This window comes from Phlebotomus papatasi, chromosome 2, assembly GCF_024763615.1.
Source record: "Phlebotomus papatasi isolate M1 chromosome 2, Ppap_2.1, whole genome shotgun sequence".
In the NCBI taxonomy this organism is placed as follows: domain Eukaryota; kingdom Metazoa; phylum Arthropoda; class Insecta; order Diptera; family Psychodidae; genus Phlebotomus; species Phlebotomus papatasi.
The window spans coordinates 17,115,056-17,236,951 of NC_077223.1; the positions used below are offsets into that span (position 1 = coordinate 17,115,056).

General features: G+C 32.7%; 1 protein-coding gene and 1 long non-coding RNA gene across 2 annotated transcripts; both read right to left on the minus strand.

The window, feature by feature from the left end:
* Nucleotides 1–47,543: 47,543 nt before the first annotated feature.
* On the minus strand, nt 47,544–121,539 carry LOC129802828 (serine/threonine-protein phosphatase rdgC). Its single transcript, XM_055848935.1, has 11 exons — nt 121,125–121,539; nt 110,394–110,705; nt 88,862–88,989; nt 82,121–82,214; nt 81,732–82,054; nt 70,171–70,374; nt 69,883–70,113; nt 63,327–63,512; nt 59,161–59,413; nt 51,626–51,789; nt 47,544–49,078 (listed from the first exon to the last, which is right to left on the minus strand). Exons 2-11 carry the CDS (start codon nt 110,596–110,598, stop codon nt 48,503–48,505), a joined length of 2,364 nt encoding a protein of 787 aa, XP_055704910.1. The 5' UTR covers nt 110,599–110,705; nt 121,125–121,539; the 3' UTR covers nt 47,544–48,502.
* On the minus strand, nt 104,793–106,053 carry LOC129802836 (uncharacterized). The gene is made up of 2 exons (XR_008751824.1): nt 105,825–106,053; nt 104,793–105,617 (listed from the first exon to the last, which is right to left on the minus strand). It is a non-coding gene; the product is annotated as an uncharacterized LOC129802836 (long non-coding RNA).
* Nucleotides 121,540–121,896: the final 357 nt, after the last annotated feature.

The following is a 121,896-nucleotide window of genomic DNA, read 5'->3' on the forward strand; positions in this document are numbered from 1 at the left end:
TCTCAAAAATGCTGGGGCAAATAGTATCAGGCATTTGAGTAAAATACCTAGATTACATATTTTCATAGGAAATTTATTCTTCTACACCTTTATAAAACACCGTTTTCTCTATCTGAGCGAGAAAAGTGCATTTTAAGCTATTTTATAAAAAAACACACAAAAGACTGCAAATCGTTTGACCAATGCAAACAACAAGCGGCGACACATAGCATTGACGTTTCTTTTCATCGTAGGACATCAGAAATTGTTTCGGTTTTTGTTACTTTTTGCTCAATAGTTTTTGTTACTTTTTACCCCAAGTGGCCATTTTTAATAAAAAGGATTTCTGGAGAAAAGAACCTTTGTGAAATTCTAAAATAGATAGCGGATTCGTATTCAAAGAATATCTAGATAGTTTGGGAAATATTCACCAGTGCATCAAATTTAATATAAGTAACTAATAAATTGATATCTTCTGCACGGAAAATATTTTAAAAATTGGGCTAAAAATTTCGATATTTTTTATTTTCTAAATTCCTTGTTCAAATTCTAACAAACTTACGACATTGAAGAAGGTCTATGGAGGCTATCTATGGAAAAAATTTTAAGACGCTATCTTATTTATTTTGGAAGATATTGAATTTTAATATTTTTGATTTGTGACTTTTTGCCCCAGTCTCCCCTATCTATCAAAATTCTACATAATTCTGAATTATCATAAAAATTTTTAATGAAAATAAATCAAATTTCTTTAAGCAATCAAGGTAGAACGCATCAACAAGTAACTATCATAAATATCAATATTTTTATTTATTTATTTTTTAATTTTAAAGCAAGATAGCAAATAAAAAAATAAAAAAAAACATGTTCAAATTCAAACAGGCACGTTTTTTTTTAAATTTTGTAATGCAAGCTTTTAATTTTAGCCTTATTTTAGTTAATAGCTTTTAATATTAAATTTACAAAAACTTACCGTTTAATCTTCAAAGTTACACATTTAACTATATTCTTGAAATAAATTCACTAACACATTTGGAATATAAGAGATTATAAAGAAAGAAATTACAGTCAAGTGTGCTAATCCACTTAAAATAATATTTTTGTTTTTTTTTCCGTAATAAATATAGTCACTAAAGTAATATTATAGAACTATTCAAGTTTGAGAAAAGGCAAAAATAATATTTTTATCCATTAAATAAGTTAAGTAGGTTCGCGAAAAGACGACCCAGTTAGTGCATGTTGACTTATTTCAGTATTAGAGCAAAATCACATTGACAGTAAAATGCTCACCGTCACCGTCAAAGCCCTAACTGTATTTCGTTGATTTACGCATTTTCATTACAATTCTTACACAAATTTTCCATTACGATATTACCTTGTCTCATACTCGGTGGCACTAGGTGAAAATAGTATAAGAAAATTGAATAAATAAAGCGAAAATGCGATAAACGGTAAGCAAAAAAAAAAACTGTAGGATTTTTTTGCTACAGTGTTTCGTACAGTTTTTTTGCTCACCGTTTATCGTATTTTCGTTTTATTTCTTCAGTTTTCTTATATTATTTTCACCTAGTGCCACCGAGTATGAGATAATGTAACACGCTAATTGAGAATTTGCGTAAAAATTACAATGAAAATGCGTAAATCAACGAAATACGGTGAGGGCTTTGACGGTGACGGTGAGCATTTTACTGTCAATGTGATTCTGCCCTTATCATTATTTTATAAATTTTCATTAATATTTTAGATATTTTGTTTTTATATTTTGTTTCTGAATGAAACAATGAATAATTCTATGGATTTAGAAGAAGTAAAAAAGAATTTCATCAGTTCAAAAACAAGCGTTTAAGTAACACTCTTCGGAAAACGATCCAATTACCCCACCTTACTATATAAGGAATCTAAAATGAATAAATGAGATGAAATTACAAAAACTGTAAGTGAATTTCATTTATTAAATAAAATTTTACAAGTTTGTTTATTTTTTTTATAATCTTTCAATCTATCACCTCAAAATATCTGATAGATTAGCCCAAAAATGCAAAATTGTTTAAGTATTTTGTCAAAAATAAATTAAAGAAAAAATATAAAGTGGTTATACATAGTCTTGAAAACTAAAAAACAACAGCATACATGTTTTCTCTATTTTTTTTAACAATAAAAAAATAGTTCAAGCTTCTAATAATATAAAATGCAATATTCAAGCAATGTTTTCTAAAATAATTATTTAAAATTTTCAAAAACTCAGCTGTTGGGATGGGACTTGGTTTTCGGAGAGATTAAAAAAAAAACTGACTTTGCGGTAGTCAAGATTCTTTAGAGTAGGTTCATCAGGAGTTAAAAATCTAAATATTTCTTAAGTAGTATAATATTCGTTACTATTCCAAAGTAAGGTAAAAAACAAAAAGTATCCAAAAATCAGGTCCTATCGGTTGAGTTTGTTAAATTTTGCAATGAAAATTTCAGATAATATTGCTCAAATAATGTATCGAAAAAGCAATTTTTGTCGAAAATGCAATGCAATGTGTAGAAACCATAAGAGCTGTAATATTTTTATTTTGTTAAATAAAATATGCCGATTCTTAAACTTCTTGACGCACTTAATCCCTTAACCCTTTAAGGACGAGTGTAGCAAAAATTGGGGGTCAGAATGTATAGGTTTCTCTGACTTTTTAGAGCAATACATACCTTTCGAAGGTCGTAGGATTTTTTTGGGACCCCAGTGTTCCAATCATTCTTAAAGACTAATACATTCACTGAGAAAAAATGGGGATGCGATTTTTTTTTCCTCATAATGTTAACACTCTTTAGGTGTAAAAATATATCAACATTTTTTATGGTTAATTTTACAACTTTTTAAGGGTGAAATTAACATGAAAAAGGGTAAATTTAATCCCTAATACACCTAAAAAGCATAATATTTACACCGATTTCGGATCAATACTACAGGGTAAAATAAACACTTCCGGAATGTAATTTTAACTTTTTCGGATTTCTCTCAGTGTTCGACAGTGATAGTATAGATTAGACCGATTAGACAGTCAATGTTTCTCTACTCTGAATTGTAAATATAGCGGCGATAATTTAGGTTTTTAGAATATTTCTAGTCCGAATTAGATTAGTATGAATGAGACTTAGTAGGTAACCGTTAGGATTTTACGGTTAATATCATTCTACCCTTACTCTTTTCATTGAATCAAGGATAACTAACCCATACTAAATATGTAAGTTGACGGAATTCAATTATTTTTGCGTGTTAACACACCTTAATACATTCATTTTTCCAAAATATCTCATTATAATAAAAACCTGCCTAATTACAAAAACTGCTCCGTAACTAAACTTGATTTAGAATTCGCTTCTAATTGCCAATTTTTTTCCCTTTGGGCTTGTGAAAGAGTGAATTAGTGGAAATTGGGAAAAATTCTTCCGAGTCACTCCTTAGAGTCGCCATGAAGGTCGATGACGAGGAGTTCTGAATATCCATTCACCTACACGATGAATTAGAAAATGAGGCACAAAAATGGAGTATCAGCATGGAAAAGAGTTTGTAGCTGGTGGAATATTGGGGGAAAAAAATTGCTTCCCTCCGGCAACGGGAAGGAAAGCGCGAAATGCGCCAGTGTCGACCATTGGCTGGGCCGAGGAAGGAAATTGAGCTACTCCGGAGGGTCAGTCCATATCCGCGTCCAATAAAACATGAGGAGGGTGGCAGCAAATGCTTGCGACTCAAAATTTACTTGGCTAATTCATTAGTATGAGCAGGGGTGCCATCGAGGGGTTGATAAATTCTGTTGTAGGTAATTCTGGCTGTGTCCAAAAATCAGAAGTTGTTCTTACTCTTGTGGCTCTCGATGAAATTGACCAATTTGCTCTTAAGGGCGAAGGGAAAAAAACTACTTAAAGAAGCAGGAAAGTGGTTTCCACCTCAGAGGCAAATTTGTGGATATTTCAATGAGGAAGAAAATTAAGTCAATTAAATCTCTTCAGTGATTCCCATGTGGAATAATGAGAAAAAGCCCATTGGAGACTTTCATGTTTGAAGAAATTGCTCTGGGAAATTTTTGTGCTGTTGGCTCATGCTAACAAAAGCAATTTCTTATTCTTTCCCGTTTATTTTGGGAGTATCTCTCCCCAAAAAAGGCAAAAAGACGCGAGATATACCACAAAGGATAACTGATTTTCTCAGTAATTTGGGCACGCAATAACTCTGGTAAATGCCTTGCATGATCTTCATGGGCCTTCCTAAAAGCAACTCACCTTGTTTCTTTCTTTTTCAGCCGTGGTTACCTTTTTTTTCCTCCACATTCTCGAGGGAACCAGTGCGTCTTCCTCAACTGAGAAACTTTTCTAAAACACCCAAGGTATCAATTATTTTTTGACAGGAACCCCAGAAAGAACCTCATCTGCAACGGAATCGTCGGAGGTTGAGGGACAATTGTGAGACAATGTTTGTGTAAGAAGTGGCAGTTTTATTCCTCACCACAAAAGGCTATAATTTGATAATTGATCCAATTTCTATTTGCCAGGTGAAAAATAATATCCAGCGACAATCGATATCATCCTCTTTGGACAGTTTCATTTTTATTTCGAGGGATTGGAAAATTACAGAGTAAAAACGTTTCCCAAAAAAACGACCATTTGCACGGTGAATTTCTCCACCAATTAATTAAGTATGTGCTAATACGGGCCACTTTTGAGGTCCAACATACCTTATCGGACCCTTGCAATCTCTGACGGGCAAAATGATTGCTCCCGGTCACCTTCCAGATGGTCAGAAGGCGCATCGTACATAAATATTCATCAGAAGAGCTCCTCGCGAGCTTTCGGCCTCCGCGCAAATCTCTTCCGGCCGCCAACGTGTTTCCGGCCCAGAGACACCATAAATCATGTACAAGACCACAAACAGATCACTCTTGCATGAGATTTACTCCCAAGACCCACCGGAGGCCAGCAATTAAAAGGTAATTTATTAGGCAATGCACAGTCACCTTCTGACCAACACTCCACACAAGACGTCCTCCTCAGACTTGAACTTCAAAATAAGGATAAGACTAAGAAAAATTGCAACTTAAATACAAGTAAAGAAAAAATGCAAAATTAATTAATTAACTATTTTTTTTTTAATTTAATAAGCGGAAAATAATGTAATAAGGGTTCGGCAAACCTAAAGCTTATGTATTTTTATTATTTTGAATTTGTATATTGTATAGCTAGTAATTTTTGAAATATTTGTCTGATTAAAAGGCATTTTTTGTAAAAGTATGATTTAAAACAATATCTCTCCGAAAATTTTTATAAATTTAATATAAGAAATGTAATTTTAATAATTAGGTACGTTTCAGTACATTTTGCCACTTGATTTATTTACAGTGAATTTTAATTAAAACTAAACCTACCAAGGCCGGTCAAATGGACCGGTTTAAAAACTTTTTAAAATTAACACACATTTAAAGGGTACAATGTCGCTATCGAACTTTATTAACTTCTTAAAATATGCTTGTAATATATTATTGTACAAGGGGGAGATATTAGTGTCGGAAGTGGTGTACAGCTGAAAATGAAGTGCTTGGAAGTCTTTGGAAGTAGCAGTGCCTGAAAACAATCTGTCTAATTCGGAATTTTGCAAACTATACGATACTTTTAGCTCAGATTTTAAATTCAGGCGGCATAATAATTCGAAAAAGTTTGTTGAAAAGTTCGGTTATGATAATAAAATGGAGTAAATAACCTTAAAATGTAGTATCTTAATTTATAATTTACTTAATATTCAGTTAAAGGTTATAAATTTATTCCCAAAATTCATTATTTATGAAAATTTTGTCTTTGCCATTACAACATAATTTTCTTTACTTTTGACAGGAGTTTGAAATACATATAATTGCTCGGAAATAATGATATAGCTATTTTAGTTGACTTTGAATCAATTTGATATATCATTTTTTTTCTTTTAACGTAAAAGTGTATGTCTTGTATGATTTGCTTAAGTTCGTAGGGCTTAAGGAATGTCGTTAAGGAGTATCCCGTAGGTTACCTCCACAATTCATGTTTAGTTTTTTGCTTTTACTGGTATGAATAAATTTTCTTACATCCGTTTAATGCTAGTATCCTTCAAATAAATCGATATATCCTTTGAAGAACTCTTACAAAATACGTAAGGAACGAAAAGGTGCCTTTGTGCTATTTAATGTTAGTCGAATTTTGGAAAGGTGTAAATAATAGACTTCCGCAAAAAGTATTTTGGGAGTTTATTTAGATCGTACTTAAATCAATGAGTGACTTGGAAAATTAAGATATAAGGATTTATTCTTGAAAGGATCAACTTTATTTTAAACGGTCTCTAACATCGGTGGTATTATTGTAAGTATTCAAGTGGAAGAAAATTTATGGGTAATAATTGAAGAGATTATTAAGATTTTAGAATACAATAATTCGATCGTATTTCGCTATTTAGAAAAGCTTGGATGTGCTTAAAAGCTCGATACATCGTAGCCACATCTTTTCACTGAAAGGAGTAAGGGGAACTGTTGGAACTTTATGAACCGTATTACTGAAAATTATGGTACTTTTTGCTGGTGATCTTTTAACCCAAAGACATCTCTATCCAATTCCGGAGTACAGGATTTGCCGGATCTTGTGCTGTGGTTAAACGGATATGAAGTCTTTCGGATTAATGGCAATTAAGTAAGAGCGTGTTGGAGCATGGAGTTTTGAGAGTAAGCTTAAAAAACATCTCAGTGATCTGACCACTGTCCTGTCGGATGATCTATTTTTCAGAGTAACTTAAGAAACTTTTTCACATGTGACAAGAAAATTTTAACCGATGAAAAGTGATCAACTTTTGGAAAACAATTCTTTCTGTGGATATTATCAAGAAATTTTTGGCCGATAATGTACTTCTGAAGTGCTAGATTATTTGTTGCACTCGTACTTTTGGTCTCTTACAGACTTTCCAAAACAGTTTCAATAAATTAGAAACGACAATACATTTTTTTAGAGAGTGTCTTTTCCAAAAGTAGCTTCGCTGGTCTCTTAAAAAATCCATAAAATGAATTCTTTTGGTAGACCTTGGTAAAGCCTTCTCAAAATTTTCATAGTTATTAAATAAATTAATAATTCCTAAGTGATGAGAAGTGCATAGGAGTGCAAGAAGTGCTGGAAGTATTGCAGCATTTTTGGTGAATCTTCCAAAATTCTGGAAGTGTAAAGGGCTTTTCCATACAAATTGTGGAAGTGTCTGGAAGTGGTGTACACATTTTCACCCTAATATCTCCCCCTTGATTTTGCAGTGTTTAAATTTTAATTCTTTCCTCCTTTCGAAGGAAAATTTGTGGAGTATCGCGGTCTGTCATTTGACCGAGAGCGCTAGAAAAACGACCAAAAACGGTTAGTAGATTTAGTATTAAGTACAAGATGGAATAACTAGTTAAAGTATTAGATCATAGCATTAAGGAAACCAGGCACAATTATCCAGGGTAGAATTAAACAGTATGGGACAGTTTACCTTACTAAGAACAATGAGCAAATCACTATTTATTTAGAGTAAACTCCTCCCTCCCTAAATAAAAAAAATGAAATAAAATATAAAAACTAAAAAAATAATAATCTCTCCATAAAAAAAAATAAAAAAAAACATATACTTGTGTTATAAAAACTTTAATTGTCCGCTTTACTTTATTTTCATTTAATATTTAAGAAAATGTGAGAAACATGCTTACTATGTAAATTTTATATTTAGCAGAAATATAAATTTGAAGATTTAAGAAAAGATTTATTTAAAATTTATAAGAAAAGACATTAAGCTTAGGGGCTTCGGATGTAAGGCTTAGCTATATGGTTTAAGTGCTCTAATTTCTTATCAATCACGTTTTTTTGCAGAAAGTTTACTTAGAATTGGATGACCTAGGGGAAACTGGGGCACCATCAAACACTGGGTAGCACCAAACACTAATTTTTATTTCTAAACTACTTGGATAATCTCGACCATTTCTTCAATGTACAAGCATCCCTATAGTGCCTATAAATTCCCATAGGCCTTGTCTTCAGAAGCCGACTATCTGATTAAAAAATCACAGTGTTTGGTGCTACCCCGTGTTTGGTGGTGCCCCAGTTTCCCCTATAGGCTTTCAAAAAACAATAAAATTGCTCGCTATTTAGGATTTTGAAACCTTCGGGAACTAGGCTAAACCTCTAGTCTGAAGACCACTTTAGTTAATATTAGGCTTCTAAATAATCGGTTTAACCCTTTTTTACAAAAAAGACTAACTAAAAACATGAAACCACTAAGGAAGACAGGATAGGTGTCGAAAGCTCTGTTGCATTAACGTGTTTTATTTTTAGATTTCATTCAAAAATCAGGACATCCTGTCCTAAAATAAATTAAGACTTCTTATCTATATATCTATCATTTACTGACAATCAAAAGGAATATGAAAAGTAATCTAAAGTGTTCCAAACCAGAGTATATGCAAAGCCTGAAAGATTTCCCCTACTTTACATAATGCGTGCCTGAAACTCCTCCACTTTCCCTTATATGTATAAGAATATTATTTAGAAGCAACTTTACAAAAAAAAAAGTGAACGTTAAATTAATTCTTTAATACTTTTGAGCTATTCTAATTCGACTTAATTAATTCATTCATTCTGTTTTATTTTTATTCTTGATAAATTACGCATCTTAAAGTAATTACATAAGTGTTGAACTTATGTAATTAAATTATTGTGTACAGTTTCAAGTATTATTGTACAGATGCCATATATTTTATTTAAGGTTATATATATTTATATATATATACAATAAACCTGGAATTTTATTTAATTGAGACAAGAAAACTCATTAAATTCAGTGAGCTTTATGACCTACAATCTTTGCTTTTATTAATAAACATTGTTGCACAAAATACACGAAATTGTTCGTCGAAAAAATGAGCATTTTGGTAGAAAGTGAGGTGACTTAATTGGTTACTGATTGTAATTTCTCAGAAATGTTAAAATCCCTTTTTTTCTGATCAGTTTGCAATTTGTTTCACAGCCACGCAATATCTTGCGATTGAGCTTTCAGTGCGATTGCAGAAGTGCAAGATGGAACAATTTTGCTTGGCTTCTGGGTAATTGACCATCATTAAATTGTGGCAAATTCGCGCGTGATGTTTCAGGGATGATGTGCACTCCTTCCGGGACATTCATTCGCCTTGGCGTGTTAATTAATTCAGGAATGCTGCGCGATGTCGTAAAAGATCATCACGATGTGAATGATGACGGTCAGTGTCCAAATAAAATGCGTTATTTATGGTCAGTTAAAAATTGCCCCCAAATGATTTTGATCTGGAAAGAATCATCTCTCTTGGGGCCACCAGAAAGATTGCCAAGAAGCAGGCACAGAACCCCATGAAGAATCCTCGTAGCATTTGGCATCGTAAAAGTGTTTCTGAATATTCTGCAATAGCAACATTGTATTATTTTCATGAAAATGGCCATGAAAAAGGGAAGAGAGAATCCATAAGGTGTCTATAATCAAGACTTTGGCAACATTGTTGAATCTCACCACTTTAATTTACGATTAGTCCCCGAAGACTAACAATAAACTGCACTTTGTGATTGGAATTGGATGGTTTGTATTATATTGTGCTGGAAAATTGCATCTGCCAATTAAAAAATTTGTCGTAACTTCATCTTCTTGAGTATGATCACCAGTGCGATTTTGTGTATTTTGTCCATCAACATTGTTGCCCAGGTGAAGGGGATTGCGCCCATAAATCTCTGTGCATCTCTGTGCAGAGTTAACAAAATTGATTATGGACATAAAATATCCCATAAATGCTAACTATTAAAATGCATTCTACCAGACACGATATACCAGTGACTTTGGAAAGCCCATGAGATCTCTTTGCCAAGCAAATTGATTTCCCATTCATCTGAACATACTCTGTCTTGGCTAAATATTTGCCGTGTGCTGACTGGGCCATAAAAGGTCTCAAACAGAGGATATCCCCGCCAAACATTAAAAATAAACCTCACCGGATGATTTTTATTGATCACGAAAGTATTATCTGTTACAATCTTTCTGTGCATATCATAAAATGCAAATAAATTGCAACGTCAACATATTTAATTGAAAAATGTTGCATTAACCATTCTGTTGATTCTATTAAATGTCCTTTGCCTATAACATGAAATAAGTTACAGGTAGAGACTATTAACACAAAATTCTTTCAAAATATTCCATACAATCAATAAATGTTAGGTAACGATCTTGAAATACCCTACTGCCTACTCCATGAAAGTTACGTAAATCAATTAGCAGTTCAAAAAATTAATTTCATTCAGATATAATAATTTGTTCTGGAAGTCTGTACGAACATAGAGCGGTCTTCAGGCTTGAGGTTTAGCCCAGTTCCCGAAGGTCTCAAAATCCTAAACAGTAACAAATTTTATTGGTTTTTCAAAATCTAATAGAACATTTGCCCTTAAAATTCAATCCAAAGAAAAATTTTTTTCAAAAAATCTTAACTGATAAGAAATTATAGCAGTTAAGCCATATGACTAAGCCTTAGGTCTGAAGCCTGTATAAGACGCCGGCAGGCGCACGCTAAAAATTGTATGAAAAACAATTATGTAGCAATATATTTCATATTTAAAAATAGTTTTAAAAAATCAGACAAGATAATTGTGATATAAGAATGATGCTTTCAAGCTTGAAGAATCAATTATAGAAAACATTAATTTAAATTTCTAAACAGATTGATCCAGTTTTACAAATAGAATTTTCACTGCAATACAAAATTATCTTAAAAAAAAACTGTAAATCCTTAAAACTTTTCAACGGGTACAATTATTTGAAGGATCTCTTACTTAATGTAAAAGATTTTGTTAAAAATATTGAGACTTCTTTTAATTTATATAAAATTTTAATTCAAGTTTATTAATACTAACTTCTAAATTAAGAGAAAATTTTGATCTTTGAGTCTAATAAATCGTTAGGACTCAATACAAAAAATAAAATTCATTTTAAAGGAATGACGGCGGATTCTGTTAATTCTAAATTTTACAGAGATTACCTAAGCGAACATTCGCCCATATCCGAAAATACCATTGTATCAGTTCTAATAACGGTTTCTCAAAGTGAGAGGTTAAAAAGGCTCCATCAGAGAGCGTATTTTTAAATCAAATGGGGTCAGTTTTAAGCTCGTTGGAAAAGTCTTATAATTCCTGAAAGACTAAACCAGAATGAACCGATGTCAATCGGTTATGAACCGATAATAAACTAATTCATAACCGATAAGTAATTTTTACCAGAAAATCAATTGTATTACTCCTAAGCTATTTTGAGCAATATTTTGAATAATTCAATTTGTTTAATAAATCGATTAGGGTAAGTGTGCCAAATTTCGGCATAGTTGCTTGCAAGCGCCAAAGTCTCAAGTTTGAAATGTTATATCTTTAATAGAAATTGATTTTTTCATTCCTTCTACTTTAACCCTCTAACGGTGTTTTCTTTAATATGCGAAAAAAAAGTTCTAAAACAATGTTTTCTAGGATAATTATGATCCAATAAAGTCGAAAAAACCATCCATTCTTCATTATCTTTTTTAGTTTAGGCACTAGGTGAGAAAATATAAAAAATTTTTGAAACTATTTTTGCTTCTAAAATTCACATTTTTATTTTTTTCAAATTTTTTTAATAAAATATACAAAGTAGAATGACATATCTTTCAGTAAAAAATAAATTTATTTTAGTCAGATAACTTTAAATCGGTATTTTTATGGAAATTGGAAATGCGTTTTTTTGCACAAATATTTTTTGTTGCTTTTTCTCTGGCCTGTTACACAAAACTGGGAATAGCAACAAAACGAAGAGTCAAAATGAGTTCAAACTTTCAAGAAATGTTTATAAGACTATTACCGAGGACACTATAGCACTTTTAAATAAATAAAACCTTTATTGTCGCTGTAAATGTCATTTTTGTGAAGACGGCCTGGAGGCGGTCTTACCCGTTAGAGGGTTAAGAGTGTTGCTTAGAACCTTGTAGACAGTTTATCGTCTCTATTTACTTTAAAATCGTTCTTAATATATTTTAAAATGAATAAAAATGTAGACATAGCTTTGGTGCCCTATTTCGGCCACCTTTATTCTCACAGTTCCATGCCCTTCGGGAATTCTTCCAATATCTTTTTCATGTCATCTCATTTGTCAAAGCTATATTTTTTGTTATTCTTTTGCATTGTATAATCTCTAGAGTATGTAAAAACTAAAAAATCATGGAAATTCGAGGAACAAAAAATGTGGCCGGAATTTCAAGCTGGCCGGAATTTGGCATACTTAGCCTATAAACCGGTAAACGGTAAATGATGCGGAAGTAGGTACTTTTGAGGTATAGCATCTAAGTCACGAGTTCGAGCACATCGCAAAGCATTGGATGGTTTGTTACCCCATATTTGTTGTAAAGTGTTCATGTTCACATATTTATGATGAAGGTTGTGTGGGATATCGATAAAACAAACTTTTCAAAGAAATTAGATCACAAATTAAAGCGTTAAAAATTTCATTTTCAAAATCTTATCTTCGAATTAATTAGTAATGTTTATGATACATAAAATTAGAATTCAGTCCTTAAGATACTTAAAGTATAGTTCAAGAGAAAATTTCCCCTCTATCATTCTAGGCAGAAAAGTCAGTTTTTTTAAAGAAAATTTTTGAAGAAAATTGCTTCTAGTGATTGAGAAAGAATTAAGTAGCAAATCATTTTCTTAATTTTTTGAAATGAAAATTTTAAAATTTAAAAATTCCGTGATATCTTTTGTATTTGTCTACAACAAACAATAAGGTTCAATCTGATTACATTCTCAACGTGAAGGCAGTATAATATATACTATAATCTCTTAAGTACCTTTCTTCAAATTCAAGAGTTGTTTAGAATTTCGATATCAAATACTGAGTCGATTATACATTTTTTACTATCACACTATTTTTGCATTTGTCCGTCCGTTTGGCCGTTACCAGAACTGGAAACCAAACGTTTGGAGACAGAAACTTAGGGCTTGCGAGGAAACCCCCATAAGTCGACTCAAAGGATGATAAGCATGACGTTTATCTTCCTACACACCAGAGCAATGTTTTTGGGGATTTTATAAACGTGTCGTGCGATTTTACTTTCATTATTCAATAGGGGAAACTGGGGTACCACCAAACACTTTTGAAAGATGCGATTTTGACTGAATTTCCTACGAAAACTGTGAATTTTAGAAAAATGTTGCTTACCCCATGTTATAGTCTTAGGTATAGGCTGCATATTAATGTATACAAGGATTACGTGAAGCACTTGAATTCTCCGTAAAAAGGAAAATTGTATCACCATGCATTTTTCGCTTTTTTCCAACCACCCGGGGTACCAATAAACACTTTCTGGGGCACCAAAAAACACCTGTTTTTCTCACCCATTGAAGTTATTTTGGGCATTCACCACAACTCTTAATTATAAAGAAGGTATTGAAAATGTAAGTAATTCTCAAAAAAGCACTGCAAAATTTAGAATGAGTGACCAAAATAACAAAAAACTAAACCACTGCACACCGAACATATTTTTCAATGGATTTTTCATCATTTTGACAACATTCGACTTCTGACTGGAAAGCAGCGCCACTAAAATCGTGGCAAACACTATACCTAAAGTTCAAATTTTGCGCGCTCTTCTGATTATTTGTAATAAAATCGAGAAATCAATTGTCAATCCTTGATTAAAATCATTTAAGAATCATTAAGAATCATTTAATGCAAAATTGGATTCCTGAAACTATATTTCTCCTGAGTCTTGAATGAAAATCCCATGAATGTATATAAATTTCTGAAATCGAACAAAGAGGGAGATGAAGAGTAAGAAAGATAAGAGGAAAAATTTTGCCATTCAAGCTACGCTCGCGGCATCTGCAATTGTGAGAAATTTTCCTGTTTGTTGGTGCCCTAGACTCTGTTTTGTGATGGATTTTATATTCTTTTAAAAAATGTGAACATTCATTTCTTTAGTAGATACATAAATATTATCCCAAAACATGTAGGAAAGTACTGGTGTAGTGAAATATGATGTAACTTATTTCAGTTTTATTTTCCAGGTAGATATATAAATGACTAAAATTATCAAAATCTCACAATTTTGCGAAAAAAGATTCTTATTTCTAAACTACTTGAACTATGTGGATCATTCTTTCTCTGAACAAGCATCCCTATAGTATCTATGATTTCATGTAAGTCTCATTCTCTGAAATCTTATACCTATTTAAAAAATCGCAGTGTTTGGTGGTACCCCTGTTTGGTGGTGCCCCAGTTTCCCCTATGTTTCAGAGGTCGCCTAGGCTGATATTTCGTCCATAAATAGCGTTTAGTCATTCCTAATAATAATTATTCCAATGTCAAATGTTAAGAAGGCTCCAGAGAGCGTGTTCCTTTACCAAATAAGATCATGTTTGGACTCGTTTGAAAGTCTTGGACTTTCTAACAAATTTGAACCAAATATGAGGTGGATATGAACCGGTTATGAACCGATATCTCATAAATTCAACTGCTTCACACTTAAGGTATTTTAAGTGATTAAATCGGTTCAAATCAGGTGCGAACCGGTAAACAGCACATGATGCGAGTCTTTTTGTGATATAGTTTCAAAGCCTGAAGTTAAAGCATTTCGCAAAACACAGGAAGCTTTCCCATCCGTGTTTAACTTTTAAAAATCTATAAATGAAGCAAGTACGTGTTTCTTTATTTGAACTTCTTAGGTACTAAAATATTTTAATCATAACTAAAATCTCATTTGTTATAAAATTGTAATATTTTCTCATTTTATGACATCATTTAAGACACCGTAGGATTTCCTTATGAAAGTGGCATCGTAAAACTTATTTTTATACACATATTTACTTATCAATTTAGCTTCTAAATGAATCTAATTATAGATTTATCGTATTTTAAGATCACAAATATCCAGCCTTTGAGTGTTGCATTAACAAAAGACAGATTGAAGGTACCTAATTATTTTTGTCTTGGTACAATTTTCTTACCACAACGACTTTTCCTTTTGTCATAAAATTCGAAAGCATCCGTTTGGTCTTTCATTGAGGATGTTTGCATACGTCAATCTCAAACAATAAACTTATTTTGATTGCTTTGAGAATATTCACGCAATATTCTTTCACTTTTTAAGTGAATACCTTCAACATCTCTTGACACATTCAAAACAATCAACTTGATCATCCATCAAAAAGACTCCTGAAGACGTCCACTAAAATTGAACAGTGCTTCTGAGGTGGCAGTAAAAGTAGCTGTACAAGTGTAGATTTTGGCGGGAAAATAAGTAATTTCCTGAGATTGCATAAGACACATTCACCAAAGAAGAAGTCTCAAAGAGGCCTTCAAGAGCCCAAGAGAGTGTGACAAAATGGTGACAACTTAAACGTAGGCATCTATATCTGTGCAGAAACGTGTCATTTTATCATGCAATACATCACTTCGGTCATTAATTAAGCATCGCGGCAGCTTCTGTTTGCACGCCATTTTTTCTTGGTCACAAAAGAATCTGCGATGCTCGAGGGCGATGGCTGGGAAAGGGCTCATCGCCATTATTTCACCAATTGATGGTCTTCTTTGGGCACACAATAGTCTGTCTTGAGGTTCCTTTTGTTAGTGATAGAAGTGGGTCAAATCGCCACAAAAAAAAACCACTCCCGAAAACTTCAAGTCCAGTAGCCATAATATTCACCCTGAATTGGGGGCCTTCGTGATGAAAATCTTTGAGTAATTGGACCCTTGGATCCTTCTCAGAAGATGTGAATTTGCCAAAAAGATTGAATTCATTAGCGTTGGCGCCATTTTTCAAGGCAAAACCCATCCATTTCCACAGAATGGTCATTATTGGTCAGAAAAATGACAAAAATCTACAATTTCGTAAGATCTGCGATGCCTTTTCAATCATTTAATTAGGAATTCATTGTGCTTCTTAGCACGCAAGAAATAGAGGGAATTTGGAGGTCTTTTTTTCCTCAAAGACAATTGCAGAGAAAGTGCGGAATAATTTAAATTTGCCATCGTAAGTTGAGCAACAAAAGAGCAAAAGGCAGATTTTGGAAAGTTTCATTGAACTAAACTCTAAATACCACCAATTAGATGAAAGTTTGACAAAAATTTTTGAGAATGGAATTTTAATAATATACCTAAAAAATTGAGGAATTTTTTAAATACTTGGGAAAAAAATTTGGGAGACTTCAGTTGGTCTTAAAAGAGCATTTTATGTTCATTGCTATTCTAGCAATTTTACTGATATTTGAGGTTTGACCCTCTTGCTATTTTGGAGGAAGAGGAGGTTGGGGCAGTTTCATGCAGCTCAAATTTGATTCCACTACTGTTTTAATAAACAAATGAGCTTTCAATATAACTAACATGTCTCTTTCGTACAGGACTCTTTAGTTTCTATGGCATTATGTGTTTGACACAATTACGACTTAAGCCGAGAGACAGCTTAATGTATGTTGCGGCCACAAAAATGATGGCCGGACTTTCCGGTTACTTGTGGCCCGGTGACCTTTAAGTGGTATTGATGGCTGGGGGGGGCGGCTGTGGCCTTTATTTAGTGCCTTCAGTGAGACATATGGACTATTTGCCAATCCCCCTTCGCCGAAATTAAAAAACCCAGATATGCTGGGTATCCCCCTTATCTTTGTCCTCCCGGGGGTTGGAGCGGTCAGCTGATTTCCAGTGTGTCACTGGCTGTCTTTGAGTAAAATTAAAATAATTAATAAATAAATAAGTTAAAAATAAATAAATAATGATTAGATTACATTTCCATCAGTTTCTGTCTAAGCCAAGGGGAAGATATTAGGGTGAAAATGTTTACACCACTTCCAGGCACTTCCACGATTTGTATGGAAGAGGCCTTCGCACTTCCAAAACTTCGCAACACTCTCGAAAATGTGGCAATACTTCCAACACTTCTTATGCTTAAAAAATAAATAGTTTGTGTAATATGATGAAAAATCTAATAATAAAAATTCTCAAAAAATCTCAAGAAATTTATTTTTATACATATTTTTATTAAATTTTTTTTTATAATTTTGAATTTCGAGCGCCAGATATTCTTGCATACTTTCAATATTTTAATATTATCTGCGTTTTACGAAAGGGTAACAACATATTTTGAATTTTCCTAAGAGAACAGTGAAGCTACTTTTGGAAAAATATATACGTATTGTCGTTTGTAATTATTGAAACTGTGCTGGAAAGTCTGTAAGAGTTCAAAAGTACGAGTTCAACAACTAATTCAGCACATCAGACGTATCTTCACCTTTTATTGAGCTTGATTTTCTCTCTGGTTTCAAAATCCTCTAAAATTATAACATTTTGTATTCTTGGGAAAAGTTTTAGATGATTGCTAACCAACTTTTGCAACAAGCTTGGCTACTTTTTCCAGGATCTTTTTCAGTATTGTTGTATAAGACCAATCATCTGTCACCAATCGATCCGCAGAAAAGATTATTTTATCGCAACATCAGGAGAAAAATGGCCACAATAATAAAGTTACCCTATTTTTGAGTGAAAGAATGTGGAACCCACGTGCCGAGCTTTTAAACACATCCAAGCTTTTCTACATAGCGAAATACGATCTAATTATTGTTTTACAAATTTTGTTCCGCTAGGATACTCACAATATTGGCATCAATATTAGAGACCTTTTAAAATGGAATTGATATTTCGAAGAATAAATCCCTATTTATAAATTTTCAAAGTCACTTTTCAATCATTCTTAGATCAAGGCGATCTAAATAAACCCCCAAAATGTTTCTTTAATGGAAGTTCATTACTTAGACCTTTCTAAAATTAGTCTAACATTAAATATTACAAATTGTTTTTGAGATTTTCCACCCATAGCAAAATAGAGCCCGGCTGGTGGATTCCCTTCCCTTTTTGCGGGAAATTCATAAATATTTCCCGCCTCTTGCTCCAAGCAAGGCCTTTTACTGGCGGTATAGTTCTGTTGCCCGCCGTGTGGGAAATTGGCTGACAGGAGACACTGTCAGTCAGTCGGTAACATGGCCCGGAGGAGTTCGGATGGGGCACAGAGCAGGGTCGCTGCAGGGCAATTGACCGCGATAAGCCTTGATCTCCATGAGGAATCTTTCAGGACAAAAGCCCGGCTACAAAATGCACCTACTCGTTCCTCATTTTCTAATATTCCTCAAAAACACAAATTTACTTTTATCAAGAATACTTTTGGCATTGAAGAGATATAATACACTAAAACCTTTCCAGTATATGCAAAAAAGGAAACAAAAAATGGTGGAGGTAACCTATGGGATACCGCTTAATGACATTCGCGAAAAAGTTAAACGAATACTATAAATAAGAAAAAAAATATATCAAATTGATTAAAAGTCAACTGCAATGCTATGTCATTATTTGTGATCCATTACATGAATTTGAAATTTCTGCACAAATTAAGGAAAATTATTGTTCAACTGAATATTTTCCTCGGAAAAATTACGACGCAAATTAAGATATTGTAATAACTTTAAGCGTATTTGCACCATTTCAGTGTAATAGCCGAATTTGAAAATTTTAACAAACCTTTTCAAATTATACTGCCAATTGGATTAAAAATCTCAACTAAAACTAAACTATATCTCCCCCTTGGTCTAAGCCGTCTCTCGGCTTAAGTCGTAAGTGTGTTCAGCATCAGCATATAATGCTATAGAAACTAAACAGCGAGTCCTGTGCGAAAGAGATTCTGTAGAAAAATTCTTGGAAGAATTTGAGAACAGAAAATGACCTTGAGTAACTGAGTGTCCGATATTTCACACAAAACAATATCTATATTTTATTCCTTTTGAAATAAATTAAGAATAACTTAAGAAACACAAGATACAAAAAAATAAATTTGTATTAAAATTAAATCTTTCAGAACTTTGAGGCTTATTTAGGGTGTCCGAAATTTGGCACATTTCCCCTATGACTACTATTTTTTAAACCCTTCTGAAACATCAAATTAAACACTGGGAATTCTTTTAATTATCCTCAAGATTTCCCATATCCCTTCAGATTATGCTTAAGGAGGATTTAGCGACATGTCCTTCCTTACAACTTTATAATAAAATAAGATCCTAGTAATTAAATAAATCCAGTATAATGCATTGGAAATTACATTTCTTTTCAATAATTCTCACTTTTCCATCCACTTTGATCTATTCAACAAATCCCCTCCAATTAGTTATGTCTTGTTACAGAGATACTAAAACCAAAAGCTAAATGATGATCTCATGTTTCTTAAATCGTTCCACAATCCAGTTAATTAATCATGGTCAATTAGTTGGTGGATTTTGATCACTTGGCGGTCTACAAAACAAACTAGAAATAGAGGTAAATTGAATTAGTTGGGTAAAAAATTGTCAGATGACATTCCTTCATTCGGTTAATTTATGTTAATCACCTCCGTCGTAATTGAATGTTTGCGCGATCGCAGAGGGGACAAGTCTTGGAAGATTTTGTGGGGTAAAAGTGGAGACACCTGGTTTTCGTTGGCATCGCGTGAAAATAATATGCAGAGTTAATTGCAGACCACTCTTACTCGAAACAAAGTCGAATGGGTCAAGAATGCATTTAGAAATTCCACCCCAACACCCCCCCCCCGCCTTTAGACCGCCCTTTTCTAAGCTGAATAGGATTTTCCTAAAATTAAAATGCAAGATAATGAATGGAAATTACGTACGCTTAGTCCTTTTTTAGTTGCAACTGAACACTTTTCCAGAGTGGGTTGGTCCTTCGAACCGGATAATTATCTTTCACGTGAAAGTTAATTGGAAGGGCACCTTTTGTGGGAGTTTTCTTGGAAAAGCCAGTAAGAGTTGCAAAAAAAGAATCAAAAAGAAATTTAAGAAGTACATTATTAAGAGACTCTGACAGCAGAAACATGTGCAAATTAAACAAATATTCTGCATTTTTTTAATTCCACAATATGTATGATTCTCGTTTTGGTACAAAATTTCTTAAGAAATCTGTTGAATCGTCTGTAATTTCAACCGACTATTCATCGTGTGGGATTTCTGTGGCCACATGAGATCCATATTCGCCAATAATTGGCTATATAGGTGCGATAATATTTCGCAGAAGAAGAAATTACTAACACGAAATACAATGTACTCAATATTTTCATATCACGAATTCATCATTCGAATATTCTTTTCAATTTTGTTAAAATTCTGGTGCAATTGATCAATTTCTCCCAACAATTTAAACTGTCAATAAGTGTTAAGGACAACTGATCACGAAAGAGGATCTTTCCATCTCACATTTCTTGGTTTAGGTAACAAAAGACATTTTTATAATGAGCATATTGCAGTATTTTTGCTGAAGAAATATAAATGGATGTCAGATATGTTTTATAAAATAAAGAACATCATTATTTGACTTGAAATTTTGTGGCATCTGCTATTATCTTACGTTCAATTACTTTTAAATTTGTCTTCTTTCGTAAATACTCAAGAAACGCCTAATGTAAACATGTAAGGCTTTCATTGTGGTATTACAAATACGCAATTTGAAACAATTTAAAAAATAAAATCGTTGTTTTACAGAACTTAAGCTTTTAAAAGCCCCATAAAACCGGCCATTAAAACACATGTAACGAGAATTCTTACGAGTATCAAAATGAAGAAAATAGACTGATATAATATGTTACTCCTTGTCAATTGCTCAAAAAATATTTCGCGAAACTTGTTAAACTAGAAACCCTTATTAGTAAAAATGGGATTGAGTGACGTGAGACACTTCTTAATTGAAATACTTTGTAGAGGTAACGTGAGTCCTTTGTAAATAAACCAGTTGTGATTCTTTAGAATCTCTCCAATATTTTCGAAGATGTTTTTAAGACAGAATGGAGAAAAATATTTTCGGCAAATTGTCTGTTATAGAGTAACTGTACCAAAGTTCGGCCAAATTGTAATTTCGGCCATTTCTCTTGTTGCTCAAATTTTCATGATTTTTTAGTTTTTAGACTCCAGAAATTATACAATGCTTAAAAAAATGTTACTTTTACGAAAAAGACTTTAACCCTATAAGGACGATAGGGTCACCGGTGACCCAAAAATGAAATTATTCCTACGGCCGTCTAAAGGTATGTTTTGCTCTAAAAAGTTATAATAAGTGATTTTTTGCTTCCCACGATTTTTGACCTTCTCGTTCTTAAAGGGTTAAAAGAATTCCGAATGGGCAAGAAACTATAAAAATTAAGGTGTCTGGAATATTACCCAAAACTAAACCCAAATTTTCATTGAAGTAAAGAACGATTTTAGAGAAAACAAAGACGATGAAATATCTGCAAAGTTTTAAAAGACGTCCTTAAAAAGAAGTAGGGGAAAGTACTCTCCCTTCGAACGTTCATGCCTTCGAATAATACGAATTTTCTTTTATTTTTCCTGCGAGATTTTACTTATTCATAATTAATAATATTGATAATAAGCTAACTAATATTTAATAGAAATGTGTAAATCTGCTACGAAAAGTAAAAGAAAATTCACATTATTCGAAGGCATGAACGTTCGAACGGAGAGTACTTTCCCCTAATAGAAAATTCAATTTGTATTAAAAATATAAGGGGAAAGCACGGTATCTTCGGACGGCTCAAGCCTCGGACAACTCAATTTTTTTCTACGTTCCTAATGGATTTCATCCATCGACCTTTTTGGAATTTTGAAATAGCATTGGACTAACTATTAAAATATAATATTAGGGGAAGTGTGCCAAATTTCGGTCTGCTTCTAATTTTGGCAACTTTGAGTGTAATTTCGGCCATGGAAATAAATTAATTAAAATTATGTATGTTATCTTCAAACAGTCAATGAATTCATTTTGCTTTTAAATATTTATTCATTTTGGAATGTATTAACACAAAGACCGTTAAATTTTATGTGTAATTTGAATTTAAATTGCGTTGTAAAAACTCAGTGTGGAAAGAGTCTTACAAAAAATATGACAGATCGATTATGTTTCTAGCAGTCTTCTGATTTGTGGTGAAGTGCAAAAGATTTTTCTTCGGTATTTTTCATGAAAATTGATTAGTTTTCATTAAAGATTGTTTCTGTTTATGTTAATAATGAATCAATCTTTAAATTTCGGGTAAAATCTCCCAGCTGGATCCTGTGTTTCGCGTAAAAAAGTATATACTTTATGAGCGTCGCTCCGGTGAGGTAGTGTTGCCTATTCCGGCAACATCTTTTACTTTCCTAAATTTCTTATTAATTTTATGTTTTTTTTTCAATTTCTGAGTTCTACAATGTCCAGAGAAAAAAACCATCGCTTCTATGAAAAAGATGATGTGGAAAAGGCATTGGAAGAGTTCAGGAAGGGCAAATTGCTACGGGAATATGCGCATAAATTTGAGATGCTACTCTTCAGGTCTTCAGGACAAATTACACGGAAGATCTCAGGGTTTGTGGGTCATATAAACGTATTAAACTAAATATTATACTCGTTCCGTTTGACGTTTTGAAATTTTCTATCCGTTGCGTCACAAAAGGTGGTCAGAAAAAAGGTGGCCGGTATTTCACTCAAAGTGACCGGAATACTACCCAAAGCAATGTCCATATTATTATTAATTTTTCAATATTTTAGGAAGTGATTTAAAGAAAACAACGATGATAAACTAGTTTTCAAGGTTCCACACAACCTTCCCGAAAAGGAAGTAACAAAAAATATCAATATGAATTAAAAATATTAGGACTTCGTTTGAATCGTCCGAAGGTAGCTCGCTTTCCCCTATATTTCAAATTTAAAAATTTTATTTTATGAATTCATACCAGAAATTATTATAACTAGGGGAGACTGGGGCACATGTAACCATTTTCGATACATGCGAATTTGAGGTGATTTTCCAAGGACACCGTGATTTTTTGGAAAATATTTCTTAGCTCATGTTTTACCCTTGGGTATAGGCAATTCGTCGAGGGTAATGCGGATGCTGGAAAACAATTGAGTTTTCCATAAAAATAAAATTTGTGTCACTGTGCATTTTTCTCTTTTCACAAAATACCTGGGGTAGAAGTAACCACTTTCTGGGGAGGATGTAAACACCTTTTTTCCCACCCTTGAAATTAACTTTGTACCACTCTCGATTATTTTAATTACTTAAGAGATATATAAAGACTGTATATTTTTCAAAAAATCACGACACTTTTTACAAAGGATAATTAAAATAGCAAAAAAACTAAAAGCATGCATATCAAAGACATTTTTCAATAGATTTTCCCCATATTTTGACATCATGTGACTTTTTATTGAACACAGCGCCACCAATTTTTTTCGTAATCTATGAATTATAGATATTTCGCATGAAGGTCAATTTCCCGCTCTTTTACCTACTCATTTTGTGAAATTGAAATTGCCTGTTTACATCTACCCCAAATGCTGTTTTCTGACCAATTATTAATTCTTTTAAAGTAATGAGTATCTCAATTTCTCTAGTAAATGCATTAATATAATCCTAAAAGATGTAGGAAAGAACTGGTATTGCTACATTTCGATTATTTTACACAATTTTTAATTTCCAGGTGGAAATCCAAATGATCAAAATAATCGAAATATCAACATTTTCAGGAAAATGATTTTTATTTTTAAAGTATATTAGGATTTTATTGACCAATTTATCTGTGGACATACATCCCCATGGTATCTATGAATGCTTATGGGTTTTATCCTCTGGAGTCTTAAAATTAATGAAAAAAATCACAGTGTTTACAACTACCCCAGATTACTACTGCCCCAGTTCCCCCTACGTCCTATTAGGTGAGATTCTTAACAATCTCACCTACTATAATCCTAACAAAATTTCATGTCGTCCGATCGAGCTCAAACTTGGCCAAAATGTGTTTCAGCACTTCCTGATCACGAATATATATGTGGCTAATTTACGTTCCCGGCCGGCCGGCCGGCCGGCCGCTCTTTGGAGCTTAATAGCTCCTAAACTAAAAAAGATATCGACTTGCGGTTTTCGGCAAAGGTTATATATCGGGTGAAAATTGCAACTTGGTGCATTGACCCCCCACCCCCCACCCCTCCTTCCGCCATTTTGAAGACCCCCTTTTTTTGTTTTCTCAATAGCTCCGCCCCTATGGCATCGAGCGGGCTCAAATTTTAGTATGTTATAGCTGGGCCTTAGAGCTTTCCATCAATACCAAACTTAAGGTCCCCCGACCCCCCTGACCCGAGCTATAAGGGTCCAAATAAAATTTCTTAAAATGGCCATAACTCCGGTTCTCATTGTCAGAATTTAAAAAGTGAGGGCTTTTTGGAAAGCTCTCGTGAAATGCCACTTCCGCTTCTAACATCGCAAGTTCATAAAACCACCGCTAGGGGCGCTATTATTAAAAAGAAGATTTTTAAATCTTAAAAGTTAAATAACTCAAAAATTCCATTGTGCATCGGGCTGAAATTTTAGTATGTTGTAGCCGCTGATTATACCTATCAAACAAAAAAAACCTTAAGTCGATCTAAAACCCCTGACCCGAGCTATAAGGGGTCAAATTTCGAACATTGACCGGCCTCTATCTCCGGTTCTAATTAACATAGCGACCTAAATTTTACCTTTTTGGTTTCGTCTCGATGAGCACTTTCAGATGGAAGTTCAAAAAGTCACCACAGGTGGCGCTGTGATAGCACCAAAATTCATCGAAATTCAAAGTCACTTTTCTCAAAAACGGCATTGTGCAAGTTAATCAAATTTTAGTATGTTGTAGTCCAGTCTAGGACGTTTCCAAAATGGTGCAAATGTGCGCTGTGGTTAAAACAGAACCGGAGATATGAGGGGTCAAAGTTCACAAAATTCAAAAAATCATATCTCCGGTTCTATGTGACCGATTTTGATGAATGAGGGCTTAAACGAAAGATCTCACCAAATGCTACAACTTTCTAGAATATTTGAACTTCGTGGGATCAACACCAGGGGCGCCACAGTCGAAAAACCAATTTCAATATGACATAACCTCAATTATCTCGACTGTCGCTGAACCGATTTTGATGATTACTTCGACATAATTGTAGAGCACATTTGTCTCTACATTTCGTCCATACATCATTTTCCGCTCAGACTACGCTATCACTCCGATTTTGCCGTTTAAGTGTCAAAAAATTGATTTTTCCCATAATAACGCTTTGAAATCACTCAGATGCCAATTTGACTGCCTCTACTCCACCAAGACACTTAAAATATGGTTTTAAATGGAAAGTCCCACAAAATACAACAATTCTTTAATATAGTTGAAGTTCAACAAATGACTACTTGGGGAACTCTGGATGAAAAAACGAGTTAAGAAACAAAAAACTTCGCTTATCTTGGCTTCTGAGTAATCGATGAGATCATGTTCTATAGGAAAATTATAGAGTACATTCTGGTCTACATTTCACCCATATATCACTTTTCTGTCAGTTCATCCAAATCCTTGATATTTTGGTGTTAATACAAAATTTGTATAATTTCACGAATTTGATTCAAGATAACTGAATGGCGTCTCCCAACTTCAGCTCTAAATCGAATTTGCATGCACTCCGAGTTAGCTCACGTTAAGAATCTCACCTACATAAGCCGGTTAGGATTATCTGTCCCTTTCATTTTCAGAAGAATATTCAGATTTTAGGAATCTTGATTTTTTTAGCTCTCTCCATAAATTAACACAATAAATTGTCCATTGGATTTATTAATTTCACTAAATTTCATCTTCAATTTGTGCAATTTTCTTTTTAGCAAAAAGAATATTGTTTTTACACAATATCTGATAAATTCTTTATATTCATTTTTCAATAACAATGTTGCCTGAGAGTGCAATAATAAATTATTGAATGATGATTTATTCAGCGCGAATTTAGCCCTAATGGGTATTTAATTACAAATATATTACACAAAATCCTTGTGTTTTATCCACAAACTCTTAGTTTGATTTCAAACTTTGCAGAAGAAGCACTTTGTACCCATTCCGTTAATTCTAGAATAAATAGCAAGGTAAAGAATTCATAGGAAACCACTCCCTGATCTAAAAGCCACAGAATAGCCACCTAATTAGATGCCATTAGCGCCATTGGAGCTCTGAAATTATCCTGTATTAATACCAGGGCAGAAGATATTAATCAATAATTATTTCCAATCGGAGCTTTGGTCTTTCCCTCCCACCAAAGGTATACCAGGGAAAAGGGTTGAAAGTTGAAACTCTATAAAGGAATCCCAACACTAATCATCTTGTTCAAAACTTTTGTGATCTTTGCGTAAGGAATAATGCTAGAGGAGCAACATAATCGTCTCAAGGGAATCATCTTCACTTACTATCGGATTTGGCAATGTGAATTTATTCCTGATTTTGGGTGGAATGCCATTAAGAAAATTAAGAGATCGATTTATCCAGTTAATCTTACTTTTGGAATGTTTTGCGTCGTATGGCATTTTATTGTTCAAATGGAAGATTATGGTTATGATCTGGCACTTACTATTGTATACTTCTTTGCCATATATCAGTGTTTTATGGTATACTTTGAGATCATGGTTATCCATCGTAAGAGAATCTTTGGAATGTTGAAATTCTTCGACAGCTGGGTGAAGTCAACTACACCGGGAATTTCGGATATCAGAAGAAAGTATCTGTTGATTAATATAAAATTGGGAATAAAGTGGACCAAGTAAGTTTTGGATATAATGCCCTAGACACACTTACGACTTAAGTCGAGAGACGGCTTAGTGGAAAATTATGGAAATGTAGTTTAATCATTATTTCGAATATAATTACGGTAAGACCGTCTTCAAACTAGAGGTTTAGCCCAGTTCCCGAGGGTCTCAAAACCTTAAACAGCAACCGATTTTATTGATTTTTCAAAATGTAATAGGTCGTTTTCCCTTAACAAACCAATCCTATGTCAAATTTTTCCAAAAAATCTTGACTGATAAGATATTAGAGAAGTTAAGCCATATGGCTAAGCCTTAGGTCTGAAGCTCGTATAAGTCGTCTCTCGGCTAATCCTCAGGTCTGTCGAGGCCATAAGCCTCATTGACCCATCCTTGCAATTTTTTCTATATTTTCAGGATCTTCCTGATCTTCATCACATTTGTAGGAGTTAGTGTAAACTCCTTTCATCTCTACATCTCGAAATTTACAGCCCCAATGCTTTTCACTATTCCTGGACTCACAGAAAGTAGCTTTTTCTACTACCCGACCAATGTGATCTACGGAACGGTCCTATACTTTTCCATTCTCTTAAACATAATGATAGCCGATGCTGTGGTCATGATAACGATCCTGTACTTTAGGTCTGAGTTCTACACCCTAGCTGAATATATTACTCAGCTCAACGATCCTGCCGTAGCAAGGGATAAGGCTGCGAGTATTCTTAAGATGACCCATGAAACCCATAAGATGGCCTTGTTGAAAGTTAAGGAACTAACCCAAGCATACTGGCATCTGTATTTCCACAAACTCTTCGCCATAATGATCTACCTCTGCTGCACTCTGTACATATTTCAATCGCTCAATTCATCCCTCTTCATAGCGGTGCTGATTGTTGGAGCCATGACCTCTCAGATCTTCATTCTCTGTTTCTTCGGTCAGGTCATTGAGAACAGTTCAGAGCTACTCTTTCATAACTTTTTCGCAGCAAAGTGGTACGAAATGAAGTTGTCTGATCAAAAGGACTACCTAATGATGATGATAAGTATCCAGAAAGCTGTGAGGATTGATACTTTTGGCTTTGGGAACATTTCGATCTATACGTTTGTCCAAGTAAGGATAGGGGAAGTACTCTCTCTTCGAATGTTCATGCCTTCGAATAATGTGACTTAGGGCCTCGACAGACCTGATGATTAGCCGAGAGACGGCTTAGCGTAATTATATTCGAAATAATGATTAAACCACATTTCCATCATTTTTCACAAAGTCGTCTCTCGGCTTAAGTCGTAAGTATGTCTAGGGCATTACACAGTTCTATTAAATATTAGTTACCTTATCATCAATTATTGAAAATTACGTGAAAAGTATATGAAATAGGAAAAATAGAATAAATTCACATTATTCAAAGGCATGAACATCCGAAGAGAGAGTATTTTCCCCTCTATACATAGCCTAAAATTACTTTAAAAATTATTTTCAGACCTGAGATTCACACCAGTTTTAATTCTGTTTTATTTTAATTTAATCATTAACTAAGTCTCAAGCATAAGGGCCCAAGCACACAGAAAAAAAACATTTTGTAAAATTGTTCGTAAATGTTTCTGAAATCCCATGGAGGACTTATGAAATGCTCGTGAATTGTATAACCCGCAAACAAGTTCGTAAAATTTTATACTTTTTTTACAATCATCGTTCGTAAAATGATCATTTGCCGAACATTTTTTGTACTTTTACAAACATTTGTTCTTAAATGTTTGTAAACATACAAAAAAAATGTTCGTAGAATTTTGTCATTTGTTCGTATTTGTTTGTAAATTTTTGTTTGGCAAAAATTTACGAACAAATACGAACAAATGACAAAATTTTCGAACATTTACGAACAAATGTTTGTAAAAGTACAAAAAATGTTCGTCAAATGATCATTTTATGAACAATGTTTGTGAAAAAAGTACAAAATTTTACGAACTTGTTTGTAGGTTATACGATTCACGAGCATTTCGTAAGTCTGCCATAGGATTTCACAAACATTTACGAACATTTTTACAAAATATTTTTTTTCTGTGTAGACTCCGGCTAATTCTCGAAAATATTTATCTTGTAAAATTTAGCAGCAATCGATTAGGTAAAGGAAATTTTATTCGATGGTCCTAAGGGTCCTAAGTCCGCAGTGAATAATGGCTTAGGGTGAAACTGTGATGCCAAATTTTAAAGCCTAAATATTCTCAAGGATCAGGCTGAGCCTATTTGGGTCCTAATGCCCTAGCCACCTATACAGACTTAAGACTCGACCCGAGAAACTGCTTTGTGGGAAACTGATTGCAATATGTAGTATAATCATTATTTTGATTATAATAACGTTAAGCCGTCTCTCGGCTTAAGTCGTAAGTGTGTCTAGGGTCTTAGATACTGAGTTTTTAGGATTTCTGAATACATTTTTAGATTTTTATACGACATTGTGCGGATTAGACCCATTCATTTGAATCGCATTTTAATTTAATCCGTAATATCAAACATTTATTTTAAGATCTGCAAAGCGGCTGGTACTTATGCAGCTATTCTCTACACTGTCCTCAACTAATTTCAACGTAAAATAGACTCAAAGATTGGATCTCGACGGCGCTTTCATAACTCAAATAATCTTATTTGGAGCGAGAGAAGTAAAACGGCAGAGACATGATGAGAACAATGGATATGTTCATGGGAAGTGAGATATAATCCAATTTTGAGACTTTTTCAGGTCACTTAACAAGTTGTTGGTGGAAAACTTATAAGAAAATTGCCCAGCACCGTAGTTGTCTCAATAAACTGTACTTCTATTCACAAAAGCTTAAGATATGGTCCAGTTCACATTTGAATTTAGAAAAATTCGTTATAAATAAAGGGTCTAGATGAAGTCTGAATTTTATATTGCTTCAAGAGCTCTCATGTACATATCCTCTCCAACCTCCCGGAGTGTTCTCGCGAAAAATTGCCGGTGAGTGGCAGATAATCGTGTGAATTCGATATAAGGTGGAAAAGTGGTGCTGGAAGATCGCTCATAGTCAATTTATCATGTGCGAGACATGATTTTTAAAGATGCACCCGCCACCCCACTAAATGCCACACATCAATCACTATTATCCGTCTCTCCCTTGACTTCCACACCCTTCTGGCTCAGCCTCATTCTGCGCTGTATCCACGAATGTACCTCTTGGGCGCTGATTTATTGCTGCCCCAGAGACTCAACTCCCGTGCATGATTAATCGATGGACATTAGTTATTATGACACAACCAGCGAGTCATTTAATTCAATTAATTGTGATCATCTTGGAGGAAAAAGAATCCACCAAATAGCCCTCATTCACAGCCATGTCTTCGGCATCTTTAGTGGAACTATCTGAGCTCATCAATGCCTTCGACAAAGAAGACATCAAGATCAGAGGTTTCAGGTGGCTTCTTTTCTCATGATTATGCTTGGATTATAATCATTAGTTCAGCCCTATTAAATAATGATATTCACTATTCGTTCTGATGCTGAAGAATGTCTCCAAAGAATTCACTGAAATTTCAGTGATTTATGTAGAAATCTTAGAAGAAATTTTTCAATCTCAGTAATGACACCGCTACTGGTCCTAAGGAAAAGATGGGGATGCATGAGATTTGCTTAATATCTAGTTAAGGCACTTTTTACGAAAATAAGTTGATAATGAGTAGGGTACATTAAGGTAATTCTGAACAGAATCTAATTATGAATTTTCAGATTTTCTTCAAATTGTCAAATAAACAAGAAAGATCACAAAAAAATGCAAGACCTACATTCATACTATACTTCGTAATGGTACAGGGAGTTTCGGCTTAAGTAAAAACGGATTGAAAGAATTTGATATGAATTGCCTATTATTGGGTGCTCATTATAAAATAATTTTTGACATACCCCAAACTGTATGCAAATATTTTTTAACGCGGTAAACTTGAAATACATTTCTTATAAACCATTGGCGTTGAAAATAGGCTAAAAAATTGGGGCCGAAAATGTTTTGCATACATAACGGCGGTTCCGTAACTTATTCCAAATACCTCTCCTGTGCGTATGCAATTTATCTATGTGACTGGAGTGAATTTGCGAGCTTTTTTTCGGTCCATAAAGGGTAAGGGCTCATAATTTTGGACAGTCTGCTTATAAGCATCGATGTTCCAAGTTTGAAAAGTGCGATATTTTCAATACTAATTGACCTTTTTTGTTACTCTCTTTTCAGAAGGGTTGTTTAGAAACTTGGCAATGGTTTATTGTCTTTGTTTTTACTACAATTAGTCTTAATACGTTTATAAATGAATTGATATGTAGACGTTAATTTGACTCGAATTTTGGACAACTTGGTTATTAATTTGGACAACTTGGCTGTAAATTTGGACAGCTAATCCGCCTCAACAGGATGCCCATTGTTCTTCATTTTATGGACCAATCTTACCAAGTCCACTTCCTATTCATGTAAGGGAAACGTAGAATGTCACAAGAAGCCCGGAAACTTTCCATATCATTCATTAAAGTGAGTTGACTTCGGTACTTCAAATACGTGCGGATTCGCTCAGTCCCTGGCCTTTCCGGGAGCATTTGAAGGCTTTTCTCGCTACATCTCTTTCGTAGATATGATGCTCCTTTGTTTCTCCAGGCATTTGTCCAACCTAGTCATCACAAGAGCTAAAACTTCACGAAATTTCGTGAGAAAAACACCTGTCCAAAATAAGGAGTATCACCTCACTGGTGAATTTCTTAGAAAATTTCCCATTTTTCACACAAAAATCTAATTCACAACGCAAATCTCACTTCAAGTCAAATGTGCAAATCACTATTAACGTGAATCAACACAATTTTCAATGAATATTCAATAATATCACTCAAAAAAAGCGAAGAAACATTGTTATTACTTCACCACGGCTAAATAAGACTAAAGTGAACACAAAGTTCTGTCATATTTCTCGTAAGCAATTGCTCAACAAAGCAATTTCAACTCAAATCATATTCAAATTTTAACGTATTTAGTGTTAAAATCTTCCAAAAAGAACAAATATTTAGATAGAATTCATTATTCATCAAATATTGGAATAAAAATCAATCATTTTAATCAATTTATTTTTAGTGTTCAATATTAAACGTAAAGTGTCCAAAATAAGAAACTGGACAAAATTATGAGCCTTTCCCCTAATTCCTTTGAAAGCGGAACTCTCTGATTTTGATGATTCTCAAGTGATCGTTTAAAGAACAATGTTTGTGAAAAATAATGATAAATTGTAATTAACAGTAAAAGTATTAAATATATTTTAAAATATCTCAAAATAACCTCTTATTTATTCGCCGAATTAAAAATTTAATTAAACAACCAGTCCCCAGTTTGTTTAGTTACGCTACTGAGAGTCTCTAAAAATAATCCCAGTTATGATGAATCTGTCTGACCTTATCATCATTCTCCTTGGTCAGGAAAAGATAACTTGACTCTGAGTAGGAATTCTCTGAAATATAGCCAATAAGCCTAGACAAGTGCACGCAAAATCTCAACTGAAGATTCGTGGATAGGCGCTCCAAAAGGGCGGGAAGGCTAGTCTTCTTTTTTATACACTGTGTAGACAAACATCCACACAGCAAAATCTCATTAATCACACGGGCATAACCAATATTTAGCCTCGTGAGCGACTTCTCTTGAACGATTAATTGCACCGTCCCTCACTTCTTGGATTCATGATGCAATTGCACGGCAATTTTCGGTCTTGATGAATTGCTGGAATACGTGGGTATCGGTTGGGGTAATCGGGCGCCTAGAATTTTCGCCAAATATTGATCTTTGGCTCATGGAATAAATCACACACGGGGCACTGGTGAAGAGATTGAGATGTTTTACCTGGGCAGCAAAGAGGCACCTCAATAAATCAGGCAGTACGATGAAATTTCCTGCCGTGAAATGTTATATCTTGAGACTTGAGATCAATTGATGATCTCAGAATCGTCACCTCGCTTTTTGGGCAGCAGCAGAAGCATCAATAGACGAGGTAATTTGTCCATGTCGGAGGTGGATAGAGAAACAGAAGCCGCAGAAGATTCTCTGGCAGAAAATAGTTGAAAAGGTACACAGAGAAAAATTTTGAGTTAGAAAAAATTAAGAAACGTGGTTTTGAATCAAGAGTACAAGAATTTCAAACTATTTTCCCCTATAATTGAGATATTTTGCGCTTGAATTTCTCTAAAAGAGTACGATAGTTTAAAAAATAGAATAAATTGTGCTTAATAATAGGAGAATAGTGGGTTTGATTTTAGAGAATCGTAGTTTTGAACACTGATAGAGCATACAGAAGTTTTAAAGTTAGAAGGTCATGGTTTTGATTTTAGAGTATAGAGGTTTCGAATTAAGACTATTTTGGTTTTGATCTTAGCGAAATCATCGTTTCGAAATAAGAGTATAGTGGTTTTGAATTCTATTATACTATTATGGTCTTGATTTTAGAGTATTGTGGTTTTGATTTTAGAAACTTATGGGTTTGATTTTAGAGTATCGTGGTTTTTATTTTAGAGTATCGTGGTTTTGATTTTAGAGCATTGTGGTTTTGATTTTAGAAACTTATGGTTTTGATTTTAGAAACTTTTGGTTTTGATTTTAGAGTATGATGGTTTTGATTTTAGAAACTTATGGTTTTGATTTTAGAGTATCAGGGTTTTGATTTTAGAGTATCAGTGTTTTGATTTTAGAGTCTCATGGTTTTGTTTTTAGAAACTTATGGGTTTGATTTTAGAAACTTATGGTTTCGATTTTAGAGTATCATGGTTTTGATTTTAGAAACTTATGGGTTTGATTTTAGAGTATCAGGGTTTTGATTTTAGAGCCTCATGGTTTTGATTTTAGAGTATCGTGGTTTTGATTTTAGAGCATTGTGGTTTTGATTTTAGAGTATCGTGGTTTTGATTTTAGAGTATTGTGGTTTTGATTTTAGAAACTTATGGGTTTGATTTTAGAGTATCAGTGTTTTGATTTTAGAGTCTCATGATTTTGTTTTTAGAAACTTATGGGTTTGATTTTAGAAACTTATGGGTTTGATTTTAGAAACTTATGGGTTTGATTTTAGAAACTTATGGGTTTGATTTTAGAAACTTATGGGTTTGATTTTAGAGTATTACGGTTTTGATTTTAGAGTCTCATGGTTTTGATTTTAGAGTATCGTGGTTTTGATTTTAGAGCATTGTGGTTTTGATTTTAGAAACTTATGGTTTTGTTTCTAGAAACTTATGGGTTTGATTTTAGAGTGTCATGGTTTTGATTTTAGAAACTTATGGTTTTGATTTTAGAAACTTATGGTTTTGATTTTAGAAACTTATGGGTTTGATTTTAGAAACTTATGGGTTTGATTCTAAAAACTTATGGTTTTGATTTTAGAGTATCATGGTTTTGATTTTAGAAACTTATGGTTTTGATTTTAGAAACTTATGGGTTTGATTTTAGAGTCTCATGGTTTTGATTTTAGAGTATCGTGGTTTTGATTTTAGAGCATTGTGGTTTTGATTTTAGAGTATCGTGGTTTTGATTTTAGAGCATGGTGGTTTTGATTTTAGGGTATCATGGTTTTGATTTTAGAAACTTATGGGTTTGATTTTAGAAACTCATGGGTTTGATTTTAGAGTATTATGGTTTTGATTTTAGAGTATCGTGGTTTTGATTTTAGAGCATTGTGGTTTTGATTTTAGAAACTTGTGGTTTTGATTTTAGAAACTTATGGGTTTGATTTTAGAAACTTATGGTTTTGATTTTAGAGTCTCATGGTTTTGATTTTAGAGTCTCATGGTTTTGATTTTAGAGTATCAGGGTTTTGATTTTAGAGTCTCATGTTTTTGATTTTAGAGTATCGTGGTTTTGATTTTAGAGCATTGTAGTTTTGATTTCAGAAACTTATGGTTTTGACTTTAGAAACCCATGGGTTTGATTTTAGAAACTTACGGTTTTGATTTTAGAAACTTATGGGTTTGATTTTAGAAACTTATGGTTTTGATTTTAGAGTATTATGGTTTTGATTTTAGAGTATCATAGTTTTGATTTTAGAGTCTCATGGTTTTGATTTTAGAGTATCAGGGTTTTGATTTTAGAGTATTATGGTTTTGATTTTAGAGCATTGTGGTTTTGATTTTAGAAACTAATGGTTCTGATTTTAGAAACTTATGGGTTTGATTTTAGAAACTTATGGGTTTGATTTTAGAAACTTATGGTTTTAATTTTAGAGTCTCATGGCTTTGATTTGAAAATATTATGGTTTTGATTTTAGAGTCTCATGGTTTTGATTTTAGAGTCTCATGGTTTTGATTTTAGAGTATTGTGGTTTTGATTTTAGAGTATCGTGGTTTTGATTTTAGAAACTTATGAGTTTGATTTTAGAAACTTATGGTTTTGATTTTAGAGTATCGTGGTTTTGATTTTAGAAACTTATGGGTTTGATTTTAGAGTATTAGGGTTTTGATTTTAGAAAAACCATAATACTCTAAAATCAAAACCATAAGTTTCTAAAATCAAAACCTTGATACTCTAAAATAGAAACCATAAGTTTCTAAAATCAAAACCATCATACTATAAAATCAAAACCATAATACTCTAAAATCAAAACCTTGATACTCTAAAATCAAAACCATAAGTTTCTAAAATCAAAACCATCATACTCTAAAATCAAAACCATAAGTTCCTAAAATCAAAACCATGATACTCTAAAATCAAAACCATAAGTTTCTAAAATCAAAACCACAATACTCTAAAATCAAAACCACAATACTCTAAAATCAAAACCATGATACTCTAAAATCAAAACTATGATACTCTAAAATCAAAACCATGATACTCTAAAATCAAAACCATGATACTCTAAAATCAAAACCATAATACTCTAAAATCAAAACCATGATACTCTAAAATCAAAACCATGATACTCTAAAATCAAAACCATAATACTCTAAAATCAAAACCATGAGTTTCTAAAATCAAAACCATGATACTCTAAAATCAAAACCACAATACTCTAAAATCAAAACCACAATAGTCTAAAATCAAAACCACAATACTCTAAAATCAAAACCATAATACTCTAAAATCAAAACCATGATACTCTAAAATCAAAACCATGATACTCTAAAATCAAAACCATGAGACTCTAAAATCAAAACCATGAGACTCTAAAATCAAAACCATGATACTCTAAAATCAAAACCATGATACTCTAAAATCAAAACCATAATACTCTAAAATCAAAACCATGAGTTTCTAAAATCAAAACCATGATAATCTAAAATCAAAACCACAATACTCTAAAATCAAAACCACAATACTCTAAAATCAAAACCACAATACTCTAAAATCAAAACCATAATACTCTAAAATCAAAACCATGATACTCTAAAATCAAAACCATGATACTCTAAAATCAAAACCATGATACTCTAAAATCAAAACCATGATACTCTAAAATCAAAACCATAATACTCTAAAATCAAAACCATGATACTCTAAAATCAAAACCATGATACTCTAAAATCAAAACCATAATACTCTAAAATCAAAACCATGAGTTTCTAAAATCAAAACCATGATACTCTAAAATCAAAACCACAATACTCTAAAATCAAAACCACAATACTCTAAAATCAAAACCATAATACTCTAAAATCAAAACCATGATACTCTAAAATCAAAACCATAATACTCTAAAATCAAAACCATGATACTCTAAAATCAAAACCATGATACTCTAAAATCAAAACCATAATACTCTAAAATCAAAACCATGAGTTTCTAAAATCAAAACCATGATACTCTAAAATCAAAACCACAATACTCTAAAATCAAAACCATAATACTCTAAAATCAAAACCACAATACTCTAAAATCAAAACCATGATACTCTAAAATCAAAACCATGATACTCTAAAATCAAAACCATGATACTCTAAAATCAAAACCATAATACTCTAAAATCAAAACCATAATACTCTAAAATCAAAACCATGAGTTTCTAAAATCAAAACCATGATACTCTAAAATCAAAACCACAATACTCTAAAATCAAAACCACAATACTCTAAAATCAAAACCACAATACTCTAAAATCAAAACCACAATACTCTAAAATCAAAACCACAATACTCTAAAATCAAAACCATAATACTCTAAAATCAAAACCATGATACTCTAAAATCAAAATCATGATACTCTAAAATCAAAACCATGATACTCTAAAATCAAAACCATGATACTCTAAAATCAAAACCATAATACTCTAAAATCAAAACCATGATACTCTAAAATCAAAACCATGATACTCTAAAATCAAAACCATGATACTCTAAAATCAAAACCATAATACTCTAAAATCAAAACCATGATACTCTAAAATCAAAACCATGATACTCTAAAATCAAAACCATAATACTCTAAAATCAAAACCATGAGTTTCTAAAATCAAAACCATGATACTCTAAAATCAAAACCACAATACTCTAAAATCAAAACCATAATACTCTAAAATCAAAACCACAATACTCTAAAATCAAAACCATGATACTCTAAAATCAAAACCATGATACTCTAAAATCAAAACCATGATACTCTAAAATCAAAACCATAATACTCTAAAATCAAAACCATGATACTCTAAAATCAAAACCATGATACTCTAAAATCAAAACCATAATACTCTAAAATCAAAACCATGAGTTTCTAAAATCAAAACCATGATACTCTAAAATCAAAACCACAATACTCTAAAATCAAAACCACAATACTCTAAAATCAAAACCACAATACTCTAAAATCAAAACCATAATACTCTAAAATCAAAACCATGATACTCTAAAATCAAAACCATGATACTCTAAAATCAAAACCATGATACTCTAAAATCAAAACCATGATACTCTAAAATCAAAACCATAATACTCTAAAATCAAAACCATGATACTCTAAAATCAAAACCATGATACTCTAAAATCAAAACCACAATACTCTAAAATCAAAACCATGATACTCTAAAATCAAAACCACAATACTCTAAAATCAAAACCATGATACTCTAAAATCAAAACCATAATACTCTAAAATCAAAACCATGATACTCTAAAATCAAAACCATGATACTCTAAAATCAAAACCATGATACTCTAAAATCAAAACCATGATACTCTAAAATCAAAACCACAATACTCTAAAATCAAAACCACAATACTCTAAAATCAAAACCACAATACTCTAAAATCAAAACCATAATACTCTAAAATCAAAACCATGATACTCTAAAATCAAAACCATGATACTCTAAAATCAAAACCATGATACTCTAAAATCAAAACCATGATACTCTAAAATCAAAACCATAATACTCTAAAATCAAAACCATGAGTTTCTAAAATCAAAACCATGAGTTTCTAAAATCAAAACCATAATACTCTAAAATCAAAACCATAAGTTTCTAAAATCAAAACCACAATACTCTAAAATCAAAACCACAGTACTCTAAAATCAAAACCATGATACTCTAAAATCAAAACCATGATACTCTAAAATCAAAACCACAATACTCTAAAATCAAAACCACAATGCTCTAAAATCAAAACCACAATATTCTAAAATCAAAACCACAATACTCTAAAATCAAAACCATGATACTCTAAAATCAAAACCATGATACTCTAAAATCAAAACCATAATACTCTAAAATCAAAACCATGATACTCTAAAATCAAAACCATAATACTCTAAAATCAAAACCATAAGTTTCTAAAATCGAAACCACAATACTCTAAAATCAAAACCACAATGCTCTAAAATCAAAACTATAATACTCTAAAATCAAAACCACGATACTCTAAAATGAAAACCACAATGCTGTAGAATCATCACCACAATAGTCTAAAATCAAATCCCCAATACTCTAAAAGAATTCAAAACCAGAATAGACCAACATCAAAACCAAAGTACTCTAAAAGCAAGACAATAATATTCTAAAATCAAAACCATATTAGTCTTAAATATTTCAGATTAAGCAACATACTTCAGTGGAGATGAATTCCGATTGGAAAAGTTTATATAAAAATATCGAAATAAGACAGACTATGAGAGGTTCTAAGCCTTGATACTCTAAAATCAAAACCATTATACTCTTAAATATTTCAGATTAAGCAACATACTTCAGTGGAGGTAAATTCCGATTGGCAAAGTTCATATAGAAAATTGAAATGAAAGATGCATATGAGAGTTTCATGGAAGTGAATACGCGCGCATCATATGCATCACGTGGAAAAAGGTAAAGAATGAAATATATAACATTCACAAAAAAAACCCTCAAATTGCCTTGATTCAAAACCTCAGAATACTCTACTTTCAGAACCAGCAATACTCGACAATCAACACAGCAAACACTCCAAAATCAAAACCATGGTACTCTAAAATCAAAACCATGGTACCCTAAAATCAAAACCATGGTACTCTAAAATCAAAACCATGGTACTCTAAAATCAAAACCATGGTACTCTAAAATCAAAACCATGGTACTCTAAAATCAAAACCACGATACTCTAAAATCAAAACCATAAGTTTCTAAAATCAAACCCATAAGTTTCTAAAATCAAACCCATAAGTTTCTAAAATCAAAACCATAAGTTTCTAAAATCAAAACCATAAGTTTCTAAAATCAAAACCATGATACTCTAAAATCAAAACCATGATACTCTAAAATCAAAACCATGGTACTCTAAAATCAAAACCATAAATTTCTAAAATCAAACCCATAAGTTTCTAAAATCAAAACCATAAGTTTCTAAAATCAAAACCATAAGTTTCTAAAATCAAAACCACAATTCTCTAAAATCAGAACCATGATACTCTAAAATCAAAACCACAATACTCTAAAATCAAAACCATAAGTTTCTAAAATCAAAACCATGATACTCTAAAATCAAACCCATAAGTTTCTAAAATCAAAACCACAATGCTCTAAAATCAAAACCACAATGCCCTAAAATCAAAACCACAATACTCTAAAATCAAAACCATGATACTCTAAAATCAAAACCATTTTTGCTACAAATTCAAAACTATTTTTCTCTAAATTTAAGAGTAAAAAAGTCTAAATTCAAAGCTACTGAATTTCAAAACCATCGTACTCTAAAATTTAAGAAAATGCTCTTATAGAAATTTTTTCTTAATTTAAGCGAAATTTAAGAAAAAAATTGCTTGGAGCAAAATCGAACCCTTAGTTAGAGTATTTTTTTCTTGAATTTAGAGGGTAATTTTTCTCTGTGTAAATGTTTCACCTCTGTCGTGTCTTTTCAACAAATTCTCTACGAGACGTGAGATCGTCTATTGAGAGGGTTCACGGTAATCTCCCTACTTAATCATCGTTAGTTAATAATTCATAATCCAGGAGGTGAGACGAAAGGGGTCTATCGACGATGACGAGCGTGTGTGGCCCCTGAGGGAGGACAGGTGAATATGAAAATTACCTAGAAAATCCCTCGTCTCCCTCTGCCAAAAAGAAATTGTTAGAGTCAATAGAAAAAGTCACTGTGAGCGATCGTGAACGAGCAGGATGATCTTGATTTTCCAATCTACATCAATTTCCGGCCATCGAACTGCCAGGTCCGGTAAATCGCGTCCAATAAATAACCCGAGAGGGCTAAGAGGTGGGAATTGCTGAGGATTACACCTGCCAAAATAGTACACAATTATAGCCAACATCTCGCACCTTCACTCCAGGGCTACCTGCACATCAGTATCTCACCCAATCTTCCTGCGTCTTATCCTCTCAAGGGTCATGCGTGGACACAAGAGCAATTTTCTCTACACAATATACACTGCGAGAAACAAGTGCTTATTTGACATACCTAATCTTTTCAAAATAAATTATTTTAAGATTAAAAACGGAAGCTATAAAATCTACAAAATAGTATAGGACATTTGCTTCTATGACTTCAATTTTTAAACGTATTTGGTTTACATTTTACGATAGACTATATTCGGACTTTTTCTCGAATTTGTAGGAGGGATCCCAATGAATTCCTCAAAGTACTTGATCATGATAGCTTTACTGATCAAAATCAAACTGAGTACAGTCACCATTTGATTCAACCTCTTACAGATCTGGAGGTTATCCGGATATTTAGTTCCAGCCTTTGGTGACCCCCCAGTAAACAAACGCTATCTTTAGCATTTTTCCATTTGTCTCTCCCATTTTCCCCTTCGAAACCATTCTTTCGAAAATGGCTCCTACGGTTTCCTTTATCTTATGGATATATATTGGGAGATACCCGGACGAACAACGACAGGAACGTTCGCCATTTTGATTTTTTGAACTTCAAAATTCAATCACTTCCTAGAGAGCTTATTTTTCAACTGTTGAGTCAAATTTGCATTTTTTTTGAAAGGTCCTTTAATTTACAACTCGACTACAACGATTACAATCAGTAAAGAATTATAGTTAAGGTTATAGGAGTCCGCTCTCATACAATGATCATAACGGTGATTATTTGAAACTCGTGTTTCATTTTCACTCCGCGAGAGGATTACGGGAAAGAGAATGTAAGGTAATAAAGTAACGGTTTTGAGAGAACCATGCAAAGAGAAGCATAGAGTTCCATGGTCTGGGCCCCGGGCGGGAAGCGGATAAATTAGTTATCCCGTTGTGAAGCGAACGGTCCACTTGCACTTTTAATTAATAAATCGTAAAGCTCAGATGAAAACAAATAGGGTAAATGTGCCAAATGTCGGCATAGTTGCATATAAGCACCAAAGTTCTAAGTTTGAAATGCAATAATTTTAATTCATATTGATATTTTTTGTTACTTCCTTTTCGGGAAGGTTGTGTGGAACCTTGAAAACTAGTTTATCATCTTTGTTTTCCTTAAATCACTTCCTAAAATATTGAAAAAATAATAAAAATATGGGCATTGCTTTGGGTACGGGTAGTATTCCGGCCACTTTGAGTGAAATTCCGGCCACCTTGTTTGTGACCACCTTTTGTGAAGCAACGAATTGAAAATTTCAAAACGTCAAAAGGGACGAGTTTAATAATTTAGTTTAATACGTTTATATGACCCACAAGCCCTGAGATCTTCCGTGTAATTTGTTCTAAAGACCTGAAGAGTAGCATCTCAAATTTACGTGCAGATCCCCGTAGCAATTTGCCCTTCTTGAAATCTTCCAAGGCCTTTTCCACATCATCTTTTTCATAGAAGCGATGGTTTTTTTTCCTCTGGATATTGTATAACTCAGAAATTGAAAAAAAAAAAACATAAAATGAATAAGAAATTTAGGAAAGCAAAAGATGTTGCCGGAATAGGCAACACTACCTCACCGGAGAGACGCTCACAAAGTATATACTTTTTTACGCGAAATACAGGATCCAGCTGGGAAATTTCACCCGAAATTTAAAGATTGATTCATTATTAACATAAACAGAAACAATCTTTAATGAAAACTAATCAATTTTCATGAAAAACACCGAAGGAAAACCTCTTGCACTTCATTACAAATCGTAAGACTGCTAAACACAATCGATCTGTCAAATTTTTTGTAAGACTCTTTCCACACTGAGTTTTTACAACGCAATTTAAATTCAAATTATACCTAAAATTTAGCGGTCTTTGTGTAAATATATCCTAAAATGAATAAATATTTAAAATCAAAATGAATTCATTTAATATTCAAAGATGACATAAATAATTTTAATTAACTTATTTCCATGGCCGAAATTTGGCACACTTCCCCTATATACAATATATGTATATATATAATATGAACAATACTTTGAATGAAACAATATTTTCTAATTTTCTTTAATAAATCTTGAATTTTCACAAAAAAAACAGCGAGAACTTTTTTGTACACCTAATACCTATATGATAAAACGTTCTATTTCATGGGAAATCGTTCAAAAGTCTTTGAATAAATACTTCAAACATTTTAGCTATTGAAAGCAACGTTTAATGTTTGAATCTTTCAAAATTTTTACACTCGAAAAATATGACAAATTTTCATATTTTAGGGTAGTTAGTAAATTTCAGAGGTACCAGAAGTACCTACACTGAGAAAAAAGAGAGGCTGCGATTAACTTTTTTTCGTCATAACTTTAACACTTTTTTAGGTGTAAAAATATATCAACATTTTTTAATGTTAATTTTACACTTATCAAGGGTAAAATCGACATGAAAGAAGGGTAACTTTAACCCATAATACACCTAAAAAGCATAATATTTACACCGATTTCGTACCTATACTGCAGGGTAATATAAACATTTCCGGAATGTTATTTTAACTTTTTCGGATTTCTTTCAGTGTATAGAGATTTATCTGTACCTTTTCTGACTTCTAATCCTTTTAAAATATTTTCTTTAACTAATAATGTAAGTAAACCATTCGTCCTTATAAGGGTCACCACAATTTCTTGCAGTGTACTACGTAAAGGTGCTCTTATGTCGGTTAAGGACTTGTTTTCCCTCGAGATTCAAGCAAAGGAGTCTCTATATCTGTGGGACGATAAAAAAATGATAATCTGTGGAAGAAGCTTCGATCGGTGATCAGTTGTCTCGATAAAGTGGCGAGAGTGAATAAAATGAGATCGCCTTTGGGATTGATTTAAAAAGCCATAAATACACTTGAGGATCAATCCATTGACCATCTCTCTTGGCGTATTCTTTCGGAGGCCAATTTAGAACGCCAGAATAGTGTGTCCCAGAAGTAGTCTGCCAATTAATAACAGCAGATGATGTTTGGACTCGCACCTTTGGCGGAGGATGAGGTGAAGATGGAAACAAATGACCTGCTGAGTTGTAACAAATGTACCTCTGTCACCTGAGTGGCTTCTTCCAAGGGGCCCCAAAAGAAATCCTCATGGGATGGTTAATTAATTGAGATGTTTGTCGGCCGGGAAATTGACGGGGAGTTTCACTCCACAATGATCATTAAGTGGCATCTTCTCACCTCCACATAAATCACCAACTTCTTGGTTCCAGACGTCTCGCTTTGCGGCATCAAGCATATCCAAAAATCCAAGAGATTTGATTTATAGCTCATCATTTATTTCCGGTGTTTCACCATGTTTTTCATGCCTCGTTAAACGGTGTCAATTGATTGTTGCTCCTTTTTCTGGTCATTTCTCCGGACCATCCTTTGAAGGCTGTTTCGTTAACTTGATCCCTAATTCATAATTTTTCAACACCTCTGGGAATGTCGAGGGATTGTCTTACCTGTGGAATGATGCTCCCTGATTTTATAATGCTAAAATACGAAGATGTGATCTTTTGAGTCACTTCGAAGATTCCTACCTCTTGACCATGAAATATGTGCCAATTCTTCAACATCAAATGCTAAAACACACAAATTTTAATTTAGTACACTCCATGAGATATTTTCCACTGAAAGCCACTGTTTCCACTTGGCATCATCAAGAGATGGGCACTAACAGAGTCAACAGATGTCGACAAAGAAGTTATACTGTTAGAGGAAATGTAATAATATTATTAGCCTTAATTTAATTTAGCACATGCCACTACTAAAATGTCTTTATTTTATTAAATTGAATGTACATAGTCCTACATATGCTACAAACTTTTACGGGAGGATTATCTTTTTTTTATATTATTTATAAAAAAGATAATATACGAATGTAAAATAAAGGTAGAATATTGATGAAATAAAATTTAAATTTTTAAATCATTAATAAGCTACTTTAAGTATTACAAAAAGTACAGAAGTTGACTAGGTCCTTCAAATGTATGTAAGAAGAAGGTTAAAATGCAATTATATCTTGGTAACCTTCCTATGGTAATTTAATTTCTATATAAAATTCTTTATAACGGTAATTTTGCTAAAAATGTAGACAAATAATGTCAAAAAAGCGTCATTTAATAGATTTTTCTAAATATGTACTAATAATCCTTTGCTTTTGAGTTAAATCATAAATCAGTAATCGGCCTTTTCAAGATGCTATCAAACTTCTTTAACATTTTTTGATTTTAAATTTTTTAAACCTTTAAAAACATAGAAAATTTCAAGGAAAACTTGAAATATATAAAAAAAATAACCTCAATATATTTTAACAAGAATTATAAAACTGAAATTTTTGCACTATATAAATAACATCATTATTCTTTCATTATTTTAAAATTTGGAGGAATATTTCTTACGTTGAATATTAGAAATATAATAAGAAGCTTGTGAATAAAACTATCAGGTAACTTATTATTTTTTTAGTATACTAAATATTAAAATATTATACAAAAAAGAAATAACATAAAAGGAATATTAGCACAGATGAGATTTGCCGATACCCAAGGCTTTACACACGCTACCGAGGTGGAAGGGGGTCAGTAGGTGGCTGATCTCTGTACGGCCCAGGCAGGATTCGTGTAATACCTGCCAGATTTAGCTGCGATTAAACCAGAGGTGTGCAAGAACCGTTTGAAACCGAACAAATACCAAATGAAACTTGTACGTCAATGGTCAAAACGGTACCTGAACAAACTTATTTTGAAGTTTATTCGGTTTCAAACGGTTCTTGCACACCCCTGGAATAAACGAGTCTTTCCGTAAATAAGCAGCCCCCGGCCATAAGCCAAACCATGGGTTGTGCAACTTAACGCCCAAATAAAACCCTAGAGGCAATATAAATTTTGGAGATTTCTGCGCGGCCTTTTTCATCTGAAGACATTGAACTTAGCGGTTCAATAACCGCTCGACACCACACCAAAAAAACCATCACCGGATAAAAGCTGAGTGGTGCGTCAATTCGTCCAATTCCTGTTTGCGGCTTTTCTGGGAGCCGTATCAAGGACCTTTTGAATGGGAAGGTGGCCAATAACCACAAGATACACTGGACTAAACGGCCTGGTCTCCAGCGTGCTAAGCTAATCTTGGAACCAAACGGCAAATGGAGAAAAGATACCTTAAATCTTAACAAAACGTCAGTTAAGAAGACTAGTTGACCTGCTTACTGGGCACTGTGCTGGCTTCCATTTAAAAGAAATAGGCATCAGCACAGAAGAGATTTTCCGATATTGTCTCTAGAGGACGAAAAGGACAATATTCACATCCTTCATTCAAAAGTCTGTAGCCCTATGTAGCAATAAGGCTACAGACCTAATACCGGAATATGCTGGAGTGACCTTCATCGTAGTCTCCCGGAATAGAGCCTCCACTGTTCTTCCTCGAGAGCTCACGAATCCGGCTTCCTCTCAGCTTCACTAGTGAAGGCCGATTGAGGAAGTAGATTCGCATAGGCTTTCGGGATATTTCCGTCGGCCACTCTTACTCTCTATCTATCCTAAAGATTTACTGTCCTTTATTGGGACATTCAATATAAACATATTATTTCCTAGGTTATTACCAGAGATAGAGGATAAACGATAAGAGACTTTGGTACAAACTTTAGTATTTCAAATATTTCGCAAAACATTTTTCATGTTGTTAAAATTTGTATATGATGTAAATAACTTTATTTAAAACAACAAAACACACTCCACATCCTTGTCCCTATGGTCTAGGTTTCTGCAGTAAATTGTGAAACTTAAAATTCTAATTTGTAAAATAATTTTTTTTTTAATTTCACAGCCAGTGACGAAGCTTTTCTGCTGTTTGACTTAGGAGGTAGGTTATCAATGCTGAGACGGCGGCAGACGCATGTAGAGTTTAAATAAAATTATTATTAATATTAAATTAAATAAAAATACTGAATATAAATACAAAATTTACATCAATTCATCAGATTTGATTTATTTTTAGTACATTTTAGTACAGTTCATATTCTGTTTATGGTGCCTACACACTAGAAGCAATTTTCGTCAAAAATTGCCTGTTTTAAAAAATTATGACGTCTCTGCCTACGAGGATAACGGAGATTTTCTTTAAAAAGGCATTTTTTAAAGAAATTGCTCTTAATGTGTAGAGGCCATAGGTTCTAATAGTTCTAAAAATTATTGACCAATTTGTCTACATTCAAAATTTGTAATTAATTGGAATTCCATAGGTATTTATGTAGAGATTCTAAAAGTGAATGTTAACTCCAAGAGGTACTGCTGTAGATGCCCAACATAACTCTCATGAGATGTGTGGAATAACATTTGATGGCAAAAGTGACATTGGCACGCCATCAAGGCGTATAAAACCAACGAATTTGGATAATCGGAAATTCGATATGGGTGCCCAGAAACAAACAAGACTCTTGTCAGCTTCATTCGAGCCCATCCGCGGGGGAGCTCAGCATCCATCACCATGTCCGAAGTTCTTGCACATCAGCTTCTGGCCGAGAGGGCCACCTAAGATCCTCCAGACTCATCACAAAACACACGCTCAATTTTTTTTGTTGCACGTTTATTTATCCATTTATCTGTCATCGAAGAATTTTCTGTTTTAACATTGAAAAGTGTGTTGATTTCTTGGCTTTTACAACATTATGACGTTTAGTTTTTTTTTTTGCTTTTTTTTCTTTCTCCCAAATTTTCTCATTCACTTGGTAATTGACAAAAATTAATTCGGTCGTGAAGAATTTGTTAACGAGATAGGTTGGTGTTCAATTGAAAAATGACGTGCTTTTTGCTGGCAACGTTAAAGCTTTTTAAATAATTTCTTTTCTTTTATCCAAGTCTGAGTTTATGAAAAAATATTCTTACAATGACAAAATACCATACTCTCCATGTTCTGCACGAGAGAAATTAAAGCTTTTAGGACAATTCTTTTACAGCTGTACTTTCTTATTACAATTCATTTCCCTTCTCTTAATCGTTTTCCCTTTCCTCAAATCCATGTTCGTAAACTATAGAAAAAAAAATATACCGAGTATATCACATATTTTGTAATTAATTGAAAACTCTAACGATTTAAATATCTTTTTTTTTAATCTTTTCTAATATATTTCTGTTTACTAATTTCTCTAGAGGTTTTATAGAAAAATTATAATAGTGTTTCAAGTATTGAAACCATTGGGTTTTAGGGATATCTCTTTGGCCCATTTACATTTAACACTGAGTATTTTATGCAGGTAAATTTTCCCTTTAAAATATTTTGCATCTTATGTTTGGAAATATCATATAGGTTCTGTTCTTAATAGGGATAACATGAGATAAGGTTTTACAATGTGGATTAATCTCGAAATAAATTCACAATGAAGAAAAAATTTCAACATCGATATTCATCATTTCTTGATTTAATTTTTCTTATATTTCAATAAATATCTTATTATCTAAAAGTACTTTTTTTAGTGAAATAACAATGAGGATTTCGAAAATTTTCTCTTGGAAAACACACGATATTTGGAGATTTATCTTAGTCGTTACATTGAGATTTTTCATACTTAATAGTTTTCGTGATTTTGATCCCAAATTTTGAACAATTACACATCAAAAGAGCCTAGGGGGCAATTTAATTAAAAATGATTGTTTTTTGCTATCAAATAGTCAATTTTATAAGCGAAAAAAAAATTAATTTATGAACCAATTTTTCTTAATGTCCAGCGCACAATGATATTTATTTTGTAAACATGTTTTTGACATTTCAATGAGAATGAGTGAGATCTAAATCTAGTTATCTCGCTCACACTTATAGAAAATTTTAAAAACATGTTTACAAACAAAAGTGATTGTGCGTTGGGCATAATTCTCCAATTAAAATTTTGCTTATCTAGAAATTAAAAAAATCTTTTTGAGGGAATAGAACCCCCTATTTCTCTTGTATAACTCTTTGTTCAGTTACAGGTTCATTTCTTTGCTACATTATCATCCCGGGATTTACACCATATATGGTATGTGTCTTTACTGGGCGACAAACATCTAAACAGCGGACGGTAAAGAAGACGACAAAAACGCGGGAAGACAAAAAGTCTACAAATCTTCATCTTTGGGTGCTTCAGGAGCTTTCTTGTTCCCCTTTTTAGCCTCTTCGTCATCAATCTGGTCCGTGTAGTCACTCTCGTCCTCTGTATCACCTTCTTCAATATCATCGTCCTCATCTTTGGTCACTGTTGTCTTTATCTTATGCTCTGGCTCATCATCTGTCTTTTCTTTAACTTCCCCATTGGCCTTTTGCCCAGATAGCGTAACTGTACCATTTTCCTGAACACTCTTGCGCCTTATAAAATCATCATCTACAGACAAAATCTCACACAGAGGCTTCCGTAGGCCACGACGAGCCTGATCGCAGAGACGAAAGGCCTCAAGGAATTCATTGAGATCAACAAGACCATCCTTATTGATATCCATCATCTTGCACATATCCATAAGCTCTTCTTCCGTCCCATGCTCTGGTAGGTGCTTATGGAGAATGTGGCATGCCTCAGAAAATTCCTCCAAAGAAATCTGGCCCGAATTGTCCTTGTCAAGGATTCGAAAGATTGCCTCCAAACTAGTTTTGTTGCGATAGAGAGATTCTGCCACGGAAGCTGATCCTGGATTTGTTTTCTGCAAGCAATACTTAAGCTCAAAATTCTGAATAATTGAGGACACTTCAATGATATATTATTTATGATTGAAAAGATAAAATCCATATTCGAGAAATAAATATTTTACATTTCAATTAACCTCATCCACCTATAAGACATAATAACATATTCCCTTAACAAACAGTTGTGAAAATTTTCTATTAAACCAATCGAATGACGGAAGAAATGACCTTTAAACAGGAAAATTGAGTCATATTTTTCTCTTTCAAGAATTTCAGTATATTTTTTTCTGTCTTATCTCCACTTAACAGTTGCAAAAGAAACTTGTGAATTGAAGGGAAAAAATGCAAATTCACCCTCTGCAATTTTTCCCTATACAAAATATCTCAAGATTCAATTGAAAAGTTATACACTCGATATTTCAACATTTTCAGTTACTGCTGGCACTTCAATTCATTGAAATGCACAACTTTTCATGGGAAATCTCATAATATTGAGAACTTTTCTTTGTTCAATCAATAAAAACATGATTCTTTCTGCTTCTACGGCAAAATTAAAATGCAGATATTTTTAAAGGTGCGACCAATTGATCAGTATTTTATTAAATTTGACCAGTAGAAAATCATATGACAAAATAAAACGAGTGGCAAATCGTCCCAGGTTTATCGTTTACCGGTACTCAAGCGATTTAAATCGATTCATAAATCACTCAATAAATTCCACAAAAAAGTTTAAAGAGTAATAAAAATTATTTTCGAACAAAAATTACTTATCGAAAAAAAATTTTAAATGTAAATTGTAGTTTACGTCGTAGTTGACTTTAAAATTTTTGAGTAGAAACCCAAAAAAAAACATACTTTTAAAATTCACAAAAAGAAAACAAATAAGGAAGAGTAAAAAATACAAAATTAATTTACTTTACTCACATGTTTAAATACTTTACTTTGTTGAATCTTTTCCAAGATGAAACAATTAATTTCTTTTTTAAACTTTTTTATTGAATTTTTAAACTAACCTTTCAATATAAAAATTAATTTAAAAAATTAAAATTCAAGTATATTTTTTATTTTTATCCTTAATTGCTTATTTTCAATTTTTGCTATTTGCAAAATTTTTTTTTAAAGCTCATCCAAGTTGGAATCCATCCTATTTAAACTTTATATTTTTTTTTAATTATTTCTTTATAATTTTTTGGGGAATTAAGAAAATATATGATGCTATATGATTGCAGTTTCAAAATCAGTTCATACAGGGCTAAGTGAAAAATGGTGAAAAATGTTCTTATTTAGTTTCTATTAATTTTTACTATTATTTCATAATTTTAATTATGCGCCTTACGGCTAGGCGATATGCCAATAGGTTTCCCATGAAAAGTAATTTTCTAATTCGAAAAATTTAATTAGGACTTTTAATCCCTTATGAAAAAAATGACGTAGGGGAAAGTACTCTCCCTTCGAACGTTCATGCCTTCGAATATTGTGAATTTTCTTTTATTTTTTCTAAAAAAAACCTACACATTTCTATTGAATATTAAAGTTAGTTTATCATCGATTATTTATAATTACGTGATAATTACGTATAAGACTCTTAGGAAAAATAAAATAAATTCACATTATTCGAAGGCATGAACATTCGAAGTTAGAGTACTTTCCCCTATCTCAAGGAGGCAAATATTGGATTGAAAATGGTGTGAAGATTTTAAGAATTTTTCATACAAATTGTGGAAGTTCCACGTAAAATTAAAAAGGAAGTATCGGAAGTGGTTTAGGGGAAACTGGGGCACCACCAAACATGGGGTAGCACCAAACAGTGCAATTTTTTAATCGTCTTCAGAGCCTTTAAGTCGACTTCAGAGGACAACACTTATAGAAATTTATAGGCATTATAGGGATCCTTGTCCATTGAAGAAATGGTCGAGATAGTCCAAGTAGTTTAGAAATAAAAATTAGTGTTTGGTGCTGCCCTGTGTTTAGTGGTGCCCCAGTTTCCCCTATACTTTTTCTTTCATAAATATCTCCCTCTTGATATATCTACATCTAGGTCAAAACTTAGTTGATTGATAAATCTAAAACCCGAAATAGACTCAAGTTAATCCTCGAGATAATTTTACTCGTAAAATTCGGATATTCAATCTTTGAGATATGTGAGAATTAAGGATCATGGAATAAAAATTATGGCTAAATTTTCAAGGATAAGCTTGACGAGCTTGAGTCTGTTTGTGGCTTAAAGCATGACAACTACATATTTTTAATTCTCCGTATTTTACCTACAGTTTACTTTCTTTATATCGACCATCGCAAATTGTTGAAAAAAAAAATGTAGGATGGAGGAAACGTGAAAATTATAAAATATGAAGGAGCAGGGAGCTTTCCTATTTCTCTTTGATCAATAAATCAGCTCTATTTAGACGTCTGTATTGTAAATCCCCTCAAAGTCTAATTAATTGTATGTTGCAATTAAAAAATCCCCTTTCCTTGTTCTGATTTTCAGTTCAATTGGAAATTTCTGAAGTATGCTCACATCTACAGAGTGTCCTTTTCCACAAACAATGGGTACTGAAACTTACCATAGAGTCCGAATCGAGGAGTTCGAGTGTCTTGGCGTACTTCACAGTTGTGGGTGGTTGATTAGGGTCAAGAGGAGCCAGTCTGTCCCGCAAAAGTCGCCAAGGGAGCCCCAAGAATGTGGCAGCTTCCATGGCTTCGCACCACTTGGCCAGTGTCAGCAATCCTGCACAGAGAATAACCATAAATAAAGTTTTAAAGAAAATTGGCTATAAATTCACAAACACTGGGGCTACTAATCAAGGTGAGAAAGTTGCACTTTCTCCACAATGGCCTATTGTCCGGAAAATTGAAGTAATATTCGTGCACAAAGGTGGGTGTGACTGTGACAAAATAACTTATATCCTGAGGCTTTCTCTTCCGTAACCAATCCGTCATTGTCTGGCGGGGACATAGTTTCACCTCTCCAACCCATTGAAAGCAAATGACGCCGAAGAAAATAAAGTTGGTGGACTGGTGGAAGGAGAATTCACTTCTTTTCCCATTAACTTCAGTAAGTGTATCAAAAAGTAGTATTGGAATCAAATGAGAAGAAACAATAAAAGTTAAATGTTTCACGAAGTTTTCCGAAACATCAATGGAGTATACATAAAGTAAAAGTTCTTGCAAATTGAATTCAAGTCTTGACACTAGAAGTTACTCAAGTTCTTTCGATTAGATAGTGAAGCACCGTTGCAACGTTGTTAAAGTTATGAAAATGAACCAAAAAGTACAATGAAATAAAAAGAAAATTGCTTTTTTTATATTATAAATAAACAGAAAATTTTATCAAGCGATATATCGATGGCTCAGAATATAAAACGAACACTGAGAAAAAAATGGGGTGCGATTAACTTTTTTTCCTCATAATTTTAACACTTTTTATGTGTAAAAATATATCAACATTTTTTAATGTTAATTTTACACTTTTTTAAAGGTAAAATTAACATGAAAAAGGGTAACTTTAACCCCTAATATACCTCAAAAGGGTTATATTTACACCGATTTCGGATCAATACTGTAGGGTAAAATTAACATTTCCGGAATGTTATTTTAACTTTTTCGGATTTCTCTCAGTAAACAAGTCGCGAATGGCCAACTTTACGGGAGAGCGATTTTAAGCTGAGATTGTATATGCTGGGTAGAGGATTTTTAAGATGTGAAATCCCTGTATCTTTTCTTTCTGGTATATGGTATAGTCGATATAGAGAGTAGAACAGCCTAATTCAAAACGAACTCCTAATGGGAATTTTTGTTATTAAAACATTTTAATACGAATGGCTTTTCGACTTATCTCGAGCTTAAGAATCAAACACATAGACATAGGGGAAATGGGACAACACCGAACACAGGGTAGCACCGAACACTTCGATTTTTTAATTAGATATCAGACTTCAGAGGACAAAACCTGTCAAAACTCATAGATACTATAGGGATGCTTGTCTACTGAAGAAATAATCGTCATAGTCCAAATAAAGTTTTGAAAAAAAAATATTATTTATTGCTATACTATCCCATGTTCAGTGGTGCCCCAGTTTCCCATAGATAAAAAAAAATAAATAAAAAATTATCACTCTGTTTAATAAAAAAAGAAATCTAGGGTCGAAGGAACACCTCTTCGATAAGGAACCGCTATTGACACTTTTGTCAAAATCTTGAAATTTATTTAAAGTATCTAATAAAATGTAGATAATATGACGTTTTTTCCTTAGTCTACGTCTTTCAAGGGGGAGATATTAGTCGAAAAATTGTGTACACCACTTCCAGCACTTCCTGAATTTATATGGAAAACGTCAAAGACTTCCACACTTCCGGAAGTGCTATAAGTGATTTCCAGCACTTCTGCACTTCTAAGCACTTCCAGGCACTTTCTGGCGTTCGAATTTAAAAGAAACGACTAAAGAAACACGGTTCCTTTCCTTAAAAAATAGAATTAATATATCTTTCGAGGACAATTGTTAGGATCAATTTGAGACTTATATTAATTATATTTATAAAAAAAATTACTAAATTACTTAAATTAATTTACGAAACTAAACCATCCGAAAGAATGGACCATTACTACACTATTCCAACTGAAAATGTAATTTGAAATTTAAATATTTGTAAAGCATTCAATTAAGTTTCATCTATTGGAACAGAGGGAATAGTTGAACGATATCTGAATTTTTAACGATAATTTTGATGAGAAATTTAAGACAATTGCGATAAAAAACAACAATAATTTAACCCTCAAGACAATCTTTAATCGCGTTACATGCTCACAAACATTTTTTCTACTGTAATTAAATGAAAAGCGCAAAAATCATTTCATTTTTGAGACTTCCAATTCCGCAGTACTTCCACCTCAGTGTACACCACTTCCAAGCTAATATCTCCCCCTTGACGTCTTTCGATGATGTTCAAATTTCGTATTCCAAAAGGTACAGAGTAGGTTGTCAATAAGTCCTGACACGACTTCTTAAAGTCTCAATAGGTGTTACTTTCACCCTATGTTCTGTGAAAAATTTCCATTTGCAGCAGATTCTGAATTAGGCTATTCTACCCTTGTATGCCATTGTCGTAACTGAATTCCATTAAGGAATGGAAATATTTGACAAATACCATAACAATGCATATTTCTCAAATTGCAAATTGGGGCAATATTTCAATAAAAATGTTCAATAAAAATAAACTTTAGCCAATAGGGGAAGGCTTTCAGGCTTTACACACATTCTAACTTCGAACACTTCATTTGTATCCCATATTCCTTTAATGAATTTAACCTATTTATTTCAGGAAATGTATGACTTAAAACTAGATATATTAAAATATAATATATTGCCATAGATAGATAAGATTCATTAAAGGAATACGGAGAAAATTTGAAGTGTTTGAAGCCAGAATGTGTGCGAAGCCTGAAAGCTTTCCCCTCCCCTACATAAATGAAACAGAAAGCATAAACACTAATTGGCCAAAAAGAGTTAATTATTCTTAGCAAAGGGAAAATTATAGCATCTTTAGTTTAATTTATTTTAATTTGTTCAATTTAAAGGTATTTTCAGTGTAATTTGAAAAGAATTTTTATAACTTTTAAGTTTTTACTGACAAACTCTTGTGTTATTTACGTTATTTATTGAACAATTGGAATTTTCTACTGACCAAAACTGTTTTTCCCAATTTTTCTAACTGATTTCAAGCCTTCTGGAAAATTTCCCGATCCTGTATGATTTTATGGGGAAATTTGCAAAGCCTTATGAGAATTTGTTTTGTGTGAAGAAAAAACACATTTCCGTATTTCGTTTCTTTCTCTTCTGTAACCCTTGTTCCCTCTTTTCTTTCTAAACCCCATTAATTTTGTGCCACATTCTACCACCCTCCGTACCTTTTAGGGTGATACCTTTGGTGGAAATTCACAAAACTATAATGTGAAATGGTACCATTTAATTGGAATTACAATATGCCGTGCTGAACTGAGAGCACCTGCTGGGTTTTTCACTATTTTCCGCCTCTTCAAACTTATTAATGTCTCTTCTAAAAGCAAAAAGAGGCCTAGGAAACAGAATTTACAAACTGCGATAAAAAAATGCAGTGAATACTTTAAATTTAACATCATCCGCATACGAATGAAAGAAAATTATGCAGAGGATAAAAAAATCTACGTAAATTATGTTAAGATATACCTATAATGCAGAGTTTAGTGAAAATTTAACTTTCTTGCAGTGCAAATGCCACTGTGATGATGATGTCAGGACAAAACATGTGAGAAAAACTAAATTATAAATTCATTCTGATGATGGCAGTGTACTTAACTCCTAAGCTTTAGTTCCTCATTTATTTGAAAGTTGAAATTAAAATAAGTTTTCATATAACAGAAAATTTTCTGTTAATGATTTTTTATTTTTCTGCTTAAATGATTATTTAAATAGGAATGCAAAAAGAAATGACCGGCGATAAGCCCAGATAAGCTTATGGTAGTTGAGATTCTTTACAGACTCAGTCACTATCACATTCCACTTCTAACAAAACCTTCAGTGTGGTCAATTTTGCAGATGTCAACACAAACAGTGCCGAGTTTTTTTCGATTTATGCCACTTTACAAATGAAATTTAAACAAAATTTTTATGAAAGAGTGAAGTTTAGACCTTTGACTTAAAGGTAAGTTAGTCAGGCTCAGTGAAATTTACTTACTTAATAGCAATTTTTGTCTGTCCCGAAATACCCAATTGTCCCGAAATACACCATTCTTACTTCTTTACATTTTTTGCAATTTTGAATAAAAATAATGCATTTTTCTGTAAGAATCTTATTTTGGATAGAATAAGGAACATGAATATTTGTATCAACAAAGAAAAAAATAAATTGAAAAGTCATTGAGCTGTTTGAATTTGGAAAGTGCTAAAAAGTGTCCCAAAATACCACACGTTACTCTATATGTACTAAAATTTCATCGAAATCGCTTCATAAACACCAAAAATACAATCCGGTTAAGACATTTTTAATTATATAACTCGGGTCAGAGAACACCGAGGACGGAGTGCGACCCGCCGTTGGAAAGGTCTCGACCTCAGCTACAATATACTAAAATTTAGAGAAAATATCGTCTAGTTTTAGAAATATTCGACATCGAAATTTCGAAAATCGATTTTTCAATTAATCGGACCTTCGATTAAATCGGATGAATTTGGGCTGTTATGAGAGTTGTAGTCCTTCAAGAGAACTTTCCAAAACATCAAAATTTTTCAAATTCTGATATTTAGAACCGGAGATATGGCCATTTGAATATTGAATTTTTGACCCCTTCTAGCTTGAGTCAGGGGGGTCGGGCGACTTAATTTTTTTTTAGTCGAAAGCTCTTAAGCCCAGCCATAACATACTACAATTTGAGATCGATCGAGATAGGGGCTGAGTTATTTTGAATACAAAATTTGGCAGTGTTCCAAAATGACGGCAGGGGGGCGGGGAGAGGTGGATCTGACATCATCAACTTCAAGCCACCTATCGACATTTAACCTTTGCCGAAAACCGCTTGTCGATATCTCTTTCCGTTCTCTCTCTCCAGAAGCGTTTGTACTCCAGACGTAATAGTCGGGACGGACGGGACGTCCACGAAAATCGATTTTTAGCACACATGATTTTCGTGATCTATGAGTGTCAAAACATGTAAATCCAAAATTTGGGCCCGATCTGACGAGTTCGGATTTTACCTGTGACCACAAAAGCTGAGATTGTAAAGAATATCAGCTAATATTCACGGAACAACACTCTAGGGAGCAAATCTCAGAAATTCAATTGAGAAATAATATCCCAGACGTACCCATTCCAGAAAAAAAAACGAGAAAATAAGGAAGGAAACCACCCCATTGGGAGTCAGATTAATAGATAAATGGGTGGCAATAATTGCTTCATTTGGCGGAAAACGTATTTCATCATCCTCAGCTCAAGGAATCTTTTTTTTTCTCCCATCGACAGACTATGGAGCTCAAATTCACCTCCAGGAAAATTCCTAAGAAACAATAAAAATACATCAGAGAAAATCCCCAGGAGGAAGATTGCAAGGAAGTCTGCGATGGGTGAAAAGGGTTCATATATTACACCCACATTGAGCCGCATCATAAAATCCGCCTCATCTTTTGCGTATTACACCATCCAGGGGCCAAATTTACCTTCTTTTGGACCTAAAAGCTTTCTCAATATATCCACATATTTGGCCAAAGGATTGGGATGGACTACTGAGGATGCTCCTGGAGAGATAATGCCAAAAGGATTTGTGAATCCATTTCAACTATAGTTCCCTAACTAAATTACGTGGGAAATTCAGAAAGTTCCTAATACATAACAGTGACTACAAAATATGTACGGAAATTTATTTATTATATCGTACAAGTGCGGAGTGATTTAGAGATAATGTGCCACTTTAACCAGAAAGATTTACGAGGACATTAAAAAACATTTTCATGTAAAACCTTTCCACAACTAAAAGTTTATCAGTTTCTACGTAAGTTACGTTACGTCTTAAGGTCTCTAAACATTGGGAGAAATTTTCACGTTTTTCGACGTTTCCACCTTGAGCAGTGCAGACGTTTTCCTTCAAAAAAGCAATACTTTACGAATATTTCTCACAATGTGTACACAGAAAAAATATATCATTAAATTGTAAATTTAACAAATGTTCGTAAACTGCTATAGCCCAATAAAATACACTGTTCACAATATGACCATTTGACGAACATTTTATTATGCCCAACGCACAATAACTTTTGTTTAGTAAACATGTTTTTGACATTTCAATGAGAGTGAGTGGGATCTAGTTCTAGTCATCTCGCTCATTCTCATGGAAAATTCTGAAAACATCAAACAAAGTTATTGTGCGCTGGTCATTATCCTTAACAATTATTTATTTATACATTTTTGATTGTTTGACAAAACTTTACAAACAAATTACAAAATTTTAAGAATACTCTTTTGTGTGTTTACGAACATTTACGAACAAATGTTTGTAAAAGAACAAAATAAAATACTCGGAAAGTGATCACGTTACGATTTCGAATAATGTTTGTGCAAAAATACAAAGTTTTACGAACTTTTTGGCGGGTTAGGATAAACGAGAATTTCGGCAGTCCCTAATAGGAATTCACAAATATTTACGAAAAATGTTACGAAATATTTTTTTCTGTGTAGCGGCTTTTATACTACTTACTGTGATAAATTTTACAACAAAAGATTTAATTATACAATATCCACAAATCTCTCTTAATTCAAAAACTATTTTTAAGTGTGGCTTATACTGCTTAATGTTTAAGGCACTATATGAGCCTCAAATTGCAAAAAACATGAATTATATCGCTCTTCGAGTATTAAAACACTTTTGTCGATTTTAATAAGTTTATTTTAAAAAAAATGAATAGCATTCTGAAAAATGTTTAAAATGGACATAAGTGTCTGTGATACCTAATGAACCGTATGCCCTTTGTAGCACTTAAATAGGTGACCTCTTCATACTAATTTTTCTTGTTATGTGATACTTTTCCAAAAAAAAAAAAAATCAAATAAAAGCGATGAAAGCTTTAAGTAATCTGAACAAAATTATTCTCATTGGGAAAGTCTTCAAATTTTTCATTAATTATTTATGACTACAATTTTCAAAAGTAACAACATAACAATTGCAAAATAAACAAAATATTTCTGACTAAATATTGCATTCGTAATAAATTCATAGAATTTCCTACAAATCTTCTCTAATGCCCAACACACAATAATTTTTGTTTTGTAAACATGTTTTTGGCATTTCATTGAGAGCGAGTGAGATCTAAATCTGGTCATCTCGCTCACTCTCAGGAAAATTTGAAAACATATTTACAAACAAAAGTTATTGTGCGCTGGGCATAAGGCTCGAATGCTTGTAAAAAGGTAAAGAAGAAATAAACAAATATCGCTATTTTAATTAAAAGGAAAACAACTAAAACCTTATAAATATCTCAACAAACACAAATTTTCTTATCTTATTACTTATCGCAATTATTGATATGGAGTTTTATTCTATAAACTTCCATGCGGAGCATGAAAACTTTTTCCTCACCTGATTTGGTATCATCACGACTGAGAAACTCCTGCTCCAGTTCATCTCGGCGATTCCTCAGTTGTTCCGCCAACTCCCGGATTGCAGAGCTTTCCACGAGACCAACTCTTTGGCGGAAAGTAAGCTTCCTGGTTTTAGAAGCCGCCGAAGTGTACTGCACAAAATGAATATCCAGCTGTGGGTCCAGCTTGAGATATGCCCCTTTGTTGGAGCCGATTTCGTAATAGTTGGAGGCGGAAAATATTGTAATGACCTAAAAAAGAGTAGGAAAGGACCTTTGATGTTAAATGACTGTGCGTAAAACTCTTTGAAATTTGATCATTCTCAACTAAAGTTCCTTTTTTGCCCTTTCAAGTAGAATTTTCAGAAATGCTAAAAGGAAAGTGAGTGGTTGAGAAGATATTTCCTAGCCACTAACATTAACATATTATAAATTTCTAGCACATAGATGATTCCATACAGTTTGGAACATGGCAGAATTAAGAAGATTCCATATTTAATTAATAAATTTTAGTTAATCAGAAATAGCGCAAAATGGTTTACTTGCTATATTATTACAAGAATTTCTCAAAAGATTTATAATTCCCTCTACTCCGTCACATTGTTGGTTGTTATAAAACATTTTCCATTCCTGTTCCAGAATATTTATGACTTTCTCATTTACAGATATGTGCTAGAAATAACATATCACTTTTACTTTTGAGTAGTAAATATTCAGTACGTTACCTCCAAAACTTATTGATTTTTAATTAATTAAATATGGGGTAGAGTGGGGATATTTGATGAGGAACTAAACATTTTCCACGTTATTTGTTTTTTCAAAATCATAATACTTCACTCTCATGCATGTCTCAAACAACTTGCCTTTTATTATTTTTTAAAATTTTTGAATTGTTATATCTTTCTTAATAGGGCAGTGCAGGACAATTTCATAAAATTCGTGTAATATTTTAATGGAAATTACACTGAATATTTGTTTCGCTCTAAATGCTTCTACACACTGGGAACATTTTTAGTAAATAATGCTCTTTAAAGAAAATTTCCCGTCATTATAAGCAGAAACGTAAAAACTTTTCTAAAAAGATAATTTTTGATGAAAATTGTTTCCGATCTGTAGAGGCCATAAGTCAACTGAAACTAGTCATTTTCACTCGAAATTGATTAATTCAAAACCAATACATCCATAAAAGTACTTTTTTAGAGACCAATTACAGTAAGTATCAAAAGTTTGTTGACTCATGTAAAAACAGGAAACCCGGTGAAAAATGACAAAAAAATTTTAAATTTTTCTTTTTGAAAATTAGTTGCATATCCGTAGATCTTATTTATGTATTACCAAAAAAAAACATTTTATTTCAAATAAAAAGTTGATCACATCTTATGCGTCAAAATTATGTTGAAAAAGTTACTAAAAATGGTGAAATACGTACAACCAACAATATGTCATCCAGTTAATATTCCAGCAGCGAAAGTAAAGCTTACATGTAAATGATAGTGATTTGTAAGGCTCCGTGCAAGCTCTAGTTTTCAACAACATTTAAGTCATTCGAAAGCTTTACAAATGTATTGCTTTCAAAATAATTAACATGTAGGGTATATGAAAGTATACACAGTCGGGTCCCGGTCAAAATCCCGAAAGCCAAAATCCTGAAAACCAAAATACCAAATGGGCCAAAATCTCGAATTCTTAAAAATGTCACAGCTACTCCCACGATTGCATCCGCGCTTGCTGGAGGCAAAGGGTAATCTTCTGTGTCTTAGAAAATTACTCTAAACATTTTCCTCCATATAATTTCGTCCCTTTCAGGATTTTTAAAATTCGGGATTTTGGCTTTCGGGATTTTGGCCTTTTCAGAATTTTGGCGCTCGGGATTTTGGCTTTCAGGATTTTGGCTTTCGGGATTTTGGCTGCCACCGACACAGTCATGTAAGGAATAAGTAAGTCACAGTGTAAGGCTTTCTTTTAATGAATATGCAAATGATACAAAGGCTTCACCATGTATTGCTTTCGTAATATTAACAAGTAAGGTATTTGAAAGGTTACACCAGCATGTAAGACTTAAGTAAAGTAAGGTGTAAAGCTTTCTTTTAATCAACACGTAAACTGTCCTAAAACTTTACCATGTTTTGCGTTCATGAAACTTAGAAAGATAACGTATATGAAAGTTTACACTGTCCTTTGAGGCATAAATACAACATGGTGTAAGTTTTTCCCTTCTTCGCTAATAAATTCGCTTCAAGGATATAATTCAAGCGAGCTACACCGGAGTCCTGCTACAAAGGTTCAGATGAAATATTTTATTTCTATTCATCAGTGTAGTTTAGTTTTTAACTAAAACCTACTATTAAGATGAATGATTATGAATATGATTCATGTGATCATGTTCTGGAGTGACTTCTCTAATAATGAGAGTCACTTCAAGTTTTGATACGAATGCTTTTGATGAAAAGCGTGAATGCTTTTCATGAAAAGCAAAGTTCGTCGGCCTTACATTTAAGGCTTACTTAGGTGACAAAAAAGTAGTTATACAATGTTAAACGTCCATAAGAAACAGATTAACGTATATCTAGCAGGTTGGTCCTTTTTTAAGGCTTACCTTGAGCATTTTTTGTCTTCTGAAATGCTTTACATGAATGCAATTCTTATGGTTTACATGTATTTATTAGCATAGTTTTACAGAATTTGCTTACAAAAGCTTTACTGGATTTACTTGTGTATTTATGTAAGGTATCCTTAAAAACCATAAAAATGCATCCAATAGCATTCTTATGCTTTACAAGTAAGGCTGACGTAGGTGACAAAAGTGTGGTTATATCATGTTAAACCTCCATAAGTGATATTGATTAGTAAGGCTTACATGCACTATCATGTAAGACTTATGTAAAGCATCTTTTCGCTGCTGGGATTTTGCAATTGTGTCATTTGAGAAGAAAATACTAGGTTTGCACATTTTTAAAGTTTTCAATGGTTAAGATTTATATATAAAAGTGATGATAAATAATACGTAAGAAATAATGAGTTTCTTTTTTGTTAATTTTTTTAACAATATTGCGATTTTAATAAAATTTACGTCTAAATCAAAAGTTGAGAAAATTAAATTTTAGAGTGAGGTGGGGCTACTTTGAACTGTAAGGCTACATTGATACATGATTTTTTCCTCATATTTCCAGAGGAAACTGGGCTTTAACGTAATAGACTGTAGCCCCACAGCTCAAAATAACCCCTTCTCCCCATACCTCAAGTTAGCTATTAAACTATTTAAAAATACATATTTCATAATGTTCGCCGAAATAATACAAAAACTACGAGCAAATTTGTTTAGGTTGCGGTGCAATATCTGCAAAATTTTTACAAGGAGAAGCGAAAAATAGCTTCACTTTTTATTAGCCTTGATGGGCCCCTGCTTAAAATAATTCTGGAATTAGATTAGAAAGCGACAACTTTCAATGCATCATCAATTTCAACATACAACTCTTGGGTAAATAGTTTCTTTTTAAATTGCCCTTTACTACAGTCATGTTCTTCAGCTATTAAATTTGTGTAAGAGTTTTTCTGTAGTTTTACCAATGCAAATCCTTGTGTTTTTTTACTGTATCATAAATTCTGAAAAACACTTACGTCCTGCAGATGCAAAATAATCTCCTGAGTTTCTGAATAATTCCAAAATATAAACCTAAACTCAAACTAGATGATACCAATAGAAATTGAATGCGAAATGCTGTGTAGTACTATTAACTTGTTATCAAACTATTGATTTGTTTCAAAATTATCAATTTTCAGCAGATTTTGAAATTGAGAAATTTCACAAAACGAGAATAATCTGACTCTCCAATGTAAAACTGATGTAGTGGCGGCAGTTTCAAATGCAAACGTATTTTTTGAAATAATATTATTCTAAATCAACTACGAATAGCACGAATAGTAGTGGAATGAAACTGTCAATATTAAGTTTCTGTGCAAATTTTCTGCATGATGAGAAAATTAATTGTAGAGCTGTAAGAAGGATCTTCTAGCTAGCCAGTCAGACGTGCATGCAATTAGTAAGACAATGCATCATAAATCGAGTGGGATTTTGTGGAATAATGTAGAGAATATTGTGCTATTGGTAAAATTTCACCTAGAGCAATATTGCTCTATGCTAGAGAGTTATATGTCTCATTCTCACCCTTCCGTCGTGCACCATTTCATGTCCATCGGGCTTGCACTCATGCGATCTCACTATATAGGTGAGTTTGTGCTTCTGCAGGAAGTTCTTTGTGACATCCGGTCCAAAGTAGGTTCCGGCACCTCTTAGAGAATTTGGGCGACAGCCTTCGTTGTGTTGTGGATCACTCCAGAGAATGTCAAAGACCTGCAGAAAAGAGATATTTTTTTGGTCAATTTTCTTTTACAATTTTCCTCGTCCTCGACAATAAAACTCTATTCACGGATTCTGCGCTTCCAGAGGAAATTATACATTTAGCTCCCCACGAGATGCTCATTTTCCTCTTTACGATTTATACCCATCGTCATCCATTCGCAACAAGACAGTTAAGGACATCTTTTTATTGAGTGGAAAGATTGTGTGAAATTTACGATGAAGCTTCGTAATCAAATTGAGGGCACTCCGAGACAACTGATCTTCCGAGTCCAGGGATGATTAATAGAAAATATAAGTTCAGGCAAAGTGCACTCAAGTGAAACGGAATGGGCCATAATACGAGAAAATCTACAAACTGAAACTTGTGCCATATGCAATTAGATTATCTTTGCATTCCAAGCGAGAGACATATTCAGTGTATTCAGTGTTCGGAATAGAAGGGCAGAATCCAGTAATTTAGACCAAGTGTTTGCTTGGTTTTCACCATAAACCCTTTTGCTGAACACTTCCTATTCATGTTTAAACTAGAATTAATATATATGCAACGTTAAATTCTAAAAGAGATGTCAACCAGAGTTTCACATAGTGGCTTAATCCTTTGCAATACCAACAGTACCAATGGGTCTTTATAGTCACACCAGCTACTATAATGTTTCACTTCATTCAAACACCTTTTTGATTGACGATTTTCTGTACACAAACACCTTTTATTAAGCATGCCCCACCTTGCAGATTGTAATCCTTTTTGAAGATGTTGGTGTTTTGAGATAAAGAGCCTTGAACATTTAATTATATTTTTCATAGTAAAAATTACAATATCAAATCGAACTTTTCAGTAGTGAATATGTTCTTTATCTTCTAATTTAGATTTTTCACTAAAGTGATAACACTGCGAACGTCCCATATATTAATTCAGAAACATTTTTAAATAAATTTTTATTAAAAGAAAATGGTTTTTGTTCATACTTATCATTAAATTATCTTTATCTGAGTTGTTTGCAGAATAATAAAGAATGTCATTCTACTATTTTCTTTCCGGTTAGAACGACATATGCCAATATAAACCTTCCTTTCCAAAACTTTAAAGTAACTTTCTCACTATAAATTAAAATTTTATAACGCCTCTAATTAATTGTCGACAATTATGTATTAAAATGTCCACAAGTTTTGTCTCTCAACCACTTATTCGAACTTGATTTATTTATTTATAAGAAGGTGGACTTAGTACAAAAAAGATGTTTTTAACGGGTTTAAACAGAATAAGTCTGGTTTCACATTCAAATTAACAAAGAAACGTATTAATTTTAATGCAAAACCATAATTCATATTATAATTATATATAAAGTAAATTTAAATTTTTTTTTGAGGGCCAAAAATGTTATAAAAAATTATTATTTATTTATTTCATATACTGCTCTTGAGCTAGAGTTCTTGAAAGCAAAATTAACAATAAGTAAATCAAAGTCCAAAATTTTGAGTGATTGAAAGGCAGAAAAGAGTTGGCAAAGCGTCACGAACTTTGCGAAGTGCTCGAACTCGTGACTTGTTATACCTCATAAGTACTTATTATTTACCGTTTACCGGTCCTGAAACGATTAGAACCGATTAATTAATCACTCAAAATATTGCTCAAAATTTCTTAGAAGTAATATAGGGTAAGTGTGCCAAATTCCGACCAGCTTGTAATTTCGGCCACATTTTTTGTTCCTCGAATTTCCATGAATGTTTAGTTTTTACATACTCTAGAGATTATACAATGCAAAAGAATAACAAAAAATGTAGCTTCGACAAACGAAATGACAAGAAAAAGATTTTGGAAGAATTCCCGAAGGGCAAGGAAATATGAGAATGACGGTGTCCGAAATAGGGCACCAAAGCTATGTCTACATTTTTATTCATTTTAAAATATATTAAGAATAATTTTAAAGTAAATAAAGACGATAAACTGTCTACAAGGTTCTAAGCAACACTCCTAAAGAAGAAGGAATGAAAAAAATCAATTTCTATTAAAGATATTACATTTCAAACTTGAGATTTTGGCGCTTGCATGCAACTACGCCGCAATTTGGCACACTTACCCTAATTGAACCGAACCCTAATTCGGTTAAGAAATGCGCTCTCTACAGCCCATTATTAGGAATGAATCAACGGTACTTTCGTATAAGAACGAAATGTCCGCCTGAGTAATTTTTAAAACATATCCAAAAATGAAAAAAAATCGCACGACAGGTTTTCGAGCAATTCCAAAAAAAACATGGTTTTGGTGGGAAAAGGAAATGTGGGATCGGCTTATGAAAGATCCCCCAAAGATCCCAACCCAAGAAGCAAAATAGCTGCCTTATAGAACCAAGTATTAGACAAGTCTTTTAGTGCACTTTTAAAAGACTTAAAGTGAAAATTTTCTGTTGAAATTCCTATAGCAGCACTTAAGATCCTTAAGAGTGCGCCACTTTACTTATAGTAATCTCAGTGATGGAAGCAAGAGCGTTATAAGTAAATAAATAGATTTTTGGTTCTATAGTGCCTTACTTAGGGAATTCTACAAGACTATTTTAAGAAAAAATTGCTGCTTGGGAAGTCTCTATCTCTAACTATTTGGGCCCCAAAGCTGGCGACAGCCGGAAAGACAGACGGATAAGACTGACAGACGAACAGACAGACAAAAAGCGTGACAAATTATTTGAAACACAAAGATATGTTGAGAAAAGTGATCTCCGAAAGTATGTCATCTAGTTTTTTTTTTTTAATTTATGGATAAAGCGAATAAAAATGTGATAATACCCCATGATTGGTACTATTTCCCTCAGCATTTTTGAGAATCTTCACAAAATTACTTTTAAGAAAACGGCTCTATAAATGTATTTCCTTACAAAATAGAGGAAAATTACTTTCACAAAGTTTTAGAGCGGTAAATTTTCTATAAAACTGCGCTAATTAGAAATTTCTGGGGCACTCGGGTAACTAGTAAAAAAATATATATATCCGTTTTGTGACTTTTTGCCTCAGTCTCCCCTAGTCTTTATGTAAGTTTAAGATATGCTGTTTTAAAATGTTGCATACCTATTTGAGATCTTTACAAAACCGTGCAGTACTTTCCGAAAACCAGAATTTTCCGCAACCATTTATTTTATAGTAGAAGCAGTAACTTAAAACCGCTGTACCTAGGCCTCCATTTAAACCCATTTTGCATCCCTAATTGACTATCCACTCACATGAATAAAAGCAATAGAAATATTCAGCTCCCGATTAAGAATAAGAACTTGCGCGCATCATAGGAAAGAAGGCAAAATATTGATCATCGGCTGGGTTAACAGTAGTCGAATAGACCATACTTGCAACAAGTTTTCTAATCTGTTTTGTAAATCACTGTAGGAATTGTATTCTTTTATTTGTAGTATACAGGTTATAGCCCTAAATTTTGAAAACGATATTACTCATTTTTAAGTTAAAATTTCGATATTATTTTAATCTTTACTTGCATTTCCAACAAAACCATCATTTTACTTATAAACTACAATAAGCTTATTACAAGCTTTTGACCATCTGTTGGTGATACGTGTTAATTTGAAATATGCCAAAGTGTGAAGTTCTTTATTCAAACCTTCAATAGCATCTCCTGCATTTGCCCGATTGTTTGAGTCCGTGACACAATCAGCTGATTTTGCCTGCTATACAGGTCTTTATGTGAGTTTAATTAATTTTCCTCAAAAGGAAGATTTAAATTCGTAGGCATTGAAGGGAAGCTATTAATAAATTGAACAGAGCTCCATCCGTTGATATGACGTCCCTTGGTGGTAAATACTTGTGAGCAAGTATGTGAATTACATAAGCCCCTGGGCATTGGCTTTCACGCTGGTTGGTCATTCCGTATTGCAACTATACAAAGCTGCCAATATCTAATCATCAAACAATTCAGCTTTCAGATCCGTAATCATTCTATCCGTTTTTGCTTTTAAGTGGCAAACAGGGACAGGACTATTGTTAACTCAAACGACGAAATAACGTCATTCCTAATAGATATAGTGTCATTGAGGCATTCATGCACAGCTCTACGTTACTTCCATCTCCTTTGGCTTCTGAATTAATGAGTTACAGAAACCTAATTAAAATAAGTATGTATAGTGAATTAGGACTTTAATGAATGGTTGCAAAATTAAATTTATAAACTTTGAGCGAAAGTTTCTGTAAGAAACCGAGCAAGACACATAGCAAGATCAAAATTTACTCTACTATTTCAATTGCAATTTTGCATATAAAACAGTTGGAAACTACATAAATCCATACTGGGGAAAGTGTGTATGTAACTAACCCCAAATTAGTGTCGGTTTACTCCAAACAGTAAGAGTTACCCTTGCAATAAAAATATGAAGTTCGTCTCTAACGGTTTAAGTTCTGGATAAAGAAATTTTAAGAGTAAACTAAGAAAAGCACAATGTAATTTCTTAATTTAAACTTAAGATTCATCAGATTTTCTATTTAAAATATATATAGAAAAAATAGAAAAATATTGGCATTATTATACTGATTATACTCGTTAAGAATTTTTCTTGTCATAATCGCTGCAATATTCTCATTCTTATACAAAATTTCTACAACATAAGGGTAGGCTCTCAAGTTCGCAGATACTCTGGCTTCCAACACTTCATCTTTTCCCCATATTCCTTTAATAAATCAGACCTATTTTTTTTAGCAAATGTGGACATTAAGATTAGCTATTAAAATATATTGCCATCGAGAGGTAAAAAAAAAGATAGTGTGTAACCTGAAAGCCTTCCCCTACAGAAATTTAAGTTCAGTATTTGAAAGTCTCTACTTTAACTAAATTGTAATAAAATACATTTTCAATAATCCATAAACACTTTTGGTAAGCAGTGAATGTAAAAGAATTTTCCTCCTTGCCCTTCTAAATAATCTGCCATTCAAACATTGCCTAACTTGAAGAGTGAAAGTTAGAAAATGCGCTTACGCTTTAACGCTTCGTTCCCAAATGCTTACATTTTCAAGTAAGAATCTTTTGCTGACAGAAAAATCCTATCTGGAAAAATTCCTACAAAGAAGCTTTTTTTTATTTAATTTCACATTTCTGTCTGTTGATTTAATGCTATCAATTGACTTAAGTTAGTCGATTCTTTTCCACTCCGCCCTTTGGCCCTTACTTCTAAAGTATATTGCGCCGCAGTCCTAGATAGTTCTCACTCACAAGTCCATATATCCATATTGTTTACTCTCATGTAATCATTTTTATAATAAATGCATGTAATGTATCACATAATAATTAATTCTTGAAAAATTCTATGATTTTATTTAATTAAAATTCCAAAAGCCGTTATAATTATAACATTTTGATATTCATCATGAGATTCTCAGCGGGAATTTTAACATGGAAATAATAGAAAATTAAAATAAGATGAGAGCCGAAGTGGCGAAAGCAATAGAACGGTTTTAAAAATGCCTTTTTGAATCATTGAAAGACAAAAAAAATCTTCAAGCTGAATGTTATTCCTAATCAGAAAATAACGTAGTTTTAAAATTTCTTTAGTTCGGGAATTTAAGTAAAATAGCATATTACATAAACTTTTTTTTGCAAATGTTAAAGTTCCCAAGCACAAGTAGAACTTGAATATTCATCGGAGATACTTCGAAAAGAATCAATTTCTGAGAAATGATGTCACACTCTTTGTCCGTCTGATCCATTAGTCTGTATCCAAAACGTAGAGGTCAAACGATTAAAGATACAGACTTGAAACTTTCGACCCCCCCCCCCATAAGTTGACCCGAAGATCATTAACATAACCTTCATTTTTATTGCCAACCCTTTGTATACGCTTGGACTGGATAAAAATTATCTTTCTTCGAAACATCACTTCAGGTATTCAAAAATGATCCAATGCAGAAATATTTTGAAAATTCTCACAATTTTATGGTTTTAAGGAAATCAACGCTAAATCATATACTTCGGGAGAGAAAGCTACATAGATTAACTTAAATTAAACCATCTGTCAGGAGGAGACCAGTTGCATACCATACACCAAAATTAAAATAATATAATAATAATAATTTAAAAAATATAATAAATAAAAATAATAGGAATATAACTATTATCTAGACATTGTTAGGGAATTGAAAATATTATAACTTGGCTTTTGAGAAAGTCATAATAGAATTTGATAAATTCCAGTCTTATATAATCACAAGAATGCTTATTCAATGTTTGCAATGTTCTACACTGTCTCACTTATTACGGAATACTACAAGTTGACATGGAAAAGATGGAAAAGGAGATATATACTTCTTTGTTGAATTTATAAATTTACTTAGGAAGCCCTTTCCTCTAACTTTCCCAGAACAAATATGGACATACCTGTTTCCACTCAACACGGTCAATCATATCGACTCCAGGGGCACTTCCTTCCATTATTGGTGGTCTCAGGAGCGAGGCATATTTCCCTCGATCGAGACTCTTCACCAAGTCCAAGTCTGTTGAATCAGAGATTCCTCCATGAACCACAAGGACGCGATTGTTGACGATGGTTCCAAGAGGAAGCCACCTATAGACCCCTTCAATCATCTTAAGGAGTCTTTCAGCATTGTGCTGCAAAGTTCATCGGTTATAACATCATGAAGAAGCATTTATAATTCTTGTGCATACCTTGTATTTCTGATGCACTTCTCGGATGAATCCATACCTGGCATTCATGACGGAGTCCTCATGATTGCCACGATTGAGGAAAACACCACCAGGATAGACAATGACACATGCCAAGAGCAGCAGAAACACTTCCAGACCCTTCTTCCCACGATCCACAAAATCTCCATTGAACACATAAGGATTTTCAGGCGATGGAAGTCCATTCTGTTAAGGACAAAAAGACACGTAAAATCCCCATTAAATGATACATCTCTGGGTTTGAGAACAATTGCTCTGGGATAAATTTCACTCAACAAACGAAAGGATGAAAAACGATAAATCATACGAGAAACAACTATCCCAGTGGGATTATTCTTGTGTAGAGAATTTCTCCAACACTCAAACAAATATTTATTCACACACAAAAAGTATAGCAAAACTTTTGTGACCAAAACCTAATAAAAATATCAATGGAATTGCTGTCCGACCTCAAAGGCAGCTCTCGTTCACTTTTCCCTTTTATGTAATACCATTGAAGACAGTTTTTCTGCAAGACGGGAAAGTCTGTCAACGAATGGTAAGTATTTAGAGAACTGAACAACAAAAGTTCCATTCAAATGTGTAGTAGAAGCATTAAAAAGCGTCGCTACTTGCGTTAGCAATTGTCGTATCTGTTTTGTAAAAGCAAAACTGATATAGCAATTGCAAAATAAAATTATTCAAATGACGAAGTAAGAAGCTTTTACTAATCTCTGTAAAAAAAGAACTTAGACTTTTATAGCGTGTAATTCCTGTCTATCCGATTAATATGTGATAGTGTTTCATTTAGAATATTTTATAAAAACGAAAGAATAAAGCATATTTCAATCTCATACACACTGATTTTACGTCATAAAATTATTTCGACTCCTCACACGTAGATTTAACAAAATATTGGAAATCTAAAATGATTTTTTTTTAAGTAGCGCTATTTGTCCGACTATGCATTGCGGTATCACCAAATCAAGAGGACAAACGATTAGAGATAGAGGCTAGATATTTATCAGAAGATTCCCCAGTGAGCCTCAAGACTCATTAACAATGCCTTTATTCTCACCTACACTCCTCCAAAATCATGATTTCCTTATGATATCTTGCATAATTTTGTACATATTTTGTACATACATTTTGAGTTTTTAAAAAGCGAAACTGAATTACAAGATCCAAAAAGATTTTTTTTGTTACTACCTAAATCGATAGATAAACTATCTAACAATATACAAAAAATCTGAAGCTTATTCTAAGTATTTTTAAAGATACACTGAGAGAAATCCGAAAAAGTTAAAATATAACATTTCGGAAATGTTAATTTTACCCTGGAGTATTCATCCGAAATCGGTGTAAATATTGTATATTTTAGGTGTATTAGGGCTTAAAGTTATCCCTTTTTCATGTTATTTCTACCCTTAAAAAGGTGTAAAATTAACATTTAAAAATGTTGATATATTTTTACACCTAAAAAGTGTTAAAATTATGAAGAAAAAAAGTTTATCGCACCCCCGTTTTTTCTCAGTGTACTTGTTACGAAGATACAGGAACGACAAGCAAATTTGCAAGCGCTTCAAAACTTTTAAGTGCGTTTTTCGTACTCTGAAAAAAATATCTCGTAAATAATCTCGTAAAAAATTTGTAAAATAAGTCAATTTATATGGAAAAGTAACAAGATGTTTGGCTACCCCTGTCGCCATAGGGATTTTCGTAAAATCTTTTCATTTTCAACAAGATTTCTTGTTAAAACCGAATCCACCAAATTTAATTAACAAAATTATTGTAAAAGTTTTGTCAAAATCTCGTTTTCATGGGAATTTCTCAATAGATGGCGTTGCAAAATATATCGTTTTCTCTTTCATTTTTATCTCTTTCTCTTAAAATTACCTTGGAATATTTTCTGTCAAATTGTTTATCAATTTGGTGGATATAATAATTACGATTTTCATGCTTTTTGTTATATATAGCAATTATAAGCCGATATGCTGTCTGCAGGAAATGGTTAAATAGGACTTTAGAGACCATTTCCGACTACAAAATCGTCATTTTTTGGTGAATAAAAAAAAGAATACTGACAAAATTTTTACAAGATTTTGTATATTATTAGTAAAATATGTGCAGTATCCGGTATCAACAAGATATCTTGTTGAAAATGAAAAGATTTTACAAAAATCCCTATGGCGACAGGGGTAGCCAAACATCTCGTTACTTTTCTATATGGGGCTACGAGATTTTACAAAACTTTTACGAGCGATTTTTATCAGAGTACTTCACATTTTTAAGATTTTATCAAACTGACAGAAAATATATAAAATAAAGACTTATGGACTTATTGAAATGAATTCAGGCTTATTCTTTTCGGAAATAAATTTATTTACACCCAGAAAAAAATATTTCGTAAAAACACCCTTAAATATTACATAAACATATACCAATTATATCATAAAGTTTGGTCGATTCGTTCTTCTCTACAAACAAAGAACATAAATAATATCAACTTTCAAACGATAAACCGGTTATCGTCGAGTGGGAAAGAAGAAGCCTAGAATAAAAGTCTTTTCTTTTCTACCAGAGCTTTCAGTGCACTACGCTCGTTGATGAATTTTGACATTTTCTATCACTGAAAAAGGCATGTAGTGCACCGAATGCTCTGGGTACAGTGAGAGAAATCCGAAAAAGTTAAAATAACATTTCGGAAATGTTAATTTTACCCTACAGTATTGATCCGAAATCGGTGTAAATATTACCCTTTTTAGGTGTATTATGGGTTAAAGTTACCCTTTTCTCATGTTGATTTTACCCTTAAATGGTGTAAAATTAACATTAAAAAATGTTGATATATTTTTACACCCGAAAAGTGTTAAAGTTATGACGAAAAAAAGTTAATCGCACCCTCTTTTTATTCTCAGTGTAGAAAAGACTTTCATTCAGGGGTATTTCTCTCACTGGATTATCGTTCAAAAAGCAATCATATGAATATGAAATGAATATGAAATATGAATCATCATATTTCCTAGAATTTTAAATTCCTATACATATAAACATATACACATGGTCACAGTAAACAAACTGGGCTTTTTGCTTTATTTATTGTTTTTCGAAAATCAATGTAAATGTCAATATGATGCTTTCATTGTTCTTCGCATCTAGAATACAGTGAACGCAGTACCTCCATCTATTCGAATAATGAGAAATATTTTTCAGAGACCGGGGTACAATTAACCAGGGTAGAATTAGCCAGTGGATTTTTCTCGTTTCCCTTAAAATTTACACTGAGCAAAGTATTTTTTATGAAAGTGAAAATACATCCCTCTGAAATATATAAGTCTGATCCTGTCTTAGAAGCAATTTTATAAAATGGGTATAAAATTGTAATTTTGATGTTACAGTTTTTGGCCAACTATTTAGTTTTCTGAGTTGCTACTCAAGATTTATAGCTTGAAAAAATATCTGTGAAGTCTAAAAATTAAATTTTGATTCTCAACATATTTAATTTAAGGTATAAAGTTTTATGTTTTAATCACAAATATCACATTGACATTGAGAAATAACAATTTTCCCATAAGTTTTCCCAATATGAAACCCAATTTTCACGGAAGAGCATTCATCAGTGAAGTACCAGAGTCAAGTACCTGGAAAATACTGTGGTTTTGGTGTCATGTGTACTAGTTATCTCACCAACAGCAAGAGTTTTTCCCACTTTAGAAATTCTAAAAATTACGCTCAAATACTTGGAAAAGTGTCTCTCCCTCTGAATATTTGGAATGCTGTCTTTTTCAAAGCACCTCTCTCGGGCGTTGGAGGATAAAATTCTAAAAGACAGTCTTAATTTGCAAAATGCATTTTCACAGAAATTGAATTGGTACTTTCACATGAATAAGGTTGGTAATTTTTATTTCACAATAGTTCCACATTGAAGAGGAACTTTAAAAATAGAATGAGCTTTTGCTTTTTGTGATATGGCAATTAGTACTAAACTTTTATTGTCTCATAATTCATCCAATGAATTCTTTAGTTGAGAAAAATAATAAATTATTGCGCGGAAAATAGTAAATTGAATGTAATCGCCACTGAAATCCATTTTCCAATCGATCCCTGTCGTTCTATTATCCTTTTCATGGGGATTATATGCATTGCCTGTCTGCATATGCAAGGTGAAAATCAGTCACAGTGACATTGTACACCTCAATACTAAATTTCAGTGAATTAAAATTAAGCTTATTCAGGGAACATCCACATTGTTTAGCGCGGTTTACATTACCTTAACTATTTCAGCACAAAATTTACAAAAGCATCTGCACAACACATCTTAACGCTTTATGCTTTCTACATCACTTTAACATATTTCATGGAATAAGTTTTAAATCGCGTCATTAGGAATGCTCTGCTGAACATTCTGAAAAGCTTCATCAAAATTTATGGCAGATTTACAATAAAACAAATAATGTCTGGGACATTTACGAATTTAAAGAAATATTCTTTCTTTAAATTGGGAAAAAATATATTGGTCATACTTCTGAGACTGTTGAGATAAAATGCTTCTGCAGCATTTGCCAGAGGGTGGAAAATGTTATTCAATATTTACGCACGAAAAGACGATTTCCGTTCATTTAGTGGTTTTTCTTCACCCACCCAAGAGACGCGTGCAAGATACGAGAAAATATGGCCAAGAATGTTATGGCTAAGTATTATTTTCAGATGGTTTTGCTGGAGGAATTTATGAATTGTGGGTGTAAAGCGGCGAAAATTACATTAATATCATCTCATTCCAGTTTACACAATATAATATCATTCAAATAGGGTTCGGAGCTTAGTACAATATATTTAGACCCATCATCAAAATTAAATACGAGCATCTCACGACATTCGACAAGAATGGGGCCAATTGTACTTTGCGTGTATATGTACATTTCCAACAGAAGAAAATTCCATCTGACCCAAAAGACGGGGGATTACAGTTAATAAAATTTACAAGACATACCAAGAATCATATTTTTTGGACGGTTAAAAAAATATGATACCAGGAAATGTAGAAAAGTTTTGGAAGTTAGTGTTATATACAATAGAATATTCATTTACATTGGCGCTCGGAGGTACACCGCAAGGCAACTGCATCAGATTAAAATCACTTCGATTTTTGAGATATAATATAAGCTTAACAAATATAATACTCTGACAGTATTCTGACAACTTATATTAAATTGTCCGCCTAGTCGCTCGTAGGAGCCAAAGAGCTAACGGCTATAGATAATGACTTGAGATCTCTGAGAGACTCTCATAAGTCCATTTAAGGATCATTGACAAAACCTTCATTTCTCCCCAAATATTTCCTATCCCTGCAAAATCATTTTTGGAAAATCTGAGAAACCTATCTTGTAACAATTCTTGTAACATGTATACAACATATAAATAGAGGAAACCAGGGCAGAATTAGCAAGGGATAGAATTAGATTTTGGGGTCTTATAATTTTCCTTAAAAAAAATATAGAGTAAACCATTTATTTTAAGTAAACACCTCTCTCCCTATTCATTGAAATGTTTACCAGTCTGATTCAAACATTTTTCATAAATTATGCGCTACGACAAATTTCATTTGCTGGATAATTATTTATGTACCCCAGTCCCCCGTACATTTTTCAAAAATATTGATTTGCATGACGAGTAAATTACAACAATGTAAATTACAAAAGCGACGTTATGCTTAGAGCCTACTCTCTGGTGGGTGGCCTTCGAAGTTGAAGCCACCTTCTCACAATCACATAGGGTAAAAGGCGGTAATTTGGAGTCATTAACAATTTGGGACACTTGAGATTTTCTCACTGTTTTAGATGAGCAAAGAGGAAACAAAGACCGCAAAATAGAAGAAAAAGACGATTAAGAAGAAAAGGGACAGATTTTTTCCTTTTAACCCTTTAAGGACGATTGGAACACCAGTGTCCCATAAAGAAAATAATATTTGCTAACTACCTAAAATTATTTTTTTCTTATGTCTGTACATAATTGTAAAGTAGAAGGTTGAAGGAATTTAGAATATTTTTTGCAAGTCTCTAGCTATTTGCTATGTAGTAAATATTTAAGCTCAAAAATGGCGAATTTGTAAATTCCCAAATTCATAATTTATTTTATTTATTTTTTATACTTCCAATTTTTTTTATACAAAACCCTTTTGGCAATAAAAACTACAATACTCATACGTAATATTTTTCATTAAAGCGAAAAATATTATTCATTGGTATTGTCAGAAAAATTACTTAAATTTAAATACACTTAAATACACCAAATCAGACTCTGTTGGACGTTCCAAGGTTAGATGTAAGACTTATCATTGATTATGTTTCTCAGTTTAATTTTTATTGTTAATTTTCAGTCCGCAAAAAGTGTCTCGTCGTTAAAGGGTTAAATCTCTGTAACACTGAAAAAATCTCAAATGTCCCAAATTTTAAATGGTTTCAAATTACCTCATTTTACCCTACAGATTCGTATGGTAATTTTTCTGCACTCGTAACCGTTATACGGGTTTCAAACCTAAGGCTTAACCATATGGCTTAACTGTTATAATTTCTTATCAGTCAAGATATTTTAGAAAATTTAATTTAGGATTGGATTATTAGGGGAAAATGATCTATTAGGTTCTGAAAGAGCAATAAAATTGGTTGCCATTTAGGACTTTGAGACCTTTGGGAACTGGGATAAACCTCTAGTCTGAAGACCGTTTTACGCGAGATGTATCACAATTGTGGCGCGCCTTGTAAAGAGGAACAAATATACTAGATTTCCATCTAAATATTTTTTTCGAAATTCGAAGTATAAGCTGAGTTTGGAATCAATTTATGAGTTTTCTTTCAATAACTTAATATAAAAAAACAATTGGCCGGGGGGTAGCTTAGAAGTTGACTATGCGGACAAATACGAAAAACGTCATCTTTTTTTTAAGTCAAAAGTTAAAAGACTCTATGGAACATTATTACTCAACCGATTGGGGAAAATTTAAGTTCGTTCAAAAGGTATTGGTGTCTCTGACCAGTCCGCTTCAGTTTCAATAGGTTTGATGGATTAAAAATAAATTATTATTCGAAATGCAATTGTATTACTCCTTTAAAATTTTGTAAAATTTTTAAAGTCATATCTATGAATCGGAGCAAATTGATTGTGAATTATTAATTATTATAAAAATATTGAAATTAAAAAGAAATTTGCGAAACGCTTGAACTAATAATTATGATTGATTTTCGTCATTGATTTAAAATCATTCTCTTTTATTGCACGGTTTTAAAGGGATATCTAATAACTCGTTTTAATCAATATTCTTATTTGAGTTTTGCTTAAACGATAATTCAAGAAAAATAATGTTTAACGATTTCTGGGTCGTCTTTCGGGGTGGTGTGTTTTACCCTGCGCTTCGCCCCTTAAATTAATTCTTTAATGCAAAAAACAAACGAGCAGTAAAAAATCCAAAATGGGCAGTAAAAAATTAAAAATGAACAGTAAAATATCTAATATGGTCAGTAAAAAAGCTAAATCTTTACAAAAATGGGTCTTATTTATACATTTAACATCTAAAATTGTTGCAGATAGAATGAAAAGCCATTTATTTTCCCTTTTACAAAAATTTGGACGATAATATCTCTGTTTCAAATTTTTTTACTGCTCAATTTTAACTTTTTACTGCTCATTTATACAATGCCATTTTTTTCAATTTGTTTTTATAGGTCTAATCTAAAATGTTATAGATATCGACTTTGAAACTTCTATGTCCACTATTAGTTGGCATTTGCTATTAATTTATAAATATCTCAAAAAAATCAGGGAAGTATATCAGATTCGGTAATTTGCAAATTGAAAACATAGAAATTAAAATTTCCAAAAATTTTTTTCGGCAAATCTATTTACATTATGTCCTGTCACTTTATATTTATTGCCAAAGCAAAAGATACATCCTATTACTTTTAAAAATACATTGATTAAAAAGTCTAAACTCATTTATATTTCTTATAATGGAAAATTTTGTTATGGGTGAATTTTGTATCCCGAAATTTCTCAAAAGAAGCAGTTCAGTACCTTTTAGGATTGAAACTTGATACTGTTGTATCTCATGAAATTGCTGCGAGAAAAAGTCATCCCCTTTCTGGGTAACATTTATTTGTCAGCAAATTCTTTTTATTGGAAACGTACATTTCGATGTATCGAAGAGGGGAGCATTTGAACGATTTCAACTGACAAACTATCAATTGTCGAGAGGAAAATTACAAGGAGAAAGTCTTTTCAACAAGAACGAAACATTGCTTTCAACAAAAAAGTACAAATATAAATTTCTGCACGTTCCTCAATCAATGCCTTGGACATGGGGGAAAGGTTAAGAAAAGAAAATATTTGCTTCTATCTATCCCCATGTACACAAATTTCTCATGTCAGATCTATTTTGTTGTCTGCTTTAGGAACTGGCACGATATCGTCATAAATAATCCAGGAGAATATTGTGGCTTTCAATTAAAATGGTTTTCTGGAAATTTCATTTAGCAGCTTGCTGAAACAATGTTTTTCAGGTGATTTCGTGCACATGTTAAGAATAAACTATAAATATTTCACACATATTTCGTTTCATTTACTTCAATAAGAAATAAAAAAATCAAGAGACGAAAATGAATTTCCATCCCTTTTGACCTTGCGATTTCAAGAGAAGCCAATGTTCGTGTCTGCAAATCAATGGATTTTGAGACATGAAATATTTTTCACAGCATTCAGATTTCACGGTTCACAAGTTTAAAATGCACTTGGAAAAAAATTGAGTGGTCTGAAGAAATTAAATTAAATATTTTTTTCAATCGCTTTCAGAAGTTGTTTGTATAAATTTCTGCCCAAATATCATTGCAGAGCACATTAGTTGCACTACATAGTTAAGAAATTTCTTTCAACGTCCCACTTTGAATACAATTCACATAACTGGAAAATTTGCAAGAATTTTTCACAAAAGAAATTTCATTGAAATTAGAAAAATCAAATTAGCATATAAACTTAGAAACTTTTCATGCACAATGCTCAATAAATTATAATTTTGAGATTCTCTTTCTATACCATCGCTACCATCCCCATATAAGGGAAGACCTCATGATGCAACGGGTAAACAGGGTGAGCATCACGTATTTGGCAGAAGATCTCTGGATTGACTCACGAAGTTGTTCATGCTCGGTTTGCTTTGAAACTAAACACCGAGCTTCAGTCCACTTTAATCATCCTCTTGTTTCAATTTAGAATCATGGTGAAACATCTAAATCTAACTCATGATTCAATTACAAAATGACACGTAAAATCAGTTTTGAACTTCTTGAAATGATCTAAATGAGGCAAATGCCCTAGACAGATTTACGGCTTTAGCCGAGAGACGGCTTAGTGGGAAACTGATGGGAATGTAGTCTAATCATTATTTCGAGTATAATTACGTAAAGCCGTCTCTCTGCTTAAGTCGTAGGTGTGTCCAGTACGGGTCCCGGTCAAAATCCCGAAAGCTAAAATCCCGAATTCTTAAAAGTGTCACAGCTACTCCCACGATTCGGCCCGCGCTTGCTGGAGGCAAAGGGAAATCTTTTGTGGCTTGGAAAATTATTCTAAACATTTTCCTCCATATAATTTCATCCTCTTCAGGATTTTTGAACATTCGGGATTTTGGCTTTCGGGATTTCGGCTTTCGGGATTTTGGCTGCCACCGGTCCAGTACATAAAAAATTTGTTCTTATTAATAAGGAGTAGCAGGTATGAGCAAGTAAGGTCTACACATTGGAAGCAATTTTCGTCAAAAATAGCATTTTTGACAGAATTTTGACATTTCCACACGGCAGGCAATTTCTTTCAAAAAAGCAATTTTTGACGAAAATTGCTCCTAATGTGTAGAGACCTTTACTCGAGTCTACAAAAACAATAACATGGATTTTTCAATGATTCTTGTATTAATGCGCATTTTGGACTTCAACTGCATGGTTGTTTGAAAAGTTCGCGTAAAAGTAATATTACAAAAAACTGTAAAATTTTAAACGAGAGTCGATTATTTTATAACTACTCTTAATATGAATCTGGACAAGTTTTTTTCGATCTGATAATTCCCCGTCAAATCATTGCTCTACCTGCCGATTTTACTCAGAGGTTTTTTGAATTGTAACGGTATATTCTAGTACATTTAGAGAAATTCTGTAGATTTTCGGCAGAATTTCTGCCTGATAATCTGTAGATTTTCGGCAGGAATTCTTCCGAAAATCTGCAGATTTGCGGCAGAATTTCGGCATAAGAAATCTACATAGTCTCCATTGTCTCAACAAAAATATTGTTGATTTATCAAGAAACTGTAGAAGTTACAAAGAAAATGGTATGCTCTGCTTAACAAGCATTACTGATTAAACATTTTAGAAGAGTAAAAAGATTCAAGACAAAAATACTAATTTCTTGAAAATCGCCCATGAAATGATACAAAAACACGAAATTTAGTTCGACACTCTGCTTAAAGTTTTCACTTCACTATTCTCTACTTATAACACGGCGTCGCAGAATTCTTTATTTAAACTTTAGTGAAAAATATTCCATCTTTTCAGACACAGCTGTCTGGAAAGTCTGGAATGTAGATAAAAATCTACAGAAAATCGGCAAAATATCTACAGAAATTCGTCAGAGTATGCACCAGGATTCGTCAGAAAATCTGCAAAAATTTCTGACGAATTTTGTCCCCAGCCCAAACAAAATTCGTAGGAATATCTACAGATTTCTCGGCAGATTTTCGGCAGAGGTGTAGATATTTTCTGCAGAAATCTTAAAGATATCTGACAAAATTATTTGACGGGTTCTTTCTTGTCTTGCAAGTAAATTGAAGTTGACGTATGAGAGCATTTTTTAAAAATGAATAATTGGAACTCAATTGGAATATTAAGTCCTTTGATAAAATAAATTTAACCTTTTAACGACGATTGGAACACCGGTGTCCCATAAAGAAAACAATTTTTCCTAGCTACCCAAAATTATTTTCATGATTGCAAAGTAGAAGATTGAGATTGAAGGTATCTAGGATATTTTTTGTAAGCCTCCAGTTATTTGCTATACAGTAAATTTTTATGCCCAACGCACAATAACTTTTGTTTGTAAATATGTTTTCAAAATTTCCTAAATTCTAAAATACCAGTAAAAACTGGTTTAATTAAGGTAATATTGTACTTAATCTTCCTATATAGCCCCGAGATTTAATTTAGCTAGTTTTTAAATCAGCTGTGGCGGTCGGTATGTAAACCGACCATGGCCGCAACTATGACTCAGTAGTAGTATCTATCTATCATCTGTTTACTGGAAAAATGCAAATTACTCCGACGAATTGGATTATAATATTTTTTCCTTCAGTGCGCAATGATCTCCTTTACGGAATAATTCTTTAAAGCATATCTCCAAGTATATACACAAGAACTTGAGGAATTTAAATCAGTCCTCGAGAAAAAATTCCAAGGGGAAAAATATGATACTTGAGATGGCACGCAGGAAGCTCTCAAGATTTTTTCTCATGAATTAATGGATGAGATGATGCTCACCTTATGGAAAATGACAAGGAGATCATCGAGTTTCCCGTGCAGGTCCCCACAAATGGTAACTTGCTTGGAGATGGCTGTGGAGGCTTGATTGAGATTTGGTTGGCGCTTAAGGCGCGCCTTGGCCTCCCGCAAAATTCCGGCCACGTACTTAGGATGGAGGCGGTTGTACTTCTTCTTCCGGAAGAGATCTATGAGGGCATCGAGGTCCTTCTTCGTGAGTGGAAATGTGATATGAGGCCCACGATATGCTTGCTTTTCCGGGCCACTGATTCCCTCTTCTGCCAACTCATCTGATTCATCTGAGAACTTCATATCGATTCCCTCTACAAAAACAAACCGTCAACAGCTGTTGACCTACATCCATGAAAGTTCCACAAAAATTAACTCACCTGTCGATGATGACCTGGAGCTTTCGCATGAGTCCGTCTGCTTAGAAACGGTGTCCGGAATGTGCGTGAGTAGAGCATTGAAGAAGTTGTACAACTGAAAAACGTCAATTTTCCATCAATTATTTGAAATATTTCCTAGAATACCACCATCCAAACTTTCCTTCAGGATTATTCTTCAATTATTTACACGTGGATTATTGATTTGTAATAGGTACCTATTAAAAATCATTCTCTCAAAAACAAAATCTATAAAAATTTTACACTCATCTTTTATTGAGAGACAAATAAAATTCCAACTATATATAACCCATTAGTAATTCAATAAAATTCTATATAACATATAGTTTACAACCACATCAACCTCTTAAAATAATTATGGGAAATATTTAATCAGGATTTTAATTAAAATGTCGGAAACAATAAACATGCACATCTCATAAATTTATTAATAACTAATTATTGTCCACTACAACTTAATAAATATCATTAATACTGCAAAATTATTTATATAATAATAGTGATACAATTCATAACATTTTAGACAACTTAACACCTTTTCAAATGTAATGAAACTTTTATATAACTTCACATACACAGAAAAAAATATTTTGTAAAAATGTTCGTAAATGTTTATGAATTCCTATGGAGGAGTTACGAAATTCTCGTGAATCGTATAACCCTCAAACATGTTCGTAAAAGTTTGTATTTTTTTCACAAACATTGTTAGTAACATGATCACTTGACGAACATTTTTGTACGTTTACAAACATTTGTTCGTAAATGTTCGTAAACACACAAAAAAATGTTCGTAAAATTTTGTCATTTGTTCGTAATTGTTTGTTTTCTTGTCGGACATTTTACGAACATTTACGATCAAATGACAAAATTTTACGAACATTTTTTGTGTGTTTACGAACATTTACGAACAAATGTTTGTAAAAGTACAAAAAATGTTCGTCAAATGATCAGGTTACCAACAATGTTTGTAAAAAAAAGTACAAACTTTTGCGAACAGGTTTGTGGGTTTTACGATTCACAAGCATTTTGTAACTCCCCCATAGGAATTCACAAACATTTACGAACATTTTTACAAAATATTTCTTTTCTCTGAGAGGAAAAATACAGATTTTTTATTTCCTTTGCAGTTACATTTTTTCAGAGGTCTCCTCCAAAATTTAATGGTAAAGTCCTAAAATTCCTTCACACAAAAAAGCAAAATTCGTTGTCTGCCAAAAGAAATCTATCGAAAATGACGATGTGGTTTTCGTGTTTTGCTGGAAAAATGGATTCTCCATGTAGTAAAGCATGTCAGACTGACCAATATTACATAGGAAAATAAAGTAGGAAAAACATACCAAAATATGCTCCCATGACATGATTTTATTCTGCCCCAACTCATCCGTTTTCCGCAGGATATTCAACAAAGTGCTAATCGATGGTGTGTGTGTTTTGTCCATTGAGTCCACAACGTGACTCAGCCTAAAGTTTTCCTACTCACAAAAAAAATTCAATTCACTTCCGCCGGATGGTATTCCACAGAATACCAAAACCCGGAGTCAATGAAACTCCATTCAATCGTGGAGAAGTAAGCACGAAAAAAAAACCGGCGAGCGTGTGGATATTCACCCCAACTTTCTCCTTTTTTTGCGCCTTAATTTGAGTTCCCATGATTTCGGTATTTTGTAATCGTCTCGAAATACTGAAGAAGACTTCACAAAATCCATCCCTCCAATCCGCTTATCTTCACCACCCTATACCCTCATTCCCCAAAAGCGCCCAGTTAGAAAAGTACGATGACTAAGAAAGGCGACACAAGGGAAAATTCCGTGTAATCTCATTTCGATGCTTTGGAAAATGCGTTTGACGCCGAGTTCCAGACATAAATTGGAAAGAAAACATTCCTCACGTAATTACGTGTTTTTATTTATAAGTTATGAACCGTTACGAAAATTATTACAACTTATGTAGTGCATTATAAAATGTACAGAGAAAATAAAACAAAACGAAATAAAGAATATTATTCACATTATTTCAAAGTTCTATAACAAAAACTTAAACCACGAGACTTTTTTTTATTAAGACACTATACTTTTGTCATTTTCGAATAAATATGGGAAATTTTCTAAGACGAATATTTCAGTCATGAATAAGAATATCCTATTAGAAAGTAAAAGGAGCGCATATCGACCGTGCGGATCGGATTGTCTGCTTTGTAGGACAGAACATCTCGCTGAAAAAAAATAGTTTCCTTTTCTTAATTATTAGGAGAAGGCTTTCAGACTTCGCACACACTCTGGCTTAGAACACTTCATATTTTTCGCATATTCCTTTAATGGTTTAATGAATCTGAAATTATGGCAATATAATTTAATAGGTAGTCTTAAGTCACATATGTCCTCAAAAAGTTCCTCAGATCCATTAAGGAATATGGAAAAAAATTAAGAGTACAAAGCCAGAGCGTGAGCGAAGCCTGAACGCTTTCCCCTATATATAATCCTAAGTTAAATTATGGTAAGGCCTAGGTTCCATTAGAAATATACAAAAAAAAGTATTTCAATGAAGCTCCACCGCTTAAAGTAGCCACCTCTCCCACTAAAGATATGAATATTAAAGTTCTAAGTAGCATATACTCCTTTCGTATCAAAATAAGTCGCACTTTTGGATAAAATCTTTATCCCAAAAAAGTCGCACATTTAAGAAAAAAATGAAATTTAGGGAAATTCTTAAGTTAAATGTTTTGTTATACTAGAATATTTTCTTGTCACGTTGACAACTACTGTCAACGTTCGGTGCTAATAATGGGATTCAGCCGCGATGGTAAGTTGGGGAACACGTCTTAGAAATTTCTCATTTTCCATCTGATTTAGATGTATAACGATGAAAGATAGCAACTTGTAATGTTCGAAGGGTTCACCTGTGTGTAAACTCTAGGATAATTAACAAGTTCATAATATTTCATCCATTCCAACAATTCTTTCTCAAAACGGCTTAAATAATCTCTTTTATTTTTAGATATGTTTTAGATATTATCCTGATAAACATTTCGTCCATGGTACGTCAATGACGTAATATCATTTCTTTTACCAGTTTTCCAGTGTTAAACTTTTCTTCTGCAAAGTTTGAACAATATAACATTTGATAACGGAATTAACTATCGATTTCTCCTATTACATTCTAAAAGCTTGGAACAAATCCTAGACTATAAACTTAACCGAAATTCAATTTTCAGTAATTGAGTATTTACCGGTGATCATTCAAAAAAGTGCAAAAAACGACAACTTTAACACATTTGTTCCTCAACTTATCATCGCGGCAGAACATTACTATTAGCACTCAACATGGAGGGTAGTTCATACATAAGATATTTACCAATAACAAAAATATTTCCTAAAACCATTACTTAATTCTTAACTTATCCCAAAAGGTGCGACTTTTTCTGATATAGAACGATCTTTTGAGTAATTTAAGAATCTGTTCAGATCGATTGTGAACCGTTAATGAACCGGTTATGAACACATAATTATTTTTTGTCCGAAAATCAATTCAATTTTGAAACTATTTTGGAGGTAAATGGTAAATGATGCAAAGGTACTTTTTAGATATAGCATTTAAATGACAAGTTCAAGCACTTTGCTGTTGTAAATCGGTAAACATAAAAAACTCACGAATTAAAAAATAGCTTGGCGAAATATATGGATTTTCAAAGTACAATATTGCCAAGAATTTGACAAGAGTTTGACTATTATACAACTTTATTTTTGTGAAATAATTTAAGGGGCATAATCTGAACGATCTAAGCTTTAATATTAAAGCATTCCATAAAACTGAATAACTTTATACCTTTGTGTTTTGAAACATTTAAAAAGAACATTTGAAAAGTTAAGCAAAGTTTTTCACACAGAAAATTTGACATAGCGTCAATTTTTATTATATTTTCTTTCATTTTCCAAAGTGGTAAATTATTTTCTTAGGTACACTGAGAAAAAACAGGGGTGCGATTAATCATTTTTCCTCATAACTTTAACACTTTTTAGGTGTAAAAATATATCAACATTTTTTAATATTAATTTTAGACCCTTTTAGGGGTAAAATTAATATGAAAAAGGGTAACTTTAACCCCCAATACATCTAAAAAGCATAATTTTTACACCGATTTCGGATCAATACTTCAGGGTAAAATAAACATTTTCAATTTCATTTTAAATTGGTGGCTGGTCATTTTCGAAATCAGTTATATCCTAAATATGTTCTGTAAGACTGCTTGGAGGTATCAGAGAAAATCCGATGATTACAATAGGTGTGATTATAAGAGAATCACAACTAACCGAGCTCTTATCTGACTGTCAGAATGCAGGGAATAAATGGTTTTCCGAGTGTCAAAAACATGTGTTAGAAAAATAGCTTAAAATTGATTTTTTAATGCGTGATACCTCCTACAAATGGTGAAAACAAGTAGATGAAAGTTCCATCTAAGTAGTGATGCCCAAATTTTTGTGTCCGGTGTGATGTTTCCGGGTAAAATGAGGCCTACAGAGGTTGAAAAAATGGTACGAAGCAGAGTTAAACCGGACACATTCGTAAAAAATGCTACTACATTTTCATTTTCCTGTAGAGGAAAATCCAAGGACCTCCAGAAATTTTGTGAGGCAGAATTATGAACCCAATAAGTAAGAGATTTTTTTGACATAGTGATATAATTGATTCGGTTTGTATGGCATACAGTAAAAAATTTTAAATCTTGGACTCCTTTTTTAATACGAACCTGCAAAATCTTCCCCTATATATTGTGAAACATAGAAAATTTAGTCATTACGAAGCTTCCTATGGTATCAAGCATGGGCAATATCCCCTATATATTTCTTAATTAAACACGGAATGAAAAATATATCTTTTGGTATATGTTCAACATACTCATTCAAATAAATTGCAACGAAATACATAATATATAAAAAAATATATTTAAAAAAAAAAAACAATTTTAATTGCATAAATAACTTTTATTACAGACCTCCTAATCAATTACGCAAAAGCGAGAGTACACAGATAAAACAAACGAAGAAGAGCACAAGGGAGTTGGTGCAATTTGCTAAATATTTCCATCACAAGCATTTGTAATTCAATTAAGTCAATTAGGGTGAATATAAAAACAACTAAAAAAATATACATTATATACTAATACGTGATATTTTGAAATTTAACGCGCAAATGAAATAAAATTAAATTTACGGTGCAAAGGGGTTTTGCCATTTTCACCATGCAATTAAAAAAAGATTGTTGTGAATGTTGGGCAAACTTCGTGTTAAAATTATAGAAAAAAAATATTCAAATGTTTTCACTTTTAAAATTGGTATTATTTAAAAATTGATATTTATTTCTTTGAAATTGCAATGATTTGTAAATAAATCATCGCTTATTTAAGAGTTAATGGTTATTCAAAAAAAAATGGAAACCATTTCAATTATACTTTTGAATTAAACATAATTATTGAGCATTCTCTTGGAAAATATTTTAATTTAATTTATCCAACCCCATTGTCAAAAATGGACATTGCAATGTTGCATAAATATTAGATATCTCATGTAAAAATATATATTCTGAAAATTCATTTTAAGAAATATTATATTATTTACGTTAATTTTCGGAGACATCGTTTAACCCTTTAAGAACCAATGGATAGACTGATTCTCAATGGAGTAATTGTAAATTGAGTTTAAGAGTTTTACGTCCTACTTAAAACTTTTCACACTAAGTTTTACTATTTTAGGATTACGTGTAGTTATTCTATTTGATGAGGTCGTATTCTAATAAATGTTATCAAGATAATTTTCAACGAGGGAAATAAAATTTTAATGATTATTCCAATGTTTTTTTAAGTGAAAAAATTTGAACAACATCCTATATCTTACAAATTTAGATAAAATACATATTTATCTTTAATTTCCCAATTATATCATCTACATTATATTTGTTCTACCCAAATCGTACTCATAAAGAGCAAACGATAAATAAATAGCTAAACAATTGGTTTCAATGGGGTTAATAAGAAAAGCACCACTCTGTTTTCTATGCACATTTAATATGCATATTTAATGAATTCCTCATCAGAAAATAGAAATATTTCAAAATCAACCAAAATCGAGATATGTCTTTTTAACCCTAAATCTACCGACCATTTTTGATCGCTTTTTTTAGGACGGTCGGTCAAATGACAGACCGTGGTAGGTAGGATACTAAACAAATATTTCTTGAAAAAATAGGAAAAAATAGAATTTAAACACTTAAAAATATATTACATGCATATTTTTTTGGGCACTAATTGGGTCAAGTGGTAGAGCACTCGCACTATGATGCAAGTGTCCCGGGTTCGAATCCCCTTTAGGTCACCAGGAATTTTTCTGGCGTTAAAGGTATTTGTATTGCATCCAGTGAGCCTCACTGCACTTGATTCCACTCCACAGGCATGGGACTGACAACCTCATCCCGTACAAGAAAAAAATAATAATGCATGTCTAGAAATCCCCTTTAAAAAGTTTATAAACCGGTCAATTTGCCCGATCTTCGTAGGTTTAATGTTAATATTAAATATGCAAAATAATTACAAATATGTTGAAAAAAAAACATTTACTTATGTATGGGTGGTTAACTGCCCTACCGGTTAACTCAATAGACGTTAAAGGGTTAAGTAGTAGCTACACTTAAAAATTCTATATTTTAAATATTAAAGTTTAAACTTTAACTCACACGCAATTGATCTTGTTCACCAGCATACTCGAGATTCTGAAAGATGGTCCATGAAAACCTCCTTCGCACTTCCATTCGTGCTAGATATCGTCGATACCATCGCTGAATAAGAATTGCCGCTTTCATTGCTGTAAAAAAAAAGGTGAAAGGTCATCAGTAAATATGTATAGTTGGTTCGTATGGGTCAGTGAAGCGCAAAACTCATCATCCCTGGTCAAAACATGTTTGTGGTTTTCTAATTCAACACAGTGATCCATCCATTGGTCGGTGATAAACCTAATAATTAATTTATCCGGATATTCCCAATTCCCATCCAATTCAAAACCCCATAATATCGATTGGCTGATCAAATGGGAACCGGTGGATTTTTTTTATATAATCACGACTTGATGAGTGTTTAACCACTCATTAGCATATTCAATGCGAAATACCGTGACACATTTCAATTACAATACCATTCGAGAGCCTCTCGATACGCACTCCAATGTTCGCCAAAGGTAATCCAATGACAATTTATGGACAGTTCTCACTATGAAAAAGAGTTAGAGAATGATTTTGAAGCGTTCCAGATAAGACAGAATACCCCATCAATCCTCCGATGTCATTGATTTTGAACTCCACAAGGACACCAATTCACATCGATTACTATCTGTAGGGCTTCAATGTGGAATTACCGACATCTCACCCAGTTTTTACGTGACAGACACATTTTGTGACCACATGAAAGGCCCTTGGGGATATTCAGTGGTATTCCTTTCCATATCATCGGTACCCATCGCTAAACTTAATAGATATTTTAAATTTAAATTCGAGAAAATTAAAGCCATTTCTGATTCGTTGAGGTGAGTATAGAATATTAAAATGACAGATGTCATTTTTAAATTTTTCTGAAAGTGTTCATTTCATTACACTTTTCATAAAATTGGAACAAGGTAGAAAAACTAATACTCAAGTTATAAATTTAAATACAAGGAATGTAGAGTAATCCTTCTTTTATTCTCGTTAAGTAAGTGACACGTAGAAATTTTTATCACTCTTCTGACAGCTGTAACTTATCGTCGAATGAAAATTAAAGGACTCATGTGAATTCTACAATTCTCTTTTAACACTAAACTATTAAGATAGTTAAAAATTTAAGAAGTTATCATTAATTAAATGGTAGAAATTACTTATTGTAGGGATATTAAAATGTTTTTGACAAATGTCACTTTTTAAAACACCATTTTGACTAGTGATAACAAATACAGTAGAGCCAGTAGAGTCTCGCTATAGTCCATATTTGGTTTCAAATTTGACACTTGGGTCGCACTATAGTCCATGTAATTTTTTAAAATTATCAACGATTTTTAGTATTGAAATTACTCGACGGCTTCCACTTTCTTTGCGATTGTGGTACTTGTCCTTGCTCTCTTCAGTGTGGATCACAATTATCACAACTACTTAATAAAGTTTGCCAAAAATATTAAAATAATTATGCATGTCGCATACTAAAAAACATAACCTAACATAAAATCAGTGTTTTGAAATCAACGGTCGATAAATTGTGGAGTATAGAGCGATGGCCTATAGCGAGACTCTACTGTAACCGGGTTTTTAGGATAGACGTTTAACCGGTTTAGGATGGCTCTGAAACCGGTTACTGGCTTTAAACCGGTTTCAAATTTAGGATCACAATATGGAATTTTGAGCAATTTTTCAGAACTTGAACTTTATTAACACATAAATATATTAATTCTTTTCCTTAATTAGTTTAGAACTTAGTTATTTAATTGCTCTATTTTGTATTTAAAATAGTTCAGGAAATTTCAGAGTGCAGGAAAATTACTGGGAGTTTTTCCAATAATATTATACCATAGGAAAGCTAATGCAATATAGATTTCAGTAAAAATCACCATTTTTTCATACAATTTATTTTTCTTAAAATAAATTGACTATAGACGTTGTCATTTTTGAAAATCTTTAATAAGGAAATACTTAAAAATTTTATTTTAGATCTTGGAAAATGAAAAAGAAATTATAGAAAACGTTTTACCGAACAGACCAAAAGAGTTTTCCTCTTTATTTTTAAATTCCTATGACTAGTTATTGAAAAAAAGAATATTGGAAGGATAGTTACCAAGATTTATCGCTAAATTATATTCGTTAGTTTTTTATGTAAAATCTTGTAAAAGTATTGTCAAAACTGTTTTTTTTTTTTCAACAAAAAAAATCCAGATTTTTCGATCGGGAATGGTTTCTAAAGTCTATTTTTTGGATCATTCTCTACAGAAAACACACCGATGCATAATTTTTGGAATTATATAAGGTAAAGTACCCTCGCTCGACTGGTTCCTCGTCTCGACCGGTAAATTTATTTATTCAATTTATTTATATTTGCTATAATATTTTGCGTATGATCTAACATTAATAGGTCAATTATTCTATGAATAATACGAACCAGTGATAAATTCATAGAAATTGACCATCAAATATTCAAAAATTGACCCACCTGTCGAATCGAGGAACCCGGTCGAGTGAGGGTACTTTACCTTATCATGAGAATCATGATTATAATTTACACAAATTCACAAATAATTTGATAGAAAAAAATCCATAGGCATTTAAAAAAAGAAATACTATAAAACGTAAACTTTTTTGTTTTTTACTCCATTGGTTGAGATCCTAATAAATACCAGCATATGACAAAAATTTTACAAGAATCTTGTGTAACAAACTTGGTGAATTTGGGTTTAATAGGATATGTAGTTAAATTATTAAAATATGGCAGGATTCAATAAAAATCTCCACACTGCACTGAGAGAAATCCGAAAAAGTTAACATAACATTACGGAAATGTTAATTGTACCCTGCAGTATTTATCCAAAATCGATGTAAATATTACCCTTTTTAAGTATATTGAGGGTTAAAGTTACCCTTTTTCATGTTAATTTTACCCTTAAAAAAGTGTAAAATTAACATAAAAAAATGTTAATATATTTTTACACCTAAAAAGTATTAAAGTTATGAGGAAAAAAGTTAATCGCACCCTCTTTTTTTCTCAGTGCTTGAAGACATAGAGAGATAAACATCTTGTTATTTTTCCACATAAACCAATAATTTACAAGATTGTACTAAATCGTTTACAATTTTTCCGATAACCTTAAAACAAAAAAATCTTTTCAAGGGAAGTAACGTACAGAAAACCTATTACTATTATTCTTCATATATTATAAACATACTGCCATACTACAGATTACACTTAGAATCATATTGCACTTCAGGTTCCCTCCTAAAGTCAAGAAAATATTTTGCAGTGTATCTTGATTTTCAAGAAATAAACTAAAGCTTAAGAGAAATTTTTAAATTTTTGGAAGGAGACGGTTTTAAACAGGTTTCATCTTTAATAACCGGTTTTAATACCGTCTCCAAAATAGGGCGGTTAACCGGTTTTTGAAACCGGTTAAAGGTTAAACGTTCTTCGAATCACTAATTTTGACAGCTGTCATTCATCGCAATACTGTCAAAATTGCAGATAATTAGTAAAGAAGCTTAAAGATTGAAAGCTTAACTTTTATAAAAATTATCCTTTCTGTAGTTGAAACAGTTTCTCACTCATTTGGGTACTTTAGAAGCAAAATATAACCCAAGTCGTAGTTATATTCAAATTGAAACGTAAAACTGTTTCAAATTCAACGATTTTTTTTTCTTTACTACTCATAATCATTGTAAATTCCGTATAAAAATCTCAATGTTAAACTGAACTTTGGAACTGTGGTATTGTGTTGGCAACTGTCATCCATCATATTTCTATCTCAATAATTAACAGACAAAATCAAAAGCACAAAGATTCAAAACTCATTTATAAAAACTTAATTAAAAAATAAATTGATATTTCAAAATTAAAAATAATGATTTAAAAGTCTTTTCTGGCAGATATGTCACTTTTGAGAACCGATCATTTTGGCAGCTGTCATTCTCTCTATCAAACTGATTAGCCTAATACCGAATGTGAATGTTAATGTCACTTCTCATTAATTTGTTAAATTGTTTAAAAAAGTTTGAATATCAATCCAAGCATACCTGACGTAAAATAACAATTAATCTGTTCTTGATGTTGAGGGATATCATTTTGCTCAAGACATTATTCCAGCTACGTCTGCCCCAGATTCGATGTTCGAGTTTGATGAGGGAGTAAGAAACGGAAGTTGGGGCTTGTTGGTAAATTGAGTAATTTGATTTGTGTCCAACCCAAAAAAAAATCATCCATTACTTTGTGCAGAAAATTCCTAAAGTTTGCGTTGGTGGTATATTTGAAAAAAAAGTGATGTGGTTTTCCATGTTTTCTTTTTTCTCATCTTTCACGGGGTGTTATTTTTTTCTTCACGGCAGGAAAATATGAGGAATTCTCCCCAATGCTACCCAGCATATAAATTCGTATATTATGAAGTTGTACCAACCACAAATCGAATAATACTTGTGGGTGAGACAGATAAGAGGAATGAAAATATATAAATGGTACATTCTGAAGCAGATTAACCTTTTTCTTAGCTCATCCACCTCACGTAATTTATCTTTCACTTACTTCTTCCTATTTTTCAATATAATGTGAGGAACAACTGAATAAACTATTTTTGGTACATTTTGTTGATAACATTTACTTTTCACTTTGGCACAATATCATGCTATAATTCTTTTTTCAAAATTCTTAACAATTGCTATAAATAAGCGATTTCGCCAAGAAAGTCAACATAGATTTAAGACATTATTTTTTATGCTACTCCATATAATATTTTTAGAAAATCTTCTGGCATATTTTAAAATTCGTGAATCTCCTAAAAAAACAAAAAAAATATAATAAAAAATACAAATGATTATACTTCGAACTTGTCATACAGAAATAAAATGTAGTAATTGAGAAGTCATTTTTTATCATTTATCTCTGTGGCATTCGTGAAATGCCGTGTGGGTTAGTAAAGACCATGGGGAATAATTAAAATTGACCTAAAAGCTCAAATGAACAAGAGAACACCATTATTACTAAAGATGATCAAAGTTAGATAATTTTCCATTAATCGGAGTAATATTATCCACAAAGAAAATTGCTAAAGACCGACACTTGTTGAAGTGCCTCATTCCAGTAATTCACAGATAATCAACAATTTTCATTGATTACCCTTCAATTGACCCATCAGTTCACTTAATAATTACCAACCACAAATTTAACTATGATAGAACTACGATGAATATATGGGATTAGCTTTCTACAGATGAAATTAATCTACGATACACACAATAATAATCAAATTTTTCATTCCAATATATCAATAACCTAACCAATTCCCCGGGATATTGAATAATTAAATAGTTTTTGGGAATACTCCATCATTTTGCTAATTAATACATACGTATTTGCATTTTGATAAACCTAATTAACAAACTCATTGATTAGACGCGTTAATTGTATAACATTATTCTAGTACGTGTCAATGAGTTAATTGACTTTCATGAATACTTAAAACATTTTGATTAATTTCCATGTAGGATAGTTTTTGATTAAGCATCAAAATTATGAAATAATACTACTATATTTGAGTTATAAAAATAATTTTCCCGCATGTTTTGAACACTTCCAATCTGCAAAATCAAAATAAACAAGAGTGTTTCACTGCTTAACCCATAGTGTTCCATATAAAGGAGCATGGGCAAATAAATTTTGTTCTGGAACCAAACCCAAAAGTATTCAGGAGAGGCACTGCACTACAAAACTCGATTTTTTTCAAAACCGGTTTATCTTAGATTATTTGTGTCGAAAATTAATTAGTAAAGAAGGACTTAACCCATTCCTTACCATGGTATTATACGTCATACGCAAATTGAGTGATTTTAGATGATTTATTCCTGGGCAACTGATACTCGAATTGCTGTCGGGAATGGATTTTTAGTAACTTTAGTTCTTAAATTACTTGGGAAAATAGTCCGACAGAGATGAAAATACCTTTTGTTATTGTTTTCTTGCTTCGCGGAAGGTCATGCAAAATTTTTGCTCTAAATGGCGGACGGAAAATTTGACATACCGTCGAATTTGTTAAAATTGGCCTGTTTCCTCTTATCTGATTTGAATTTTAGTTGCCAATTTGTTTTCTTGGATAGTTACTCTATCTAAAGCAATAGAGTTTGTAATGAATTATAACCCAGTTTCCTTTAGATATATGCAAAAAAAATCGTATAACAATGTAGCCCCTTAGCTCAAAGTAGCCCCACCTCAACCTACAGAGAAAAAGATGATACACCTTCCTCTTCTCTCTCCTGATATTTGACCATGGAGTTGAAGATTTCTAGCATTCTTGTAACACTGTTAAATGTTTACAAAATAAGCTTAAATTTCAGTCGAAATAAAAGTTGTAAGTATTTCTTCATACACCGATGGGGTATTTCTGTTACGAAAAGACTGTTACAGTATAGAATGCTTCATTTTCTTTAAACAGTAATGCTTATAGAGCCACTACTTAAGGGGGTAAGCAGGTTTGACATAGGAAAAAATTAATTTTGTCAATTTTTTATTTTTGAACTATAAAATTTCATAAATTAAGATTTTCGTCTATCTGATAAAGAAGGCTTTGGTAGATAATTTCACCGGAAATTTTATGAAAAATTTTCAAAATTGAACCGTTGAAAATTCGTATGATCACATCCTCATTTTTTCGGTTGTAACATTTTTTTCTATCAGCTTCATCTTAAATCAATAAAACAAGTATTTTCTTTTAGGATATGAATGTGGGTCGTGCTTATCAGAAGGATGTTTTTAATTTTTTTTTAGAGTTTTGGTATAATTTTTTCCAGCCACTTTTTAACATATCTTACACTATAAAATCCGTCAAAATCTATATTTATTAAAACCCTCATGTAAAGCAAGAGCCAACTATATCTAGAAGAAGTGTGAAAAGTTTTAGAAAAATCGGTCCAGGCGTTTTCGATAATTGCTATTTAATAAGCAAATAAAGAAATCGATTTTTTGAAGCCTTCAAACCCACTTACCCCCTTAAGTTAAGCCTCCTAATAGTGCACTACTTTTATATATAAAGCTCTCTACGATAAATTTATGAGTTTTACAAGCACTATTTTAGCAAATTGTGATTCGAGATCTTCTTAGAAACCATGATTCGGGAATTCTACAAGACTATTAAGAAAAAAATATTTCTTGGGAAGGACTTCTGAAATTCCGTTGCTTTGAAATCACACAAATCACATAAAAAGGTTTTCATTTTGTTGCACTGTAATCCTCGATAGCTTTAAAAACTAAATGGTTCGTATGGAAGCTACCAAATGAAATAATAAGAGGTGACATCTAAAATCTTAGGTTATGCATCGACTTTCAGTCGAAATTCACTTAGTTTGACTAAGTCGTTTTCGAGAAATAAAGTGTCAAATTGTCATAAAGATATCGTTATTTTCTCAAGGACTGACAAATTCTTTTTCACTTGGGTCTATAGAGTTATCGGATCCCGTTCAAAATCCCGAAAGCTAAAATCCCAAATTCGTAAAAGTGTCATTGGTATACTCGCATGATTGCACTCTCACTTGATGGAAGCAAAGGGAAATTATTTATGTTTTCAGAAATGATTCCGCACAATCGGGATTTTGGCCCTTTCCGGACTTTGGCGTTCGAGATTTTGGTTTTGGGGATTTTAACTGCCACCGTTTAAATCATATTACCAATTCTATTAAAATATACGTAGTCTCACCTCTAGCGTAAGGTTGAACTAGCTGCCATATATTTTTGCACATTCTCCTTTGTTTGAATGTAAGGTAAAGTGCCCCCGAGTCGACCGGTTTCTCGACTCTACCGGTGGTCAATATTTAAATTTTTGATTTATTTGAATAATTGACCTATTAATGTTAAATCATACGCCAAATATTAGTGCAAATATAAATAAATTAAATAAATAACTCTACCGGTCGAATTGAGGAACCGATCGACTTGAGGGCACTTTACCTTATAATACTAAAAGTTAGTTAAGTGTTGATTTAAATATTTAAGTGATCCCATTATCCTATAATCACAAAATCATAAAAAATCCTAGCTTGCAATTGAGTTATTTCCTTCACGTTCAAATTTAATTTCATAAGAGCATTTATGATAAATACACACATTATTAATTTTAAATTTAAGTTTAAATGTTTCCAAAGCAAACAGTTTCTGAACATAGGATCCAATAGAAAAAAGGTAGTACGAGCTTTTCCTGCAGTGACTTGAAATCCTTAATGGTAATTTATTTTTTATTTATATTTCCTATTTCTCATTCACCCCATTTACAGGTTGTTCGATACTCCTTTTTGAATATATGCATACATCCTACATCAATGAAAAGAGAAGGTATTGTAACAGAGGCAATAAAGCGGTGAAATATTGAGGAAAATCCTTAATTGCCTTTCTCTTATTATTCACGATGACTTTTGAGAGAAACGGAGAATAAAAATGCTGTGAGTGAAAATAAAACAATTGAATTATGCGGTGAATGAGGCTTATTCTCTATGACCTTTGAACCCTTGACTGCAAAGGATAGGATTTCTATCATCTTTATTCTACCAAGAACACAATGTGTAATTGACGGAGACGATAAGGTGGTCACTTAAGTGATGACGAAGAATGCAGTAAAAGCGGATTATAGGGAGTGAAATATGAGAAAATTGCTGGAAAATTGAATAAAGGGTTGAGTTTCTGGCTGTCCACTGAAGGGATTCGATGCGAATCCCATTAGGGAAGGATAATGTGCAGAGGGAGGTACACTTGCATTTTTGCTCATGCTTGGGTAGCAGCATTCGTGTGCGAATAAATATTTTTCCATTAAAATTTCAATTTTCTCTTATCTGTGATGCTTTTTCCTCTACAAAAAAAATATTGAACAAATTTACATACTTAATACTTGATGGTCAAAACACATTTTAAATACGCAAGCCAAATAAATTGATGCAGAATTAAACGGACAGAAAAATCGCAATTTTTGCCAATTTCTATTTGCAAATTTTCCCACTCATAAGCTCATGGATTTATTCAAATAAATAAACAACATTAATTTTTTCAAATTACATTATTCACCGTTTTTTTGTCAGTCAGAGATTTTCCTGATTTAATGTGTTACAGCTGAATTTTAGAGCTTTCGATTAAAAGCTTGCCCTTTGGAATTTTTGTGATGTTGGAGCTCTATTGGGACCATAAAGAGCGTTTTTTAACCTAATCCTACTCCCATTACTATCGGACCATGACCACGCCGGGCAGGATATAATGCTTCAAAATCTTAATAATATATACCATGTACCGCATGTACCTAATCTTCAATATCTCGTATTCTTGATTAACTTTTTTTATTCAGCTTTTTTATAGTCTAATCAGTTCCACATTTCATTTGTGTTAAGGAGACTATCCTCGAAATATATTTTGTTGGGAATGGGGCTATATCCTAAAGAACCCATGACACTATCACTAACCATTTGGTCTCTAGTCATGGTAACTTCTGGAAAAATCAGACAAACAAACAGTATTATATCCATTATAATATTTCTTAGAAATCGTCTGATTCGTAAGGTAGATTAGAGGTCATTAACTGGATTCCAATTTCAAACAGCTCCATATAAAAAGGAGAACCTTTCATAGGGCTGACTGTACGTTATGAAAGTATCTGTATAGAAACTTAGAATCTTATATAAATTTGTAATCGTCTCTTCAAACTCAACCAAGACCTATCGTGGTATCATACTAGAGAATTTCACATTAAAATTTTAATGTGATTCACATTAATTGTTGGTGATATGTGTCCTAATGTGCAATTTTCGTCAAGAGCTTTTTGAAATCGATTCATTTAGTGATATAAAAGTGGACTCGAGTCACAAAAATTGGTTTAAACAGATTAAAATAGCATAAATACGATTGATAATTAATGAGCAAATTAATGAGAAGTGAGCAAATTTATGAGCAAAATTTGCTCATTAAATTTTCATCTGGTACTACTTTATTGCAGTCATTCGGGTAGTTTCTGTGCCACAATTTTCTCACCAATTTATTCGTGATTAAATTGTGATAAAAAATAGTGCTAATACTTACTATTTATCGCGCACGAGATGGAGAAAGGACAAAAGACCTTGAAAAATATCGGTGCAGAGCATAAGTAAGAAAAAAGCTAAACAAAAATGTAATACAAGCTAAACAAAAATGTAACTTTATAATTAGCGTCCATTATGGACTTTTTAGAAAATACATTAGTTCTTACATTGTCAAGATCGGTATTTTTGTTTGACTCCAAACTTCACAAATATTCTTAGTTTCTTCTATACTACCCTTTTATTAGGTGAGATTCTTAATAATCTTACCTACTATAATCCTACCAAAATTTCATGTCCTCCGATCGAGCTCAAATTTGGCCAAAATGTATTTCCACTTCCTGATTACGAATATATGGGTGGCTAAGTTACGTTCCCGGCCGATTTTTGGGTTCTACTTACTAAAAATTTACTTTGGGTTCGTCAGTCCATCTGTCCGTCTGTCCAGCCGTTCCGATGCCTAGAGTCCAAATGGCTAGATATAGAGACTTGGAATTTTCGATGACTCCCCCATAAGCCGATCCTGGGATTATATTAACATGCTCCTCATTTTTCTCCAATCCTCTCGTTCCTCCAAAACTATGTTATTTTTGGGGTTGCATGCCAACGAATCGTGCGATTTTTTTTTCATTTTCAGATTTGTTTTAGACATTACAGACGGACAATCATTTATATACGAAGGGGCCTCAGTGGATCAGTGGATAGAGTTGTAGCTCTATGACTGTGAGGCCTCGGGTTCGAAACTGGCAGCTACAGATTTTTCAGCTGCTGTAATAGTCCCGAATTCGTCCAGTTTTACCGTGATGTAAAGCGGTACTGTGTGTATCAGAATCAGAACGCACACAGAGCACTGTGATATGGAGCAGGTTTACTCGCCTTGGGGGTTAAGATAGAACAGGAGAATGGGGAGTGCAAAATGGGCCCAAACAAGTGGCCTGGATGCAGCGGTTCCGAAAGGAATATAACCGACCCATAGACAAATCTTAAAATCTTATATACGAAACTTCAACTGAATCATATCTAATAACAGTTTTTCAAAATCAAAATTAAGAAAGTTAAAAAGGCTCTACAGAACGTATTTCTCAACCGAATACGTTCTCGAATACGAACCAGTAATAAACCGATTCACAACTGATAACTATTTTTTATTCTAAATAATTTATGAATCCGTTTAAATCGTTTGTGAACCGGTTATGAACCGATAAGTAATTTTTGTCTGAAAATTAATTTTATTTTTAAAAATATTTTGGGGGATTTTTTGAGTGATTTATGAACTGGTTAAAATCACTTGATGAAGTACTTTTCATGTATAGTATCACGAGTTTGAGCACTTCGCAAATCCTGGTACGATTTTCCACCACTTTTATACTTTAAGATTTGTTTTTTTTTCTCAAATTTTAGTATAGAATAATGATGCATCTTTAAAATTTATCCACAAACTAAAGTTGCTCTCGTATTTCAAGTGTCTGAAGAATTGCACCCACAATAAGTGAATGCTTATCACTGACGGTGTTATTGTTGTTTAATTATGCAGTATAATATTAATAATATACATAACATACACCAAAGGTTTCATAAACAATAAACCACGTCTTAACTGTCTTAACTCCACATCAAACTTTTGTACTCTAATCCGAAGCGTTGTTGTAGATAAATTGCTTTACTCTTTAAATTTACTAGACCCTTTTGAAAAGTTCATTAACTCACCCAAAATTCAGCGGTAATCTAACCATGAACTTCAGACAATTTTCAGAGGATAAAATGATGTCTTTTGAACAAAGTTTACGAAGTTAATAATAAACTGACTGACATTGTGTCGGTTTTGTTCAAATTCAATAGTGTATGTGCACAAAAACACTCGAGAAAGGTGCATTATTCAATATAGTGATTTTCCTGTCACGTGGAAAATTCAATGGCACAGCGATTATGGTGATTTGGTGCATATTGGGGGAGGTCTATTGTTTGCAGTGTCATCAAAAATAGCACCAAACAGGGCGGATGTAGCAGAATTATCCACCTGGCTGACCATCTCCCCGGAAGGTAAACTCAGACCATCCACTTCAACTGCAAAAGAGATATGAGTGGGTGCTAAACAAGCTGTCAACAAAATTGTCTAATCGTTCATCCCCTCGAAACTTTCACGGGGACAATCGATTGATATAATCGATATTAATGACATGAGAACAAACACCCGAAACACCCCAAAAATACAACACATCTAGGCGATGAGGTGGACAATTTCGGGATAAACGTTTTTGAGCTTTAAAAGAACGGCAAATTTAAATAGACAAAAAGTTATGTGAAGTATTAAAGCAGCAAGGTTTTAAATTTCATGTGAAAAGTGTTTACATACAATAAACCCAATACCCAAAATATAATATATAATATAACTAAGATGATTAATTATTTTCACACGCTTGTTGGAATACAATTATTTCAGTTGAAATACTTGCTTATTAAAACGTTTTGATGTTCTAAATTTTAATGCATTCTTTTTTCTTTCATCCCCTCTCAAGAAGCAATTTTTTTTAATATAGTCTTGTAGAATTCCCTATGTAAGGCATTATAGAACCAAAAATCTTTTTATTTGCATATAACGCTCTTGATTCCATCACTGAGATTACTATAAGTAAAGTGGCGCACTCTTAAGGGTTTTAATAAGAGCTTCTATAGGAATTTCAACAGAAAATTCTCACTCTAAGTCTTTTAAAAGTACACTAAAAGACTTGTCTAATACTTGGTTCTAAAGCAGCTATTTTGCTTCTTGGGCTACTATCCATAGTTCCTCTATTCTAAGATATCGTTTGTCGAAATGTAAAGAATTCGAAAGTCCGTTTCAAGATCAAGTGAAAAAACATTTACTCAAAAAATTTACAAAAAAAAATCTTTTTCGAATTTCAAAGCATTTAGAGTAAGAGGGAAGTCTTTACTTGTATCAAAAAATATCCAAAGTCATATAATAATTACTGCCTCTTCGAAAGGTTCTCCAGTTTTTAGCTAGAGTCTCAAAAAGTATGTCGCTCTAATTTGCAACAATGTCAAAGGTATTCGAAAAACTTTAACAGCATTTTGAATTTGCAGGGTTGGGAAAATTTATGAAATATCAAATTAATAACTGTTTAAAGAGTTTCAGGATTATAATGAGATAGAATTATTGGCTCCGTTCAGTAATAACCTTTAGAAGAGACAAAGCCACTCCAAAGCCAAGCCAAACCTATTCGAAAATCTACCGGAAGCCTAAAGTGCAAGCTCACGTACTCGCCGCTTTAGCGCTGATTGTTCTGCCATTTCGAATTTTGGTATTCTTGACACTTCTATCGTCTAACAATGTCAACAACAGTGTGCAAACGTTTGCTTCAAAAAGTGAATTTTTGTGTAGTTTTGTGGAATTTCCGGATGGTAGAATGTTTCAATTGTAATTTTATTAAAACAAATGTCCTTCTGATAAACTTGCTCACTTTTGTGTAACTCCGTCGGTTTAAACGTTCGAATTTTCAACGGGTTTTTAGGTAATTTCTATCTGATATACCTTCGAATCGGTAAAGGAAAAACCTCAACCGGACAGAGCTCTCAAATCGGGAAGGTTATTACTGAACGAGAGGATTATGAGCTTCTGCCGCTTCTGCGTTCTGATTCTCCTCATAAGAAGAAAAGCGAGAATATGACACATGTTGACTCCCAAGTCCCGAGGCACATCAAAATTCGAACAAAAATTATATAAGCCACCTTGCGGAATTATAAAAAGGACAAAATCGCTGCATTCGATTGGAGTATAAAAAAAATTCGAACATTGGCTTTGATAGCCAAACAAAAGATATTTTGAATCTCGTTGCGTTTCCGTGATGGCTGATGTACCTCCTGTTGGAATTTTGAAATGTCTGGAGTCTCAAAATATATCTGTTTTTACCGTGTTGTGAGGAAAATCAAGGCAGCAAGGCTCATTTTATTATAATTTCCCTCATAACCACTGTGAGTAGTACTTTTAAGAACAACTTCTTAGTATGATATTTCATAAATTTTCCCCACATGTGCGAAAATATAGTTTGAAAATTCGAAATTAAGTTTGAATTGTACTTTTTCTGCCTTTGTCCAAGACACCATTGAAGAATATAACTCCAACTACGAACAGGATTATCTTTGAAACAGATCTTCGAACTTTCTGAACTTCGATTGTAAGCATAAGAATAGAGGGTCTTCGAAGTGTCACTTTTAAAAAAGAAAGGAAATTCGATTTACCGATTCGTTATCGGTTGAAATCAAGTATAACTACTGTTAAATGTAATAAACGAATAATCCGTAAACGTATTTTTTGTCATACAAATAAAAAACTAAAATTTATTGCAACGAAATCCAATAAGTTTTCCAAGAGAATAAATTGTACTTCTTCCGTTACGAAAAAAAGTCGTGCGTGCATTTTGTTTGAAAAAATGTATGACATTTTATTCCGAACAGAGAGAGTATTTCTTTTTCTTTCAAGGAAACCTTTCAAAAAGATACACAGCATATTAAACTCTAAAATGGGTCTACGTGCTTTAAAAAAAACTCTCTTCCCAATTTTTCATCGCTTCGATCACCTAATCGCGTGTCTTCGCACCAGTAAATGACACTCGCGCGCGTTCCCAATTCCCATCTCTTCACTTTCATATTTTCACTTTGTGTATTTTCAGTAAAATTCCCTCATTCACAAAAAGGAAGTATGAGGCCAAGAGGGATTGGGAATCGAAGAGAAGAACGTGCGAAAGTGGAAAAGAATTGAACGATTGAATTCATAATATGAAAGAAGTCGTTGGGAGAACCTTTGAAAGTCATTTTAAGTATTGGTTTTAACATCTTACCCCATTTTCCATTTAAATGCGAGTCACGCATTGCAAATTTACCCTTCAGCAAGACATCTTCACTTCCGGGCACTTCTGTTAAGTAGGGAAGGTGGTTTAAAAGGATTTTTAAGGCTCAAGGCATCAATGAAGAAAATATGGGGATTTTTCTCTTTAAGTTCGATTTATTTGAATTGAATTTAGTCAAGAAGCACAGTTGACCAACCCAAAGAAAGGACTAGTGAAGAGAGCACATAATGTGTGAGCAAAATTTTCTATCCTCAATTTGCGCTACTTTACTAAAGAAAAAGCTCAAGTAAATCCAGTTAAAAGGGTTCTTTCTTCGACTGAAAACAAATAACTTCACTTTGAATTGTTCACTTTAAATTTTAATAGGTATTATGTCCAACGCACAATAACTTTTGTTTGTAAACATGTTTTTAAAATTTTCTATAAGATTGAGCGAGATGACTAGATCTAGATCTCACTCATTCGCATTGAAATGTCAAAAACATATTTACTAAACAAAAGTTATTGTGTGTTGGGCATTAAATTGCAGATCCAAAGATTTTAATCCATTAGCTATTGAAGTTTTCTAATACAGTCTTCTGTCTAGAGAACATAAGGTGCAATAATTCACTAGCAATTTAATCAACCAACAATGTTTGAAAAACTTTACACACAGAGAAATTTTAGTGGCGTAACAACTCCAATTGGTGTTGTCGGACACACCAACCTCAACCCCAAAATCAACTAACCCCAATTCGGTGTTCAGAATACACCAAGTTGTACCACAAAGCAACTAACACCGGCTTTGGGTTTCTAATTACACCAATTTCACACCAATTTTTAACACCAAATTTAGCGTTGTTGGAACACCATTGTGGATTTTCTATCACACCATCTCAAGAAGATATAGGTGTTCCTTTTACACCAATAAAAGTGTAAATATTCCACCTTTTTTTTAAATATAACGATTTTTTTTTATTGATCCCATATCGAAATCCATATCCGTATCGAAATAAAAAAAATTATACACAAAATTTGTATATCTGATAATTATTTTTAATGTAAGGATTTTTACAATAATAATTACATTAAATATGATATGACTTTCTTTTAATTATTATTTTTTCGATCACATATTCGATCACATTATTTATACTTAAAATATATTTACATTTCCATTATAGTTTTTCAAAGTTCATATTTGCAATCTTACCATCACAGTTCTTGCTTTATTTCCGTCATATTTTGTACCTCAGTCATTTTTGTTTTGTGTTTATACATTTGCGATATTTTGATAAATCTTTTATACAGTCGTGATGATATTTTTGTGATATTTTATACATCATTTTTTATGATATTTTAATGCTGATATTCTATACAGCTGTGAGAATATTTTGGATTTTAGACTTCTTCATAATTTACAAGAATATTTATTTTAAATAAATTTAACTCTAAGATAATTTTTAAAGTCAGGAAGCATGATTTTTTTATCGGCAGCCTTTTGAATCTTTTGATATTTAAAACAAAGTCTTTTTCGTCAGTTCCCGTAATTTCATATGATTGATAATGTTTATTGAATATTACTTTTATTCGTCCGCAGTGTACGAAAATTTGCATCTCAGATGACCACAAAAAATTGTGTTTGAGTAATTACCTCAATTTCGGTTGGAAAATGCTGGAAAATGCTTTCAGCCAACAACTTGAAGTCCCTTTGTCCTAAATTTATATCACCCTCCAACTAGTACTCAGAGATGCAAGTAATTAGGACATCTCGATCGCTGTCACTGAATTTTTGAGACTCTTTATATCCATCCAAGATTCATTTTCCCTTTCGTGTCTTAGATAGAATAACGGGCAGACTGTAAAAAAATACGTGTTTGTTTCTCATTAATATTAGCACTGAATTTTATATATATATATATATATATATATATATATATATATATATATATATATATATATTTTTTTTTTTTTTTCATTATTATTACTTTTTGTCAAATTTCATATAAAATTTCAGATCTAGTGAAGGGTAATTTTCTGATATGATTAATCAAAAGTAAACTCACCAAGAAATCTCTGCGTAATTTCCAATTGAAACCCCCATTCACACAGAAGAGAAAAGACTTCAGCCACTGAAATATTGACCAAAGTATCGGCAAATAAAATAATCTCAAGTTCAATGTGTTCCATAAGTCACATATCTATAATTTCAATTTAGATCACTTTAGATAAATCACTTAAATAAATCACATAAAATTGCGGAATATCACTTTTGTCTATACTCTTCACTAATCAGTTTGGCACTGATGCAGCGGGGAGGAAAGAGAGCACACAAAGGATATTGTGTGTGATGGTGAGCGACGAACACTGTTTGGCGTTGCAATAGCACTGTTTAGAAAATTGATGGTGTTACTGTTGCACCATTTTAGACATTTTTGTGGCGGAGTTGATACAACACCGCCAAAGTATTTCATACAACACCGTAAATTCAAAACTCGGTGTGAATTTGATGTGAATAGTACAACGGTTGGTGTTCAAGCAACTCCAACACCAAATTCAACCCCAAATTCAACACCGCTTTCTCAAAATCACTTCTCTGTGTGTATATGACATGCATTTTTTCGACCTACATTATTTGTACAAGTCATCTGAGATGGAATTTCTCGAACTAAATATACTTTTTTGATGCATTTCAAGATTTATTGAAGTTACTTTCAGACAATAAAAGATGATACATAAAAAACAAAATGAAATATGTACACTATGGTGTCCAATTTTAAAAGAAAAATTGCATTTTACGAGCAAATTACCACTTTTTTTCAAATGCAGTGGTTTATTTGATACTTGACCTAAATATTAACATAATTTAACAATCTTCTATTTTTACAAATTCTTTTTGCATAATATAAATTTAGTAATAATAACTACGGTTCTTCATTTTAAAGCTATCTCAACGGATTTAAGCATATCGTTAATATTACTTTTTTTATTGTAAAAAAGTTTGGTCTATTAAAATATAGACCACGCCCCAAAATATACCCATAATAAAAACTAAATTAATATGAACAAAACAATACTCACATTGCAAACATACATTTAAAATGCTAATACTTTTTATACAACTATTTTCAAAAAAATTCAAATAAATAGTGAGAGCTTTTTATGGAAATAAAAGAGATGGAAAAGCGTCCCAGCTTTACGGAATACTCAGGAAATAGACCTCTCCGTGAACTAAATTTTGGGTGGTCTGATAATTTTTGGGCGGTCTGATACTTCAGCGTTGAAACAGGATCCAGAAGGCCCGAAATACTTCTGGTTCATTCAGGAATATAGTCCATTGCTGATTGAACCATTGCAGCTTAATGGCACAGCAATTGTGGACTATGCCAAGTCCTAGAAGCCAAGAATTTTCGAATGATCTTTTGGTGTAATGGTTTACTAATTTATTGGTACTTAACCGATTCATTACTGATGCCGCCAAGTTCGAAATTTCAATACCTTTCCAAAAAATCCAAATTTTACGAAATTGGTTGAAAAATGAGCCCTCCAAAGTGGTTGAACTTTGACCTTCAGTAATTCAAAATGGCGAATTTTCCGGCCATAGCTATGTACGAACGAAATGCTCGCCTAGGGTACCTCCAAAACTTGTTCGAAAATTACTGAAAAAGCTCGGTTAATTTTGAGAGAAACTGAAAAACAACATGGTTTCGAAGAGATATAATCAGCGAAGACCCGAAATCTATATCTCTTATCGTTTAGCCTCTAGGTCGGAAACATTTTTGCAAAAAATAAAAAGCAAGTCGAAAAAAATAAGTTATTTTTGGGTACCATACCTATTCATTACCCATTGAATCCAGTTCAATAGGATTGGAAATTTACAGACCTTTCCAAAAAAAATCAAATTTAAGCAAATCGGTTGAAAATTAGGCCTTCCAAAGTGGTTTAACTTTAAACTTCGAAAATTCGATGTCGAGGTTTTTTCAGACAGATCTATGAGTGAAATGTTCACATGAACTACCTCCAAAACATATCCAAAAATAAAAGACATTGCTGAAACCGTTATCAACAAAAAATTAAAAAAACATTATTTTGGTGGGTTTAAAGAGGGCTGTGGTGAATAGGGGGAAAATGTCTCTTGATAATGTTAAAAAAATATTAAAAATTGATATATCTTACTATTTAAGCTCCAGAACGATAACAAATTGAAAAAAAGCAAAAAAAATAAGTGCTCATTCCTTGAATTCGAGCAATAAAAATTAAAACATTTCATTTAATACATTGGAACAAGCCTGACTGAAACGAAGCCGTAGTAATCAGCATCACATTTTTTTCAAAAACTTTCAAAGCCTTAATTTTCTTTTTCATTGTGGTTCTGAAAAGTTTACAAAATTCGCTTTTCAATTCAAGGCCCTTCAATTCAATTCAATTCAATAGATTCGAAAATATTTAACCCATAATTGTGAAAGATCATGGTAAAGAAAATTTATGCAAAGAATTTTTTAAATCTTGATTCTAAACTCTGTGGAAATTTAGACTCTTCCCACTTTGGCGGTGACTTATTTACTTTTAGAGACATTTCCTTCAAGTGCCGTCCAAATGAGATTTTTTAAAAATGTTTTAGAATGGTGAAATACACTCTAGTACAACATTAAAAATCGTATATTTAAAAAAAAGTAACCCATAAGCCGTAATTTTTGAAAAAAAAAATTAGAATTCATTTTGGGCGGAGCTTAATAAACAATCTGTTGCGAAATGAGAAACTAAAAGAAAAGGTTACAGCATATTAAAGGATACCGGATATCTGTGATATGTATTTCGTCAGTTAAATCAGCATTTGTCGTAACTTCCCTTTGACAACTTTTCAGGAGACGATATTTTCAATTCAGCTTTATTTTTCTTAAAATGAGCCCAGAATGCGATACCTTTGACCCAAAATAATAGAAGTGGCTCTAGTAAACTGTAAGTTAACTCGAGAAAATCTTTATAAAATGATTTAAAATCTGAGATATTAAGATATATGTCAGAAGAAACACAATAAGATTTTATCGTAACTTTCATCGTTTATAAAGCCGTAACTTCCAATGTATGGATTTCCTGGGGGATTCCAGGGATTTTTCTCACTTTTTTCTCACAAATATTGAATTAAAATGATTAAATATTCAATTATTCTCACTGTCTTTGGATATTTGGAAGAGTTTGTGAACGTTTTAATGAGAAATATTACATTTTTGCAGCAAATTACAAGCCACACAGACGAGCAAAGAAAGTTACGGCAAATGCTGATTAGAGAAAATTTTGTATAAAAATTTGTCGTTAACTTCCCCAAAAATGGAAGTTACGACAAATTCTGATAAATTTTTATAAATTAAGAGCACTTACGATAATTTTTGTTTAAAATAATTTTTATTGGGCTTGTAAAAGTTTCTTTTTCTCAAGTGCGTTTAATAAACAAAATTACGCTGTTTCGTTTCCAAATATGTATGTATATATCTCAAAATTGCAAAAATGAAGTTATGACAAATGCTGATTCAACTGACGATTTGTAATATTATGTTTATTTTTCGTATTATGTTTTTTTCGTAATAAATACAAATGAATAATATCATAATTTCGTGGTATGAGAAAATCGTGGGAAAATCATTGAGCAATTTATTATTGGATTTAGAAAGTCAAAGGGTCACTTATCTGCTCAGAAACATCACTTTTTGCGATTTCATAGAAATTTTATCTCACTTGATGCTTCAGCATGAGTTGGTGTAAAGGATCTGTATTCAGCTTATTTGTTCTGTTCGTTATTTAGGACTTTTTTTTGGCTGAAAGAGCTAGCAGGAAGATTTTAATGAAAATGTATATCGATGGTGCAAAAAAAGGGAGCATTTTGCTGACTTATGGATTTCCCCAGCAATTCGCTCACGATTTGTTACGATGTCAATTAAAGCCAGAAATATCTACAACATTCTTGCTTAGTGGAGTTCTTGTTAATTACCACCCTCTACTAATAAATCCCAAGTGAGAGTGCTCTTAAGCAATTCCCAATTTCTCACACTTCCCAGGTGGTGGCTAAATAAATAAATAATGATGTTTTGATTTATAGAGACAGCCCCATAATTGGCGACAGCTGCCCATCTTGAGTCCTATCGGTGGATTGAAACACCTCAGGGGGTATCTGCTCCTCATATTCCCTGTCACAGCCCACAGGCCTTTTGTGTATGATGGTTGGTGTGCTTAATGTCGTGCGACAAAGTTATCCAACGATTATCATAAATAAATAATGGGGATTCGTGCAAAATTCAAAAGGAAAGCTGCACACCGGAGAAACGTGCTGAGCGTGTCAAAGACAGGAGTAGAGTTGAATATTATCTTGCTTTATGGGGGTAAGAAAACTTAATTAACACGTTTTAGCCGTTTTCCCACATTTTCAAATTTCAAGAGCATTTTGGGTTAACACCAAAATACCTACTTTCACCACAATAAATCTCAATATTTTCACATAAAAATGCTTTCTTTTTGAAATATCTAGAAAATAATAACTCTGCTCCCCCTAGCGACCCAGTAGTGGAGGAGGATTTATCTTCTTGTCACTCGTACCCCAAAAATTATGATATGAAAGGGCAGAAGAAAAAAGAGATACTCACTTCTTTCAATTTTTGACATGCTCATGCCACGACTTGGTTTTCTCCACTGGCCACACCATCCTTTGGTACTAAAGAGCTTTAGCAGGCTACCATTGGTGGGAGTGAGCTGGCCTCCTCGCTCAATCTCCGAAGAACGACAAGAGGATGAATCCTCAAAGCTCAAACTGCGGCGTGTCCGCCGGAAACAGCCACAATTGCGTAGCATGTCGTTTCTGTCACTTCCTTTTCGTCTACCACATCGTTCTTATATATTCAGCTAAACGAAAAACACCCTAAGAGCAGCCCTTTTTGCCGGCGAGACGACTATCAATCCTGGGGAATAAAATTATACGACAGTGAATTCTATGCTGTTGAATTTTTGAATAATATTTTTACGAAAATATTTAAATTTTTGAAAAAGAAAAAATCCACTCAGCGATTTAGATTATCAGATTTATCTCTAACACTTTAGGTTTAAAACTAAACTTTCCCTGGAGGGACGTGATGGTAACAGCTTCAAATAATATATTTTATATTTGTCTTATTCAATTCGTGTTGTCTTTCTCTTTCAATTCTAAGTCGGCTTATAAAAGTTTAAACGAGAATAGTTTTAATAGCACTATGTTATGTATGATAAATATGTTTAAGTTACGAGATGTGGAAGCCTTTTAGGTGCGCACATACTCTGGCTTCAAACACTTCATTAAGCCCAAACAGAAGTAGATTTTGATTCTCCAATAGTGTCTTGGATAAAAGGTAAATGGAATTCTATTTGCACAAAAAGTCGTTGATGTTCGAAGAATTCAAATTCAATTTCGAATTTTCATACTAAATTTTCGAACAAGGTGGGGAAAATTTATCAAATATTACACTAAAAAGCTGGCGAAAGAGTTACTCCGTGATTATGGAGTGATTAAATACTGGGGCAAGAGCAATAACACGTCGTTGTTCTGTTTTTTTCCTCACAAATGTGAAGGCCGTCACATTTTGACACTTGAGCACTTCGAAATTCTAAAAAGATGTAACTTTCACCACCTTGCGAAAGTATCAAGAAGTAAGAAAGTTTCTTTTTTGGATCTTCAAATAGATTTTCGAATTTTTCAAGATCTACTTCTGTACGGAAAGAGTGAGGTTGAGATTAACATCCTCATTCATCCGTATTCATAGCTGGAGTTTTATAATCCAACAGTGTCTTGGGTCGTACACTATTTGCTCAAAAAATCGTAGATCTTCGAGGAACTCAAATTCAGGTTTGAAGTTAAGAAAATTCGAAAATAGGTTACAAGTAAAATTCTATTCCCAACAATAGTTTGAATATTCAATAGTGTCTTGGATAAAACGTATCACTGAGAAAAAAAAGAGGGTGCGATTAACTTTTTTTCCTCATAACTCTAACACTTTTTAGGTGTAAAAATATATCAACATTTTTTAATGTTAATTTTACACCTTTTGAGGGTAAAATCAACATGAAAAAGGATAACTTTAACCCCAAATACACCTAAAAAGGGTAATATTATTTACACCGATTTCGGATCAATACTGCAGGGTAAAATTAACATTTCCGGAATGTTATTTTAACTTTTTCGGATTTCTCTCAGTGTAAGTACAACTCTTCTGCAAAAAGTCGTTGATGTTCGATGAATTCAAATTCAGTTTTGAATTTTTCAAAAAAAAATTTCGCACAATGTGGAAAAAATTTATTAGGAAAAACTGGGGCACCACCAAACACGGGGTAGCACCAAACAATAATTTTTATTTCTAAACTACTTGGACTATCTCGACCATTTTTTCAATGGACAAGCATCCCTATAATGCCTATAAATTTCAATAAGTCTTATCCTCTGAAGTCGAATATCCTATTAAAAAATAGCATTGTTTGGTGCTACCCCGTGTTTGGTGGTGCCCCAGTTTCCCCTAAATATCACACTAAAAGTTGCTAAAAAATATTGCTCGGTGATTAAGAGGGAAATTAAAAGACAATGAGCTTTGCTACTTTGATTTTTCCTAACATAGCAAAAACAGGTACATTTCGAAATTCGAATAGGGAATAGTTCGGCCACCAAACGGACGAAACGGGAAGTAAAAAATGCCTTTACTTTGGCTTTCGAAATTAATCTTCGAATTTTTATACTCCAGTTGTGAATGAAGTATGTAAAAGCCAAAGAGAAGACATTTTTAGTATTTGATTATTCCACTAGGTTTTCCATGTAAATTACCGTATTATTTGTTTCAATCCTGCGCTTTTCTTGTGAGGAAAACCAAAGTAGCAAGCCTTATAATATTCCGCCCCGTTATGATTCTCCTGTTAATCAACGAGTAACTTCTTTGAAAACTTTGAAGGCATCTTAGTGTGGAACTTACACAGAAAAGATAATTTCATAAAATTCTTCGTAAATGTTTGTGAATTTTTGCTGGGGACTTACAAAATATTCGTATATCGTATAAGCCACAAAAAAGTTTGTAAAAGTTTGTACTTTTTCCACAAACATTGTTCGAAACATGATCACTTGACGAGCATTATTTGATCTTTTACAGACATCGGTAATAAAATCGGTCGGCAGCCGCAACTACACTGAGTGAGAGAAATCCGAAAAAGTTAAAATAACATTCCGAAAATGTTAATTTTACCCTGCAGTATTGATCCGAAATCGGTGTAAATATTATGCTTTTTAGGTGTATTAGGGGTTAAAGTTACCTTTTTTTTTCAAATAATATTTGAATATTTTCAAATTTAATGAATTCGATCGCTGAGCTAAATAAATGTGACAAATAAATGTTATTCCTTTATTTCCCTCAAACCTTAACCATCAGTCAAATGATATGTATAAAAAACAGCATGAAAAATGGGAAACTCCGCAGGGTAGAAATATGATAAAATAACTTGGAGAACATTGATAGTCTCGTTTGAAAGTTATTTTACAATAATGTATTTTTCTGGGTACACAATGCTTCGGGACAATTGGGAAATTTATCTATCTGACTCCATCGACTCTCCCAAGACTTCTTTAGCATCACATTCTTTTTTCGTGTATTTTTGATCATGTTAAAAACAAATAAATGAATTCACAACCACTTTGTGGTTCAGTTGGATGTAAGCCAGAAATTTTTTTTCGACTTGTTCCAATTTAATGCTGACTCTAAACTAGAGACGATGAAACTTCTCCTTACAGAATGAATTCACTACAATTTATGGATTTTTTCACGGGCACCTATAGTGCAATTAAACATTAAACAATTTTTCCCGTATATTATGGTTTCAATATAGGAACTTTTCCACCGAATGGTTTCACTGAAGATACTTTTTCGCATTTATTTTTTTGGAGAACATTTCCGAGAAGCGCTTTTCTCTTAACACCAAAATTGATCGATGTTGGAAAGTTAGTCTTGTCGAGACATTTAGCAAAGGTTTTCCCCCTACAATCCACACCCTTCAGCTATTCGTAATCTTAAATCCACAAGATCGGATTAATGTAATAAGGAATTGTGTCTGGGTGTGTGTAATATACAGAAAATTCTCCTAAGAGACGAAGAATTGTTTCATGGAGGAGGAAAACCACATACCATGTTTGTGGTTATTCACCAACATGCATCACCAGCCACTATTTCATAAATAAACCATATCTCTGTATATGAATGCAGCCCGACTTTGATGGAGATCAGATAACCCTTGATATAGAAATTTAAGCAAAATTATAACCTCTCACTATACGAAATCCTTTGTAAAATGATGGATGAGAAGATGAACTTGGTGACAAAAGTGAAGAAACTTATGCCACAATATTGCAGAAGTGGTACAATTATATTTTCCATCATTTCAAAAGCAAATACAAAAGTGTCACAAGGAATTTTGCATTCATTTGTATTATGAAGAATAATTGAAATATAAATTGAATAAAAATAGCAATTATTTTAGTTCATATTCTTAGTTATTGTTAGATTGACATTAATTTGCATGATGAATGAGAAATTTATTGATTTCCAATATTCCAACTGTGTTTTTTTCTGAATACTGAAAAGGAGGGTGCAACAAATATACTTAATGTAAATAAATGAATTTCAGGATATTAGAGTTAATACCATTAAGACCCGTTTTATTGACACATATGTATTACGACATATACAGTGGCGACCATAAAAATAGAATCACTCCTGAAAACTTGAGTTTTGTAACTCTTGTTAAGTTTTTTTCTATTATGTTTAAAAAAATTTAATTTAGAAATGTTAACGTAATTGCCTTACGTCGAAAAAGTGCAGTACTGGCCGGAAAAGGTCTGTATTTTTACGCAAAATGCGTCAACAGTGATGTTCTGCTGGGTCAAAAATAGAATCACTTTCATTTATAGTAATAAACTGGAATTCATTTCGAATATTTCAATAATAACAAAATTTTAGTGTAATATCAGTAATTATTTAGTATCTTAACAATTAATTTTCCAAGTTTGGATAAAGGAAACTAAGGAAAATTAGAGAAAATGGATATTTTTTTTGTTAGAGGCTCTATTGGATTTTTGAGACTACGAAAGCATGGAATGATCGTGAATATCATAGCTGACTACATTAAATTGTAAAAATCCATAATCCATAACACAATTTAGTGTTTACGTGAACGTAATGCCTGGCGCACAATAACTTTTGTTTTGTAAATATATTTTTGACATTTCAATGAGAGTGAGTGAGATCTACATCTAGTCATCTCGCTCAGTCTTACAGGAGATTTTGACAATATGTTTATAAATAAAAGTTATTGTGCGCTGGGCATAATGCCCAACGCACAATAACTTTTGTTTGTAAACATGTTTTCAAAATTTCCCATGAGAATGAGCGAGATGACTAGATCAAGATCTCACTCACTCTCATTGAAATGTCAAAAATATGTTTACAAAACAAAAGTGATTGTGCGTTGGTCATAAGACTTGGAATTTTGATTGCTATCAGTTCCACGGGCCAATGGTATTAAGAAAACAACAATTCAGGATTTTTGAACTGTTCAATGAGGTTAAAGCAACATAGCATTTTTTCGCAAGGTATTCTATAAGAAAAATAAAGTTAAAAGGGTCCTCAAGTAAGTCCTGGCTAAGTTAGAATTAGACTTTTATCAACAGGGTTACTTGGAAGGACGAGTATGATGACGCGGTTTATTACCGTAATAAAAGAAGTTTGAATTTTCCAATAAGTACCAAGTCTGGAATGAAGCTAATCACAAAAGAGTCCTTTTTTATGATGAAACTGAATTTATTCAACATTTTTCCGAAGTAAAATGCTGTAAGGTAAAGTGCCCTCGAGTCGACCGGTTCCTCGATGCGACCGGTGGTCAATATTTGAATGTTTTAATGGTGAATTTCTATAAAGTTGTTACTGATTCGTAATTATTTATGGAATAATTGACCTATTAATGTTATATCATACGCCAAATATTAGTGCAAATATAAATAAATCGAATAAATAACTCTACCGGTCGAATTGAGGAACCGGTCGAATTGAGGAACCGGTCGACTTGAGGGCACTTTACCTTATGTGGCTCCTCCGGACATAATTTTTAAATCTATATAGCATACAAGAACAACTATCATTTTTCTATGTTTCAAAGATATAAACACTATGTGTTTTCATGTTCGTCCTTCAAAGTGATACAAATGATCGAAATCTATTTCTAACTTAGTCAGGACTTAGTCGGAGATTTCGTCCATTTACGAAAATACAGTTGATATATTTATAATTACGGTTTTTCAATGTCAAAGGTTAAAAGGCTCTAGAGAGCGTATTTCTCAACCAAATGGTATCAGGTTTGGGTTTGTTAAAAAGGTTTTGGAATTCCTGATAAACCTGAACCGATTCCAATCGGTTATGAATCGTTAATGGACCGATTCATAACCGATAAATAATTTTTATCCGAAAATCAATTCTATTACTCTTAGAACTATTTTGTAGGATATTTTGTGTGATTCAGGAATCGATTGAGAACAGGTAATGGTAAATAATGCGAAAATACTTTTAAGGTATAGCAAGTCACGAGTTCGAGCACTTCGCAAAGTCTGGGACGCTCTGCAATTCTTTTTTATTTTCAAAATTAAATTCCAACTGAATAATTTTCATTTACAATATTTCTATCCATATAGTAGCCTTTAAGTTCAAAACTTCCTGAAAATGATCGTCTGCCAAAGAGCATAGTCAATTACTGCAAAACACAGTTTGTATAATGAATTATTTAATGCAGTCATTTGCATACTCTTTGACGAGTGTACAGATCGTTATTTTAATTAGACTTTATTTTGCGTAAAAGTCAAATGAACATAACAAATTTATTAAATCCAGACAAAATCACTACTTTCCTCAATTCTGTGCTCTCTACACATCCCATAAATTTTCATTTTTCTTTTACACTTTTTTAACTCATGTTTCTTCCAGAGCATTGAATAAATTGGGAAATGTATTCATTTTGCATTCTTTTAGGTTTTACTTTTTTATTAAGGAGAACTGTGCCAAAGTTCAGAGAACTTGCAATGTAACAATTTTTTTTAGCATCGCAAAATTCTGTATAGTATTCCTTTTAAGTATCTACAATTTCGAACGAGATGCTGTAAGAAATCTTTGGGAAAGTTCCGGAAGGGTAAGAAGCTGTGAAAATATGCATGACCGATAGTGCACTCAAAGCAATAGCAATAGGGGAGACTGGGGCAAATTAACCAGAGGTAGAATTAAACAGTGGCTATAGTTTTTCTTAGAAAGAATATCGAGTCAACTACCTAATATTTATTCAGAGTAATTAACTCCTTCTTATTCATTGAGAGGAAAGCTTTCAGATTTTGCCAGTTTTGCACATACTCTGGCTTCGAACACTTCATATTTTTCTCGTATTCCATTTGGGTGTAAACAGAAGTAGATTTTCATTCTCCAATAGTGTCTTAGATAAAAGGTAAATTAAACTCTATTTGCACAAAAAGTCGTTGATGTTCGAAGAATTCAAATTCAATTTCGAATTTTCATGCTAAATTTTCGAACAAGGTGGGGAAAATTTATCAAATAAGAAGCTGGTAAAAGAGTTACTCAGTGATTATGGAGCGACTAAATAATGGGACAGAAGCAATAGGGGAAAGTACTCTCCCTTCGAACGTTCATGCCTTCGAATAATGTGAATTTCTTCCATCTTCCCCAAGACACTTATACATAATTATCACGTAATTATCAATAACTGATGATGATCTAACTAATAATTAATAGAAATGTGTAAGTTTTTTGGGAAAAATAAAAGAAAATTGGCATTATTCGAAGCCATTAACGTTTGAAGGGAGAGTACAGTAGACTCTCGCTAATTCGGCTCTTTTAAGATCGGGATACTTTTTACAGTAGAGTCTTCTAAATTCGAACACTCGGGGGGTATTTTTGACATTTCTCACCTCTCAAATTCGAACGATATTTGCAAAACTAACGAAATGTGTGTGAAATTAAATTGTACTTTGAATTAAATTAGTAAATTAGTCTTAGTGGTAACGTACTTTCTTTTCATTTCATACGATTGTACGTAAACATTCGGGAAGAAGCACATAAATATGATTTTAATTCACCTAGAATACGAACTTTCTAACATAACCTCACAATTGACATTTTGAATCCAAACGGCGTTCGAATTTAGGAGATTCAGATTTGAGAGACTCCACTGTAATTCGGGCAGCAGTTATATTTGAAAAAAAGTTTGTTGACATTTTTCAAGTTTGATCTTGGTTATCGAATGAAGGAAATATGCTTAAATTTGCATTGGTTTGCCTTACTTATAATGTGATTTTGCATTTTTAAGGGATTTTTATGACATTTACAACAAATATGAGTTTGTAAACTTAATGAGTGTGCAGATGAATGAAAAAATCATTGCATTTCAAAAATTTTGTAGCCCGAATTTCTCTCTTATTCGGGTTACATTTCGGTCCCAAGTGCCAGAATTTGAGAGAGTCTACTGTACTTTCCCCAAAACGTCCTTGCTTTGGGTTCTTGCTCACAACAACGTGAAGACCAACACATTTTGACACTTGAGCACTTCGAAATCCGAACAGGATGTACCTCAGACACCTTAGAAAATTATCTTTTTTGACTTTTCAAATAGATTTTCGATTTTTTCAAGATCTAGGGTAAATGTCCTAATTCAAAACCAATTCCAGACGCTTTAATTTTGACAGAAGATTCAACACATTAAGTTCATATTTTTCTGAAGAGACTTATATACAAAAATTTGCTCCTTGACTCTTCTAGAATGTTACTGTTTAGTGAAAATTCTTTAGATATAATTTGAAAACTTCTTAAATACAAGAAAAATACGCGAGCGTAAAATGCTTCTATTGGAAATATATTAATCCAAATGGAGACAAGGGAAAGTTCTAATTGGAGACAAACAGTATAAGTGAAACCGCGACGAAAGGCTTCCAAAACCTTGTTAAGTTGCTCCTGAGTGCAGGATTTGTTCTTATTCTTGTTCTTTTCTCTTTTCCCATCTAAAACAATAAGAAAATCTTTCCAAAAAAATCATATTTCCGGGGTTTTCTATTGAAGCATTTCCAGACACTTCAGAAAAACCATTTTTGTTTACGAAATAGGTAATTATTTCATTTGAAAACTTTACGTACCGGTAACAACAAAGATTAGCACTTAATTTAACTAAAATTAGCCAGAAATATTACATAAATATTAAACAAAATGAATAAACAACAGTCACTTCATTGTGTTTTTCATTGGAAAACATGGTCAATCTATGAAGAATTCGATGGTAAAAAGGTACACTTTTAATTGTTCTGAGAAATTAACAAATTAAAATTTGTGAATGTGAATGGATTTTCGCTTTATTTGGAGAAAAACTAACTAAATAATGAAACTGTGGTATAGAAAATATATAAATATAATAATTTAATACTGTATTTATCATGAAAACAATTACGTTTCCATTTGGAGTAGCGAAAAATTTCCATTTGGAGCAGGTTTTGAATTAGCTTAATTTACCCTAATGTGGATAGTAAGTATCTGACCTATCTCTCGCAATATATTTTAATAGCTTATCTACACATTTCCTAAAAAGATGAGTCATATTCATTGAAGGAATATGGTAAAGATGTGAAATGTTCGAAGTCAGAATGTGTGCGAAGCCAAGCCTTCCTCTACTATTATTATTGCATTGTAAATGCATTGGTATACGATTTTTATTTTCCTGGAAAATTGATGTACTTTCCAGTAACATGATTTTCATAAAACTTCGTTGTGTTCTTGGAAAATATCAATGTGTGTAGTACTACCCAACATCCTCTGTATGTTTCCGAACGTTTTCTTCTATGCTATGTGCTCAAACAAAGTGATTCCATCGTTCTTCTCAAAAAAAAAACTACGGAGAGCACTAGAAAGTCAAATAAAATAAAATTAAAACATCAAAGATGAATTTTCTTCAATAGGTTCAGAAAATATTATATTAAAGTGTTCAATCGATAAGGACATTGAAGAAGTTTATGCTAAATAAAGCAATAACTAAAAGGGAAAAGCGTCAATTGTGCAAAATTCAATTTATCTTGACAACTAATAAAGTGGACAAAATTCATTAAAGTCAAAATTACACGGAGAAGTAATTGACATCTTTTTTCCCAGTCCCCAAGTGCAGAAAATTGTGCAAGACTCATTTCTCGGGGTGAAATACAGCATTTCCACGTCAATTATTGTCTCATTTGATCTTCCAATAAGAAAAACATTTCACTTGTGGCACGAGAAAATTCACAGCGGGAATTCTTCGAGGAGTTTCACCTCAAAAAGACCCATCATACTGCAAAGAATATTGTGACAGGACATAAAAAAAAATTAATAAACTTTCCGTGAAAGAGGTAAAAAATATTTTCTCGATCTATATTTGTCACAGAAAAAAAAATCACACAGGCAATGGAGGAATTCTAAAAATGAAATTCTTGGCAAAAAAAGAATATGAAAACCCTGTCACTGTGTGAGAAAACTCACTCGAAAATTCTACAATGAAAAACGAAAAATTTCACTTGGAAAACATAAAAGTCTTCTCTGTTCACAGCAAATACGTTATCAAGCTATTTAGAAAGATCATAAGATTTCTTAGTGGAAGTGCTGATTGAGATCTCTCATGCAATTTAGCAAAGGCATAAAACTTATTTATAAAATCATAACAATTTTTGAGTTGACATTGTGTTTATACTTTCTTAGAGACACAAAGTCACTGAACTAATTTATTTATTTAATGACAAAGTTTTAATATGAATCCTGAATAGTTTTTGCTGTGTATTATGTGTGCTCTAGAGTTGAGATACTAAAATAGTGCGGTTAAAAATACGACAAAGAAAGCATATTTTCGTTATAAATTACTAATGTCCTTTTAAACTAGAAAATTGTAACAACTCAGCATTTAAGATGTAATTTATTTCCAGAACAGTTTCCTTCACGGAATCTCAATGCTTTCACGTTAATGCTAAAGGTAATTTTTACCTCTTGAACTAACACACGCAATTACAACTCTATTGAGAAGTCTTATTTATTAGATATCCCCACAATTTGCAGAAAATATCTCGAAACTACTTGTGAAATCCTAAGGATAATGTGACAAAGAAGACAAGAGACATTTATCGTTAAATTTTCTACTTAGGTGACTTCAGAGAAGGGAACAGATTCATCTGATTGAGAAAATTCATTGAGATGGAAAGTCTCTTGGGGCAATTGCCGGGAAATCGATAAATCTCCCGGTGAATGTGTTAAAATGCAAAGAATTACCAAGTGCGGGTAGCCCAGGAGAAAGTTTTCTGCGATGCACTTCTACGGGGGAAAAGTTTCACTGAAATTGATGTGCTTGTCGTGTGTTAAGTCAATTGAATGTGTCGTGTTCACCCATTTTCCACAATGCTTTTTTATTGTGTCTCATATGAATATAGTGCGGTGAATTAACACAATTTTTCTCCAATTAATTATTTCTGTCTGAGTCCACACCGGATGGCGGGAAAAACATGAAAGCTGGAGGGGGGGACTTTTCTCAACACTTGCACGACACGACACAAGACTAAATAGTCCCACTGGGTGGGAAATTACACTGACCTGCCTCCCATTTCCATGTAAATAGGAAAGCTCTAGCCAGAAGACGCTCTAACAACGTCCAGACGCGACCGATTGCACCCACGACGCTTTCCCAACTGACTGGCACTTGTGACGATTTCCACGTTTTAAGCTGAAAGTCTCTCTCCATCCATGACGTCATACATTGAGGGGAAAATTGCGCCAAAAGGAAATTTATCTCTCTCTCTCTCTCCCTTTACTTAATTTGAAAAGAAAATTTCGCACATGGATTTATATGCACTGAAACCTCAATTCCCAGAGACATTTCATATTTAGCATGAAAAAAATCTCGAGATAATTAAATTATTTTATAACTAAGTAGAGTCAGGATGCCCCATGTGACAGTGGAAAATATTTTTTGATGCTTTGAATCTTAAATTTAAAGGCAGAATCACATTGACAATAAAATGCTCGCCGTAGCCTCACCGTATTTTGT

Coding starts and splice junctions, on each gene's coding strand:
- LOC129802828 (XM_055848935.1), bottom strand. CDS start 110,598: ATGCTACGCAATTGTGGCTGTTTCCGGCGGACACGCCGCAGTTTGAGC. Junction 88,990..110,393: donor CATGTCAAAAATTGAAAGAA/GTGAGTATCTCT, acceptor TTTTTTTTACAG/CAATGAAAGCGGCAATTCTT. Junction 82,055..82,120: donor CTCCAGGTCATCATCGACAG/GTGAGTTAATTT, acceptor TTGTTTTTGTAG/AGGGAATCGATATGAAGTTC.